Below are 144,179 nucleotides of genomic sequence, written 5' to 3' on the forward strand. Positions count from 1 at the left end.
TAAAACCACAATTGCCAACACATCGGCGATGAACTGAACACATCTTAAAAACAGAAACGAAACCACACATAAAACCCAAATGCAAGAACAATCAACAAAAATCTAAAATAAAAGCTAAACCAATCTGAGAGAACATAAGTCTGTGATCATGCCCCTGCATTTCACAAAAGCAACAAAAGATGCCACACTACAATAAATTTGTATCCTTAGCTTACCTTTTCTTCTTAGGCATAAATGAAGGAGCCTGGAGGCTTCATTCAGTGCTCTCTACAAACCTATAAGGACTCAATCACTGACAAAATATTCATACCTTTTCAGTGTTATTCTCACTGTACCTGCTTTTTGAGCAACCCCATGCATGGCATACAACGTACAATAAAAATGGTATGACAGGAGCTCCAGAAACACACAGCCAGTGCTTACTGCATAGCTAATAACACTGTCCCAGCTGATTAATTTGTGCCCTTTGATGTGACCTTTCTTCAGCCAAGTTAATATGCGAGGTTAACTTTGCAGAGGAAATCAATCAAATTCTGCTTACAATTCCAACAGTGTAAATCTGAAGCAAGCTCATTGTTCTATTCCCAATGTTACAGAAACACAAAGACAGTATTTTAGACCAACAGCGCCATGAAATGTGAGGCATATATAAAATCAGACACTAGTAATGCAGAAAGATTACATTTTAGATTAGCAGCAATGTCCCAACATCACACAAGGAAAACAAATGCAAGGTAGCTTCAGGAGGAATAATTTGAACATCCTGTAAACACCGCTAAATTCTAAAGTAATCCCAACAAGAAAGCTTGCTGCCATTGGTGAAAGCACCAGTCAGCAGCTATCAAGAAATAAGTAAAAGTTTAAGAAGTACAGAGGAACAGATTTTTTAAAAAATATATCACAGATACAAAGCTGTGTTAAACTTGATGCTCTCACCTGGAATACTCTATTCAGTTCATACTGTCATGCAAGGTGTATAAGAACCAAGCAGCGCTGAAAGTGCATTATAAGAGTGATTTAGAGACATTTTTCTGTATAACAAGAAATTGTTAAGATTGGGATTGGACACAGAGGACAGAGAACTGTAGGACAAAGCTCTGTTGAAACTCTACTCTGCCTGATTAGACTCAGCAGGGTCCAAAGGCAGGAGAACCTTAATTCCAACATCTTCTGATCTTTAATCAGAAAGAATCCTGAATAGTTATGAACAAACCATGTAAGCCAAGAAACTAGAAGACATGCTGCAAGAATATCAAATGGTGAGACAGAACTTTCCCAAAAAGATTACTAGTAAACTGCCAAAACAATCATCTGCCCCACAATGCTGGCATACACACCACACTATGACACTCCTTCCTTACACATTGGAAGAAAGTTAAATTTCAACAAATGCGGGCTGGGAGGGATGGGCTCTCTCCCATCTAAAAACCTGTCACAGTTTTTGCTTACTTTGTTTTGCAATTGTTTTACAATTATGCTGTGGATTAGGGATAGGAATATTTTAGAACAAATACAAAAATGGGACAGAGAAATTTTGTGGTATCATTTCCCCCCCCGCCTTTTTTTGCTCTACAGGAACAGCCAGGACCAATGCAGTAGGTGCTTGATTTGGCAGTTAATGACCAAGGCAAAAGGTCATGTACAAAAACTTAGCTTTCAAGAAACACTCAGTGTAGCAGTTATCACTAATTGACACTGAGGAAAGATCAGACTCCAAGCACTCAGACACTCCATTTCTCCTTCTTATCTGTCAGTGAGTTAACTGCTGCTTCTTTCTCCACCTCAAGAGAGGCACCGGCCACTGATGAAACCAGAGTGCACAGTTTTTGAAAGAGTCACATGCATTGACCCAGACTTTTCCAAGCGACCTTTCAAAGGCCATCCTGTGGTGCTTCTCACTAAACACATCAGAATTCTGATCTTTCTTTGCTGTCCCTAATTGTAAGGCTAATCCAATTCTCACTAAATACAACAACAGTTTTAATATTGACTTCAGCAGGAGTGGAACAATGGAGTTATATTTGGCATCCAAAGATGATGAACTGTTCACAAGGTCAACTGTTCAGTCTGGCATAGAGAAGAAGCTGTAACCTCTTCAAGTTACTCTCATGCTCTAGGGTTTATTGGAAAGAAGCTTGTGTTGTTTTTTAAAGAGCTTCTTAGTGGATATATTTAACCAGATCCTTGGGAAAATCCTTCTGGTGCTAAAATTAGGATTCGATGACCCTAGAAGACAAAAGTTTCGGTAACACTAGGCAAAAGTATAATCTGCGAGGCTGGTTTTTGGACTAGTTCAGCAGACTTCTCGCCTTTATCCAACAATACACTGCCATCGTGTGGTTCTGGATATGGACGACAATATTTACTAAGACACACCGACGCAGTAGTCCTAGGATATTTTCACAGATCTTTCATAGCTTTAATTTCTGTTATGCTAATAATGTACAAACTTTATGCTTTCAAGCTATTTATTGAAAGTTTAAAAAAAAAAGGAAACAAATAATGTGATTCCCCCTTCAAATTAGGAATTATTCAAAATGAACTGCATTTTGATCGCTTTACTTTAATAGTGGACTGTTTCTAATGCAGACCACTGCCACCCTTCCATTTTCTTTAATTAATCCAAAGGAGTGAGTTCTTGAAATAACTATATGTATGTGTGTGTTTATGCAGATAACTTTATTGAGCTCATGTTCAGTTGCTTCTTTGACTTGAGAAAGAGCAAATGGCTTCCTAGTTGTTCCCTCAATCCTTTACCTTCTAACAATACCTTGTTGTCTTAACCCAAAGTATTCAGCTGTGGATCCCAATGGGCCAACCCACTGAAAGCCTCCGATGAACTTCTGCTGCTTTGCTCAGAGCTCTGGTCTTAGACAGACCTGCACTAGAAAAGGTAAGCTCTTCAGAATCTTAAATTTAGGGGAAAGGAGTGCAAAGCAAACACTTCTTGGTGCATCTATTGATTGATCTTTCAACATACAGAACACTGAGACCATGCCTCATCTTCTCTACTCCACTACAGAAAAAAAGCATTATGACTACCATGAACATAACATTCACAGGGGGCCAGTCATTTCCTCTCTTTGAAACACTCATGCAAGGTCCTGGCTAATCCAATGATAAGCAGTCAGCAAAAGTCACTCTGCATTTCTTTTTCTTCCCTGGAATCTTGTTTTTAATAGCTAATCCTGCTTTTAAGAAATCCATCTGGCATCTTAGTGCTAGGAAGTCAATGCTGGCCAGGAAAGTCAAGAGTTGTAGGTAGCACTTTATCTAGAGTGGTAATTTTCAAGAACTTTAGTCTGACACAGTAGGCTGTCACAGGTACAGACTCATAGCTGTGAATAAGCACAGTGAACAATCAACAGCTTGCTTTAAAAGGCTGTCTTTATTTTTATTCACAAGGATTGCAGCAGGATCCCAAAGGGATCCTCAGTTGTTACTTTCAAATAAGCAACTCGCTTGGAGAAGAGAGCATTCAAAGGTATAAAATACCATACCAGGTATTTGCTGTTGCATGTCCATGGAAAAAGATCTTCCTGACCCAATCATTAATGCAGTTACACTATGTCCTGGGATGTAGTAATAAATATTTTTCTGATCTAATCTCAGTCAAAAATCAAATCTGCTTTCCTTCTGGCACATATATATAAACCTGTAAAACTTATTTATATACATAAATTTATGTATATATACACAAACATATAAATTTATATGACCTTTATGTATCCAGTTTCCTTTTTTTTATAATGTAGTCCTTAGCTGTCATATTCAGAGAATAGATACACTGGAATATCCCACAGGTTGTTCAATATGTTACGCCATATACAGTATTACATCACTTTCTTTTATTGTCCATAAAACACAATCATAAAGAAGTCTTTCAAAGACCCTCATCCTTCCCATCTCCCTTATTTTGATGTTTCTGTATCAGTTAGTACGAAGTACTTGCAGCTGGACACAGCAATCCAGAGGAGGGCGTCCTGTTGCTTTGTATGATGACCTGGTACCTCGGCGCCGAGTCCAGTTCTCTGCGGGGAGGGGATGGCAAAGCACCAGGGCACTGTCAACAGCGTCAAATCAGCAGTGCGCGTACCACATACACGTAACAGGAGACAGGTGAGTAAACTAAGCTCAGACGCTCTGCATCCACCTCCTGGGTAAATCTGGGTGCTCACTATACTCTTTTTAACTCTGGGAGACGGCTGCCCGCCTGGGCCCCTGGGCTCCCTGGAATCTGGGTGCTCTCTGGCCCTGCCTGCAGCCTGCTCCTAAGCCCTCCAGCACACCGCAGCCCGCTCCTATGCCCTGTCTCCCAGATACTACAGACTGCACTCAGCAGCCGTTCACCCTCTCTTCCCCTGACTTCTTCAAGAAAATCATCCCACGGCTCTCCTAACATTTCAGGAGTGTTTTGCAGCATGAAAGGTCTGGAGTGAAAGGTGAAGATTTTGGCCCTAGTCGATTGTCTGAGCTGCTAAACACCAACTGCTGCTGAGAATTTTAGGCCGAACTTGCTGCAAACCCATATTTGATATTGAAGCTGAGCCAGTTCCTACCAGACAAGAGCTCTCATACCCCTTATGAAAAATTGTTCAAAATTGGACACCCAGCAGGTCATGCCATCGTTAAAAATAGCTCTTTTGTAAACAGATACCAAAATGAGCAAGAAGAGGCATCCTAAAATATTATGACACATTTGGGACAGCAACCAACGTAAAAAGCTTATCAGAGAATTAGGAACTCTGAATTCCAAAGGAAACGCCTGCAAACTCTGCCCCTTCTCAACAATTCATGAGACTTACTTTACCAATCCTGTGCCTGGGGAAACCCGTAATAAATCATGAATGAACGAAATCCTGTCTCTGAATAAAAGTTCTATTTTAAACAGTACCTTTATAACAAGAAATTGTTCTATTAAGTTTAATATCTTTCCTACAGTCAAATAACATTTTTAAAGGGGAAAAGCTAACCATGAAAAAAAATGTTTCACTAACTGCTGGGAGGAGCATGTTTACTTAAAATGGTGCAAAAATACTTCAAATCACTCAGTGATGAAAATAAAAAAATACTATAGGAATAGTATATTTAAAGAAAATTATAATGTATATGAATGTCACAACATTTTAAGTATAAACTATTTATAATGTTATAACTGCCATATAACAATATTACACAGAAATAACTATTAGAGGTATTTTTAACATTTAAACTCTATTACGTTTCGATGACTTCATTTGGTAAGGATATTTATTGAGTGAAAGCTGGGACAGCTTTCATGTCTTCTACTGCACTCCGCTGCTGTATTACTGAAGTCAATGGGAGGTTTTCATTGACTTGAGTAAGAACTGAATTTTACAGCTCTAGTCAAAGGGAGGGGTCTTAGATCATCTTAATGAAAGGTAGGCATATTGAATTGCTGAATACAGGTTTTGACAACTTCTGTTCAAACGAATATCTCAAGGCAGTTATCAAGAGTAGACAATATCATACTCTGCTGCCCTAAAAATATACACTTCTACATTTTTAAGGTTTTCTAAACCTGAATTTCCTGTCTTAATCTGTGAGCTGTTACTATGCACTGTTAAACAGTTATGATGTTTCATTCCTGTGACTTTTCATTCCAGAAGACCTGCATTTCAACAGCAGAGATGCCGGTGCTGTATCTGCTACATAGCTTGCAAAGTGCTTTGAGTTCCTTTCAAATGAAATATAGCATAGATTTAAGATGATCAAGTTGACCAATGTAACACATGATAGAGCTGGCATAGTCAGTTATATTTGAGCAATGAAAAATCCTCATTCTTTCCACAATATTCAGCAGGTTCTGCAATTTTTCTCTCAATGGGAGACAAAATGTTAGGTTACAGAACCCTTAAAATTCCCTGCTGGATCTCACAGAATCTGCAAGTCCCACCCCGCAGGGAATGCCACTTTCCGGCAGTCTCTACACATTCCCTGAAAGAGTTCAAATTCTTTACACCAATTGAACGCATTTCTCGTCTCATTTGAATGGCAGACTGAATGCAGACACTTGAGAGTTCTTGGTCGCAGACATTCTAATTGATCTCTTGGCTGCAGTATACTGTAATTTGTATGGAAATATGCATTTCTCTGTGTAGGCTGTCCTGCAGTGGACTAAGCGTAGTCATGTCACCTAACAAGAGCACTTTATGAACCATAATTTTCTCTGTTCAAATTATATCTCTCAACTTAGGAGGTACATGAAGAACCTTTCCATATACACACACACAGGAGAGAACCTGTCAAAACATGTAGCTTTGATAACATTGACTCAAGACCTGAACGCTTAACAAGAGCTCTCTATGAAATAAATGGGGAAGAGGCTAAAAATCATATTTTCTGAGGCTAAAGTGCTTTCCACACTATCTGTAAGACAAATTTAGCTGTGGCGTTTGCAGTGCGAATCTCATTAGATAGGCTGGTAAGTTATGCACACAGAAACAGACTTCTAAGGATGGTTCTGCAAAGAGGGGGAATTGGCAGCACACAGAGCACTTCCCTTCCCACTCCCTGTGCTGTGGGACCTGGTGAATCCCCAGCTGTGCTAGAAAGCAGACCTGTCAGGTCTCACGCACTGACTCGTTCTTTTGTAACACACTCTGTCACTGCCGGCACTGCACATTTTTATATGGCAGTACCATGGCCTCTCTCCCCCTTTTGGATCCCACACGTCAGATGCAGGTGGTCAGTCTGCTCTGTGATTATCTGACCAGCTGCATCTGATGTGTGGGTCAAGGAGCAAAAGAAAGGTCATGGTACTGGCATTGCAGCTGGGGAATGTGCTGCTTGGCATGACCCAGTGCTGACAGGAGCCCTGCTGGAAGGTATGCTCCCTTCTTAAGGCTATGTGCTGCAGGATTCAGCTTTTTAATGACTGGCCATATGCTTATCACCTAACCTTGCACAGAAACATGTGTCCCAGCACATGGAATCTCACATGTCTGAAGACCAGAGACTTGAGAGGTCTGTATTTATAGGCTTAGCTTTCTCATGAAATTTCTGCAAGAGGATACAATGAGAACTCAGATCTGGCTGATATTTCCTCAAGAAACCTTTTGTTGACCCTACCTTTTCCCTTATGCTATTATTGGTCAGCTCTTGAAGACACAGAAACAACCACATGAATTCTGATCTTTTTTTTTCTCTCCTTGATTTACAGAATATAAAGGCAATAAGGAAATACGTATTGTGAAGGTAACACTTGTGAACTGATTTATGCCTACTTATGAGTCTCTCTTTGTGGCACTCAAAAATTACATATCATAAATATATGTTCATATGCAGTAACTTTAAATGAAAAAGGCGAGTATTTCACTGCTGAGGTTTTAAATGTCATCCACCCAAAAAAAGCACTGTGAACATTTTAGCCACTTTCAGTAGATATGGCAGTGACTGACATATTAAAAGCCTCAAGGCTGCTGTTATTTACAAACTCTGATTTTCAAGATTCCTCCACATGTTTAATTCCCTTCCTCATCATCAACCTTCCCACTGCATTTCATTGACAGGCATGTTAACAACAATTTTGGTTCATCACCTTTAGAACTATGCCAAGGAAGACCAAGAACTGAGAAATACCTCTATGCAGGGAGCTTCCATATGGTCCTGTGTACCTTTTATTCCACACTAACAGACGCAGCAGGCTTCCACCGATGCACATGATCCTCTGTAGGATTCCCATAAAACACACAATAGCACTGCATAAACAGAGGCATAATGAACTAGCACATTTTGACAATTTTCCTCAAAAAATATAGCCAAAAAAATCCAGTAAAAAAGGCTGAGGAAAAAATTAGATAGGCTTTGCCTTTACAATAATTAGAATCTTATGGTTTATTTGACAGAAGAACTCCCTTTGGCAGAATCTCCATTGACAACCAAAATTTGTTTAGAGTATCATATTTGGTGGAGCACAGACAGCTGTTCTTTAAGGCATTAAATCTTTCACTACGCATGAAAACCACAGTCCTTACATGTAAGGAGGACTTGTGGTCTTAAAGATCGGTCATTCCTATTACATTGCTTGGCTCTCTGTTAGTAATGTGCAATTGCATTTATTCTTTATGTACTGAACCCTAAACATCTGCTAGGCTGGAAAATCTACTTTGTGATTTTTTTTTATTTCATTACATCTAGAGGTGCAAACACAAGAAGCATAAGAAACAATATACAGTCCAGCCTACTCCAAGTAATCAAATACAATTAAAATAATAACGTTATTTTGTATGTGACAGTGTATAAATCCCAAGCAGACATTCTGTTTAAAACCTAAAGTACTAATTCATGCTAAAACCTTTTAAATGAAATGTGTAAGTTTTGCTATCCATCACATAAGCTAGTAAGCAGTGGCAATGTGTCACAGAAAAGATATGAAAATGAAAAGAGCCAAATACTTCAAGAATTCAAAGTATGTTTCAAAGACAGGTAGGTGTATCAATAACCACCACCCCCAGTGTGTGATAAAACTGAATGAGTAATCAGAGAAGTCATGAATTAACCCCATGCTTAACCTTCTAGAGCGGTCTATCAGCAATACCGTTCTGCAGAATATAACATGTATCTGCTTTCTCTAATTATTTTCCTCTCTAGTTACAGCATTTTCAGCTACTGTTGTTGACTGCTATTTCTGATCAAAGTGAAATAAAAATTATCCCCTGCAGATATTGTTCATCCTTTCTTCTATCCTATGGTCAAATGAACCCAGGCATTCATGAGTAACAACAGCTGTCAAAATCCACACGAGGTCTGAATCCCTAGTTATCAGTTTCCATCCGAGAACTTGAGTTTTCCAGTTCCCATAACTCCTTGATTTTGTTTGCCACATTTCACTCATAATATTCCACTCACTGCCTTTGGAACAATGCAAATACTTTCCCATGTGCTACCACCAGCTACAAGCGGCTTTTGCTACAGTTATTTCACTAACCCTAAAGCAACTAAACTTGGTCTTCAAAGCGATTGTACTAGTGGAGCCTTAGGCTGTACCTACCTCCCACAAAACAAAACAGGTGGGAACTAGCTTGGTATTTTGGCTGTACGTAAAGTTTTACCCTGCATGCAAGAAGGGCTTAGGAAACCTTAATGAGTTATCCAGAACAAAACTCCCCTTCTAAAAACATTCCCACCAGTTCACTTCTCCTTTCTTACATTTTGCTCACAGCTCTACCAATAGTTGATCTTACACGTCTACTTTAACATCAGTAGAAGAAGGAATGGGATCTACATTTCCAGTCCACCTTTGAGCAATGCATCCACATGCTTCCACTTAGAAGAAAGTGTTATCGGAAATGTTTGGCAGATAAGCCATCTTGTGCAAAAATCAATGGTTTTTATCAGGTTGCCTTTGTGTCCCCTGCTCTGCACACATTGGAACTAAAGCAAAGGAACAGACTCACTTCCCAGCCCTCAACAATATTTTCTCCTCTTCCTCGCCTCTCGCCTCAGTACTTCTAGTAGGTTAAGCAGTTCTTCCACACCAGCACAGAGGGCAGCCGTAAGAAAATCTCATTATTACACTGGGCAGTACATTACAATGGTGATAAAAGGGGTAACTCTATTTAGCCTTACCTGGCTTCTAGATTTTCAGTCAAAAAACACCTTAATTTTAAGGATCAGATTATGATTCTTATTACCTTCCCATCATAACAAAGGATTCAGATACTACATTTCTGTCTTTATTAACTGATAATTTATGTTATTTTGTATGTCCACTACTTTATTTACTTACTTTTTCCAAGACAGAATGAAAAAATTCATTCTTGAAAGCTTTCTGATGTTTTCCCTCCCCAAAATTTACTTGTTTTCATTCTGCTATTGAATGTAAAACAGCTGGACAAGAGAAAAAAAATAGAGAAAGGGTGCTCTAATGGCCAGGATTAATTAATCAAAGAAAGAGGATATCCATGCCTCCTACTGACAGGGTTGCAGCTATGTATTTTGCTTCAGTGGATCCTTAGCAAAATCTAGAAGTAGACACAGGACAGGGAAATAAAAAACAAGAATACGGAGGCTGCTCTTTGGGTTTGATTCTAGCTTCCTCCTATTCTTTTCCACCACTCTTTCAAAATAAAGAAAGAAAAGATAAAACACCACATGACCCAAATTTATATTTATTTCCATTTTCAAAGAAGATTCACTCCTTTTTTTTTTAATACTGTAAAGGCTGAACACTCAGCTAACCCACTGTGTTCAGGTTTCCCTGAGTGCTTCACAGAGATTTGTTAAAGATATAAAATAGCATACCAAACAATGAAAGAGCTTGTTTCCCTAACCATTTTTGTTAAAAGCTACTTTGTATATGTTCCTATGCAACAAAAATTAAGTTTATGTGTAGGTGTTCCATGTTTTTACAAACTCTACACTCCTTAGTTGTTATAAGATTAAAACAATTTTCTCCCTCAGTAAATGCTTCCCTTGAAAACCGCTGGAAGCACATAATTCATCTGTCCATTTATAGCTTCTATTTTCTTCTAGGCACTGAGAAACTGCTGATTGTGATTGTTGTTTTCCCTTTTAAGAAGCCCATGTTGAACAAGTGACAGATAAGACAATTTAATGTTTCAGTGACCATACAGATCAATTTTTCATTTATTCTGAAGTTTAAAAGAAAAAAAAAAGATAGGCAACCAAGGTACCATTGCAGGGATTTTGTTTAGCAAATTACTCTTCTATACCCAGAAAATTTAACAGGCACTCTCATTAAACCTGCAGGGAGTTTTAAGGTAGCTTTAGTCCTAATATTTTTCAAAAAATGCATTCAAAGATTTTTCCCCTGAATCATTTTCTTCTCTATGGAATCTATCAAAAAGGTTTGGAGATACAGTACAAGTCTTTAACTGTGAATAATAGAAAAAGAAGAAAGAAAAGAAATGTATTACCACAAGCTGCAGAAGATCTCAGTAAAAAGATAAGTGAAAACAGAACATTGTGCAGTTTCTGTTTTGGACAGAGAAATAGAAAAACCACACATATTTGGGGAAGTGTTTGTATGGAAAAGGTACAGGATTGGTATCACCTATTAGCACTTACCCATTCCATACAAGCCACTGTAGGGTGACGGACACCTGATTTGCTCTTTCCACCCTCTTCATTTCTTCCTGGTTTTTCTCCCTGTAGACCCTCTGCCTTCTGTCCCTGCAGGACCCAAGTGTGCCATCTGATGTGCAACCCTATTATGCAAGCTAGCATTAGAGCATCATATGTGGGCTGGCAAAGTGTGTGTACTCAGCCCACTCATGATTGGGTTCTAGCAACATGATGGCTGCACAGTTCATACACGTTCAAATGTGAAGACACTGAACACTGGTGCAATCTGTTGTTCTACATGCAAGCGACCCTTCTGTAGAGAGGAGGGGGCCTTAGGTATCTAACCTGGGTGTCCTCAGGAAGATTAAGGATGAAGCACACCTAAAGTGGCTAAAATGTTCACACCTTAGTGAGAATCTCCCTCTTTCCATTTATTCATAAAGGATGCTAGGACTGTTTACCTGTACCCAACACTGCTGTCAAGTAAGATGGCACTTGCAGGAAGTTTTGCAGTCTTCATGCTATCATTCCACAAAAATAAAACTGAAACATGGCTAATCAACAGTGAACAGTCAACAGTGACATCTAAATTGCTATCAATCATCAGCAATAATCAGTGTTTTCAGCTTACTGAATGCATGCCAGAAATTTAAACCTTATGTCAAGGATTTGACAGTGATATCCCAACCAATCTTACAAAAGTCCTGGAGATACTATGTTGGTTTATATTCACAAGTGTTATCACGTTTGCAACTTTAAACATCAGGGTGTCACTAAAAAAACCCAGAAGTTTAGATTCAGAAATGTAAGAAGCAATCCTAGAGATAAGCCTGTTCACTTTATTATTATTATTATTTATATATATAACATGAAAGCTACTAAAAACAGCAGAAAATTCCCATCTTTGCTCCTTATGGGGCAAAAGTTTTTTCTGCCTTTGGGCTAAGTCCTGGTCATTTTACTGATGGGAAGTAGAACTTTAAATCCCAGGGACGGATACCTGTGAGAGTAATTTAGACCATGGGTCTATAGATAGTGATTTTGCCCAAGTATTCAATACAAGATTTTTCCATAGGCATAACTGTTATTCTCATGTTTAAAAACATTACAAATCTTAAATTGTATTAATGGACACATCTCTATGCAAGTTTTGCAGTATAATGGAATTACATCACTATTAGTACCCTATAAATAACCTTTGGCTCTGTTAAATGCTAGAAGCAGACTTTATTGCCTCATATACTACTCTTGACCACTTAATTAACTACCACAAAAGCTAATTAATTAGACATCACAGTCTCTAATCATTCTGGAATTTGCTCTATTATGTTCAGCTGGAATATCCTCTTTCCTCAACAGACCCCCTAAAGTTTAGATGAAGACAATAAAGCACTCTGCGTTTTTCATTCTCATCTTTCCAGATACCCAAGATCAGGGTGGGAATATTTAGACTGATTTTGTTACAGATTTGCCCTATTTAACTCTGTCTTTATTACAATGGACATTTTTGTGAGCTTGGAAGGCTTCAGCCTGTTTCAGTGTTAGTGTTCTAACATTTTAACATAACGTTGCCAAAAAATCATTCTTAAGAAGTCAAGAAGAATTCCAGAAGCTTAACTCAATGACTGCCTACTGCTGATATATCACAACATGCATGTCACATCCATAGGTATTTTAAGAAGCAACTTATCAATTCAACTCAAAAGCTGTACCTCCAAAATTTTAAACTGTTCCGTCAACAAGATGCAGCCAGTCTGTAACGGCAGCCTGTGTATCATGGTGGAATGAAAGTACCAATGAGAAACAAGATGATTAATTGGTTTGACTAATGATTAAAACCCATCTAGTATAATCGTTTTAGCTGATCTCGTTTAAGTCATTCCGTGAAGCTGCCAAGAGAGTTCAGGGACAGGTCGATCTTCTATTCGCATCATGCAAGGATCAGGCAGATAAAATCCGATCAGTTACCTGAGCATTCTTGCATCTATATGTAATTATTCCCTGTTGTTTTAAAGCTTCCATCTGGAGGAAAGAAGTCTGTTCTGCTCCTGACCTTTTCAGACCTCATGTCACCGTATTTAGCTTTAACAGATGGATTCCACTGATCTGATATGATGATAAAAATAAAAGATTGAAAACATGAAAAGAGTGGAAAAATATAGAATCATTAAAGCCTTGAATCATTGCTAACTGCAGGTCAGTGGGTGAATCTTCACTGGATTCATGGGTCATTGATCAGGCCTCATAGTTTGTTCCTGCCCTAAACTGCAAAAGAATTAAAAAGACTCTATTAAGAAGGTGATGGGCACTACCTTCCTCTAATGCACAAGTCAGTGAGAGCAGGAAGGACTGCTAACACACACTGTATCTCCAAGGTCAGGACTACTCCTAACAGACAGCTATAGTCTAAAATAAGTACCAGTTCTGAGCAACACTCAGATCTACCTTGTGGAGGCAAGAGCAATTGCTCTGAGCAGTGCAGATTTCTGCAAAGAGCAGAATTCTTCTTATCTGTGTACGTCTTTTCCTCCTGTTGTTGGTCAGACTGAGTAAATCAACTATAACTTTCTTGCAGATTCGTATACAAAGCATTTCAATAACGGGGTTTATTCTTCCTCCATGAAAAAAAAAACCTGGAAAAATTGCAACAATTAATACAAAATAATGAAAGAACTTGTCAGAGCAATACACACATGAACTAGCTAGCCACAAAGAAAGGAAGCAACTAAATTTTTGCAACATGAATATTCAGCTTGGGCATGCATTGTATGCTCAAGGAGTAAACTGGTGAAGAAACATTTCTGAATCTTATAAATGGAGAGGAAAATCAGAGCAAAACCTGATTCTCTGTCCTTGGTTCAATTCACTTTGTCTACTTTATAAAGACAAACTGCAAGGCAGGATGCGTGGATTGATGTATGCTGCAGGTTAATATAACCCTAGATAGTTTGGAGTAAGCTACAGCAGCATGAGTTTCTGGGCATATTCCCAGAACAGTACAGAGCAGAGGAAATGTGCTTGTAGAGCAGTCTTGTCCTCCCCACATACCCATCTTAAGATTCATGAAGTATACATTTTAAGCTATTTGATGTGCTGCAATATGTGGATATAATAAAATAGGGAGACAAAGACAGATTTCAGTAACTGTCTTTAAAAAAACCAGTGTTGCCTTCACAGTGTTCTGCATTGTATAACTGTTCTCATCATTTGAATAACTTCTCATTGCAGCTTCACCTTTCCAGGAGCTGCATTTTAAGATGTTAAAAATGTATGTTTGATGTGTACATTTTTTCAATAACTGATTTGTGTGTTACAACATGAACAGCAAATAAAATTTTTCAGTGTGCAACTGAAACCAATTACCTACTCTTTCAGACATACATGCATTTGTGAAACCTGCTGAGGATCTGCATATTTTATGACACTAGACACCAAGTCAAACTACACATGAAGACAGAGGACAGAATGTAGAAAATTGTGATTTGGTATTATCAAATTGGTAATTGGTATTTTTGGTGTTGCCAGTGCACACTTGCATAATCAGAACGCTCCATTGGAACTATCTGGCAAAAAGTCTGTGTACTGTCATTGTCACCAGCTTTCCAAAAACAGCCAACATTATTAAAAGAAGGCTAAAATTCTTTTAGACTGCAGGAAATTAGTAATACAGAAACAGCAAGCATTCTGCTTCATGCTCTTTGACTCCAAGTATCAACGAAATAGCTCTGCATTCATAATACAAGGAAAACTACTTATTCAAAAAAATCATATCAAAAGAAAAAAAACATCCCCTCTGGAAATTACGCCGTGGGCTTGCCACCTAGCCAGCAACTGTCCTGCATGCCAAGTTCTTTTTATGGCAATGTAATGAAAATCGAATGTACACTGCAGAGCCAGAAAGTAGATCAGGCAACTTATTGACTAAAGTGATTCATTATATTTTCTAGTTAAATTTTCTCCTGAAAGAAACGCGTGTCCCGCCATTACCTTCCTATTTCAATATTAATCTCTTCTGAAAGACAGGAATATTGTCTTAATAAACTATGTAACACAACTTTTAGCTCTCCCTATTTGGAATGTCTTGCTGCTGTAATAGTTGTCCTCACTGAAAATTAATTTTTATGAAAATATTGGAATTGAATTACACTTTATTTGTTCTTGCTCTCATAAAGTATAACTGCTTCTCAGCTGTCAGTTCCAATTTTCTGCTGTTTCATAGCTGCAATTTTGCTGAATACAACAGAAGAGATTTGTTTTCTCCAGAGCTGAATTTCTTTTGAGTTGTCTTTTGGATCAGAGATAAGGGAAAAAAAAAAAAAAAAAAGAAGTGTTTAACATCACTAATAAGAAAGGATGCAACTGTTTCCTATTATAGTCTTCCTGTTTAAAAAAAAAAAAACACACACCCTATCATTACATTATGACTACAGCTATCAAGTGATACAATTTCCTTTATTATTTCCTGTCCTTAATATTATTGAGCATTATTAACCAGTTGTCTGTTATTATCCAACTGCTACCTTTTACTTCAGCAGTGGTTTCGTTCCATAGAGGCCAAAGCAATTCCTGCACATAGTGACTTTTACATAAACAGGAAACAGTTAAATTCATCATCTTAAACTGAAAAGTCTGAAATCTAGTTGTAAGATCTGAAAACCAGAACATCTTCTGAAAATCAGATTCATCTTTGATTAAAGAAATCTAGTAAATTATTTCAACTTTGATCAGTCTAGTGCTTTGTGCCATTTCTTGGTAAAGCATTTTGAAATCCTGAGTTATTTATACAATGGTCAGCAATATGTTTATGTTTTAAGGGCTATTTTTTCAGTTAACATAAACTAGCATAACTCAGCTGAAGTCAAAGTGCTATTGATTAACCAAGTGAAGATATCTATCTAAAAATGCCAATTCCCCAATACGTTGATGATCTGATTTCACAGTCGTCAGCTGTCAAGACACCTAAAACTGGTGAACTATTAAAAGCATGTGGCCACATATGAATATGGTCAGTGTGCTACTAAGAAACAGGTGAGGTCAATGGAGAACTTTATTTATTCTATTTTTCTTGTTGTTTTTAAGAAAATACTTTTACTACAGTAGTGATGAAATAAAATTTTAAACATATTCTAGGCTTTTTTTTTTGTGATTTTGGATGCATTTTATGTTTTTGAGGGTTAATCAGAGTGGTTTGATGGAGATATTTAATATACATTAATAATAAGGAACAGGCTTGCAACAGAGAAGTAGAAAAGATTTTATTTGTGCAAGGGTCTGCATTTATTCCTTCTCTTTTCGTATCTGGACTGTCCTGTGCCTGGTTTCTGGAACCAGTGCTGTTTCTGCACCAGTGCCTAAGGTTTATTTGGGGAGGGGAGGGAGAAAGACTGCTAATGATCTCCCAGAGATAAATGAAATTGCTGATTTAGTCAAGCTCATTCTTGACCTTGACACAAGACGGGACAGGCAAAGGGAAGAGCTCAAAATAGAGCAAGTGAAAGAAAGGAAGATCAAACGAATGCTCAGGTCTGGCCAAGACCCCCCCTACATTCAGCTAACACCTGGCTGAGTTAGAAAACATGACCAGCCCAACCTTCCTGTTGGAGCCGATTGAAGCTGTCAGCTCCCGGCTTGTCACCCACTGCATCAGGAGGCCCCTGGGCTGCCACAAGAGCCCTAATTAGGCAGAAACGGCACTTCGGCAACTGACCCGCCAGGACCTTTGGCAAAGCATTTAACATCATTAGTTAACATTTTTATTAAAAAAAGTGTGAATGTAAATGAACAGCCAATGCATTTCAATAGGGTTTGTCGGTGGCATTGCACGCCCCCCACTCTCCCAACCACACACACACTTTTTTGCATGAATAGTTCACTTGTTTTCTCTAAAGGGGGATGGGGATGTAGAGAATGTTTTTCCAAGGGAACTAGACATGTTCAAAGCAGAAGTAAGGTCTTAAACAATCAGACACAAACTCTTGCCTTTTGGGGAGTGTGTTGGTGAGTGAACAAACAACTAAATGCAATCTTACCTGCAACACGCCTAAGGGGACATCTGAAAGGGAAAGTATGCATAACCTGCACTGGAACAGAGAGATACACAATCACATATTCATCTGATTGTTCTAAGTGTATTCATTGTGTTTTGTTCTTTTCTGTTACATCCAAGAATAGGTACCTAATCCAGTAAGCCTGCAACCCTTTGCCGGAGCTATCAAATGCTACAGCAATGTAAAGGGATGAACATCTAAGAATATACTGCCCTCCTCTTTCCTTGTAATTCCTTTAATTGTTGCACATTATCAAAAAATACCACTCAGGCATATTAACAACCTACCTTGATTAAGTCTCCACTGGCAGCAATTTATGTGTGAAAAGTTATTTATTCATACAGAAGAGTACGCAGCCTTGAGATAGTTTATTAGTACTGAATTTTTTCTGTAAGTTCTTTAACTGACCAGTTTCCATAATATATCAATACTTGACCAAAATCCTGACACAGTCTTTTGGAGATAAGAGATAACAAGAAAATGAAATAATTACAAACACACTTTTTAATGAAGAACTGGACAGGACTTGGAAGGGTGTCCAGTCCTCAGATACTTTATGTCTACTTCCCACGAACATGCCCCAGTCCGCACTCCTTTTATTTCCTTTGAACCCATTAGCTCCTTCTTTCTCCAATGGAAGCAACGTAATATAGCACTGGGGCTGTTTCCTTAGGCCAGATAAAGACTATATTACATTAGCTTTTGGAATATCCCTCAATATGTAACAGCCATATGTTCATAGAATCATAGAATAGAATCATAGAATGGTTTGAGTTGGAAGGGACCTTTAGAGGCCATCTAGTCCAACTCCCCTGCAGTGAGCAGGGACATCTTCAACTAGATCAGGTTGCTCAGAGCCCCCATCCAACCTGATCTTGAATGTTTCCATGGATGGGGCATATACCACCTCTCTGGGCAACCTGTTCCAGTGTTTCAGCACCCTCATTGTAAAAAATGTCTTCCTTGTATCTAGTCTGAATCTACCCTCTTTTAGTTTAAAACCATCACCCCTTGTTCTATTGCAACAGGCCCTGCTAAAAATCTGTCCCTGCCTTTCTTCTGAGAGGGGATCTTATCAACACTTACAAATACCTTAAGGGTGGGTGTCAAGAGGAGGGGGCCAGACTCTTCTCAGTGGTGCCCAGTGACAGGACAAGGGGCAATGGGCACAAGCTCAAACATGGGAAGTTCCATCTGAATATGAGGAGGAACTTCTTTACTTTGAGGGTGACAGAGCACTGGAACAGGCTGCCCAGGGAGGTTGTGGAGTCTCCTTCTCTGGAGATATTCAAAACCCGCCTGGACGCGACCCTGTGCAACATGCTCTAGGTGAACCTGCTTTGGCAGGGAGTTGGATTAGGTGATCTCCAGAGGTCCCTTCCAACCCTTAACCATTCTGTGATTCTGTGATTCTTATAAGCCCCCTTTAAGTACTGAAAGGCTGCACTAAGGTCTCCCTGGCGCCTTCTCTTCTCCAGGCTGAACAACCCCAACTCTCTCAGCCTTTCCTCATAAGAGAGGTGTTCCATCTCCCTGACCATTTTTCTGGTCTCCTCTGGGCCCGCTCCAACGGATCCATGTCTTTCCTATGCTGAGGACTCCAGAGCTGGATGCAGTACTGCAGGTGGGGTCTCACCAGAGCGGAGCACAGGGGCAGAATCACCTCCCTCAAGCTGCTGGCCACATGTTACCACCACCATCTATGTTCCACCACAGAGAAGATTTTTTCATTTGTTAGGAAATAATTCCATTACAGTGTAGCTGCATGGACTATCACTTATGCCTTCTAAAATAAAGTATGGAAGTAATAAGAGATTAAAATAGAACTTCCACATAAGGTGCTTGGGATGAAGATGCTGAAGATGTCGGTTCAAATCCCAACTTATCAGACTTGCTCTGCAGCCAATAGAAGGTTATCCTCTTTCTCAGATCCACGTACTAGAAACTGAAATAACAGTTTTGTCATCTTCTCACACATTGGCATACTCAGGGGTTCTGGTCCCTGTTTCCAAGCCACTTAAATGCCATTATTGGGGAAAAAAAAAGACTTCGCTATGCACCTTATCTGTTTGTTCAGTTTGTTAAATGAGCCAACCTTCCCCCTCAACACTGACCTGAGTACAAAGGGAGAAGCACTACACTTCTGGATATCACCTGACAGGGAAAACCAGGAGACCATGCCTTCAGACTACATCAGATGCCCCACAAATCTCCCATTCTGTGACTGAGGCACAGCAAGGTTTGTATCCAAAAAGCCAGAATAAGGGTACACAGGACATGTTTCTACTCCACAGTGCAGATGTAACCATTGTTAACCTGTTTAGCTTCTTTTCAGGAAATTTCTATCTTGTGTTTGTCCTATGCCTAGTATAAAAAGGTCTGATTGGGACTCCGGGCCCTCTGCACTAATAATAATACGCATACACAGCAACAACATTTGTACATGCAGAGAAAAATAAAAGAATGTTACACACGCACATGGTACACATGAATATGCTCACACACACCAGGACTGTCTGTTCACACGATGGGTAAAACCCTCTCCTTTGTAAATGCTTTGGGATCTATAGATTATGTCAGGTAAGTTCTTACTCAGGGAGGGGGGTGGGTGGGCTGTACATAAACAAGAGTTTTCATTCCCTTTTTAAACAAGCATGTGTAGCCTTCAAGGACACAACACAGACTTTTAAATAAAGATTTTTAAAGCACAATACCAAGTCTAGAAATCCATGTAGGAAGCCTGGCTTGATCTTTTGACTTACCTGTGAGAGCAAGTGAGTGACTAATTTTGGCAGTATTCAAATCATTGTTTACCAGTGAATTAACAAAAACAAAATCCGTATCTCTCTTTCTAGAGCAGAAATAGGAAGAGATAAATACTAAAAAAATGTACTTGCTGACAACAATCATACGGTGACTTGCCTATGCCAATGGTGCAGTTTTTAGAGGTCATTAGCTTAAAAAAAAAAAAAAAGCAGTATTAGCAAAAAGAATAAATGCTCTTTAGGAACTGCCCAAAAAGCATACAAGGCTCAGAAAGTTGGTAACGGTAAGGTGTCTATATCTGACCCCTTTTCCCATCACGTGACTATTTTCCAGTTTACTTCTTCAGTATGTCTTCTCCTCTCCCACTGGGAACTAGAGGCGTGGGTGAAGGGAGAGAGAGGTGACAGCTTACTGAAAAGCTCCTGCTCCCTGCATAGTTTTGGCACGTTTTCTGCAGGTGCCTCGCACTATAGCCACAATAGGCTCTGGAAGAGAGGATTCAGACCTGTCAACAGCTACAGGAGGCAACTCCACAGCTTTGTCTTACAGGCTAACTTCATTGTCTGCTGTTCTGAACCCTGCAGCACAGGCACCCGTTAATGACATGAGCCCCTTTTTCCTCTATTTGTTCCTCCCTCTGTTTCTCTTGCCTTTCTGTAATGATTTAGCTTGATCGTATTGGTTCCTTTCTAGTGGGGATTGCTCCAACGATCAGATAAGATAATTGCCTGTAGAATACTGCTCAGCAACAACTATTACTTCCTTGGCTGAAAATGTCAGAGCAATTGAAAGCTCTTAGTGAAGTTCAAGAACAAGGAGGCAAAAAAGCAGCAGCTCCTATATATGGATGTATCTGTGTATATAGCAAGTTTGCAGTGGCCAGCTCTCCTGGATGATCTCGCTTTATAAGCACTATTTTCAGCATATTTTGTATTTTCATGACTTTTTTAAAGAAGCTAAAAAACATAAACACACCAATTCACATAAGGAAGGTATTTCTCTCATTTACTTTGGATTTGTATGTCATTTACTTCAGCTTTGGAAGACAATCTTATACAATCGCCTCTTTTGCATTTTCCCCACATCCTATTCCATTTCTTAGAAACCAAAGTAATGCAATTTCTTTTTAATCTGAAAATATTGCCTATGTATAGAAGATGCTGAGGGAAAGCCTCGAAGGGCTTGAAGATGTGGGTGGAGTTATTGAACAGTGCTGTGAGTTTAATGCCCTTCTGATTTAGTCACTTGCTAGCAACAGTGACTTGCCAAATATTCAAACAAGACCATGTTTTCTGTAGCTCTGCTCTGTAGCTTTATGAAGTGATAGCTGATAGAACAACGCTATACCACGAAAAGGTCATGTAAATATCACATTCTGAATCTAAGTACAACTAAAATAATAGAAATCTCAGGCCAGTATTTAATTAATTTCTTCATCTGAAACATACGCTGTCACTTCTAGCAAACACGTGATGTTATGCACTGATGAACAATTCAAGAGTGCACTCAAAGACATCATGCTTTTTATCACTGAAGTATGTAGGCTCTAGAGATTTTCCATGAAATCAAGTTCTCCATTTATGTAAACTGTAACTGACAGTACAAATAAGCAAGAAAAAGTCCACACTTGCAAAAATTTACTCAGAGCAAAATCAGAAAAACTGCACAAAACCTCATCCTTTATCATTTTCCAAATCACATTTTTTTCTATACTACATATGCACTGTCACTAATAATACACCATCACAAAGTCATAACCATCAAATCTTTTTACTATTAATTCCATAAAGAATAAATAGCTTTTGGAAGCTTCTTAGAGCTTTGTGAAAAGGATGGAGAGCTGGATCACTATAGCCTAGTCGTATGCTGAGGTACTGAGGAACCACCATAGGGAAATTCCTTATTCTTTGGTAAGGAACTCCGACATAGGCAACTACATGATGGCTGTTTTATGTAGTATCACAAGATTATAAGCACCCAAATCAGTGTGACTGATACCTGGAGAGATCCAGGCTCCATTCCTGCAATATAACTGAAACAGACTTACACTAGTTTAACTCTATGAAGCAGAGAATCAGATGCACAACTTGTTTATACACTGAATATTTCAGAAACTGAACTACTATTTTAGAACTAATTTCATGGTTATCTTTTGTTATGTAGAGCTACATGTAGTAGGGCCTGCTCCCTGAAAAGCTGAGTGAATTACAGTATAGGTATCCAGTTAATATCAGTGAGTAGTGATTTCTAAAGTCCATTATATAACTTATTCAGAATTACTTCAAAGCTTTTGCTGGATGATATAATGTTTTACAGCAGTGAAGTAAAAGGATTCAGCAGACCTGTGAAATACCATTTCCTCTTTTCACAAGTATCTTTTGAAAACTCAATAATTGCAATAGGCTCAATTTTTTCAAATAGACAGTCTCACAATTTGTTTGTCAAAAATAGAGTGGAAATTCTATTTAAAACTTCAACATCAAGAACTGTGACACAGGAAACTGAGAATAACTGATCTCTCTTTGTGTCTGAAGCTTAGGCTAGTAGTCTAACTCTGGAGCCCTTGACAAAAACTCACACTTCTAGAGAAAAGCTGGAAGTGGTAATTGCTACTGATGCTTGTCCTGAAACAACATGGCCTTTGAATGAACTCCCATTACAGGGCAGACTAGTGCAGTAGCTTCACAAACACTTCATGGCAGTCCTGAAAAAATGACATTTATAAGTAGGGAACACAAAAGAAAAGCTCTACTATCTTCTGACAAGTAGCCAGAGAATTTAAGATGTTCCTGTGCTCTTTTTCTTGCTTGTTATAGTCAATGGTCAGAGAATGTGTGTAGAATTAAAAAACAATATTGCTAATTAAGAGCTATTCTGTTTATTAAGATATTTTGCTGCAAGCAGGCAGCAATTCAACTCAAATTAAAAGCCTAAAAACCTTTCAACTTGTAGATCATATGCAAAAAACAATGCAGTGCTTGGTATACACAGGAGGTCAAGAGCAGATGATCTGATAGTCCTTTGTGGATTTAAGCTTGTAATTGCTAGGATACCATTTAACTTTAAAATAGAGCAATAGTAAGCACTTCTCAAAATAATTTCATTGTGTTATTTACTTATACACAGCTTGCACTGCCAGAATGTTCTAGGTTGTGTGTGATGGACTACATCCCTCCCCGTGAATGGAGCCAGTAACTGAGAATTAATAAACTGGCAGTGTCAATAAACGTAAAGGTTTTACACTGACAGATGCAGTTGTGTACATTTGGTACTACTCTTGGCTTGATCACTAGGCATCAGCAGTTGACAATAAAAATATCCTCTTTCTTTGCTGAGGAAAGTGGTGATCTTTATGATGGATGTTCAGAAATATTAGGTGTACTGATTGCCTTCCGGTTGAAGCCTGATGAGTTTTACATACTGTCCTTCTATTGCTTTAGGTACATTTCACAAAACGTACGATTGCAGATGCACGATCTTCCTCCAGTTCTAGACGGTTTTCTGTCAAAAAATTCTATCAGTTGCTCGCCTCATGTTGCTTTCAGTAGCTATTTGTAAGAAATGGAGACCAGAAAGCAGAAGTCCTGTATCACAGTTAAAGGTACATTCCTATCAGTGCAATATATAGCGAGCAGGCAGTATTTTCAGTGGATACATGCATGTTTTTTAATAAATACAGAAATCCTGACAGAAATTTAGAGTCTGACACCGAATTCTGTTCTTAAGCGCAATTCCAGTTATGCTCCATCAAACCATAATCTTTCTTACACTAATATAATCTAATACACCGTGTCAATGCACCATAACCAAACATGGTTATGCAATTTCCATCAGTGCAATTAATGCAAGAACGATACGGACTTACTGGAGTGAGTCCTGCACAAGGCACAAAGATGATTAAGGGTTTGGACTGTCTTTCATAATAGGAGAAGCTGAGACTGCTGGAACTCTTCAGCCAGGAGAAGGCTCAGGGGGCTCTCATCAATGTGTATAAATACCTGATGGGAGTGAATGAAGATGAGGAAGCCAGACTCGTCTCAGTAGTGCCCACTGGCAAAACAAGAGGCAATGGGCATACATCAAAAAACAGCACATTCAATGCAAGGCAAGAATATGCTTTGCTGTGAATGTGGTCCTGGGCAACCTGCTCGAGCTGACCCTGCTTGAGCAGGGGAGATGGAGTAGATGATCTCAGTAGGTCCCTTCCAACCTAAATGATTGTGATTCTGTTTCTCTGACAGTCACATCTTTTCCAAAACACTGCAAACCCACCAGACTGACCTCATGTTCCTAGGTCTCTTTAATTTTAAGCCATTCTGTAAGAAATGCTATGGATTTACAAGTCTCATCAACCTTCAGTGGAAGTCAAAGGTGTTCAAGCTCACTCAGAATCGGGTGCTTTGAGACAAGACACACAACTAGCTTTTAATAAAATTCAATCAGTACACAGAATTTGTATAAGAACAGTATGTTGTGGATGAATTCACCCCCAAGCAGTAATGTCAGTCAGTAGATTTTTTTTCCTTCAACATAAGACATATTTCATCGCATCAGCTGGATGTTATTCAAACGCATGGCTGAATATCTTATATGGAACTGTGAATATTATGTATTCTTCAGAAGTCATACTCTGCAAAGCTTTTAGTTTCCAATCACATCTAGCTTCAAAAATGTGCATATTTTTTAAGAATATGCAGGAGCAATATTTCACAGAATCACAGAATCACAGAATCACAGAATGTTAGGGATTGGAAGGGACCTCGAAAGATCATCTAGTCCAATCCCCCTGCCCTTTTCCTTTTTTTTTAACTAAATGCGTCTTGAACTGAATAAAACTATTAAAGATAAGAATGGAAACAGGGAAATAGACAATTTTATCTCCACAATTCACGCAGCATTTCCCTAGCCTCAGGGGAACTATTTAAATCTTGTTTATATCAAAAAGTAGGATCAAAATGGTTATAAATGTAATACAACTTTCATACAAGATCTGAAAATTTTGGGAGGTTGTGCAAAAAATACTGGCAATAGGAGGCAAGTTTTTGGAAAAAATAACATATTTTTGAATTAAAGAAACCTAAATCAGTGCAATGGAAAAAATGAAGTCAGTTATAAATTCATATGATCTTATGGGCTTATCCCGAAATGATAGTCAAGCTTTTGCTCCAGATGGTGCAATAGTGTTTGTGACATCCACTTTGAACTGCAATCTAGTTATGTGTCAAGCAGGAGAGTCCATTATTCACAGCATCAGTGCTGGGGAAAGAAGGTTAAAAGTTCACGACATGCCCCAAGTGATTAAGGTTGTAAAAATCAGGAGATATATCATGGGGGAAAAAAAATGCCATTCTTCCTTTTCTTCCATACTCCGTTTGTCCCAAAAAATGTGTTTAAGCAAAAAAAAATCACAGGATGCAGGAAAGCCCCAATTCTCAATAGTAGTGCAAAAATTACCTTTTTATTTGAACTCCTTAAACCCCTCTGCTACCAGCTTCACTTTTCCTGGAAAGAAACAGAAAGGCTTCTCTCAAAAACTGTCAGCAAGTTACAGGACTTAAGAACTCAGTTAACACTATTTCTCACTCGTAATATTCACATCAACTGTTACATATTTGTAAGTAACTCTGATTTCAAACTTTATTTTTCATGTATCCCACAGATCACCATTTCATCTGCAATAGTAAGTAGGGTTTCACTTCTCAGTCATGAAAGCCTTTCATCTGCTAACCAGTAACAGATAACCTACAGATTGCTTCCAACCACCCCAAAAGTTTCTGTATTTGGAACTGCAAGTACTGCTTCTCAAATAGTTAAGCAAATTTAGGGGATTTCTAATCCAATATAAAAGGAAAGAGGAAGACACAAAGCTAGAAGGATGAAGCTAAAAAAATTTAGATAAAAAAAAAATCTGCAAAATTCTTTACAGTGAGAGTAATTAATGTAAAAATTTACAAAAACAATGTGCTTTAGTGGTCAGAACTTTGAAAAAGATAATCACATCATACTTTTAAGAAAGGTATCTCATTTCAGCAAACAGGTCAGAAAAGTAGAAAAGCGTAATTCCCTTCTAACTAATACATTACTTTTTCTGTCTGCTGTTATACTGCAGGTTCAAGCTAGAAGATCAAGAAAACCATTCTGACCATAAAACCCCAGATGATGAACAAGAATAAATTGCGCTGATTTATGTAAAAGTAAGTTTGTCTTTAGCAGTAATTACTCAGCCTCAGAACTAGAAAACTTGAGTACATGGTCCCACTTTTCTAACTCTCTGTTCATCTCTGAGTTTGATTGCTGGGTTGCATAAATCGCAAATGTATTCTGGCCACGTTGCCACATCATCTTTGAAATTATACCAATACCTCATATGCAGTAACTGATGTGTGAGCACACATTTTTACTTTCACATCATAGAAACTATTTAATATGAATTTCACAAAGCCTGAAAACATGCCAACTCTCTTTATATTTGTAAGTGTACATTTCAGAGTATGATATTGACAATATACTGACAAAAATCCCTATAATCCATCACGTCAGGATCCCTGAAGTAGGTAGGTTTCAATAATGCCTTAAAGCTCATAACTTACTTCAAAATGCACGCACAAAGAAATCATTTAGTCAACTCCTGATATCAGAGACTAAATCTAGCATTCATGAATAACCTGTGCATCGCATTAAAAAAAAAATCTACACACTACAAAACCCAGTTTTATCCCAGAAATCAGAGGGCAACCTCCTGTAAGCTCAAAAATTAGCTCAAAAACTTGTCTTTAAGTACTGTGTGTTCCAAAACACCTTTAGAGTTCGAATGATAAATCAAAGCCTATCAGCTCTCCCATTTAGTTCAGCAGGCTCCTTTGGAGAAGGCTAGGCTCACCCTCGCACAGCAGGAGCTGAACGGACCCACAGGAAGAATCCTCAAACTTTAGAAAGAAATTAGTACTAAAACCCACTCAACTTGAAGTAACCATTGGAGCGGAGAATGATTACTCAAGGCAAATGAACTCTTATATGAGTACTCTGGAAATTAAAATAATAATGCTAGAGGCGGGGGGGGAAATACCTAAATCATTATTAGCAATTTCCAAATATCCAGTGAATATCTATATTATGCAAGTTCTTGGAAGTTTTTTATCTAGACTCAAAGCCCAATCTAAATGTTACGTTTGGCCGCATCCTGGACCAAAGCTTTTGTTTACTCTTGTACATAAAGTTATATTTAGCTTTTTACTGAAGTTTATCCTTTACAGAATACAGAATATTAGAATTAAAAGAAAACTACAGAAGCATTTTAGGTGTAAAATGAAAAACATTTTAAAAGCCTTTTTTATTTAACAAATTAAAATGCCTCAAAAACAGTCATGTACTTGTACAAGCGTATTTGTATCGCCAAGCTGAAAAGGCGATCCTGATTTTATTGGAATCGTCATGCAGTTTTTATGTACTCAGACCTGACTTCAAAGAAGACCCGGTCACTGGAATGAGCACACATTACTCTTCTGTGAAATCCTTCAAGAACACAGATGGCAGTGAGACCATGATCTTAATTGATTTAAGGGGCAAGTTTATATCTTTAAAGCAACATTTTAGAATGGCAAAAGGCAAATCCTTTATGCAACACTTAAGCATGCTGTATTATACTTGGGTTTAGAGTGCCCCAGATTAGCACCCCATATAAATACTCAAGTGAGATATAAAGCATCTTGCAAAAAAAAGAGGAATGCACACAATACAATGTCATAAATGAGGAATAGCTAATCATAATTTATTTCCTGGCACAAGAGCTATAGTAAAGGCAAGAGGTGATAAAAAATTATGTACAGCTGCTCTCGAAAGAAACACAAGACTCATTTCTCTATCCACCCAAAACACTATACAATCTGAAAGATTCTGGGAGAAAATCTGTTGAGAAGACATCAAAATATGGTGTACTGGACACCCCTAGGAAAATGATGATTGCAAGCTTATACAGCTGGTTTTGTACATTTTAAATGTACATGTTGATATAGATGAAACATCTTCACTGTTCAAAACCAGAACTACTATAGGGTATCATTTGTATCTGGTCATTTCTCAAAGGCCAGAGTCACACCAATCACAAGCTCTTCCTCACTGGGTTTGTGTCTTAGGGCTTGCTACATATACTTTGATTGGAGAATTTTTAATTACACGGTAGCCTGTTAGCACCATGGGGCAAATAAAACTAAGAGAAATAGAACTAAATTCTTTTCATTCAACACAACTGTTAACTAAACACCAATTAATTACACCCACACAAGCCTAATGAAGATAATGGGGTTGCAGAGAGTTCACCAATGGTATGAAGTAGCTTGCAGTATCCTAACCTTAATCAGTTAACTACTTCATAATAGGTAGGATCATAGGATAAGCCATCCTCTTCCTACACGCTTACAATTGCTATTACTGTTAATGAAAATTACATGGCCGTACAGATAATTCATCTAACATTCACTTGATCATGAACCAAAAATGACAAATACTTGAGGGGAATCCTTACTAGTTTTTCAAATGGTTTATTAAAAAGAGAGTGCAAGGCTATTAAATAAACTGAGTATCAATCTGCTTCAGCTCATTGCTTTCCTAAAGGCAAATTTGACAAGTTTCTTTTCCCAGACGGTTTGATCAATACCCACAGAGCAATAAGTGAAGCTGTTTCTCCACAGTGCATTTTATTTAGAGGTCTTTAAAAGGCAGAAGGTGGGAAACTGATCTAGAGGAAATTGAAATGTATCAGAAGGTACGGCTTTCGCATCGGGTTGTCTCATCAAGCATATGATGATGCTCTCAGAGCACCACACCAGCACCGTTACCTCCAGAAGTCTGTTCTTCCAGGAATATTTAATTAAACTGGAGCTTTCTGGGCCAAGCACGTGCACGTGACACAGATCTGGGACTACTACACTAGTGCCACCTGGCCCACCGACCGCGCAAGCCCCTCCTGAGCAGTAACGTACCCAAAGGAGCAGCGCCCACCGCACTAACCTGTTCTGAATGAGGAAAACCTAACGAGGGACTCGCTGCCCGCTCTCCTCAGGGAATGGCTAGTGTCAGTTTAGAAACTTCTTCTGAGGAAATGGCCTAAAAAAAGAGGGTTTAACTCTCTGGAGAGGTACCATACTATTTCTGAAGGATGTGAAAGGAAAAGAAAATGATTCAGTAGGGATTTTTCTTCATTATCACCCAACCTACAGAAGTGAACGCACAATGAGCGAAGGTCTACACATATTGATTTTAGAGCTGAGGAAGTGTGCAGCTAACAGCTTTTTAACTATCTCCATTTTCAGTTACTTCAACAAAATTACCAATGAACAGTGTAACAAAGTGAAAGTTTGTGTCGGGAATTGCAGACCAAAAATGATCATTTAGGTTGTGAAACGTTTCTTTTCATTGAAAGTAAAGGGCTTTTAAACACAGCAGCAGTGTTACTGGGGTATTTTGCAGCGTTATCCTCACTACGCCTTTCACAAACCATAATCTGTCTCTCTTTCAGAACGATAATGTTACACAATTTTGTTGTTCGGAGACTTTTAAAACTAAAGAGTACCTGCTCGAGGCATTCTGACTTGGAAGACCATAACCAGCTTCCGAGGGAAGAGCCAACACCACACGGCATTAAGAAAACCAAACCAGCCCCCCCCGGGGTCTCCAACCGAGCCCGGCCCAGCAACGCAGCGAGGGCAGGGCGCTCATTAGCGGCTCCGTGGTGGCAAAGCGCCGTTTACCGAGGGGCCCACGGGCCGGGGCGGCGGCGCCCTGAGGGGGCGGCTTTCCCGCCCAGGGGTACCGGCGGGCGGGGGAGAGGGGGCGCGCGACTCTCGCGAGAGCGCGGGCGGCCGCCGTCGCCTAGCAGCCGGCGCGGCCTGCAGCCTCCACAGCCCCGCCATGGAGCCCGGCGGGAGGCGGCGGCAGCAGAAGCAGCGGAGGCTCCAGGAGCCGCGGCAGGAGGCGGCGGAGTACTACCGAGGCCATGGAGTGCCGCAGCGGATGGAGGAAGCGCTCAACGCCCTCTTCCCGCTGCGCCCCGCGGATCTCTACGGGGAGCTGGTAGAGCGGGGAGGGGAAGCAGCGCGCAGGCGCCCGCCTCGGCTCCTCCTGAGGAGGATCGCGCAGTGCCGGCCCGGCCGGGCTGGGGGGCCGCCGCCCGTAGGCGGGGCGAGCGGGGCCGGAGGGGGCTTTCCTGGGCGATCAGGGGCTATTCTTTGCCCGGCGAGGAGGGGGAGGCGGCCATGTGGCGCTCCCCCAGGCACCCGTGGGTGTCCGCCGTACACGGCCTTCCCATAGCCCCCTCCCAGCTACCCGGCGTGGGCGCCGGGCTCGGTGCTTGCCCTCAGGCGAGGGGAGGTGCTGCCTGCCCGCCCCAAGGGTTTGATAAACCAACAGGTTGATGAGAGGAGTTCGACGTCTCCGTGATTACAATTAAGCTTAAGTAATTTCCCGCTGACTCAGGCAAGGTCTGCGGCGGTTTTGTGTTTGTGACCGGTGGCGCTTTGACACTGGGCCAAATACATTTCTGCAGCAGCGGGGCTTTTTTTGTGCTGTGCTGGTTGCTCGTTTGTACACAAAAACAAAGTGTGTTGCCTTGGGAGGGCACAGATGGATGTCCCTAATAAAACTGCTGCTAAGCACGGTGGTGTCTCAGGCCAGTGGCAACAAGAGTCTGGGTGCTATTCACACTGCAGCTGATCCCGAAGACCAAATGGGCCTCAGTGTAAGAGTCAAGAATCAGACCAATTTTATCTGTTCCCAGTTGGTAAAATACTGTAGACAGTAGTCCTAATGAAACCTCTGTTTCTATACTGGAATTGTGAGCAACTCTTGAAAAAAGTAATTTCCAGTGTGTTCTTTCATGTGAAAGTGGCTGTGGAAATGAAACATTTCATTACATCTTATGTTGTTTCCCATCGTCTAGTGTTTTGCCATCACCAGTGGAAGGGACTAGAACTGGTAACACCTGTTCTTGCTTTGCTTGGTGTTTTGTGTGTTCCTCTTCTATGTAGCTATAAGTGTTTCCTAGTTTTCCCATTTGGGAAGTCATGTTTTGTGACCATCTCCGATACCAGACTAAAGAATGAAACTAGTAAGGGAGTATGTAGTAAACTTCAGACAGCAATTTAATCCTTCTTTTTAAAGCAACATCAGTGTTTATTAAATACGGACAGACCCCTGAATATATTCTCGTAGTTGGATGATGACAATTCAACAGGCCCATTAAAGACCATGTTGGAAGAAGTAAGAGAACTCTGCCTGCCAGAAGTCTAGGTTTTCACCTTTCTCAAATCTTGCTAACCTAAAATCCCAGATCTCCCATGGAGTAGTGGCCCCTAGTACATCAGTTGTCTTGTGTCCTCTTACTACATGTGGCATACCTGCAACTCTTTAATTGTGCCAGCCTTGTTTGCTCCGTTCTGTCCAAACCCACTTCTAATTAGGAGATTTTGGTCATTGTGTTAAATAACCTTATACCAAGTATGTTCTGTAAGAGAGGAGTCTACAAAAGGAGCAGTTATCATTGTTATTGAGGAGCTTGCTGACAAGCTTCTCTTCCCTCCAGATTAAATCTTCCACTGTGAAGATCTTTAATATTGTGTCAGTTGAGTGTTGAGACAAGTGAGCCACTGTACATATGTCTTTGATGGAGCAACCTTGAAACATTATTAGGTATCTGGGACATTAAGGACTTTCTGTAAGCAAGAAGTATATTCTGAAAATACCTCTTGTTTTTCCCTGTTTGCAGCACGTACAAAATTTCATGTATAGCATTTCACCTGAGAACTTTTTCTGAGCAGGAGGGTTTTGGTTAAAGATTGTTTCTAGGGGAAAAAAATACAATATTTTTTCAAAGCTTAATAACTACTTGTTAATAGATAAATAAATGAAAGCATGCTACAGGAATTTTAATATAACATTAGGATCTAGTAGAGTTCTGTATGGATTTCTAAGAGTTTTTCTTGTCCAGGATCATGGATCTGTCCTTATGAGAGAGAAGAGACATGTATTTTTTCAAGATCTTATCCACAGACAAAATCATTATTTTAGAGCAGCTCACTGAACAGGGGAGGTGGCAGCTACATGAAATCTAACAAAAATTACTTTCATGAGTAACACGGTGACTATTTTTGTTATTCAGTGTAAAGCCAAGTAAGCTTTGGACAAATGCCTGTCTTCTAGGTGGGTTAAGGAGATTTTGATACTCGTCACTAACTACTTTGCCAAATAAAACACTTGTTCATCTAACCTGGATGTGGCTTTGGACTTCCATGCTTGGATATGTGTTGGATCTGTTCCCTGGAATCTCGTTCTTAAGACAACATAGAAGTAAATGTGCAGTGTAACACAAGTATTTTGAATACTGGAATGTATAAATGGATTTACTCGATGGTGGATTTGACTGAAATATGTTTAATGGAATAAAAACCTCTTTGCATAGAAAATGACTTTTAATGAAGTTCGTTCTCTTTCATTTAAGGCTAACTACTTCTCTGAATTTTCAAAAGCTCCGGTGATATGCAAATTAGTTGGAAGAAAAGTTCTTGATGGAGTTGGTCAGCCAACATTAGAAGTGGAAATATACTGTACAGTTAAAAACTATGAGAAGGTATGAGCTGCTTCTTCCTGGTTTATTTATTTTAATAAGACAATATCAGGGAGAGGTACTAGTCTACTCACATCCTAAGGAACATTTTACTTTCCATCTTTAATGAAAGGATATGAATTCCTGTGTGTCAACAGTTGAGTGTTGTAACTTAGAAAAAAAACTGTCATGAAAAGTTAGACAGTGGCAGCAACGATAAACACTTTTATTTTCCATGAATTAGACAATACTTTATTTTATGAGTGGGATGTGACAGTGCATCTCTCTATATAAATTTTTGTCTGTCTTAATGATCATGTAGCTTTTCTCTGCACCCCATATCTAGCCCTGTAAGTTCATTTTCCTTTTACATTTTTCTTTTTTTTTTCAGATCCTTATATTTCTATTTGTATGACAGTGTTTAATAAAATATAGTACAGGTGAAAAACACGATATAGGTGAAGGCACTTTTTTACACTGAGGTAATAGGCTGATGTGGGTGATTGACAGTGAAGTCAAACATATCCATCTAGCACCTGCAATGCAAAACTGATAGTGCGTTGCCATGTCTCCCCCAACCTGAAATATTCAAGATACTGTCTTTGCAACTCTAGCTATTGTGGAGTAATTATTTCTACTTTCCCTCAGTTAAACTATGGTTCACTTCATTCCTGAATTAAATATAATTCACAGTATGTAAAGTTAATACTATTAATGCAGGCAACTCTGTGATATTTGTGAATTATGTCTTCATTAAGTGAATTTTCTTAAGCAATTGTTTATCCTTCAGCAGTGCAGAAAGATAAGTTTAAATTACCTAAGTAAGACAAAATGTAACTGATCATGAGGGGTGGCATTAACCATGAATGCTGGTGAATCGTGGTACTACAGGCTACCAACAGCTACAATAAAAGATGTTCTAATGACTGTATGGTCTTCAAAATAACTCCAATCTATTCTGATAACAAAATATATGTGTAAAGCAGATCTATCAGGAGGTTTTTGCCTAAGTAGTTATAATTTAGGTCAAGAAACTTGAATAACATCTGTGATTACCAAAGTATAAGAGACTAGGAAGGAGGTGCTGGTTGAAAAAAGTTAAGTGGAGCAAACAGTAGATTTGGAGATAGGTGCTTGTAGAGCTGGTAAGGACATACACTTCTTAGTCTTTCAAAGGACATTTCCAAGGTAGAAATTAAATAGTGTTTTAAGCCTTTTTACATTTTTTTTTTCAGAGGATTTGTTCCAGTGTAATGTCTTCTCATTCTCAAATACCTGAAAATGCTTTACCTGAAACAACTGAAGCTGCTGAGAAAGAAAGAAATGACTCTGTTAACACTGCTGTGGAATGGGTGAATGAAACACTGAACACAATGTTAAGAGACTTGAAGCCTACTGACCAGTGTGAAGTTGATAAGATGCTTGGGTAGGTCTTGCATATTATGCAAATTATTGCATTTGAAATATAGACCGTTAATTTATATTGCAAATGAAAAACATGTAGAATATTCAATGTTTTCCGGTATTATTTTTTGTGTGTTTTTAGGATGTGATATCTATCTCAAATACATTGCACTATATTATTTCCTGCTTTTTTCATAATTATGATATGAAAATCATGCTGTTGATACCTGGGGAACAAAAATAAGGGTATTTAAGAAAAAGAAGGCCTGAACACGTTCATGAGTTGAAGGCTCTGTTTAAGAAACTCATTCAGTGCCAGTTTAATTTAGTGGGGATGTTTTCTCCACTTCTGTTCATTGCACTGCAGAACAAAAGTGGTATGAAAGGCCTGTATGTCTTCTGCATTGAGCTAATCCACAGAAAACATGTATATACATAAAGTTTTCAGGTTCTGGTGGAGTCTTCTTTCTGAGCAAGCTATTCCAAAAGGCTTCTTACTTGGGGCAATTAGTTTCTTCAGAAACATAGTTTCTTTAGTAAACTTCCATGTTTATTTTTTCATACCAGTATTTCTTCTTGGGAGCATCCCAAAGTAAAAAAGAATGGCCATATTTTTCCATTCAAAGAACTATGTCTGGTTTTATAAGAAGAAAAGGTGTAAGGAGAAAGTATCACAGATGTATCTGAATGTATTTTTACAGTAACATTAGAGGAGCTACCTGGCAACATCATGGCTTTCTTCACCCTGGAAGCAGTAATATGGCCTGTCATCCTCTTCTGTAGTTGGAAGTGTTTCTTTCAGCTACATCCCTGAGGGGAACAACAGTTTGCAGTAGGGGTGGTGGTTAAGCTGCCACACTTAGAGACTGTAGTAAACAGACCTATTTGCCTTTCATGTGGATTAGCTTTGGCAAAACTTGATGAAGGGAATACAGACCCAATTGGAAAGAAATTCTTCCAACTGAAGTGAGTCTAAATAAGATTTTAATGCATTGTTTACACTACTTTATATAGCTTACATACTCAGTTTGCCTGAATTGCGTGACTGTGACCCATGTATGCAGTTTCCACTTCATGCATTTAATTGAAATTCAGCCACTTCTGAGCTTGCAACCACTTAGATAACCAGTGTACAACTGACCCATTGGATTAACAGCCTAGGCCAAGCTGTTGTATGTCATGAAGTTATGACAGGATGCGTTACTACCCATGCAAAGCAAATACATCCTTCACGCTACAGTTGTCTGCACAGAGCTCACTTTCAAACCAGTGTGATTTGGGAAGCATGTGTTAAGGTTTATAATACTTGCTTGTGGTTCTTTTTGTTTAACCAACGCTGCAGATGACTACCAAAAAATAGTGTCATTTATTGACTTCTCCAGCTTCACACAATGAGTCTATGGCAGAAGCTCAAATAGATGCCCTTAATCCACCTCTTATCATGTTCTTTAGCCTGTATCCTGTGTCTGCTTGTCACATGTCTAGCAATATTTTGAGCCAGTAATCTTTATGCCTCTTCCCTCAGTGAATACTTTACAAAAAAGGCAGAAGAAAATAAAGAAATCCAAAAGCAAGAAGAAGAAGGAGCAGAAACCACTCTTGCACTTACTTCATCCACTCCATCGGCAACATCACTACCTGGGAAAAAAAAAAAAGCAGAAAAAACAGGTTTTAGTTTATTTGATTTTAATATTTTCTGCAATACAGGTATTGATAAAGGTGCTAGAGTACTTTCTGAAGTATTCTGTAGACACTGAATACTTCAGAACACATGACACAGTGTCTCATGTTCAAAGGGTTTGGTTACTCTCTCCTAAATCTTCCTTCTGATCTACAGCAGTTTCTACTGTAGAAATGAGAGAGGGGAAAATACAGAGTTTTCTCATCATTCACATGCATTGATTGAACAAGAGTTTCTGCCTTTGTTTTACGGTTGGCTTAGACAGGAGGTTATTACTCTTCAGACTGAGGAATAAGAATGGAGGAGGATGCAAATGAAGGATAAAAATGAAAATTATAAGGAAAGAAAACAGAACCACAGTACTGAACAGGAAAATGGAAATAGAATTAAGATAGAAGCTGAAAAGAATAGAAAGAGGGAGGAAAGAAAGTTTCTTGCTAACACTCAGAAAAGGAGGAAATAGGATGAAAAGCAAAAGAGAAAGGACAGGGATGAGATGGGAATGGTGGGCAGTACAGAGTGAAAAGAAGTAAGCAAACAATACTAGTAAAGGAAAAAATGGTGTGAGAGTAGAGAAACAGGGTAAGTATATACATGGCCAAAAAAAAAACCCCAAAGGAAAAAAGCACCATTTGTTACCTCCATATATGCGTTACCCTCAGGAAAAAAAAAAAAAGGTTTGTTATCATTTATTGGAAGGGCAGAAAATTTTGGCAAATTCTTATTTCTTATCAGTTTTCTTTCAACTGTCATATGCTATCAGCAAAACCTCCCAATTAATGTTAGATGTGTGCACAGTAAATTCACCTTTGACCTGAAATTTAACATTTGCTGTTGTCAGGTCCATCCATATATCATCATGTTGTATATTATACTTTTACTCAAGCTTCTGCTGGTACTTGTTTTCACTAATTGTGTTTTCTTTATATTTGATTGTGACATTGACTGTAATATTATTGTTAGAATCAATACCTGACTATTAGGAGCCAATGATTATGAAGCTACTTGTTGTTACAGGAGACCACTAACAGATGGTGACTTCCAGTAGCAGGTGCCTTCAGAGGTAGCATCTATGTTGTAACTTATGCAGGTTACAAAGTAGCGTAGTGGAAAGTATCTCTGCAAAACGCTGCAGTTTGTCAGAGTTGCTCAGTACTCGATTACTGGTGTGTAGCTCTTCATCCTCAATGTAAGAGGTATAGAATCAGTGGATAGTATGCAGATGATGTATAATCTAATCTGCATATCCAATTAAGGTCCTATTAAGAACATTTTATCATAAAGTATCAGTTGTATCCTGTAGTATTTATATTTTATTGAAATCAAAACTTGTACAGCACTCCTATTAGGAACCAAAGTAGTTGGTCAGATGATTGACAAAAAAGCTCCCAATGCATATGAGTCTTGAGAATCGGGCTGCTTATTTCGGTCTCACATAGGTGCTTACTGTACCTGTTCATGTAAGCACTGTAGGCAGTAAATACGATAGTGGGAACTGCTGGGTTTCAAGAATTTTGACCAAAGTTACTCTGCTGTATCTGAAAGAGAAATAAGTTCTTTTGAAAATTTAACAAGACTATGCATGTGGAATATTTAGAAGACCTGTTTTCTCATTGGCAAAACCAACTGTAATAGGCCTAAATTTTTTCACAGTCATTATTAGAAGTAATCAAATATGTGTACTCCCGATCAGGTTATAATGTAATCTTCCAAGCTGTTTATGCAAAAGCTGAGCATTTAAGGAGGATGATAAAGAATACTGACATCACGCTTATGAAAGGAACCTGAAAAATGATATAGCATTACTGGATATAAACATAGATAAAAAAAACCAGATTTCAGTGGCTGAAACATCTCCGAGAGAAATTTATTTGAAATACATGTGACACCAGAGTGAGGACAGATACTTTGCTTACTTGTAAGGTCATTTCATATTTTTAAAAAAAAAGATTCTTTTGTAATACATTGAGTACATGCTGAAATGACAACTCATAGAACTGTGATACATAAGCACATGTTTAAAACTAAGACAATATTTAGCTACTACTCTCTGTCTTGTAGGAAAGAAGGTGGCAGTTGCAACAAGAACAATCCCACCTGCAGAACCCGTTGAATCCGTGCTTTGTGGCAGCTTGGCCATTGGGGGAACATCACTTGCTATAGCTAAGGCTGGTGCCACCATTAGCTGTATCCCATTGTACTTACATATTGCACTGCTGAAACATAATCAGGTACATGTGACTTCTGTAATTTTGTTTATTTTATCCCAGTTATCACAATTATTCTAGAATTCTGAAGCCAGTAGTCCCTTGTGACAGTGGTATTAAATGTACCTCACAGAATACACCCTTAAGACCATTGCCTGTAGCAGTCTTTGAACCCTGTGCCATAATTAAAACATATAAGAAATTATTCTGATTTTTAACATTTTTATTTTTACATGGTACTCCCAATTACAGGGTTCACCTAAAGAAATTACTCTACCACTCCCAATGGTTACTCTGTTGAACTGTGAAAAAATTTCACCTGCAAAACTGAAATTAGTGAAAGAAGTTATGCTTGTACCACCAGTTCAGTTATCACTCAAACAGGTACTGTTTCATTTTTGTTTTTATAGATGTATTCTATAGACTTCATATAAACTATGTATGTACATAAGTATATAGATCTTTTCAATATAGTCCTTACAAACTGTATTTTTCATTTTTTGTTTGCTTGCAAGGCCAAAGTTTTAAGAAATGTTAGTGCAGAATTCTAACACAAGGAACATTAAAAGAAATAGTTAGAAATGTATGTGTTAGTACAGAGGAAAAAATCAGTGCATTGAAGAAGATGTAGGAGAATTGTGTTACACGACAGTAAGAGATTTTAATTTTATTTAGAATGTGATTTTACATTAGTAGATTATAAATAGTTGATTGATAGAGCATAGAAAACAACAGAACGCAGTAAATTCACAGGAAAGCATAAAATCTTTGGGAATAAATTGCTTTAAAAAATAAATTGATGATAGAGGGGAATACAAAGCAGAACAAAATCTATTCAGGGGGCAAGAAGGATGGATGAGACAGACTCGAACAACCCTCTCTTTTTGTTTAGCCATGTGTTGCATTAAAGAATGCATCTGCACAAGATGCCTATATTAGGGCTCTGATTTCTACTTTGTACGCTGGTGACCTGAACAAATAGCTGAGCTTGATTCACTTTCTTTTTCCTTTTCCTTTAACTTTTTAGAATTGTCACCAAGAGCTTTTAATACGGTTGCTAATTCCGTACCTTTCAAAGACATCATGCCTCCTAGTGCTCATGGGAGAGTAGCAAGCTGTTTGCTGCAGTGCTAAAAACATAGCAGCTGGTCCTGTGTTGATGTGTTGTCAGCTGCGACTGACTTCTGCCCCCTTCAGTATTCCTTTACTGGCACAGTTTAAGCAAATCTGAAATGTGATTTACAAAGTTAGCATTAAACTTTTACTAAGTCAGCTGAAAAGAGAGTCTTGCATTAAAAGCAATGGATTCATTTAACTGGAGTCTTCCTCCATTCCCCAATGTTTAAAATGAAGACAGTGATTTTTTCCCTGCTTCCTGGAAATGTTCTGAAGGTAAATACATTCAATTTTGTCAGTTTCCAGTTAGGATTCATAGACAGAGTCACAATTGTGAACAGTGATTATCATCTTCCCACTTGTCAGATGCTACGCAGACCCAGATATTACCTGCTTGTTAGATTTGGGAAGGGTTTCTTGTGGGGAAGAAGAGACCACTTTTCTTGCCATCCCATTCAGCAGTGTAATCAAATATTCCTGTTCATTCCACTGCTACTGACCCTTTACCATTGGGCACTTGACTGAATTTTTTCGGGTGGGGGGAGATTATGTTAAGGAAGTCTATAATAGTTTTTTTAAAAAAGACTTCATATAAAGATCTGCGTTTAGAAAAAGTGTTCTCTCTCGTCTGATTTAAGCTGCTAAAATGAAATAATTTCTCTTTCTTTTGAAAATTACTGTTGTTTAATTTCAGGGCATGGAAAGAGTTCTGGATATTCAGAAAGAAATGATGAAACTGCTGGAGCCTCCAGCCAAAGCGGTACAATAAAAACGTGATATAATAATAATGTGATGTACTTCATTTGGTCTTTCTACTACTATTGTATTTTAAGCTTAAACATGGAACATTTAGCCTGTTATTAGGCTTAGTCTTATGGCACAGAATAGGAGATGTAATTCTCTGACAGATTAATAAAACATTGGCTATTTGGTGATATTAAATTAACAAAGATAGATAGATAGAATAAAACATTCTTCTAAGCATAGTAAGACTTTCTGTTCACCTGGAGAAGTACACTGGGAGTATCACAGTGAATATACCATATATGGTTCTGATCTTGCTAAGTCTCACACATATGCAACATGTATTATTCAAGATACTATTACTGTAGTTGTATATCGGTCTCAGTATGTGCATGTGCTTTTTGCAAAGCGAGGTTGTTGGGTTTCTCCAAGTACAGAGTCTAGATTCTGAGATCCCCTGTATTTTTGATAGGCTAGGTGAGAATCTTTTGAAAAACAAATGATGGTTGGGGTGATGCTCCCAGAGAAATAAACATTTGAAATTAGTTACCACCACAACATAAAACCGGGTAGTTGCTGAAACAAAAGCTATTTCCTAACTTAAATATTTGCAATATCTCTTTAGAACAAAATTTAGTTAACTTTATTTTTTTTTATTCTGTCATTTTTTGACTTTTCCATGGAATTGATTTCTTTCTTCTTTGAGTCCCAACAGCCCAGTCCTCAACTAGAAGGCAGTAAGAAAGGCAAAGCACATAATAAAGGGAAGAAAGGTCCGGTAAGAAAACAGATTTTAATTTTAAGCCTTCAGCAAGGTATTAGCAACAGCAGGGAGCCAAAATGTTCTTAAGAAATGAAACATTAATCTACATTACCATTTTGGAAAGGTCAAGGCAAGACTTTTAAATGTTCCAAATGCTCATATTTTACGTAATATTTTGGATTCTTTTGACTATACCTTCCCTTCTGTGGAACAATAACAGAAAGGGGAAATTCTTCTGGAATTTGGTATTTTTTCTTATATAGAAATCCTGGTAAATTATCCAAATGAGCATTTTGCAGGCCTGTAGCACCAGCAGAGAACATTCCTTTTGATCATGTAGGCCATAAAACTATTACCGGTAAGACTTGCATATTGTGCTGTTCCTGGGGCAGACAGCTCCATGCAGCTGTGCTAGAGGTATTTCCCCTTTATGAAATTTGTTCCTTCTAGAAGTGTTGGAAGATTCTAGTGTTTCTTGAACAGTCCATAGAGGCAATATCAAAGCTGTAGTTGAGGATAAATGAGTAAAAGCTGTTTAAAAGTGCGGAATATGTTTTTGTGGCAAAGGGATGTTCTACAGCACTGGAAAGTTCTACATAGCATCCATGAAAACTCAGTGGTTGTTAAGAGTGCCTTTAAAATCTTTTTGTAAACCAGTACTGGCCATATAAGAGTGAGAGCTACATGACTAGATATATTTCCAAGGACTATTGGCTCTCAACTCATTAGCACCTGGTTACCCCTCATTCATACAGAATTGTCCTTAAAGTTGCTAATGCCATTTCTGAGAACAGATTTATATTTCGATGACTGAATGCAGACTAAAATGACAGTGAAAATACATATATAAAAGTGTTACATATATACATGTGTGCAAATAAAGTGATTGTTTTTGTTTTACTTTCAGGCACGAGCCTTAAAAAGAATATCACACTTAGGTTGCCTAATAACAGGGTGCGATCATCTAGAACAACCGCTACTCCTCATGCAAACAGCTTGCAACAATATAGGTCTGGAGCTAGGAACAGACATGTATTTAGCACTAAATTGTGCTGCTCATGAATTAATGGATTACGTAAGTTATTTTCAATATCTATTTTGTTGGTTCTTGAAAGGAATGTAGCTATTTGTTAACATTATTTATTGTTACATTGCAAACTCACCTAGAAGCTTCTAACTCCATTTATTAAGGTAGCAATCAAGCAAACAAGAAAAATTGTCTGTGCAGTTATAAATTATGGTTGAATCAGTCCTACAAGTGTAGCAGATATGTTATTGGATTGTGAGTGCAAGGGGACGAGACATACAGACATCCTTCTGGTAGCTTGATGCAGCGGGAGCAGTGAGAATGCATGTATTCCTCCGCCGCAGCTGTGCCAGCATACTGGTGCTGCACCTTGCGTGGAATAAGGCTCACTGGACCAAGGCAGACCCCCATTACAGCTTGTGTCCTGCCTACAGGAATCTCTGTTGCTTTCATGATTTAGCTTTAATCCTTCAAATGGTAGAACCCTGCCTGCATCAGCTAGGTTTATTCCTTTTCTCTATTTGTTTAATAACATTTTTCAGCATATTTTTTTAAATATAGCAAACTGTTTTAATGGGCAAACACCTACAACATGCTTTATTTAACAAACCAGCTTCATTTCACATTACATCTTGGACAATTTTGAATTAAAGTATTAAGTGGCAATTCTTGGGTTGTTTTTTTTTTTTCATTTCACCACAAGGTATAAATGAAATAATTATCTTCTGTCCATCTAGCTTTCAAGGATGAAGAAGTTATTTACCCAAGTATACTTCTGTAATTCCTTCACACCACTAGATGCTTCTTTCTCCATTTTATTACACTACATCTCTTGTTTTCTTCAAACTGTCTTGACCTTTCTGTGTATTTTGTGTATTTGGGTGTACTATGGTGACAAACCTTCCATTTATTGCCATCTTTTGTGAAAGCAATTGCCTTCCTGACCATTTGTGATATCTGTATTCTGTACCAGAATTAGCAAAATTTTAATCAATGAATTATCAGTAATTCTGTAACTTTCTGTTATTGAACTGTTAAAGTCACTAAAGCAGTGGGTATTCTGGCACACTTTGACACTGTGCCCTTAATAATCCTCGTACGCTGCAGTTTGTGCTTCCCATAATGATGAGACTACTTTTAAACTAGTTTTTTTTTTTTGAAAGGGGGAAGAGGCAAGGGAAGGCAGTATCTTGTTTTTGCGCACTGAGGGTGCACTCCTTTCCCATAGCAATATTTTCTTTATGAAAATTAGGAGAAAAAAATAACTTTTTTTGGAAGTGAAAAGTGAGATTTTTCATGCATAATTTAATAAAAATGTCAAATATTGCTAACTTTATAATAAAGTAGCGTAAAACTGACAGAGTTGCCTAGAAAATGCTGAAATAGATCTCCCTTGTTTGGGGAGTGGCATCTTTCAGAGACGTCGGGACGAGCCCACTGGAACCCCTGTTACTTTAGGCAGAGTTTTCTATAACAATGATGTGCTGACCACTTAGGCGTAGAGTAAAGGAGACAAGTGAATGTGTGCTTATCGAAGAACACACAATCCACTGCCTTCATAGAGATACTGCTGTCGCAAGAGCTGTGTGTTTACGTTAGTACTCTGTTTTTTAAAGTAATTACCTTCCTTATCTTTTATGCTTTTTACTTTATAGGTTAAAGCAAAATATGAAATACTCACTGGAACATTCAAAAGTCCTGAGGAAATGGTTGACATGTATGTGGAACTGATTAATAAATTTCCTTTTATTATTGCATTAATAGATCCCTTAAGAAAAGAGGTAAGATACCACAGTGCAGTCCTTGAAAAATTGATAATACTGTTAAGTGGCACATCACTGAACTTTTCACATTTTTAGAAAACATATAAAATAGAAAGCTTCTGTTTTAGAGTCTTTAAGCACAAAAATACCACTATAAAAATGTATTTAACAGTTCATTCGCATATCTGTAATTGACGGTAACTCTAGATTTTTCTATACTTGGGACATAATTCCTAAGAGAAAATAATCCTGGCATGAACAGAATATGGTCAGTACAAATATTTTAAAGAATTACAAGGAAATGCTTTTTTTTCTGATTCTACCTGCTAAACCACTGTCATTTTTATTACATTTTCCTTATGTAAACAAATAATTCAAATTATATAATCAAATTATAAAATTCAAGTGATGTATAACTGATATTATATGGGAGAAGCTAAAAATTTGGACAGAGTTGTATATTCCTTAAATACTCAAAAAAAAATGTTGCTGCTATTCTTTATGCTTGAGATTTATATCCAAAGCCAGAACAAACCTGTCACTGCCAGCATTGCTCGGCAGAATTTTTAAAGTAGTAGTAAGATACCATGTATTTACCACAGTGATCAAAGTTAGAGGCATTGATTTAGGGTGGCAAATAGATTGCCAACAGATCACAACAATAAAGTAGGATCCCATTAAGCTATGTTATCAAGTTATAGATAAAGAACCAGATTGCATAACCTTAAATATTAGCATTTATATATAAGATTAAGTTTCCATGTATTACAAAAAAGAGAAAAACTTAATTGTAGCAGAACCTACAATTGTAGACCTAGATTCTGCAGTTGCACCACTTACTTAATAAAAATTTGCTCTTGCTGTCAAATTGCACACTTTATTTTCTTTAAAATAAATATATGGGGTTTGTTTTCATGAACAAAACATGAAGACCATGATTGAAGGGGGAAGCAAAGTGATGTTGTCTTTGTGAATCTGCCCAGTGCCTAAATCAATAATTCTAAAACAGTAACTGCAAAATACATCTGATTTTGTTCTGTTCTGGAACTTTAAAAGTTCATTTTTCGAATATCTGTGCTTACTGTGACCTCACTCTAGTTAGCCTTGCCTCCCTGCACTGCTTCAATCCAACTCTCTGAATTACTTGTGTTCCAAAACACCAGATTATTCCCCACTCCTGCCAGGGCTGCAGACTTCCTTGAGAATTCTTACAAAGAAACATATTTGCAACATGAAAATTTGCAGGAGAATTGCAACAGATAGTGAAATACAGTTTGAAATAGAATACTGTTAAGGGACATGCCTCTCTTCCTCCTCCCCCCTCGCAAATCTACAGAGTTTACCCATGCCACATCTTTGCCACAGATAATTAGGTCCTTGAGGATTAGCTCTGGTACCAATTCAACAATTCATTGCCAGACAGCAGACCACTTTAGCGCTTCAGTTTAAAACATTTGTTCAGGTGTCAAAAACTTCATTGAAACATTTTCATTTACATGTGGGCTTGAAATCCTCGTAGGAATGAATCCTTATACAGATTGCAACTGTAGAGGTACAAAAGTCGGTCTGATCTGCAGACCAAGAATTATTACTGGCAGAATCATTAACTAGAAAAGTAATGTTTTTAATGTGAGAAGTTTGCATTCTGTGGAACAAAGAAAGCAAATTGAGTTGTAAATTTCTTCTTTCAAATTATTTACATATCCTTGTCCTTTATTTATCCTTAAATCTCAGTACCATGTGGACAATGCATTAAAATCAAGAAACAAAGACCCTAAGAAAATGGAGCTTTGCTGGAAGGAGGACGTTGTATTCTGCTCTTCCCTATGTGTCAGTCTTGCAGCTCTGATCCTCCTGTCTTGATACGTGTCATTAAGTCCATGACTGCCTCCTGTTTCATTATTTTATATTTAAACAAATATTATGACACTTAAGATATTAACATAAGAATGAGTCCTCTGAATAAAACAATAGAAAATTATTTTATATGGCATTAAAATTAAATTAATTTCAGGAAGGAAATCAAAATAGCAAACTCCTACAGTTAATTTAATTTGAAATATTTTAAACAATACTTGCATGCCACTATCTTTGATTAATTCCATAGAATTTCTGTTTTCTAGCAAAATCTTAAAATCCAAGCAAAATTCCAGTGGTATGTTTTTCTTAGGTAGACAAATTTAAAATACAGTATAAAACATAATATGTTTGTATGAAGGGTATCTTTAGGATTAAATCCAATTTTTTTTTTTTTTATTTTTATATCCTGAATTAGGGTTTTCATTCAGTTTAGTTTTTTTAAATCCAGTTATTTACTTGATTGTTTATGCAGGACCGACAACAATGGAACAACATATGTTATGCTCTTGGTTCCAAATGTTACTTGATTGCTGAAGATGCTGCCACATATATTTCCAAACTTAAAATTGACCAAAACATAAACATACCAACCTGCAGCGGTGTTGTCCTAAAATATATTAACCAAACCAAGGTATCAGACCTCATAGAACTTACTGGACTTCTAGATGGTGAGTAGAGGGGAAAAAAGACTGACATTCACACCCTACATGTCAGTAAATAGTGTTGCTACACTTGTAAATACTGTATCTTTTTACTTAATTACTGCCACTTCTAATTTAGAAAGCGCTTGTCAGAAGAAACTAAAAATTCATGTTTTGATTCACAAATCTCTGTTCAGGAGCTTAAAACAGCATTCAAGGCTTCAACTATAGTAAATTAATACACTGTGGATACGTAGAATATGGGTGCCCTTTGACACTGTAGCTCCATGTCATACAGTTAGATATCAGAATTAAACAACATTTAAAAAGATGTAGTTGAATAATCTGAATTTTGAATAATACTAGTATTAATAATTAAGAAATCCAAACAAGTCCAAAATGTTTAAAATTGCAGTTTACATAGATTATTGACTATATATTACTGAGCCGTCGTGGTAACAGTACTAAGAACTTGGGCAGCTTCATACATAAGATTTCTCTTTGTATCAATTTTTCTTTATTCATTTTTATACCCAAGGAATAGATGGACAAATTTAATATATCTGAGTTCCTTATTCCTTCACAAAGCCCAGAATCACTATATCAAAGTGAGTAAATAGAAACTTAAGATTTCATTCAGTCATGATGGTAAACTCTTTTTTATAGTGCAGAAAAATCATTACTATAGTAAGGAGCACATTTAAAATAAATAGAACGGCCTCCTCGCCTGTAGAATACATTACCAGACAGATCAGCTGGAGACAGAAATTAGGGTAGGGCGTTAGATATTCCCTTGTCCATGCTGAAAATAAAACATAATGTTAATGCAGCAAACTAATATAGTTTATGTCTTTATGAGATGGGTTTCATTGGTTTTACTTCTGTTTGTATTTAAGCTTAGATAGCCCAAAGGTAAAAAAGAATGAAAAGTCCAGACAATTTCTGTGTCGAATAATAACAAAATATACACTAATGAAGGTTTTACACTCTCGTTATATATAGGTCAAAGATGTATTACCATATTAGGAAGTCCAGATGGAGAATCTTCTGATGATAGCCTTGTGGATCTGGTAAGTATTGAAAGCTGTTCAATTGCAGAACTGCCAAAACACTGCTTTTAACATGAGCTGGTTTTTAAGGAGAAAGCCTGTTTCTTCTTGAGAAAGAAACGTTTTACAAAATGGGCTTTTTCTAGAGAGTTGCTTTTTTTTCCCCCACAGAGAGTTAAGCTTTGAGTTTAAAGAGAACACACAGGAAATTTGCCAAAGCAGGGAGTATATTCAAAAGTGTCTATGATCTATTTGGTTGCATTAGTTTATAAAAAAATGTGTTACATAAAACATTTCTCAGTAGTAATAATATTTTAGGCAAAAATTCTTAACACTAATATATTTAGTCTTTTTGTGTTAAAGCTACATTTGCAAATAAAATTTCGTTTCATGCACCAGTGAAAATTATTGTTTGCATCCGACAAATCTTTCATTAGCAGATTTTATTTCTATTTAAAGGAGGCTTTTTATCTGTAGAAAGAGTGTTAAATTAGAAGTAGGATACCATGTTTAATAATGAAGAATGACTTCACTTCCCAAACCATGTAGTTTTAAAATGCGCACTTTCTCGTTTAAGGCTGTTGGACTGGGTGCCAGGTTTATCAAGTTGGGAGGTCTTTCCCGCGGAGAAAGGGTGACCAAATACAACCGCCTTCTTGCTATAGAGGAAGAACTGGCCAAGAATAGAACGCTACGTATGAGCTTCTTTCTTACTTTGTTTTCAGCTTGCAATGAATACGAGAACAAAGATTGGAGGGAGAATGATTGAAACTGCACCGCAGGAGGGAAGTGAAATCAAAAGACTATAAATAAGCGCTGACAAAAAAAACCTAGGATAGCACTTGCCACAATGTATATTGTTGTCCTAATGGATTATCTGTTTACTGAATGTTAAAATAGACCCCTTCTTGAGGAGTAGCCTACATTAAGCTTTTTTCCAGAATTAATTGGTTGGAGTCTTGACGCCCACAGTGCAAAAGGAACAAAACAAAACCCATGCATATAACACGCCGAAAAGCTGCCAAAATGGAATTTTAGGCCAAATACCCCACCTCCCTCGAGCCCCTAAACATACATTGCTAACAAAACTTCATTTCACAACCCTCTTTTTTGTGTTACATTTCCAGCAAAATGCATTTGGAAAGCTACAATTGCATGGGTAAGCATGAAATAAAACCCAAGAAAAACCGAAGTAGATGATGCACATTCAGCCTTAGCCACTTGTATGCATCTGCCTGCGTTTTGGGATCCGCATCTTCTTTTTACACTATCCGCTTCACTGTTAAATGCTTAACAGTTCATTAGAGCCACTTCTCACTTGCTCAGGTATCAATCAAGACAGAATAAAGGCATACAGTCTGAAGGGGAGGCAGAGAGACAAGGAGAGGAAGAAAGGAAGGAAAGGGTTTGCAAGAATTTGTTATGCCTAAGAAAAAGAAACGTGAAGGGGAATTAAGTCATTTTATGCTCTTGTTTCTAATCATTTTCAATGTCCTATACATAGGATAGCAGCACTTGACATGCACTCTATGGAACTGAGTTTTTATTTTAAAACATTTTTATTGAAAATATTCTGAGTTTTCTAAATCTCCCCCTTGTTTGTATATCATCATTGCAAATAATAAAACACAGACAGAAATTCTTTTTTGCTAAGACAGTAGTGTCACAGAACGCACTTTCCAAAAACAAGACATAAAGAGCTGTGAACTTTAACTGCCTCAGCAGTATTAATAGATTCCCTATTCAAACGGTATCATCATTAAAATCCAATAACTAAATCAACAGCGGGGAAATACTGAGCCAGCATGTCTGAGCTGCATACCAAACTCTTCATTTGGCCGGGCTGCGAGCTCTGGAATACACCGGAGAGCTGAGCAGTGGAGGGTCCGTGAGTGGCTCATCGACGGGAGGTGACACTGACCCATCCCGGGTCCCCCCAGGAGCGAGTGAGCGGGGCACGCAGCTGGGCCCAGGCGCACCGTGACAACCGGCGCCTTCAGCTCTCCTCCTGCCTTGTCCCCTCTCCCTGCGAGCAATTCGGGTTGCGCAGAAGGCTCGGCCCACACACAGCCCCAGTGCTGATGCTGGGTTTCAGCCACTGGATTCACCTGGCAGGCACGTGTAAACCGCTTGCAAGCCGAGTCACAGACTAGGCGCCCCTTTGCTAAAAAGTCACATATATGGGTGAGCCGCATTCAGTGATGGGGTGGGTGTTGTGTGTGTGTCAGAACAGGGAGCTAGGTGGGGAGGTTAGGGAGGAAGGAGTGTCACAGAATTGGGAAAAACAGCAGTGAGAGGAGAGGTGACGTGTTAGTTACAGGAGCAACACCTGAACACGGGCTTCCGTAAAGTTGTTAAAGGCTGGGGAAGAGAAGAGGCACCATCAGCTGGTGGGACTTTTGCAGGAGCACCAGTGCAGCCAAGATGGGTGTTCAAAAAAAGGACAGCGGGGTGAGACCATTAGTGAAGAAGGGAATGCAATAAATGTCCCAGCTCAGGCTGCTGTGCAGTGCCCTAATTCTGCAAAGTGCAGGGCTGTTGCTCTTTGTGTCCAAGGACCAGACCTTTAAAGGTGTTTGGAGGCTCTTGGAAGCATCGTGTGGCATTTTAAAAAATCTGAGTGCGCCAGAGAACACTGCAAGAAACGGGATTACAGTTTCTCTTTTCTATTTCAGGTGAAGCAAATCTTGAATTTATTGCTTTTGCTGAAGAATCACAACCAGAAAAACACCCTTCTGATGTACTGCCTCCCCCAAAGCAGGATTTGATGTCCCCCCAGCTCTCGCAGCCAGCCTTGCAGGTTCCCAGCCTGCCTGCTCAGCTACCAGAGACCAGCACACTGACCTAGGTTGTCAACAGTAACTTTTGGATACGTTTTAAAAAATAAAACATTCTAGTAAGAAAGTCATATATTTGCTATTCCTTAATCCATTTATTTTCAAGCATTTCAGCTAAACGTTTTTATAAGCATTCAGATACTGGCTTCTCTTTTCCCAGGAGACCATTGCTTTCAGCTGAAACCAAGCTAACTGAGCAGCAGCTATAGTTTGAAAATACCACAAAATTCTGTGCTGTATTTACAAATTGACAAAACAAATCCCTCTGTGTTAAGTCCCAAACTAAATGTTTGTTTTGGGAAAGTTGAAGTCTCTCTCCATACAAAGAGCAAGCTATTGACAAACAGCTGAAAAAAAAAAAAAAATTTTACAAAAAACAAAGGCCTTGACTGTTATGCTGCTCCATCCCCCCACAGCCCCTCAATGCTGCCCTTAGATCCAGCCTACCAGGGAAATTTTGCTCCGGTTCTAGCTCGCAGTGCAAACCTCAGCGCAAACCCCAAATGTAGGGCACAAAGCTGTAATTGGCATCACGGCAGCTCGCTCCAGTCGGAGGCAGGGAATAACAAGTCAACTTCACAAGGTCTGGGAAACTTGTCAGGAGTCTTTTTAATAAGCAAACAGTGAAGAGAGAAATAAATAATTGACATCCTAAGTAACAAACAGTTTAAGTAAAAGAAATACTTCTTAAAAAACTTATGGGTTTTGTGTCATTTGAAAATTTGAACATATAATACAGCAGCAATAATTTGAGGAAAAATACATATATAAAATGTTGAATTTTAAATTCAGTGTAACAGATACTTAAGGGAAAAATTAATCAACCACCTCCCAGAAATAAAGATCTCAATGAGAGACAAATTTCCCCAGGTTTGGGAATTATATGTAGTTCAGTAATTAGATCAAGTCCAATATTTTCTTACCAAACATGCAAAAAGCACCAAAAAAGATGTGAAGCTACCACACTCATTGCTATCGTTTTATTTTTTAGGAAGAGCACCAGACAGTTGCATGCAGAGCCAAACCAACAAACTCAGAACATTCATCCTTCAATACCATCACTGTTTCAAATCATTAAATAAAAAATAATCCAAAAGCATTCAAGTACTTGACAAGCCAGTTTCAGTTACACCAATCTTTAGGTAAATCCCTGATTACATTTGTTCGTTCATTATAAAAGAATGAGATACTGTGTTGAATTTAAAGAGAGACTACAGTGGAATGTGAATTCGCAGTGGAGCAAATCAATTCTGTACCTATCTCACTGAGGGCAACTGGGATTTGTGTCATCAAATACAGACATCGAAAGTGTTACCTAATAAAGAAATTAATGCCACCAGTGTGTAGCAGGTTCAAAGCAAAGGCTTATTTGTTAGTGCTGCGAGGTTTCAGCTGGGAGTTCTCAAAATGTTGATTCCAAATAACTTGCAATCCTGGAATGACTGAATCCCAAACGTAGTCCACACTCGTGGGAGCCTAGGATAAGTTTTTTTTTTTCAGCAGTAAATGCAGACTCCAGTTGCAGCACTTACAAACTTTGCTGTGTAACACTGAAATTAAAACCAGGAGGTAAGTCCTCCTTTGAAAAGCTGTTCATCCGAATGAGAGCACCAATCTCAACCCACCAGCTTCTGACTTTGGCTATTGTTACCAGAAGTCTTGGTACCAAAATGACATGCTGCACTGCCTCTGCTTTTCAGCCTGTGGGCGAGCTGTCCACTGGGGAATCTGAAAGAGAAGTGTGCTTGTGCTTTTCATTTCCTCAAAAGACTGTGTGGAGACAGCAGCAAGGAGACCTACAAGATCTTGGTTTAAGTAGATATCAAAATATGTTTAAAGCAATGTGTCTAAAACCTGATTTTTTAATTATTAGTAATAACCTCCCCCTTACTAAAGCTGATGCGTGTGTAATCCCCTTCATAGGGTCTAACCCGTCCAATTCAAGAGGGATGGAGGGGGCTTCTGGCAAGCTTTAGAATGGACCTTTAACTAGGTATCTTCTCAACAAGAGAGTAATTAAAAAAGCCTTTTCAAATACAGTTTTAAAGAAAAGGTAACTGACAATATCTAAGAAAATATTAACCATACCTGCGAAATGAAAATGGGAAAGGTATTCTGAGTGATACGTAGCTATGTAACACTTTAATGCATGTAACAAAACTGCATACAAAAGACCATTTCAATCTATATTATTGAGAACAGTTTGGAGTACAGACCATAGCCCCTAGGAACACACCAAAGCAATTTATATGTCCAGATAACGACTCCCAAAAGTTACAGCCTTTCAGAATAACAACTAACAGTTAGAACTGTCTGTTTCTTTTATTTTCTCAGCATTAGTTTCTGTATGCAGAGGCTCGCTTTCTTCTTCTTTCATTTTGTTCTGATCCAGCATGTTTGCAGACATCTGATCCCTGCTGGTGGAAACAGGATCTAAAACTACAACGGATTCTGTCTCTTTTTCACTGCTAGAAGCTTTTCTTGTAAATTCTGTATGACTAGTTGATCTAAAGGAAAAAGAATAAATATATGAATACAGGTAACAGTTCACGTATTTAGGAGAAAGAATATAAATATACAGAATAGTATTTCTATTATTAGTAGCATGTGTGACCAGGACAGGTCTACTAAGCGAGTACATAGATTTCTAGATGTACAGCTGTTACATACAGATAGTAGTGCACAAAATGCAACAGTCACATGACCCCTCCTGCATCATTTGTTAAGCTAGCCAGGGAAGACACCTAACAGGAAAAACAAACTTATAAAGCACTGCAAAAATCCTTAAGACTATGAAAGAATCAGTCTATAAAGTCTTAAGAATTTATTTTCTCTCCACTCATCTCGAAGACGGATTTAGGTTCCCCCATGTCCAACAGAGCAGTTGCACACAGAGAAAATGCTACCAGTTCCTGCAGCCTGAACGGAGAACATGGCTTCTCCTCCACACCTGCGTCCCCGAGCAGCTGGCGCAGGGTGTTCATTGTACTACACTCTACTGTACCACGGCGAGGTAGAGGCAGCACGATCAGATCTTCTGCCGTGGCTCAGCACCAATGTGCTGCTTGTGGTCTCACCAGGAGCAAGCGCAAATGATTTCTGAAAATTCACCTGCTGGGTTTGCTGAAATGCAGTGGGCGTTAGACCTACAGCCTGCACTGCAGAACTGGGGTTACCTCTTGATTGCTGGCAGCGCGGGGATTCTTCCAGCTAAAAAGCCCTCGAAGCGGGGAGAGAGGAAGGAAAGGTCAGAGACCCCAGGGTTATTTGTCGACACTGGCATCATGCTACAGACACTAAAAGCACTTGTCTATATTCAAAAGCTTTATCCAAGTGTTGAAGACTGCAGGCAAATCCTTAGATTAGCTAGAATGCACCAGCACGAGGCAAAACGCTGGGAAAGCCCGACCGGAACAAGTCGCAGACAGGGGTATTCCCTGTGCCACTGTAACGCGGCTGTACGGGCAGGCTGGCAGGCTTACACCACCTGCAAGCACAGGCTTACACCTCCTTCACCGGGCTTAGCGGAGCCTGTTGGACCCGCATGCCTGAGGGGTGTCACCATCACGCTTGGAGAGGGCAGTCACACGCGCGTACTCAGCCCATCTTTAGGCAGGGCCTCACCCAATGGTATGAACACCCTAGAGCTGCCCACACCCACACAGCTACAGCCACCAAACCGAACAGCAGCAGAACACCTCTGCACAGGAAGGTCCCACGTGCGGCAGTGGGGGAAGCCTAACTGTAGAGCTGCTGAATGCAACTGCACTGGCTAGTCCACAGCCCTTTTTCTTTTCTTTTTTTTCTTTAATTTTTTTATGCTTACTCATAAGGAATGGCCTTCCATACCGCTAAGATAACACCCTTGAAAGGAAAAAGTAGAATCAACTGGAGGCCAGAGAAAGAAATTCAGCTACTGGATCCATCTGCTATGAACTGCCCTTTCTCTGACAGTCTTTGTCCTAGAGAAAATGACAAAGAAAAAAGAGGTCACCCCACTCAACGATTAGAGCCCAGGGCGGAGAATGTACTGGCTCCCACCTGACGGGGAGAGAGTAAATGCACAGGTTAAAAACAAATACATAATCACAGAAACAACAGTTGCTGCGCTTTCTGTTTCAGAAAGAATTTACTCAGCTTGCTACTGAAGCACTGGATATGCTCAAGCTTTAATTACAAGAATTGTCTCTAACATTAGAACTTTGGTATAAGTTAATTAATGCAGAAATTGCTGCTAATAGATACAGTTTCAGACTCATTTGATTATCATCAGAAGCTAGTGATTTCATAAGGAAACTAATGCTTATTTTATGCAGAAGTTGCCAATCATTCCAGAAAATACAAGGTGCGGTATTTTGAACATGACAGCAAATTAAACTTTTTAAAGCAGTGTAACCAGAAGAGGGTTATTTTAAAAAGTGCTACCTCTGAAAAGCTGATTGCCCAACACTATAAAAATGGTCAAAGCCATAAATGCCAAGTTCTTTTTTATTTCACTTTGGAGGTAACTATCTTTCAAATCCCAACAGCTGGACTATTTAATACAATCTGGTGAATCAAAGTATAATTCTTCACTGGGCTCACAGCGGGGAGTCTGCATTAGTGTATGGCAGCATTCCAAGCACTGATGCACAGCCAACGCTCTGAAGTCTGTTTCATTTATAACAAAAATGGATAAAACGGCAATCATATTTACAACCTTCACAGGACAGAAAAATGAAAGATGTCGATATAGAGTAGTTTAATGGAGAAAACCAGTGATTAAATCAGTGTTTCAAGCATAAAAATAAGAATTACTATTCAGACTCGGTTGTACCAGCATTCCCTTCTTCAAATCCTTTACACTGTTGCAGCACCAGCCCGACGGTGCTGCTGTTACAGCTGAGGTATTGTTAAAAATTATTAACCCTATTTATCAGGTATTCACAGCTCATTTTCAATAGTTTGTCAAGAGCAGAATGCAGGCAAAATAAAGTTGCAGTGCAAGAATGAACGTAATTTTGGTGCTCCCTTTCAAAAAACAGGTTTTCCTGCTACAAATAAAGCTGAGAAAAGCAATTAGTACAGATACAGTTAGCCCCAGGTTTGAACAACTACACATTTGTCCAACCAAGGTATTTGCATTTAGCTCTATGCAAAGCTCTTCCTTCATTAAGATTGTTAATGTTGTTATCAGTATTCTTGTTATTTGTCCAACTATATATTTAAGCCAGAAATTGAGAATCTAGTTCTATTGTACTCATTCGTAAGTCTGCATATATATTTCTATGACTAAACACATAAAATCTGTACTGTGAAGTCCAGATTTAGGTGATAAATGCATTTTAGATGAATTGTATGGGATATGCAAAGTCCCGTGCAGTACTGAGAAGGACTGCTGGTGATACAAGAGTATGAAAAGCAATATATTCCACTTATATAGACACAGAAGCTACAGCAGCTGTAAAAATAAAGGGTTACGCCTGACGGGCTGTCTGTGAACTAGTGCTGCTGTGCCCGTTGTAAATAATTTACAGTGGGAGTTTGAAAGGACAAACTAAGGATCGGATTGTCAGCTGAGACTTGGATTTTCTTTGTTTCCTCTGGTGAATATTATAACCTCGGGATTATTTAACCTTGCTTGGTGCTCTATTCATGAAATCACTGTACCATGTTTCCATTAGAAATCAGAATTTTATGTAAATATCATGGAAAATTTTACTGGATGAAGTCCCATTCAATTTCCTAACACCATGTAAAAGCAGAAGGCTAAAGGAAACCATTCAAGGAAAACACTGTAGGAAAATCCATGGCTTTTACAGCATATTTAGAAAATATTGGCAAAAATCTATTCCAGCAAAGACTGGTTTTGCAAGTACATCACATAAGCATGGGAGACCTCATGTAGATACTCCGCCTGGCATCTGAGCTGGTAGGAGTGAAGTCATTTCTGCTACAAAAGCCTACACTAACATGGCATCAAATTAGTATACTTTGTCTTTCAACGAGCTCCCTAATCTAGGACGCTGAAACAGCTGTCATCTCTTGAAAGCAAAACTGCTTTCAAAACCAAAACAAAACTCCACCGGTGCTATTCCTTACTCCCCAAAAGATGAGATTTGCAGCATTAAGCTAATTTGCCAGTTGTTCACCACCAGTTGCTTCTTTATAACGCTTAAAAACCCCGCCTGCGTGTCAATTATCACTTGTTATCGCTGCTTTGCTATTTGACTACCGCCCACCCTGACACCAGCATTCCCATTTTCTACAAGATCCCCATAACTGAGGACAAACATCACTCACGCAGTACAGCTCATACTCCAATCACTCTGTCTCTTCCAAACTACCACACCAGGAGGGTTTGCCAAATAACAGCAGCCCAGCTGTCCTGCCTCTCACCCAGACTAACCAGCCCCTGGTGTCAGCCCGTACAGGAGCGGGGGTCTCAGCTCGGCAGAGTGCCACCATGGTCTGTTGCATGCCAGACCACAAGAGATGAGCCTTTACCTTCAGTCAAAAACTTTAAATAAGAATAAAAGCCACAGATGTGTTTATTAAATATTTCAGTATTTTTAACAAGGCAGGGGAACACAACAGACGGGACCAAAGGCTAATACTGAAAAACAGTAAAAAATACACCAATTCCAAGTCTTGAAAGTCTTCAATGGACAAAAAATTCCATCACACTGTAGTAGTTGTCACTGTTTGTATTCCTTGTAATTTCATTTTGAAACTAATGAATTAGCCTGTTCGTTCCCTCCCCTGATAGTACCAGTACTATCTGTAACACCAGGCATCTGTGAAGAAAGTGCAAGAAACCACCTCCGTTTCAGGAATGCCTCTGCTAAATCGAGCTGAGCAGAAAGGTGGTCAACATCGCAGCGAGCAGAACGGAACTGCAGACAATCTTAAGTATGGAAATTGTTCCCATTTTTAGGTGCTTTTTTGAAAATGCTCAAAAAGATTGGCAAATTCATTTAAATGAAGAAATCTTGGAGAGTTTCTACCCACACTGAGAGAGTGCACAAAAAGTATAGTCTAAGAAAAATGTGTGACGGTAGCTTTTGAAACAGCTAAAATTGAGGAGACCTCAAACTTGCAGACCATCCCATTGTTTTCTTCATTTGTTGTTCAAACTAAATTGCCCACGTTCAAACTGCACTGGAAAACCTTTGCAGTTCTGCCTAGCTGAGGCTGAGCTGCTTCCCGCAGAGCTGGTAGATGATTCAGGGGTACTAAGATTACAGCCAGAAGAAGGAGGACAAATCCTTTAATTGTATAAAATCATCAGATTAAGACTAACCCTCTCTGTGGTTCACTCTGTTAGTGGAGGACTCTGCTGCCCAGAAACAAAATGTTTACAAAGTGCTGGGAAAAAAAAAATCCCCCCAAACGCAGGGGCAGAGCCAGACACACCTTTCCCTTCTGTGTCTGCACACCGCAGGGAGTCACGGAGCTCTCTTTGCTCCCAAGGGAACTAAATTGTCACCTATTCTCTTCTAAGCAATTGTCACAGAATTACACTCACGCTGGGTTAAACATTTGGGAAGAGATTTGCAGAGGAAGTTACCTGAATACTGAGGTAAGGCCTCAATTTCTCTACAGGACACACATTATTGATGTCTTCCCCCTCAGCACCGCCTCAGCGCAACTTCACACATTCCAAATCATCTGCTTAATGGCTTCAGACCCTTCTTCTAACAATCTCCTGCACCAAAATTTTTCTTCTCAATTAATTCTCTGAGCTATCATTACCTAGTTTGATTAGAGGGAAATATCAGAATCAACCTGTATTTGTTGAAATTACAGCCCTTTTCCACAACCCCTCCTTCGGCACCTCACACGAGTGGCCCAGCGGATTGAGCTGGAGGCTGGTGCTTCGGTACCACTTAACCACAGCAGTAACCGTATTGTGAGTCCTGCTTCAACCAAACACTGCCATTCCTTACCCCAGTAGTATTTAGGTTACATTGTCACTGACTTTGGGGCGGGGACGATCCAGGATTTTACTCAATGAGCTGACTTCTATCTACAGACTGTTCACAGGTACATTTTTAAGACTGGGTCTTTGTCAAAGGCGTGACAACTTTTAACCAACTTGATAGCCTTTTATGAGGATGTTACCCGGTGGATAGATGATGGTAAAGCTGTGGATGTGGTCTATCTCGATTTCAGTAAAGCGTTTGACACGGTCTCCCACAGCATCCTCGCAGCTAAACTGGGGAAGTGTGGTCTGGATGATCGGGTAGTGAGGTGGATTGTGAACTGGCTGAAGGAAAGAAGCCAGAGAGTAGTGGTCAGTGGGACAGAGTCCAGTTGGAGGTCTGTGTCTAGCGGAGTTCCGCAAGGATCGGTTCTGGGACCAGTTCTAGTCAATATATTCATTAATGACTTGGATGAGGGATTAGAGTGCGCTGTCAGCAAGTTCGCTGATGACACAAAACTGGGAGGAGTGGCTGAGATGCCGGAAGGCTGCGCAGCCATTCAGAGAGACCTGGACAGGCTGGAGAGTTGGGCGGGGAGAAATTTAATGAAATATAACAAGGGCAAGTGTAGAGTCCTGCATCTGGGCAAGAACAACCCCATGTACCAGTACAAGTTGGGGGCAGACCTGTTGGAGACCAGCGTAGGGGAAAGGGACCTGGGGGTCCTAGTGGACAACAGGATGACCATGAGCCAGCAGTGTGCCCTTGTGGCCAAGAAGGCCAATGGCATCCTGGGGTGTATTAGAAGGGGTGTGGTCAGCAGGTCGAGAGAGGTTCTCCTCCCCCTCTACTCTGCCCTGGTGAGGCCGCATCTGGAGTATTGTGTCCAGTTCTGGGCCCCTCAGTTCAAGAAGGACAGGGAACTGCTAGAGAGAGTCCAGCGCAGAGCCACGAAGATGATTAAGGGAGTGGAACATCTCCCTTATGAGGAGAGGCTGAGGGAGCTGGGTCTCTTTAGCTTGGAGAAGAGGAGACTGAGGGGTGACCTCATTAATGTTTATAAATATGTAAAGGGCAAGTGTCAAGAGGATGGAGCCAGGCTCTTCTCAGTGACATCCCTTGACAGGACAAGGGGCAATGGATGCAAGCTGGAACACAGGAGGTTCCGCTTAAATTTGAGGAAAAACTTCTTTACGGTGAGGGTGACTGAACACTGGAACAGGCTGCCCAGAGAGCTTGTGGAGTCTCCTTCTCTGGAGACATTCAAAACCCGCCTGGACGCGTTCCTGTGTGATATGGTCTAGGCAATCCTGCCCCGGCAGGGGGATTGGACTAGATGATCTTTCGAGGTCCCTTCCAATCCCTAACATTCTGTGATTCTGTGACCTTCTTTCTCCATGAGAATGGGCGTGCTCAACTGTTACTCAATGTGAATAAAGAATGAGGAACAGGGCTGTTCGTATTTAAATGTCTGTAAGCATTACCTCCTCCTTCAGATTACAAGCCTTAGTAAATGGATGGTGCAAAGGGAAATATCTCATGCACAACTACCCCTAAGGTGTTCTGCAGGAAGCTGTACATTAAAATCTAGGTGAAGAATAAAGAATAAACACTGCACGGCAAGAGACACCTAGTAATTATGAGACATGCAATCCTCTGCTGTGCTATAAAAGGTTTGCTTGGCTGCTGCAAACAGTCGAAGCAGGTCACACCGTTGTCAGATTTCAAGGAATTGCAAATGATGAGACAGCGGCATCCTTTTACCTCAGGTACGAATAAGGAGAAGGAGAGACACAAGCAATCTTCTGTGTGCCTTTGTCATTTAGGGTATCTGGTCAAAGCAGCATACCATTTGTTTAGTTAACACCAGCTACTTTAGGAAATAGTGTGGTGCAACAGGAGCAGAGGTGCAGAGAGAACAGCCTGTGCTTCAGACCAATGTCCCCATAAGATACGTTTCAGGGAAGGCATTATTCACTGAACTAGCTCTCATGTGGGCCCTGGGCCAGGCATTAAAGACTGGATCACATCTTCTGGTTTAGTTTCACCCATCCAATGAATCCAGGGATCCAGTTTATGCACTAAGACCACTCCAGGACACAAATCAAAGCATAGCAAATGGGGACAATAGGGAGATTTGCTTCAGGGGTGTTCTTCTGATCCAAACTAAACTGCTGGTATAGAGGCACGCAGGGAAGCCCAGAAAAACAGACGATTATAGAGCCAAGTTGCAGACATGTTAGACAAATGAACTTCCTTCTGATGCCTGCTTCAAATGAGCCCCGTTTCAAAACGGCGCTTACACACCTTGGAGTCCGAGGGCTGCTACCACTAACCTTTGCTGCAGAAAGTACCCAGGAGAAAAAGAAAAGTAATTGCACTTCAACATGGTATGAAGCATCCAGGTTATTTGTGCTCCTCCCTGCCAGCCCAGCGGCAGAAGAGTACAAGAGCCCCAGCACCTTCTCTGGCGCTGGAAAACCATCCTCAACGATGAGCCTTTCCAATTAAGCAGGTTTACACCAGTGGCTCGGTGCAAAGAAGCCCTGCAGCACTGAGGAATCTGGCCCACCACATTTGTTTTAATACTTTAAACAGATAAATTCAAGTGAAATGTGTCTTTTAGGATGTCACTGAATAGGCAAGCTGAGAAATAAATTGAGCTTTACATATGCTTTTATAACACATAACAACTATGACTGTCAACACAAGATCCTTTTCACTGTCAATTCACCACGCATTCTGCGAGACCTTGGGGCCTGCAATTATTTCATTTCCTTTCTTATAAATGCAATTTCCACTTGGTTTGGTGGAATAAAAAGTAGACAAAAGGTGGTAAGAGTTGCTGTATTTTCTGATTAAGGTTATCTGTTCATAATTGTAGAAATCTACAAACAGTATTTTCAGGAACAACCTCACCTTTCTGTCAGGGTAGCAGTTCAAGAAAATGCAATGGCATTATTCATGTCAAATTAACTGTTGAACAAATCTTCATCTTTCTGATTAAATTAAAATGAAGATCACCTTTCTTCTAAGGATACTTAAATGAAATAAAAGGGAAAAATACATATGATTGGAAAAGGCATTCTGCTTTCAAAACTCAGTGCAAATTAAATAAAACTGTAGGGCACAAAAGGAAATTGTGCTCTTTATCCATTCAAAAATAAATTATAAAAGTACCTGCAGGAGAGTGAAGTAAATATCCGTTCATAAAAATAGACGCGAACTGAATTTCCAGCTCATTTGTCATGACTTACTCCTTTGAACTTAGCAATGGAGACTGCTAGAATTGGTACTGATGGTATTTTTTAACCGACAGAACAGGAAATCAGAGGTTTAATTAGCCGTGATTACAATATTCTGCCAATCTGATTTGTCTCATCTATTTTCTTTTCTTAAAGTGACAAACTGACAAACAATCTGGCAAGGGAACTGAAGCAAGTGCACAGCCTCATTTTAAAAGGAGCTTGGTATTGTTGTTAAATAAACAACATGGGATCTGTCTGAAATACATCATTCTGAAGCAAGTTTAACTCTTTGATGCTGAACTGGCACCTTGGCTCTTCAGTCTGTTGAGATGAAAGATTCCTCTGCCCATCTGTGCAAATGCAGCACTAACTAGGGTTTGGAGGTGGTTTGTTTGTTGTTTTTTTTTTTTAAGAATCTTGAGATTTCAAGGTAATTCAGAGTTTTTGTGAACATTTAAGAGTAACAGCACCCATTTCAGTCCAACAGAAGCTGCCCTGCACTCCTGCATACATATTAACATGACTTACATGATTCTATTTAAAAAAAAAAAAAAAAATTGCTAGAACTACCTTTTTTAAAAATAAAGAGTTGAGTATATAAATATCTTCCCTCTTCAGATACTGAAGAAACTCATCCTTGTTCCTCCTTGAAAACTCTTTGCATTCTTTTTTTTTTTTTGGCAAAGAAGATGAACATTTTTTTCAAGAATGCTCAGAGATTCTACAGGAAAAGAGCTTTATTACAGAGAATTCAATTTCTACCTCCACGTGAGACCGCAAATTTTTTGAGGAGTCAGCGGTAAACAGCTGCAGACTGTACATTTATCCTGTTAACCCAAACTGATGTTAAATCACTTTCAAAATGCACCAGCTAAACAGATCTGGTACTAAAATGTATCTAGAAATCCATATTCTACTTACTGTAATGTAAGCTTGGAGCCTGTGACACCCTTAAGCTGGTTAGAAACAGGACCTGAGTCAGGTACTTTGGAACTGAATTCTGCCTCCAGGTCTTTCTTGTTCAACGCTGTTTGTGCGGCACTGGATCCCGAACCTAGCACAGGCAGAGATTTTGATTCTGATGTGGCCAAGATTCCAGTGGGACCTAAAACCCAAAGAAAGTTTAATGCTTCCGTTATCCAGATTGACTGGGCTAGAAACAACGCATAAGCACAGCAGAATTCAAGCTAACTGAAGAAATCAAAACGGGATTTTTTTAAAGAACAGCTTCCAGTGCACGGAGAGTATTTGCAGCTTCTGCTCTCCCTGCCAAGATTAACCCTTTCTCATGCAGTGAGCAGGGCTTGCTATATTGACACAGTCATGCATTCAATCCCCTTGCCTTCTGGGTTGGTAAGTCCTGCTGCCCACACAGCAGCACCAGCTCACAACTTGCCAGTGCTCTCCCAGTCTGAAGCTCAGCTGGAGTGAGAGCCAGACGAACAACAGCAAAGCCTGCTCTCACTATATGAGTAGTCAGTGAACTGTCTATCTACAAAGTCCAAGCTGAAACCATACAGTGACATTAAAACCAGCCACATCTGCACAGACTCTGGCACGGACTTACACTTGCACAGACTGTTTCTAACCAGACAGAACATCAACAGTTTCTTACAGATGATGATAGTAAAGCATAGCTTAAAAACTGCAGACCCTTGCTCTGCAGAAGAGGTTAGTTCAAAACATTAGTCCTAAACCCTCATTTCTCTGGGTACCATTACTTTCAAACTCTTTTCACAGTACGCTCAGACTGTTAACCCCAGGGACAACGTCTGAGCTCCAGGCAGGACAGAAGAAGCTGTATATATATGGCTGCGTGTGCAGAAAATCCTGACAGAGGCATATCTTGGAGAAAATGGGGATGAAAAGCAATGGTCTGGAAGAGAAAGTAAAGCTTCAAGAGTCACTTAATGCAGGGAGAGGAAGAGGACTACGAAGGAGCCCAGCCACTTACTGCCACTGTCCTGGTCAGTGGTCACTTTCCGCCGCCGCAGAACTCGTTCCAGCTCTGTTTCACTGCTCTCTGTTTCAAGGGACTTCAAGCTTCGGGAGCTAGTGGATTTGTTCAATGTTTCCTACAGCAAGAAAGAGGCATGAAAAGCTCTCCGAGGACATCTTATGCCTTGCCAAACATCCCATATTCACAACGTGAGAGCCTTTCAACTGCAGAAAAGCAACTGCAGTTCTAGACCAGTGAGTGAAGCTCTCCCTTTAGTACAACGGAGCATATGGGGCTTGGCTCACCATTCCTCCCTTTACTTGGTTTGTCCAATGTAGGGATTAACTATATTCACCTACACATTAGAGGGTTGATATCAGGCTTAAGAAAGATGCTCTGGATCACTAATGAACAAACTCTGATGTTTGCAGGGAACTGCCAGATTCCTCCATCTTAACATTTAAAGGATCTTAAAAAATTGCTACAGCGATATCATGCCTGTAATAAACCTCTGTTAGCAAAATGCTAAAGATCCATATTTATATATAAAACTGCTCCAGCATGTTTTATATTTCAGCATGACCCTGTGTTGCTGCATCCTGGTGTGAACACGTATCTGCAGAAGTCAGTATGTACTAGCTGCAACCGTAGCATGTTATTATATCCTATAATCTAGCTGAATTGCCATAAACCTGACCCGATGTTCACATACTTCACGGTTTCTCTAACACACAGAATTAGATCTCAAGTTGAAAAAGTTTTTTATACATACAAAATAGAAGTGTATGCTACTACTGCCTTATGCCAGGGTTAGTATTTTGTATTAGCGAAGCTGCAAGTCCAGCAGTACTTTTCTTATGGGGAAAAAAAAAAGGCTTTAATCAAAGCCTGAAACCTCCCGAAGTTTCCCACAGGAATTCTAACATGCACATAGTGCATACTGCATGCATTTCCCCACTGACAAGAGTCAGTTACTGGATCAGCACCCACCTGACTGTAGAATTTCCCCAAAATGTTTATAATGCAACTGAAAATTTGGGACCCATGTGCTATTTCATTCTCCAAGTCTTGCCATCTTTACGAATCCCCAGTAATCCTCTTTATTCAGCCTTCCAAAACATGTCAGACTCATATAGCATTTTTCCAGAGCATAAATAACATACCCTTAACATCTTTCGTTGACAAGCACATAATTACATAATTTCTGATCAGAAATAGCAAATGATAAAAGGAAATGGCATCACAAGTTGTAAAAGCTGTGCTACTTTCAGGATCCCAGCAAAGTAACTCTAATTCTTCATTCTCCACCCAAAAGTTAAAATATTTTATTTAGCAGCTACTTGAAATTTAACTGAGCAGGTACATTATTAATGAGTAGTATGCTCCAGATCTGTACAAACATACACGCACAAAAGCAACTTGAGCAACAGAGTCACTCAAACTCTGCAATTTACAAAACAGAAATGTGTTTTGTTTGTAACAATTATATGGAGGTCTACATGAAATGCCTAATTAGCATAGTAACAACAAATGTTTACTCCACCACATCCCACCCCCATGTTTGTTGTCTGACTGTGCATAATCATTGGTCTCAAGAATAGACTGGAATTGGATTTTATGCAGTTTGTCTTATACTACAAATATCCTGAAGGGCTCAAAAGCAACAAGCTAGATACAGAAGTACAGTGCCTGCAGGTTTCCTTCTGCTCCCTCTGAAGTGCATAATGAAGTCTCCCCTGATGTCAGTAATACAGTGTCAAAGAAATAAACAGCTATTACAAAACGAAAGGACCTTCAGCAGGATCGTTATGTCCAACCCTCACTGGTCCAAACAACACACCGTATCAAACTGTTCATACACTTAGGGAGTTCCATTCAAAACATAATCTCTGTGTTGCATTTCATTCCTTTTCTATTTACCTCCACATTTAATTACGTGTCCCTCTAATTAGAGCTCAGCATTAAGGTCTGAGGGCTCTCTAGATCACTTCTTCCCATGTTCCCTTGCTTTCATGTGACTGGAGAACAGTAAGTTTAACATGTCATTGGTGCCACACTCGTGATTTTAAACCACAGCACACTCTTAGCTGTACTGTCTGCATCACCCAACACAATACTGAAGTTATTTTTATAAGGGCTGTTTAGGTGCTACCACGGATGATTAGAATGATTAGCCTTACCTTCTGTGTAGTAGATGTGAAGCATTTTGGTTTGATATGGGCAGAATTGCACAGTTTTTCACCTTACAAAGGCAAAATTTCACCTGATGTGCTAAAGTTACACTTCAACTTTAAAAGCTTTCAGGGTCACAGAAGTCATGGAGCAAGAACTACAGCTCCTTCTGACTGTTTGATACAATTTTAGCACTTGTGCAAAAGAAACAACCTGCTAAATAAGCAACACAATGTACGAGTAAATGACAGACCAGCAGCAAAGAGCACATTGCTCTGTACAGGACCAAATGCAAGCCTAATGTTTTTATTTAGTGATAAATGGGTATGGGGACAGCTATTCAGAATCAATTTTTCTACATATAAATGTAGACAGACTAGAGACCCCTTGCTCTGTTTAGGCTTTGCCTACGCTAACTAGAAATTTGGTGCCTCAGGAGAGAGCAGGAGTTCAGAGCAGTTGATGATGAGAACCCTACATCTACTACATAGGTAGTTCAGGGGCTTTACTTTGGATTAGATCTATTCAGCTGCCTCTCCCTCCCTGAGCATCCCCACTGTGAGTACTGGGAAAGTTTCCAAAGGATCCAGGGCAGGTGCAGACCATGACATCCCCTCTAGTGGCAGGAACATACAAATCCAGAGCAGAGCTAACAGGCTAGTTTTCTCCAAAATAAATTCTGTTAGCAAGACCAAAACCAATCGTTCAGTTGAACCGAAGTTAAAAGTGGAATCAGGGGATTCACTCCAAAACTGCTCCACAGCTTCAAACCAAAACACTAATGCAGAACTCTCAAATACTCGGCTATTTTGCACAGAAGGCCCTGTCAGCTCAATGAGAAGAAAAAACCTGAAATATAAACTACAAGTTTTCTTACCAGAATCCCTTTTAATTCTTTCATTGCACTTTCAGAGGGCTTTGGTGTTTCTGGCTGTAAACAAACACAACACATGCATGGTAAAAAACATGTGAAACGGACCATGACAGACTTTGTACTTGAAGACAAGCATTGCACGAGGGTCTAGTGCACAGGCGTGCAGTTGTATGATGTTCCTCTGCTCTCTCCTCTCATGGGCACATGGCTAACATTCAATCTGTTTTCTTATACAGATGAAGGGAAGAGTCACAGAATCACAGAATGTTAGGGATTGGAAGGGACCTCGAAAGATCATCTAGTCCAATCCCCCTGCCAGAGCAGGATTGCCTAGATCACATCACACAGGAACGCGTCCAGGCGGGTTTTGAATGTCTCCAGAGAAGGAGACTCCACAAGCTCTCTGGGCAGCCTGTTCCAGTGTTCTTAACACTGACTCACAGCCTATACATAAAGAAAGATTATGCTTTTGTGAAGATGGTAAGCAATATTTTATAGTAGCCACATTCAGGTATTAGTGCAAAGCGTTGCATAAAAGGAAGAAATACTGCTAAATACAGTCTACTTCTTGATCACCCCCTCTACTCAATTCAGTTATTCTCCCTGTGCTTTTTGTTTCTCAGTAGCTGTTTGTTTACAAGATGTTTGCTTTCAGTTCCTCTCTGTGTCAAAGAAACTGGGCTTCTATTTACTTACTGTTGGCTTCACTTCTTTTTCTGTTCTTCAGATATATGCTGCTCTCATTCATTTTATTCAAAATCAAGCAAAGCAAATGAGGTGAGGCAAATGTGCTCCTTTCAAATGTTTTACAGAAAGCCTGATTTATTTTCAGTGTAAATTACTGTACTTAGCTAATATTCTTGCTCTGCTATTTATTCCAAACCTTTGTTTTAGGCCTGCTTGACTGATTGACTGGTCTCAGATGAACTCCCTTTTTAATTCTGTCCATCATTTCTTCAACAGCTTGTCTCTTCAGATCCGTAACTTCTTCACCTGTTCCAAAAATCAAAGAGCATATCACATTCCAGATATGAACTACAGAGAAATAGTACAAAGAAAAAAACGTGTTAAAACAGATGGCCTCCTAAACAGCTCGCTTGCCATATACAGCCAGTTACCATAATGATAAATGAGTTTTAATGATGAAACAGCATTTACATATACAATGTACCTTGTTATACTCCCTGCAGTAGGTCTTCCTGCCTGTATGTGTGCTGCATATTGCTTATGTACTATTCAAATCCATGCTTTTTCTCAGTTTTATTAAAAATGTAAATCATAAGCATAAATATATAGGCTTGTTTTTCTGCCCATAAGGGGGCTGGCTGTTCATAGGGCCTTTCTTACAGGACCACTATCTTACTCTTAATTTTCCCCACCACAAAGAGGCACTTTATCTTACACTGCATACATCTATACGGTAGCAGAAACCAGCAACCTCATCTCTAGTTATCAGGAATTCTAGTTTCTGGATACAGCGCTATTAGCGACCTTTGCTACCAGTGAAACTGTCACAAGCTCTTCAAGGATAAAATGCCAAACTACACACATTGAGGAGCCGGCCATGGACTTTGCAAACGCCAGGCCAATGCCTGCAGAAGTCTGGACAGAAGCAGGGCCCAGATCCTCAAAAATGCAAAGCTCCTGTGACTGTTTGGGAATTGCAAAAGCTCAGTGCTATAGGCTAAAGCACCAAGGACTGAAGAATATGACCCCACTTCCACTCTGTCTCTTCACTGTGGCTCAGCAGAAATTTCCACAGCTTCGCTGACACAGGACAAGTTGATAATACCCCATGGCAAGACCTATATGCAGCCCGCCACAAGACTATCAAATGTGTCTCATATTTCACATGGGTTTAAGAACCGTGCTGGAACGATACACCAACATCTCAGACTGAGCTAAAACCACACATTTGAAGAACTCTGCATTGAGTTACAGGGCAAAACTTAAAACACCACAAAAGGAAATGTTTGCTTTTTCAAGAGATTCAGTATCAGGACTGCTAAATATTCAGATGAAACAGGAAGCTGTGTGATGAACCTAAACTACACCTGTCAGCTTATCAGTGTTCTGGATAATGTAACAAAAGACACTTAACGTGCCATACCAAAAAGGGAAAAAAAAAAAAAAAAAAAAAGAGTACTTAAAGCACATACACGGCACTGTTCAAAGCTGCAACTTGTACCTTATATAACAGGAATTTTAAATAGACTTTCGCTCGCTCACTTGTCAGGGTACTATTGATGATTCATAGAAATGCACTTTCTGTATTGTAAGCCGATTTAATGTCAGGCTTTAATTTAACAAACAGGCTGTTTCAAATATAAAAGCTTAATTGGTGGTATGGGATAGAAACCACTCATTCTAAGTCCTTAACAAGGGTCAAAACAAGCCTCAAGTTGGATATAATAACTGGATCAAGAAAGAACTTTCTCCCTTTTTTATTTTTATTTTAAGAACAGCTCAACTATTAACAGAAGCAGCAGTTTATATGTGATTGAAGAAAGGTCAGAACTGTTAAAGTTTGCTAATAAGTAATGAAAGAATGGGGTCTAGAGAACTTACAGTGAATTTCATAGTATTTCCTGCAATCACTGTTTGTAACAGTCTCAACAAAAAGGTGTAATCAAAACACCTAGGACACTTCAATGTAAGGAAGCTTGATAAATGAAGACAACTTAATTGAACTTTTACTGAAAGATAACATTGACTCTTCATCAGAGATCTTGGTACAAGGACACTTCTCTAATTATTTCACCCAGACCAACAACCTGATTTCTCTCAGACTGGTAACTGGTTCCCAGAGATTCCTCCAGGGACCTGCCCAAGTCACCCCATTCCTCAGTTCCTCACCTGAAAAACAGGAAGGGTAATACTGCCTTTCCCCCACTTTCTGCCTGTTGGTCCCATCCAACAATCCATCCATGCTTACATACCATTACAGTCTGCTAACAGCGATTTTTTCTTTTAACAGTTATATCCTATACCTATAATTTCAACCAGGTTCCCTTCTGCAGTCCCCTTCTTTGTTTAAGTGGCAGCAAATGAGTTAAGCAATTCACTACAAACAAACTCCTGCTGTTTCAGAAGGAAGAGAGAAACAGCAAGAAAAACCTTGGTTATTTAACTGGCAATGCTTGTCTAACTAGCTCTGGCTCTTCAGGCACTCACAATCATTTGTAAATCTGTACTTAACTCCTGTTCTCAAACTACTAAGTTTTCAGCTTCCATTAACAACAATAAAATGTAATTTCAGCTGTTTCTTTGCACGCAGAGCCACCTTAGTGCAAGATTCTGTTTTGTTTTAGGTTTTCAGTATTATTAAAGGATTAGCATTACAGTCAACTCTAAGTGGTAATTTCGTAAGATATGAATTGAGGGATGAAAACAAGCATTTAACGAACCAGCTCTGCGGAGAGGCTCTGGACAGAAGAAATCACAAACAAGAGGCCATTCGGAAGTTGGAAACTTCCCTGTCTATCCTGTGTATAACCTGCGCTCTGCTTAACGCTTGTTGGGTTTGTTCTTCTGCCTCTTCCAGATAACCTGTGGAAGCACAAAGCCCTGGACATACTGCAGCTGCAGCTACATGCTGTAGTGTCTCCAAGGTAGAGGCTATAGGTTGAGCCTCTCAGTGCTGCTATAGTGCAACTACCACAGGCAGTACCAAACTGCCAGGGTGCAACTCAACAAGCTGCATGGAGTCATTGTAACAGCACGGGGCCTAACTGAACCATCCTGTTGTCCCCATCGCACCCAGCACATCACCATAGCCAGCTAAGTGCTTATCCTGTCAGGTCCTTCTGTGAGCCTGTAATAAACGTGACCACCCTCTCCCCAAGGGGCAAGAAAAGAAAGATATTTTTTTCTGCCACATCAGTGAATGAAATCAGCTCAGTGACATATCTGATAAGCATGAGAGCCAGAAGTGGGAAAAGAACCTTTTTTCAGTTACAGCAAGTGCTAGGTCTTCCCTTAAGGTTTTTGATCTGCAGCCTCAAAGATTGTTCATACTAAAATCCATTTGGAAAAAATAAATTGGATGCTGATCACCAGCTTAGTTAGGGGGGCATAGATGGCTACGAGGGCTACATCAATTTGCTTGGTATGTCAAGAAAGCTGCTTTGCAGTACCAAAGCTACAATGCCAAAGATACCACTTCCTACCTCAGCGCACATATGAGTGGGCTGCAATCACATTTCTGGACTGCAAGGTAGATGAATATGCTGGGACATGGATAGCAGTTGTTAATGTTGACAATTATAAGCATTTGCATCACTATTTGTACCCACAGTTCATTTTCACTAGCTTTATATCTGCAGTACCTAGTGAATAATCCACGTGACTTGAGAAAGGATGAGCCATACCTGACTCCTGCTGAGGAGGTTTCTCCTTCTTGCTCACGTTGGTGTTGGAGTGAGATCTCTTGCGAATCATTGACATGAGAGACCTTTGACGAAAATGAAACTGCAGATTGTCATTCTGTCCTGTATTACACACTGTTAGAATGAACTTGAACATGACACACAAACAGCTTGCTTATACCTGATTATACAGCTGCTTACAAAAGGCTCATTTAACAGTTCTTGAATGCAGATGTATGTACTGAATTACCCCCCACAATGCCTCCCATCAAAATGCACCAGAGAAATTTATTTCTTTTTAACAGACATTAGGCACAAATCAAAACACTCCAAGATTTGAATATTAAAAGACAGTGTCTCATTGTGACACATGACAAATTGAAGCTGCTCCAGCAAAATAAAAGGAATGAAGAGCTGTAGATATTGAAGTGAAGTATTATTCTCCAGAGGACACTTAAATACAGTGATCAGTATCTTCTCACCAACTCCAAGTTTGTAATCTTTTTACAGCATCAAATAGTTATCCCTTCTCTATAGTCAAAATGTAAAAGCCCAGGCAAGGAAATGATTCATCTTAAAGCCCGAGTACAAGCTCCCATGTGCATCTGATGTGTCAGTAGGGCCTATCACTCCCTGCTAAACATTGCTCCTTAAGGAGCGGAGTGACCTCCCTGACATAAAGGGTCAAAACTCTGCCCCAGAAAAAAGCAGCAGCCAGTGCCTAGGTTCTGAAGCCACCTCTACGCACAGAAACTTCACAGTGCCTGAAGGAAATACTCCGATTTAGCTACCACAGGGCTTAAAATGAACAGTGTTATCTAGTCCAAATAATAAAGGGCACAAACCTAAACAAAACAATAAAAAAACACACCACCCACACGCAGTTAATTCATGCCATGCATTATGAGAAAGACTCAAGCAAGCCAAATGAGTTAACAGAAGGACAAGGAGCAAAAGACCAAACACAATTGTTCAGAAAATGTTTAGTTTGGACTTCTAAAAACAAAGCAAGATGCACAAAGGGATGAATTCTCCCTAGTAATCATTTCTATTCATATATTTTACACAGTAGTTAACAAGATTCCTGTGTGTAATTTCTATTACAGAATGTTAGAAAGTGTCATTGAAGTCCATTTATTTTTAAAACCAAGCAACCAATATGAAGATTGGATTCTAAAATTACCTAAACACATTTTAGGGCTTAGTTAATTAATTTGGGTCTAATGCCTAATACATCATATATTGGTCAGCCTCTGTTATGGTCCTTTGCAATCAGGCTTAATTTTGATAATTTTGCCCCAAACTGCTTGATAATGGGGTGGTGATTTTCTGCGGGTTTTTTTTCTTTTTAACTTATGAAAGCAATTGTGAGAACTCAATGGAGTCTGCATTTTCATCACCAGTATCCGACAGGAAGGGACACAGTAATCCAACACATCCTTTGGTTCAAAGGGGTTTTCTTAGCAGTAGATTCAAACAAGCACTTCAGAAGTCTGTAATTACAGCTATCAGGTGAATAGAAAAAAATAATCTCCTAAATTTAGAGAAGACAGGTATCTCTCCTCCTCCAAAGTGACAGTCTAGACAATTCGTTAGGCTTGGCAAGGCAGACACTGTTCAAAATTGGTCAGGGTGTTAGTCTGTTGGCAGGTGGGGCAGAGAGCGTGTCCTGCTGGTAAAGAGCCCAAGACAGATGGAGAAAGCCTTTTTTCTTTAAAGACACTTTTCCTGCTTGGATGCAAGCTCATGTATTCTGCTTCAGCAAAGCGTTAATGCTGTGACCCTTGATTTAAGCACTTACCGTATGGGGTTAGGAGGAGGGGGAGGAGGAAGAGGAGGAGGGGGTGGTGGTGGAGGAGGTGGTGCAGGATTTTCAGACTGCTGTATTCGTTTTTGAAGTTCATCAACTGTGCAAGAGCAATAAAGCAAACTAGAGTGAGTTCTTGGTTTCTCACATCTGCTCTAAAAAGCAACTCTGATGGTCTAAGAAAAAAAAAGCTACTAATTAACTAAAAAACAAACAACAAGACTAAACCATGCAATTGCTGCAAAGTCCTATTTTTGGCAACATTTTCTACCAAGAACTATGTCCTAGATGCACAGGATTCTCATTCAACCAGTTACCTCCAACCTTAATTACTTTTGAAATTAAAATGACACTCTCCCTCATACAGGATTCTTCATATAAAATGACAGAGCATGGAAAAGTTTATCACATTCCTGCTATGGTGTATTTGAGGTTGTATTTGAGAACGAACTAACAAGAGATGAGAGAAGTGAACAACTGCAGCTTCCAATCTTATCACTGTGTCTTGCTGATGCACTTTGGTGTGGTTTTTCCCCACAAAAATAGCCAAAACTGGGTGGTGGGCAGAATGCATTCTTTCTCTCCTGTTTTTGTGTCAGATCTAAAATGTGGAAATTACTTTTCTGCACTTGAAATGTTGTCAAATGCAATTAACTGGGGAAGGGCAGAGACAGAGGGAAAAAAAAGCCTTCAATTTCTTTTAGTTACAAAAATTCTTAGCAATTGCTTCTGAATACAGTAGGAATTATGGCAGAAGTACAGAATATGATTTCCAAAGTAGATATGGTCCTTTGTTCTCATAACGATGGATTCAAATTAAAATTACAATCTTTAACATTTACTTTTAAATTTTAAAAGGGAAAAAAAAAAATCAACTGAGTAACTTTAAACTCCAGGTACAATCTTTATGCTGATAAATTTCTTCTGAAGGACAAACAAGCCTGGAAGGAAGGAGTCTGCTGGGGAGGTTAGATCTTTTCCAAGGCAGCTGAGAAGAACTCATATGCCTTCCTAGGCATATTTTTAAGGCTGGGTAATGTAAAACTAACACAAAGCAGTTCTTCCGAGCAAGACAGCTAACAAGAATAAAGATAATCTTTCTCCTAAGGTTATGTTTCAGAAAAGCACAGCTATATGTGGAGTCTTGACTAAGGATAGGGACTTTGGCCTCCTCTGACACAAGCTCAAATGCTTTCCCGACCAGGTATTACACTTAAAACTAGCACCTGCTTAGGCCTTGAGCTGAACAAGGACTGAAAGCAAAGGCACATGAAAATACTTAACCAGCCATAGTCCCATATTCCCTATAGCGAGGCCACACACACCAAAGGCCTTTTTTAAAAGCAATTTTAAATAAAGAGCATTAAGTCAGAAATTTCCTCATTCAGTAGATAGGATGCTGCAGACAAGCCCTGCACCGCCCTGATAGCAATAACTGTACGAACATCTGCATTGCAACAGTTGCTCCATCCTAAGTATTCTGTCAGTCTTTCCTGTCTGTATTCTTCAGGCATTAGTTTAAATCTTAAGAGAAAGACAGACACAGTAGCTAGCAAGACTGTTTCCTTCCTTTCAGTCACTTGACGTGAAACAAAGTATTTGACTACAAGTACAATTTAGATTTAGGTGCATAATTCTCATGGATATTCTCATAATTCTCAGGTCTTAAAAGCCCACTGTATTTCTTTGGCTAACTCCTTTTGTAGGGCTCTGAAGGCAGTACTTACCTTTGTAATATCTGTTGGTTTTGTTTATTTTTTAAAAAGAAGAATAAAAAAAAAAACAACCAACAATCCCCCAGACCGTCTCACATCAGCAGAAATTGTTTTCTCATATGTCAATATGAAAGGCTAAATCATGTCTTTATTTTCACTGGTATCTTCTATTGCACGACTATTAAATGGTTGTGTAGCTTGACAATTAAGGGATGTTATTGTACAATTCATACAATGCAAGCTCTACAGTCTGATAATCACTGTGCATCTTTGCAAAAAAAAATGAGCAGAGTTATCCTATTTTATTTATTTTTAAAACTAGGTATGAGGATACATTTTAACTCAATAAGAAGGATTATGTCTTTCACATAGAAACCCATTCAGATGTATATATTCAGCTGGAAAACTCAGGGCACTCTAAAGACACCATTTTTATACCCTACAGAAGTTTTACAAGGTTATTCTTTCACACACATTCTGGACATGACTGTTCTGTGGTTGAAGGCAGTTGCTGAACTTTGTCATGTGAAGCACAGGTCTGGATCTCAGCTACACAAAAGCTGTTGCTTCTTGGATCTCCAACACAACATGTATAATTCTATTCAACATGCATCACTCACACACCCCCAATTGTATCTCTCAAATTAAAGTTATTACATGATTTTACCTGAATGCTTTAGGTCTCTAGCTCTTTCTTCTGAGTTCTGAAACTTAAGCTCTAGCTCCTTTTTATCTTCTTCCAAAAGTTCTAGTTGCTGTTTAAGACGACTAATCTCCTTATGCATTGCTTGGTTCTCTAGCTGCTCTTCCAATTCTTTGATCTGCAGTTGGCAAGCAATAGCATTCATTACAATAAAAGGTATTTTCTGTCCTTCTTTTTGACAAATAAACCATTAGGCACAGTTATTCCTGAAAACATGATGTTACAGTACAGGAGTGAACTACAACTCCCAGAAAGAGGACAATTTTTGAATGGGAGCTGGACAGATTTTCCTGAGAGATGTCAGAATTTTCTATTCTGATCCTAACTCATTTTATCTCTCTATTTTAGAATACGTCTTTAGCTCCAAAGTACTTAAGCTATAAGATGTTCCCTTTTTCTTTTTATACAGTTTTTATCACATAATTAGAATTTAATTTTGAACGTTTCTTCATTTGAAGCATGAGAACATTGACATTTTTGTTCTCTTACTGACTGCTTCCACTGACAGATTGGTTACTTAAACTCCCTTGTCTCAACTCATGCAGATGCCAGTGGGTGAATTATGGAACAACAGGTTTAGAGGCAGCATTCGGGTGCAGAGTGACAATCACCTCCCAACTCCCTAAATATATACATTTTGCTCTAGACTTCAAGGAGACAAAGATGCAGAGGTTTTCTATGAATTGGCAGTTATTCTTCCAACATTCATCATTCAGAAGCATGTGAGATTACGTATCGTCTTAGTATTGCTGCACTGATGAAAGCACAGGAACTGTGTACCTCTTCCTAGCATTACTCCATTACGAGAGTTTTAAGAACAGGCCTCACAACTCAGGGAAAACTCATTTTCAGGCTTTCAAGTGAAGCAATCGTGATTTCTCCCAGTTAGAGATTCATCTAGTCCAGTTTCAAAGAATATATTTGTTTGGACCCTAGCACTTTATATCCTATCACACCACTTCGCAGCATTCGCCTAACACTTCCCTGCTCCAGTACATCTGTGTCTTCCCCATGTGTTTCTTTAGCAAAAGACCAGACTACTAATATGAAGTGCCTATCTCACCTCCTGGTCTTCTTAGCTTATCCCCCCAAAACACCCTTTATATTACTCAAATATATTCTTCTGTTACCTTTTCTTCACTTAATGCTTGTAATTAAGCCTGCACTTTACTGGCATCCAGAATAAAATACTTAATTAAATCAGAGCCTTCAGGCTGAAAAAATGTTCAGGTTTTGTACTCATGTCTTACAGTGAACCAGAAGAAAGGAATCACAATCTTCTCTGAAATTTAGTTTTTAGACTGTAAACTCTTCTGAGGGACAAGATCGCAAATAGTTCTGAGCATAAAAAAATACATGACACTCCTTAAATTCAGGAGGCTTTCAAAGACATCTGCATGAGATGAAAAGTAATCCCGTTTTACCTTTTGTTGGTGTTGAAGTCTCTCTTCTTCTAATATATGGGTTAGTTTAGCATTGTCATCCAAAGCCTTCAAAAGCTGTTGATCAGGAGCAGAATTTTGCAGAAGCAACTGACTTTGCCTTTTCATCTTGTTTTGTTCAATAAACATCTGCCAAAACAAAACCCACCCCCAACAAAAACAACAGTTAAGTGCAGTCTAATGCTATCCTGGGAAATATGGCAATTGGAAAGAAAATGAAAAAAATAACATTGTGTTAATATGGTAGACACAGAGGGGAAGAAGTTGAGAAGGATGCAGAAAGGAAGTCTGAGAGCAAAATTTGCAAGAGCTAAGGTCACACTGAAAGGAACCAGGTGTTTGCTGAGAGAACCACTCACGGCTACACCTCAGTGACCCACACGTCGGCAGCATTCAGAGTTTAAATGTGTCTCTGAATTTTGTTTCCTGGAAATAGGAACAATCTGATCCCTATCCTCGCAGCTCTGGAGAGATAAAAAGATCTCCGGGTGGAGGAAAAAATGTCTATGAATTCACAAGCTATCTCCTCAAACACATCTGCAAGCCTTTGCATAAAGCCCGCTTACTTGAGGGCTACCTGGATATGTGAATGATGAAGTGTCTTTGGAAAACAAATTCAGTCCATGTTTGTGTAATCAGTGCATGCACTTCCCCCAGGAAAAGCCATTTCAGGGCAGTTTCAGCCTTTTACTTCTGATTCTTGCTTTTTTTCCTCTTCTCCAGTTATATTTTTGATGTGGGGAATGGATACAGTGGGGAGGGAAATAATCAAATGGTCTAGAGACATGACATTGATAAAAATATCACACATGTCTCTAGGCTTCACCTAAGAGGTGAAGAGGCTGTCACCACATGCAGCTTCCATGACAGAGATCTGCTCCTTCCAGACTGTTTAGGAACTCAGGGAAAAAAAAGATTGCTTCCTGCCAAAAAAAATTCCTAGTGAATTTATTGTGCATCTTGACATCTCTTTCAGATAGAGGGTTGCCCCTCAGGCAACAAGGGTTTCCACTCTTCCAGCTGACAAACTCAGCTGTGCCTCTTCCTACAGCAGAAATAGGGATTGGGTCACACTGAGGTTTCAGGTGAGCGTGCACAGGTCAGCAAAGCGTGCCACTTATGGCAGGAGAACAGAGAACAGCCCGAGAATGCAGACGCTCCCTCAGACTGTGAAAAACACCGTTGCACAGCACAGCAAAAGCAAGAAGATATTCTAAGAACAAAATATTAGAAATACAAACGTTCCATGAGATCTTTTCAGGTTCCCATACTATTTATTCACAAACCAAAATTACAGATATGCTTTCTTCCCATCCAGTGCTACTGCAATGCTATATGATTTATTTTTCTTTTTAATATAATTGAATTTTAAAGAAACAGCAGTAGACGTAGATTTGTGGCAAGCATTCCACTCCGTGCTTTGTATGGACGCTTCAACTGAGTCTTCTTAGCAAGCAAATCTTTCTCTAGCTGTGCATACAGACCGAGAAGCCTGCTGACCATGCTGAACTTTTAACTCACAACGCAGCCTGCTTGACCCTGCGTGCCAAGAAGAGTCAATGGATGCAGCCTTAATACTAATAAAATCTACAATGAACACTTCATTGGGCAAAGCTGTGCCATGGGGGTAGGCAATAAAGGACTGGAAGTATTCAATGAATAGGAAACAATGAATACAAGCTCTAGTACTATGTTATAAAAGAAACAAAAACAAATTTATGACAACACACAGGCCACTGTGGCATGGTGCAACTGTGCACTGGACGTCAGCTCCCTGTCCCAAAATTCTTCCAGTCAAACCAATTACGTTTGCATTACCTTACACTAGTAGGGCTGTGGCAAAAACAATTCAAAGACAAGAGAAGTTCAGAATCGAAGCTACCCACCCAAACCCATAAACGTTTGCCTTTGTATCACAACTCATCTATTTGATTAACATTTTGTCTTCTTAAAGAAACAGCATCTTTGAAACATCATACTTTAGAAAGGCCACTAAATCACTGCTAAAGAACTCAATACTGTCTCAAAGCCACCTGCTTTCCTGTTAAGTCAGTCAAAAGTTGTTTAACCCTGACATAAACACCACCTCTCTAGAAGCCACCTTTAGCAAGCATTGCAGTTTACCTACTGTGAACATTCAAAGCAAAGTGAAAACTTGGGTTTAATTTTTTTTTAATCTGAAAAATAGTTTGAGGTGATAATTCGAGATTTTTGTTCCCCAAGTTTCTGCCACTAAAACCAACGAAACAGAGTTGTTCCAGCCTGAGGGAGCAGAAAGCTGCCAAAATAAGAAGAAATCAAGTAAAGCAACTTGATTTCTTCAACTTGAGCAGATACTTCACCAAATGTAGAAAATTCATATTCACTTTGTTTCATGCTCCACTGCAATAAAATGAAAAAAATAATCTTGAATAACTGGGTGAAAACCTTTTTATTTGGAAGTTTTCACATTAAGTCCTGCATTTTCAATTAGCTTTATAAATTGCTTTCATGACACTGCAAATACCTTCCTGCTTACAATATAAGTGAAGTGTCTTCTCCACCACAAAAACCTTTGTTGCTTATAACTTAATGCTGCAATCAGATACATGGGAATCAATTTCTCATGGAGAGTCCCATCCATTTCAGAAGTTACTTACACACATGTCCTTGAAGTACCAGCATATTCCAAATGGAAGAGACAAAACTAGACAAGATGGTCATGGCAGGTAAAGCAGAGAAAGAGCTGGTGATGAACTGATTGTAAGTTTTGGAGAGGTTGCTCTGGATGTTTGACATGGGACAAAAAAGAACCTTAGAAATTAATTCTAATTTAAAATTAAAACAATCGCTCACTGCGTCAGCAGGGCAGAAACCTGACTGCCTGCACAACCCTGAATATTAATTAAAGTGACTGCTGAAAGGACAAAACAGGTACTAACAGGATTATTTGGACTAGGTGGAATTTAACCAATTGATGGATTAATTCCGACTTTGCCACCTGCTAGACAATTATCTGCAGAGTATCCCAATCAATGCTAGAAACCTAAGTCGATGCTGGAGGAATCTACTGAAACCACCACTGCAACTAAAAGCAGATCACAGGGGACAATGGTTTGCTTACATCTGTCATTTTCATTTACAAAATCTCCAAGTGTTGTGCAAACCAGTTACCTGTATTTCCTTCAGGAGTTTACAAACAGAAGCTCCGAAGTGCAGGAAATTGGGTACTTGGCCACTTTCCATCAGCAGAGTTTGCACAAGAATTGGGGAGGGGGAAAGAGAACAGGGTGAAATCCTGAAAATAACTGAAGTTTTTCCCTTGACCTTAATGAGGCTACACCTCATTCTCAGACCCCTGCTCTAACCATTACCCTACAGAGCGTTCGCTGCAGCTGTTTTTTGTTTACACCAGAGCTGAAAAAGGAATTCTTCCTCATTAAAAACGTTAGAAAGCAACTCTGTTAGTGTCAAGTCCCTGGGAACTTCGATCCTCGTTCAAGTAGTGTTCAGGGTATAACTGGATGCTTTCCAAATAACTGCTCTCCCAGGAGCAAAATGAGGCCAAAGGAAATGCTTTAATATCCATATGTTGCTACATTTCCATCTATACATCATATGGGTACTCACTATGTGGAATAACTTCTTTGTCTTAGCTACAGTTTGAAGGGAGAAGAGTGTCTCAATACAGCTGCACTGTTATAATAAGGTAATCATTGGTTGCATAAAGTAAAATAAAAATCAGTGGCAAACGCTACCTACTATGAATAGAATAATGAAAGGTACATAGCAAGGTAAAGTCAAACTTTGGAAGTCTCAAACAGAAGAGAGAACATCAGTCAACTGAGCAGCTGGCCCTGAGTTCAATCCTTGGCAGCACTGCTCCATCCCCTCCAGTGAGAAATGGGTAAGTCATCCTTATGGAGTGGTAACCCACTCATTTACATTTGTCATAGTTACAGAAGCTGGTGTCTTTTGCATTATGTGTACCCTCAAGCCCTATAGTCTTGTGCTCAGACCTGAAATAAGTCCCAACAGAGGTAGGGTCAAGGTACTTGTATCTCCTCAAAAGAACAGGCTGTTTGAAGGATTTTATGTGATGGGGGGGACAGAGTGATCTTGTCTGATTATGGCTTGACAGGGCACTAAGTAGCTCTAAATGCAGGAGGTACTCAGTTTAAAATATAAATCCAGGTGTGGATTTTAGTTCAATGGCTAATCAGGAAAAAAATAAAAATATATACTCTTTGTAACTGCTTAACTGTACTGTGTTATCAAGGACATGGGCTTGTGAGCTTCACTGCATATAAATATTACAGCAGGAAACTGGCTAGTGGGTTTTTTTGACAGAAGAGTTAAGGAACAGATGTATCTTATAAAAACACATTAAGAAACACACCCGTAGTCTGGACACTGACCTAGAAATGCTCTTTCTACACTCAGGCTCAATGCTGTGCATCAAGCGATGATATCAGCCTCGTATGAGTTACAAATCTCATGCGGTATAGTGGGTTCCTAGGTGTCTGAAGTGCTACTCAGGAAAAAAGCTAAAAAAAATAAATGGGTTCTGCAGTTAGGACACAATCCAGAAAACTTACTTCAGCACACACTTAATTTTAAGTGCATGTGACATTACTCTGATCTGAAAATTTTGTATCAATATCAAGGGCATGGCAGGCACAAGATAAGACTCTCTTTAACAAAAAAAAAATACCCAATGTGAAGTATGGAAAACGAGAGCAAAGCATTTCTGGCAATGTGCTGTGACCTTCATTGACCTCCTCCTTCAGAGGAGCCAAAGACTAACCCTGGTTGGATTTTCAAACTGCCACAGAAAACTGAGCAACATGATCATGAAAAAGGACATATGCCTAGTAATGAGCAGCCAACAGTCACTCCTCTCTCCCTAGATGATTCATAATGTCGTTTTTGTTAAGACCTGCATCAATTTTAGACTAATAAAGATACAATGGAGTTGCCTTAGTTATTTGGCTAATTGCCAGACAACTTCTGAAGAGGCTATTTCTGAAGAGCTACAAGATGTAGCATTAGCAAGTTTTGTGGCTCAAAACAAGAGGTCTAATTTACTCAGAATGGGGAAATTGGAGTAGATGAGTTAACTCTATTTCTTGTCCATCATTTGCTTCTCACCACAGACGTGCTTGGAGCATGTATTTTGAGTGTGAGAAAACTGAACCCCCATCAGCATTGTGACTTCCTTAAAAACACAGTATTATTTATTTTACCAGCCTGTTCTATACAAAAGGGTTTGTCAAACTACAGCAGTCATTCTTCACTTATGAGGCATAACTGCCCAAGGCCCAAAATAAAGGGAAAAAAATAATCTCCATTGTTATTTATTTATTTCCTGCAGTTAATGGTTTTCTTTTCGCCATGGTAGAAGTATAATGATACATTCTGTAACGCTCAGAGTCTTACCGCATTTAGACACCATCTAATATATTCAGAAATAGATCATATACCACATGAAAAAGGAGGAAACCTCGTCACTTTTTTTCCCAATAGATTAATTGCCTGAACAAAAACAGAGAAGGGGAGGTGAGGAAGAGAGAGACCAAACAGAGCGTTTCCTAAAGCATACATCTGTTACCATTTCACAAGCCTGTTCTTGGGAAAAAGCTTGATGAAATGTATAAGTGTTACATCATGCTTCAAAAGTGGTAACATTCAAGCTCAGGAGAATTCAAGTACTAACCACTTATTATGTCTCTTTAATTATTATTTCCAGTTCAGTCAGCTGGACTGCAAATTAATTATCTTCAGATACCAGTTGCTGTTGAACTATCCTTGGTAATGCACAGAGCGTGGTACTTGTAAGCACTGACTTGCTCCACAAGTGCTGGTTTTGCAGTATCCACTCACAGATGTAGCACGCTAATGCAAGAGTCCTCACAAATTAACCCAAAAGGTCACAAATGCATCTGAGGAAGAGTTCTTTGGGAGCTCATGTCATCAAGATAACCAAATCCATTGCACGCAACCTCATGAGTAGTGCAGACATCTTAAAAATGACAGTAATTTTTCCTAAGTCTTATAAAACGACAGCCACCTTTTAGCTTTCAATAAGGGAATCTTCAGTCCCAGGTCAAGTAACGTCAGCTGTGCACTGGCCCAGGTAAGGCATGCACACATTTTAAGGTAAACAACTTAAATGCAAACATGTTGTTGTGTAATAGTTACTTAGAAACAAACATAGGTATAGTACGCTGTGTTAATGCATCTGTTAAGTACTGAGAATTGGAGGGAAAGTCAAGGAAAAGATGAACGATGCACGTTACAGATTCACTTTATTTTTTTAACCCATCCAGATCACAGTTCCTTTGAACGCAGCCTTTCAACCTCTCAAACTGCAAACTATTTAACAGGTAACCATAAACACTTGGGAAACCCTTCATTTTTTCCCAATTGTGTCTTTTGAGAAAAAGCCTACATTAGCCTCAAAAGTGAGAGGAACCCCAACAAACCTGCTCGGCAGTTTGACACTTCACTTCTGTTTCTCCAAGATACAGAGGACAGAAAACAACAGCTCGATGCTAACTTTGAGAGCACACTGCCTCTTCTCCAAGAGGTTTCCAGAGTAACTTTAGGTGCAGGGGTTGTCTCTATGCCAGCACACACGACAGTAATAAACAGTTCACTTTACAAAATATTGTTGCAAGGCAGGATGTATACTTAATAAACCATTTATGCCAGATTATTTTGTTAAACTCTGGGGATTTTTACATTGCTAAGGCTTTCAATTTACTTCTCTCACTGTGTTCCTCCCCTTTTGGCTTGCTTTGGCTGTTATGTATTGTAGTCTGCTCATCTTTGTGGAAGAGTGCTTTTCAGGGCTAGCCTCTATATTATTGCAATGGCCTTCAAGATACTCTGTTTCCTTTGTTTTCTTATAAACTGCTCCACAGAGAGCTGAGAGATCTTAAAGTGTCTCTTAAAACATGACACTAGAATTCTGGTTAAGCTTGCCAAGATTCCTGTGTTAACAACCCTATTTTATTCAGGTAGGTACAGATTTTTCCATGCCCCCGCCCCCTTACACACTCTATTTATTTAGTTCTTTTATGCAGATTCCTGCACCTTTCACAATGGATTGTGACTCACTTCAAACCCTCTTTCTTTTTCCTTCCCCTTCTCCACACCATGGCTGACAATATTTACTCAGTTTCTTTAAAACCTCTAAAGAGCATGAATTCTAATGTTTGAAGTTGGATCATTTTTGATTAATTAAATATATATTATAGTGGTGCCAGCAGCATGACTATAATTAAAGCTGTATTGGATTTTTTTTTTAATCAAAAGCTCTGATTTTCAAGTGTTCGCTCACTCCTATATGTGCTTGCTTGCTCCCTCCCTCTCTCTCTCCTTGTCTTTCCTCTCCCTCCCATCTGCGTTCGCTTCTGCACACACACTCACCCACCCATTATCTCTCACACCTGCACTCCCAATTGCTCACGCTCTGGGGCACATCCTCCTCGCTTGTCAGAAGGGCAGGACGCAAAGGGTACCACTTCGAAAAGCCGCCTGCGCCAGCCGCTCATCTGATCTCCTCCCATCACAGCCACAATCCAACCCCGGGAGGGCAAAGCTAAAAGATGAAGCCATGCTATGGAGAAAGGGTTCATCTGAATACATGGGCCAACTCCTCCCCATCAAGGCAAGCTTCAGATACCTCAACCCCTTAGAAAGACAATGTGCCCACCACCAAACAAGCCCCTCCACAGGCACTAAGCCCATATTTCAGTGAGCTAAAAGACATGTCTAGGCTGTTTGAGATGTCACGAACAGTTACATGAAACATGAAAATGTGCTGTTCTGAAGTCTATGCCGTGGTGCTGTGGTGAAGCCTGGGTTACGCGGAGCCTATTGCCTCTCTCAAAGTGCTCCAGACAAGTTCAGCACAAAGCACTGAATGTGCAATGTTACCTTTACTCAAAGCTATTCCTTCTCTCAACACTGCACAGCTCATCACAACCAACCACAGTGACTTCTGCAAAACTCAAGCAAAAATCCAGCAAGATTTTTTGTTTTTTTTCAGGAAACATTACATAGGGACAGAGAAAACATGTGGCTGAGGAAAGAAAGCAGAAAATTCCTGCACATCTTTAGCGTAATCCAAACAGCTCCCGTGAGCACATCCTAGAAACCTCAGCTCTCAAAACACAGCTGCGACCTTGCGGCATGATCCATGCGAGAGGATGCTCATACAACCTCACCTGAGCATAAAGCTTTGCTGTTGTGGATGCAGTTTTGGGCCAGAGCCTGTCTCTCTAATGCCCCACGTCACTGAAGGGACACCATCAGTGTGAAACCAGGCCGATGATAACAGAATTTTAAAGTAATTTGAAATGCTACTAGTTCCCCAAACACAACTGAGCAATGCCTTTGTTGTCACATGCTCCTGTATTTTAAAAAAATTCCCCAAAATCTTTCTGAATAGCATGATACAAAAAGGAAGACTACTGCAGGCCTGAAGCTCACTGTTGTCATGACTCCATTTTGGACTGAAGAACTTAATGGAATGAAAAGCCTTGACTGAAGAGCTAATGATGTCAATCTGCAACAAGAGGGGCCCATGTTTTTGGAAGATACAACAACCAAATAACAACAAAAACCAAGAAGTACTTGTTTGCAAATAATCAGCATTTCTTTGGCATTATACTTAACAGCTTGCCTGTCAGTTTGTTATTCAAATACAAAAAGTACTTTAAATATCATCTTTCAAAATGTATAGGTGTCTGAATATTACAATTATGAGCCTAAACAGAAGCAACATTCTGGGCCCACAGTATCATATTATACTCTTTTATGATCTGAAAATCAGCTTAACTACACATTTATAAATTACTCATTTCTGAGAGATGTAAGACCTTTACGTACAATCTTCTGTTGTCAGTTAATGAATAGAAGCACATAATTGTTCTGTACTTCAGAAGATAAAGCAAAGCAACAGTAGGAGATGCAAGACAGATACCATAACAACGCATGCTAAATGAATATGCTTAACATTCTTAGAAACTTGTCTTCTGAAAGTAACAGTTCTGCAGATATTATAGTCAACAAATACCACTAATAAAACAATAATGCCTGCACAATCTCAGAAGGTTTTAAAAAAATTGTGTTATAAAAATATTTTTCATAAAAGCATAGGTAATGAACAATTCCAGGTTCCCTAAAATTTAAGAATAGTTGCAAGAAGATAATATTTTATAACACAGACTAGTAACAGTACTGAAAAAAATCCAAATGAATATTTAATAAATATAGGCCATATTTTGTTTAACAACTTTTGGTCACTAATAAATGCCTCTATCTTTAATAAATTTGAAAGGAATTTGCAGCTCTCATTTTTATTTCTGAAAAACCATAGTGAACCTTTGATCAAAACGTAAACGGCGCAATGGCACTGAAGCCACGGCAAAGGGAGGTGTCCAGGTCTGCTCAGCAGAGGAATCTGGGCTCCATCCCACAAAGCTCTGTAAAAGTGGGGTTTGGAGGAGGCTGCATGTACAGTCTCTTTGATTTCAGAAATCAGTCCTCTTGAGTGATTTCTCTCCCACATTTCTTGACTCTAGCAGCATCCTGAAAAGTCCATCTCTATACTTAAAATTTGGGAGGTAACAGGACATTTTAATGATTAGTAAATAATTTTAATTTCTATCATTTCTTATTCCCTTGGGGGGAAAATGTGTCAGTTGCTTTATGTAGCTCTGCCTGACGTACAGCTACATTTTCAACACATAGGCAGGAGACTGACAACAATAGGCAGGAGACCGCAGGTATGTGTATATATACAGGTTACATAAATTTAAATTTACTGCAATTACAAGTTGACTCATTGAATGATTGAAGCTTCAGCAGTGGAACTGATAAGCACTAGTTTAACTAAAGCTAGGTTATACCGTATACCTGTATGAATGAAAGAGAATCTGCCAAAGCTTAATACACTTGAATTTGCAAATACCTTTCTCTGTCAGGGTGAGCACTCAACCCTGCTACCCAAATGCAAATTCTCCTATTAACAGAAAGATAAATTGATCTGTTCCTAGAAGTTATTAGGTTTCTGTCAAGTTAGCTCCCTCAGTGGGTTTCTCAAAAGGTCAACGGGGTGACCTTGCAAAGGAAAGAACAGGAAAGAGCGGCAAAAGGTAGAACAAGGAGAGAGACAACCCTTGTACCCTTGGCCCAGGCGCCCTGAAGCTCTCCAACCTTTGTACACAGCACAGAGAGAGCTCTGAGGCTCAAGAGAGCGAGTGCAAGCAACATCGGGGTCAACTTCCTCACCCCTAGGTTCCAGATTTGCAAATTTCTTTACAGTTAGCTCAAACCCCTCAAAATTCATTTCATTTAAAATGTTTCTATATGATTCTGTTCATATCCAAAACACTCAAATACCCAGCAAAAAAAACACAAGCTTAACAGAACACAGTAAGACTACTCACTGTTTTCTATACAGGTTCAAAATGCATATATGCCCTTGCTCACAATCACTGACTGAATGCAGTTAGAGGTACAGGAGTTATCAAATATATTTTTTAATTTTTCTTTGAGAGAGAAACAGCAGCAGCAAAGACAAAAAGCAGAAGAGCTCTTTACTCAGACGAAGCTGACTTCCTGAAGGCTAAATACCTGCTTGATGGCAGTCATGGTTTCAAAATGTAAAATCCACTTCGTATCAGATGTCAGATGTTTCCCTTATTTACAACATGTCAGTACTGATGACTCCTGTAATTTTGATACAGAATGGCTTTCTTTAAATCTGAGCTCCCTGACAAATGATTACTTAGGAAGACCAACTTTTATTAAAGAAAATATTGATGCATGGCATGGGATAGAAAAGCTTAAAAATATAACCCAAGTGCAGAGCTCTCAAAATCCAGACTGCAAACAGAAAAAGCACATGAGCAAAAAGACCAAAACAAAACCAAACTCATGATTTCATAGGGCTTCAGTCTATCAGCAGAATGATAGAGTTTGTCAGCATTTTCTAAGGCAAACATTGCCAGTCACAAGCCATCGGAGCAATCACCACCCATTCCATAATGCTACCCAGTAACTCATATTCCTCTTTGGGAGTTTACACCTTTTCTAGAACATGGAAACAATTTTTTCAGCTCGAATGCTCCCTGCACTAGGTTATTCAAAAGGCATATGTTAAATAACAGCCAAACTCGCACAAAACTCAACTAATACTGTATTTTGCAACACTTTTTTTTGTGAGTTCACATATTTTTCAGGAAAAATAGAGTGCTTCAAATTATATCACTAGAAAGGCAGCTAATCCTTCCCAGACCCAACCACTACATATATCACATTGAAATGTTGTGGCTGACTAAGCCCATTACAAATTTAAAGCCTCGCTTTAAAAAGGGAAAGAGGTAAGACTCCATGGATAATTCTGAAATGCTTTATAAATGCTGTTGAAATAGTAAACCCATTTTCCGGATGAAGTACAGATTTTAGCTAAGTATGTGGACATTCAAAGACAACTTTTGTACGAGAGTTGGGAATTGAAATCAAGTCATCTAGGCTGATTTTCCAGTTGCAATGCCTTCATTTTACAAAATCCCTTTTTCTTGACTACTCACCTCTTGTGCAAATGACTCTGCTTTCTTCCGCAGGTTCTTTTCCAATTCAAAGTTTACATGAAGCTCTTCATACTCCTCTACTGCCAGCACAGACACTGTTTATAAGAATAAAACAAGATCAGAAGTAAAAGTGGAATGGATCAAAATGAGATGAAAATATTGCTTCAGAGTGTGGGATACACATCCCAGACCACCTGACTCTCAAAATTATGTTAACAACAATAAAACCCCAAACAACCCACACACTTAGAAAGATTCAAGATAAATTCACCGACTCTGACTGAAATGTATTGATTACCCAGCTCCAAGACAGCGCCACACAGACACAGAATGCAGTAGGTATTGAATAGATACTTTGGTAGTTCAGTTCAAGCATACAAAAAAATCTTGCTTTATGTTGCCTGTGTACTACGACCTAACCTGGTATAACTCCTCCTTCCTGGAAAACAGGCAAACATGAAACAAGAAGTTGTTCTTTTTTTTGATTGTGCTTAGAAAAAAGAAAACATTTCAGAAACATTTGATCTGCCACACTACCCCATCAAAAGCTTCTTCAAGCTGGTCTGCCTAATCAACCTATCCAAAGTTTGGAATTTTAAGAGTCTTCAAATACTATCATAGACTCAAACAATGCAGACACATGAAAGAGGGAAGAGATGAACACTTGGTGGAAGCTTACAGAATATACCCTACTATGCAAACCTCCTCTCCCTACGCTGAGAGACTGCTGCAGCATTCATAGAAGATAAGACACTGTCCCACTGGACAGAAAAGGAAAAAGAGAGAAAATAATTTCCCACTAGAAGTTCATACATTTCTCTGCAATTCAAAACTCAGCTGTTTCCTTGAAAACATGGACTGCGCTGATTTTGTATACTTTTTCCAAAGAGAAAGAGAATATTATGGGCAGAAGGCCACAGCATGATCGGAGTCTTCACTACTCCAAAGACTGCACTTTTCTTCTGTATCTTCACTATTTAGCTGTGGCTATTTCCACAGGTCCTTCCGTGTGAAAGCGGCAGCCCTGGTCGTTCTCTCCACTGCTTGACAAACTTTGAACAATTCCTGGGAGATGTCTTAAGAGCTTTTTATTTTTCCTCCCTATGTAAGCAAGTAAAACAAAACTGCAGAGGAACAACTTTAAGATAAATAAGAGTAACTGTGAATGCAGCTGAACACCTCTAGGATGTATTTTCAAGGTGCTGTTGAACAAATAACTTAGTGCTTTTGGAAGGTAGAACAAGTAATGCATCAATACAGGCAGGCATTAGAGGCCGTACCCGTTGTTTTCCACTTCAGGAAAATGTGAAACAGCCAAGGAGACTTTTAACCAAACAATTTTTAATTTTACAAGGCTAAACTAGCAACAAGAGAAAAGGGCACAGTAATCCAAGGCACTAAAAACTTTACCCTCCCCTCTGAACTACTTTTGGGTCAGCTATTTCTCACGTGGAAGCACTTACCTTCATTAAGCAAAAGTTTTCTTTTTCTGAGCCCTATCTCTTTTTTTGACTCTCCCTGCCCTAGTTTTACCTCTCATCTCTTTCCAGGGAAGGGAAGTCCCTGCTTTCCTTCCATAACTTGGAAATCCTATTTATCTCATTCTCAGCACTCTTGCCTTTTTCTCATCATCCTCTGAACATAAAAGTTGCTCCCAAGTCTTTAGATATTCAAAATTATTAGCTATGTTCCAACTAAAAGGAAGGCAATGTAATGATTTAGGAAAACAGAAGATTAAGGTTCAAACTCCCTCTCTGTGAAGGACTGCCTTTCTGTCCTAGCTTGCCACTTATGCCACAGAGCAAAAAGTTTTCCTATTCTCACATTCAACCTGCTATTTACAGTCACATTTCCCTGGAATACAGACAGTCTAGAATAGTCCATGTGTTTATGCAGTGCCTGCAGCAATAAGGCTGAGTGTCAGGTCTGGACCACAGTCACTGTTCTGTATCCTACTCTGTACTACAACATAAAAGCTTTGAAGCTTCTGCAAAGGATGTAGCAAACTGTTAGAGAACCTGCTGAGACCACGTACCTCTGTTACATTTCTCCAACAGTTTTTGCTGCTTATTAACTTCTGTTGTCAAAACAGCCTTTTCTTCTTTCACTTTATTCACCTAGAAAAGTGTAAAGATCAAAAATAAGACTATTTTAGTGGCATAAGGCATATAGCAAGACATAATGCAAGCAATATTTTGCTTTCAGTAATTCTGTTCCTTAGGTTTGGCCTGATCTTAAGGTCTCCAATGAGATGGAAAGCATTTTTACCCCAACTTACAGACCCCATAACAGATGGCATTAAAGGGTTATGAATTAATCCTTCACATAGGGCTCCCATGGCCCATTTTCTCATGGCACGTACCATTCACAGCTGCAAATATAACATCTTTGGAACTTTTCAGGATGAGGCACCATAGCACCTGGTTGAAAAGTTACTAGCTTGCCCTTAACTGTTTGTGTTTTAATATAGTCAGGCTGCTGTTCTGCTTTTTTTCCTGGGCTCTGTTTATTGTCCAATAGCTGTCAGCTGTGTCTTTCTGAATGCAAGTGTTGCACAGACAGGAAGAGCCACTAAGTCCTGATTTGCATCAGTACATGGCTTATCCAGTTTTCAAGCAGGAATGAAACTCCGCTGGCTCAAAAAGCCAATTTGCTGGTCTAATGACCACAACAGGGCACTGCCAATGGCTAAACTCAAGGATATGCTCAATGAAGTAGCACCAGTGATTAAACTGGACATTCTCCAGAAGTATTTCTTGCATATCCACAGGTTAAAGGAAATCCAAAAAAACCCCTGCAGGCTGTGATGGGTGAGGGGCTGTCAGGAAGTGGAGATGAGAGTTACAATATGGGCATTAGAACAGATCATGAAAAGTCACGTGTCGGCAACAGCAGCAGATTGGACTCTGACATAGAAGGCCCCTTCTAGGTGTATGCCCTAAGTGGTCCATCATACGGGTAAGCTGGCAGGACTTGCGATTAGATAGTATTCAATTAACTTCACAACTGAGCGTTTTTAGCAAAATTAGATACAAAAAGTACTGACTACACGCTAACGTGGTCTCGCCTTCCATGGTACAATACATACTTCTTCAATTACTTCTACAAGTTTGCACCTCAGGTTTTCCAGTTCAATGGCTAAGGTCTTCTTTTCCTCATGAACAGATATGATTTGATCTCGCAGCTCTACAGTTTGAGGAAGGAAAGGAAAAATATATTTTATTCTTGGAAGAAAACAACAAAGGAAATGTGATAGCAATGCAAGTACAATCAAGTATGAAACACCTTAGCTGTATACAAAGCATCAGCTGTATTCAAGGCACATCCTCAATAATTTAGGAACTTCGCATAAGTGTCAAGTAACAGATCTATAACTGGGCCACAGTTTCAGATTTACCCTATTGAGGTAAGCTGCCTTGTTCAGTACTGCCGTCTTTATTTGCATTCCGAGTAATTAATTTCCTGCTACAACGGGGCCAATCCTGCCACCACAAAGTATCCTCAGTCCTACTCAGGAGACTGTCACATCACAGAGACTCTGGTACAGAAGTAGCAGAAAGCAATTTTTAATAGGCGTCCTTTAAAACAAATTAATGCACTTCAATTCTTTTTGGATCATGAGTTCTTGTCACAAGGGAAATAAACAAAACAACAGGCAGTTAATACTTGGGAGGTTTTCACTGAAGAAATTGTCCTGAACAGCTGCCAATTTGTAGTCTTTGTAACATTATGTGAACAGAGTCAGAATATAACCTTTACTGATGGAAGAGCTAATGCTTATAATTTTCCCCTCAGAATTTTTGTTCCTTAATTATCAAAATATGAAATAAATTAAATTCACAATGGAATAAAACATTTGATTATAATCACTTCTTAACAGGAGATCAGTTTGCATACATAATATAGCAAGGTTTAGGTTAACATAAAAACACCACAAAAATATAAATGTATTGATATATATTAGCTTTCAGTAAGTGCTCTCATTCTCCACCTGCTTCCAGTATTTCATAGCACTGCTGTTCATTAAACACAAGCCATGAGTTGAGAAAATTGTTGCTAAACAATTGCAGATGATGATGACATGCTGGATGTCATTCTGTTTGGTCTCACATTTTGAAAATGTTGATTCTACCCCAGCTCCCTCCCCCCAATTCAGGAGCCTCAAAATTATTTTTCTCCAAATTAAAGGCACACACATTCTAAAGTAAATAAAAAGACTTGTTTTCCCAGAAGATTTTTGAACCAAATCGTCTGTTTTATGGATTTGTGCTTTCCAGTGAAATTAATGGGAAAAAAAAGGTCTCATTGAAATTTATGGTAACTGGATTAAGTCAGGTCTTACAATACATGCATCAGCCTCATACAGAGAAGAAAACATATCCATATAACTAAACCTTTATAAACGTGTACAAGAAATGTTTCTTTTCAGATACAGGGTATGCACTAAACTGCTTGACCAAAACAGTTGAGTTTGCAGTTCTGGTTATATCCGAAAGGTCAGCTAAAAAGAAAAGAAAACCCAAAACCTATAAATGAATTTCAGGTACTGCTCTGAGACCGCTCTAAACTTCCATTAGGAACTACAGCTTTACTATCACCTTTCCCTAATGTATGAGATAGCAAAAATAAAGGAAAGTATCTGAGTAACAAAATTTTACCCCTTTAATAAATGAGAGGGTTTTAATCAAAGAGCGTCAGACTGTATTACCTTATTTGTATATCCTTACAGAAAAGTGGTGGGAGGGAAGGAATCATTCCAAGAAACATCCAATATTGTGTTGAATGGCGAGAAGGCTAAAAGACTTCCAAGGTTCCCAACACAACACAAAACTGCTTGGAATCATAAAAATGCACAGAAGAGCAGATTTCACCTTGGACAACACCACAAAGCATTAAGGGGAGTTTTGAAAATACACCTTTCATATGGTCTTGCACTTAGCAGGTAATCCAAGATGTAACTTCAGATTTTTTCCTGACGATAAACACTGTGCAGCTTGGCTGAGGCTAGGGACACAGCCCTAACACTACCTTTTGGTACATGGCGTCAGATCACTCTGCTACCATACACTCACAAGCTTCTCTCCAGGCACAGGGATGGAGTATCTTCTCCTATAGTAAATGGGATGCCAATGCTTTTAAAAATACTCAGTACTTGTAAAAGTAATGTCATTAACCTTTAATAATAAGGGCAGAGAAAGGAGCAGAAACCAGGAGTTCTAAATCCTTTACAACATGCCACATTTCATTCTTTAATTAATTCTTCCTCAAGACAGAAAGCATATACATCAGTTCTCTTGAAATATTTCTCTCATTTGACCCTGCTACCCTCCTAACCACATTCTCTGATCTGCAGCCAGAGTCTTTGCTCTCTTTAAATGTATCATAGAATCATAGAATGGTTTCAGTTGGAAGGGACCTTAAAGATCATCTAGTTCCAACCCCCCTGCCATGGGCAGGGACACCTTCCACTAGGCCAGCTTGCTCAAAGCCCCATCCAGCCTGGCCTTGAACACTGCCAGGGAGGGGGCAGCCACAGCTTCTCTGGGCAACCTGGGCCAGTGTCTCACCACCCTCACAGGAAAGAATTTCTTCCTAAGATCTAATCTAGATCTCCCCTCTTTCAGTTTAAAACCTTTCCCCCTCGTCCTATCACTCCATACCCTTGTAAAAAGTCCCTCTCCTGCTTTCCTGTAGCCCCTTCAGGTTCTGGAAGGCTGCTATAAGGTCTCGCTGGAGCCTTCTCTTCTCCAGGCTGAACAACCCCCAACTCTCTCAGCCTGTCTCCATAGGAGAGGTGCTCCAGCCCTCCGATCATCTTCGTGGCCCTCCTCTGGACTCGCTCCAACAGGTCTGTGACCTTCTTACATTGGGGGCCCCAGAGCTGAACGCATCCTTGGTATCTTTCTCCAATAAAAGACAGGAGGAACTAGAGAGTCTTATTTCTGATTCAGATGGGTTGCATGGAGTGGATCACACTATTCTCTGCCTCTTTTCCTACATCTATAGGATGGAAAACTGCTTATTATACAAGGGTACTATGGCATCTTATTTCTTGAGTGAGATATTTTTTAAAGCATTTTTACAACACATTTTTTTTTCTCAGTGATACTTTGTACCACTTCATTGAGGCTGCTGCATTCAAACAGAAAACAATTAATAAGGTCAGGCTGAAAGTTCAGGAAAGCTCTACTTAGACATCATTTGCTATTGTAACTTACTATCAGAAAAAAGTGAAAGCTTTTTGTTAAAAAGGTGAGCCACTTAATCTCTCTCTGTCACCAAATGCAGAATGTGGGCATTCCCCTTTTTTGGATACTATGATATAACAACATACAGAACCATGATGACTCCATCACAGAGTTAGATGAGAAAGGAAGGCAGATTTTGGATTACAAAAATACAAATTGCCTTTCAAAAAAGAACCAGAAATTTCTTAATAAATCACAGATTTCTCTTATCAGTGTATTTCTGTGTTCCCAAGCTTTGCCCCACACTCCCTTTTTAAGTTGCTTGTTCGGTAATAGCTCTGGAATATGAATGAAGTTTGTGCATACAAAAGTACATAATGGAAACAGAAATGGAGAGTCCTGTCTTACAAGCTTTGAAATAGTGACATTGCAGTTGAAGCAATACCAAGGTGACCTTGTCCTCCTGCTTAACTTTTACTTCGTTAAGGATCTGAGGAAATATTTCTTTTACCAACTCAGTAACACTGAATTGTTTTAGCTGTGCAGATCTCATTTTCCTATTGCATTGTAACTTACTTTGCAGGCCGTATATCCACCAAATACATTACACTGTATCACTACAAGCCTACCATGTTCCTACAGTCTTTCCTGGAAATCCTTTGGTGACCACTCTCAGAAGCACGACTCTGAGCCCGACAGATCTCTGGTCCAAACCAATACTGCCATTCTTTAGACAACTTTTGCCTTGTGTGGTGGTGTAGGCTCAGCAACAACGCTTACCTTTTATTTGCTGCTGACAATGCACAGAATTGCATGATCCAGAGTTAGCTTCTGTATCTGTGGATGAATCGTCCTCATCAATGTTAATCTCTTCAGTGATAATTTCAGGGCCCAGTTTTGCCATATAAAGCATACTAATTCTTTTCAAGGTCTTATTTTCTTTGTTCAGCTGAAAGTTGAGAAGCACAAATAGTAAGAAGCTAGTCAGTCTGTCTTTAAGCTGCTGTGCAAGAAAAAAAGTCAACTATTTTTTTCTCCCTTGTCATTAAAAGATCTAGCAAACAAAGACGACAAAGTATAACATTAGATTAAATGCTCCATTCAACATTAAAATGATCTTAAGATGGGAAGCTTGTCCTCTTTCTCCTCTGAGGAGGCTTGAATTCAACATGATGCTTCATCCATGCCCTTCTTTCCTCTCTGGTACTTCTGACTAATAAATACCCTGTGTAGGTTCAAATCAAATCAAATCAACTATCAAGCTTACTCAATGCTACTCATTCTTTGTGATAGCTGCTTCAGCTCCTTACCCTTAAGCAGGTACCAGCATGAACAGGAGCCCTAACTGAATGATCTGAAGAAGGGCTTGTGCTCCTGAAAGCTCGTCTGGTTTTGCCAGCTATATCAATTGGTCAAATAAAAACTCTTACCTCCTCCTATGTCCTTATTTTGCTTATAAACTACAAATACCACAACTACTATACTCCCAGTTGCGGCAGAATTACCTCAAAATTATTTTGAATTATTTTCAATTCTCAGCAATTACTGTACAGTCAATATACGTAAGATGAAAGCCGCATCATAAACCAATTCTTTATGGGTCAAACTACAAGGCAGAAACCACTCTGGGCTGGATGCTTAAACGCGTGCCTGGTTGGTGGATGATACAGAAGAGGTTCTGGAAGGCACCTCCATCTTGACCAAGGTGCCAGGAAAAAGTGAACAACAGAGATTGCTGCAAATGTTTCACTCTCATCATTTCTTCCACTGTTCTGCATCTAGACACCTCATGCCAGCAGCCCTCAGAAAGCTCAGCAGAGTCTCAGGGGTGTTCAGGCATATGCTGGGGTGACTGCCCACCCACCAGCCAAGCATTCCCTGCAGGAATGAGGCTCAGTTTTCTGCTAATGATGTACAACATGTTCAAGTCAACATGCACTTCAGAAGTCAAATATTTACCTCGATCAAAAATGTACACTGAACAGGTTAGGCTGACCCTGAAGTTCTACCTAAGCAATCATCTTTGATCCCCCCTTTCCTCTGCTCCCTGACTACAGGAGATTTACTCAAGAACTTCTTCATCTCATTCCCAAAGAATGAAACTGAGCAAGTAGGAAGGGTGGTGTAAGGAAGCTTATTTAGTGAGCTCACAGCAACAAATAAATCAGCTTTGTCAAAGCAGCCCCATGGGGTAAAGCTAGTCTTTGAACTGCCCCTGTACATGCATTACAGGAAAAGGTCAGAGAAGAAGAAAAGTTGCGTAAATACATTCATTTTCTTACTTATATGCTGATTGTCTATCTTATGAATTCTAATATAGTGTCATTATGCAAACAATTAAGTAAATACCTCCAGAAAGTACATTGCTAATGCATCTAAATTAAAGTGATTTCTTGCTGGTGTGATTTTTTACCATATCTAAGGACGTACTTTGGGCAGGGGATGGAGAGTGGAAAAAAAAAAAAAAAAAGAAAAAAAAAGGCAGTCAGCATTGCTAATGAAATTTGGTTCAAAATTGCTGTAATCCATTTTCTGATGAAGTGGCTCAGACGCATTTTACACAACCAAAAATATATAACAGAGAGATAAAAACATTCTTTAATAATAATGCACTTCTGATGAGATGGAATATAGAAAATTACACACTTGCTAAATTCATCAGACTAGATGCAATCAACAGAGCAGTGGAGGTCACCTTTCCCCTGCCCTCGCTTTGCTTTCATAAACAATCACCTGAAATGTAATGCAGTGGTTGACTTTTTCCATTTGATTTAGACACTGAAATGCTCATTATTGTTTTATATCTCACACAGGACAGTCCTAAAACTTGTTTTCCATTTAACCTAAGTGCATATAAAAAGTAGATATCAAGATGCTGGTCCATGACTTACTGTTCCAAAATAGAAACAGGTATTTTTTTCTTTAAAGGAAGGAATTGTATTTTGCATCTTGCATATGGGTTATAGTTTTTTGCCACTTCAAAACAATTTCACAGATCTGCAAGATTATATAAAAACATACATGGGACATGTATACAATCTCAAGTTAAACAAATAAAAATAAAAAAAAGAAATCAGATGAAACAGAATCACCGTAGTTCTTCTCACCTTAGAAGCTAAAGCCTCAGCACTTTCACGGCACGTCTTCTCAATTTCAAGATGGTTCTGAATACAGCTTACTTCCTCAATAACCATGTGAGAAACTAGGGGAAGAGTTTAAAAATTAGTCAGTATTTTCCTGCATTTGACACACACATTTGACACATGCATCCCATGATCAGAAATATTACATATTTTTCTGTTAACTTTCTATGCAAGCATTTCAAATGCAGGGAAGTACGTACTTAGATTATCTCCATAGACAGGAACTGTTTTGAACATTGAATATCTGGTTCATTGCTTTAAGCAACTCTCTCAAGCCATGACTGAAGCATTAGAGGGGGAACTGGAGAACTGAGCACAAACTTGTGGAAGCAGAAGGCCAGAAGGAGCCTCCCTGACCATCGTCATTCATCATTTTTATTTCATTAACACTTGAGGAATCAGAGTCAGTCTGTTAGGATCGTCCCTTCAGATTGCCATCATAATCCTCTTGAACATTTGGTACAGACACCGTTTTCAGAAGATTGGAACCTCGATACCTTTAAACAGCAACTTAGGTGTCTTACAAAGATTATTTTTACCTTCCAGTCTTCAGGTTTATATGGTATTTTAAGTATCATCACACTTGCTAAACGCACTGTACAAGAAGAGCTGCAGGATGGACATATAGCACAGGCCTGGGACAAGTTTACTAGGAAATGGAGAAAGAAGTCAGTGGCCGAAGCCTCCATATTTGTAGGGCCTCCTACAGCACATACTCCACTGAAGTCAAATCATCAGCACAGCACAGTTCCTTCTTCTGGTTCTACCCCATCAGCTTCGTCGCCAGCTGCAACAGCTGGGATACACCCTGATGGATGCAGTCCTGATGGAAACTCAGCACTGCTTGCACTGCCTGATTTTTGACAACCTCAGATGAACAACCCAAGTTCTGTATTACCATATGGCTGTAACGTCCGAATTGTTTCTTATTTGAAGTCTCTCTGTGCTTGCACATGCCCCAAAATAAGCACTGTGGTCTCACACCCTGCCTTCACAGTCCTACACGGAGTCTGACACCAGCACGCACACATGGACACACACAGTCTTCCATGAGACCAGGGCCGAGGGTGAGGTGCCTGACTGCATCTGAAATACATCACTACTGTTTTTGATGTCACAGCCAGAAGAGCAAGAGACACATCTGTCCTTTGCACTTACAGGATCCCTATTACCGCAGTGGGTACCCATCACTATATCGAAGATACACAATATTCCTAGAGTGACCAAAAAGTTACGCAGCAAATCTTATTTTGTAACATAAGATACCAATGTGAGTTAGAGGACATTTAAAAGCACAGATGCGTTTTCGCTTGCAATTCCTCTCAACTTCCAGCTGTACACAGGTACTTAACTAGTGTTGAAAGTCATCTTCTAAATGACAAGCTTCAAGTCACATAGGGGATCTGGAGCAAAGCAGGAAACCCAACAATAGTTTCCCGTTTCTCAGGCTAGCACCTTGCTCATTGACTGAACTCCTCCTTGGCTCCTGGCACCCTTATTCACCCTAAGCAGCAGCCTGGATCCTAATTCTGCAAGTCATTTCACAGCACAGATTCCTTTTCAGCCCAGTGTCAGGACTCAATGTGCAGAAAGGACTATTTGCAGCAGAACAACACTTTGGAGCAGGAACAAGGCTGGAAGAATACAGTGTAAATATGGAGGACTTTTTCTAGTATCTCCTTTTATTTTCATGAAGATAAGCTTTAAAAACTAGTGATTTCATACCACTGGGCAGGAAGTCCCAGTTGCCCTCTTCCAAGACTTTTGCCTAAATACTGAAGAGAGATACTTAACTCCTCTTTGATATCCACAGGTCATCTTAATGACTACAAAACAGGATTTTAGGACAGAAAAAAGCAGGCCTTTAACAAGTGTTATTTATGCAGCTTTTCTGATAGCTAGTCAATATTAACTAATGTTTTTGTTAATAACAGAGGAAACCAGCAATACATTGGAGTTTGCTGTCAAATCAGTAGCTGCATGCAAGAAACAAGTTCTACAAAATATGAGCAGCCAAAAAAAAGAGTAGGGCAGAGTATTGGGAAATCTTGGTCCAAAAACTATATTCACATGAAGTCTTTTAAGAGAAGAGCAACCACACCTCTTTCTTTAGTTGTCTTTTTATTTCCATTTTTTTCTGACTTTGGAGAACTTATCTGCTCCAAGCATGCTATACCAGCTGCTATATTTAATTTGAGAGAGGAAAAGTTTCAGGTAGTACATGTCCCTATTTCTTCTGTTTTGATTCTACCTAGCTCTGGGAATTTGGAGTAATGAAATGCTTTGGGCAGGATGAGGAGGCAGTGGAGGTACAGAGCTGCTCCCATTTTACAGACAGGAATCTAATGGCCTCAAGCAAAGCTAAAGTTAGGAAACAAGGATTGGGCTCACATGGCAGAACTAGGGATTACTCTTGGTTCATTTAAACTTAATTAACCTGCAATTATGATTAACTCAGGGGAAAAAAATCTTTCCAAATTAAATACAAAAATATATTATTTCCTAAGTCCATCCAAAGTTCTTATTATGTCAATATTAAAATTCATAAAGCAACACTAAGTGGCCTGAAACATCTCTAACCTTGACAGTTTTTTTCAGGGGTAATAATAATCCACAGCAAATGCAGGCCAACCAAAAACCACTTAACTAATTAGTAGTTGCAGTCACCGAGAAAACATGAATCAACACTGTTATTACAAGTGGCACATTTGAGTGGCATCTAATTATGACTTGATGAGCACGATACTTGCATTATCAACATTACTACTGCATCCCATCAGGGACTAAAAGCCGCTGATGGCATTGACTGCGAGAAACTCCCACTCAATGGTACTGCAGCACCCAACAATCTCCTTGGCAGGGGCACCCTCACTAAATGACATGTTAAGCGTAATTACTGGTAGACATTGTAAATAAACAGGATTGGAAGTGAAAATTGTACCAAGTGCATAAGACACAATCTGACACATTGGAAGTGGCAGGCTTAATTGAGAGTTTCTTTGACTGCTCAAGATCATTTCAACTGCATTTCTCGGAGGACAGTGATTATAACTGTGGAGACAGACGGCATAATGGTATCAGCACTGCTGACAGAGCAGTGAATTAAATTGTATCTGCTGTTGTGTGAAAGCCTTGATGAGAGGTACAGATCCTTAGTGGTCTTATCATTATAACACAATGGTCATGTTGTCATCAACCTTGCTGGCTCCAATTGAAAAGAAATGATTGTGTGTTGAAGCTTTCCCCCCCACCACCACCTTCTATCTCTTGTGCTCAATAGAACCAATTTTCAGAGAGCTATGAAATCACGCAATAGGGCCTAAAATGCAGCTGCTTGGCATACAAACGGGGCCCCATTAAACTGGAATCACACACAATATGTGTTTATGCCAGGAGAACAAATAGAAGCTGAGTACAGGCCAAGTTTATTCACAGACACAAAGCCGATGTAGCTCTTCATCAATATAATTGCCTTTTATATTGTCGTTTAAATAATGGGCTCTATTATTGCCTTAAAATCCTAATATTCCTGGCATTTTATCACTATGTTTACAAGGTATGTCCTTTAAAACTGTGAAAGGAAGATTAAAGAAACCTATAAAATTTTACAACATCAAATATTACTTCAAATTTTAAGTCTTAACTACTTGACATTTTCTGCCACACTCTGGTATTCCTTGTATCGTAACAAAAACAAAACAGGCTGCGATTTTTTTCCAGAGGAATTAGACTTCTTGGAGAACATTCTTGCCTCATAGAACAGTTATCTAAGATCATTTAAGGCAGTAGATGATTCCTGTTGATTTCAGATTATTTTCCATAATTGTATCATATGAACAATCATAAAATAGAAGTGAGCAAATTCCTCTATTAACACAGTCACACAAAAGTACAGACCATGTGATTTCCTTCTCCTGCATTAACTTCATCCACTTTTCTGATGCTTCACCGTGCAGTTCACCACACTGGCACAAACCAGACACAACAGACCACAATCCTATTGTAATTGTCTCTTCTAAGGAGCTATTCCACTAGGATACTTCCACTCCCATTAGATGTGCTTTGTTGCTTCCAGACACCATACAGTTTCAATAGAACCATTACCATAAAAGTGTAAAACTGAATATTGACATTCTCACAGCCCAGACAAGACAGAACTTGCTCTAAAAATTACCACCAGACAGCAGTTCATCCTAAAAAACTTTACTGGTGTGTCTATGCTTAAAGTAATTTTACTCCTTCATCATGAAAAAATTACAATCATCATTATTATTATTATGAATCTCAGCAATAGGGTCAAATCCCACTCAGTCCAAGCATGTATCATTCTAAAAGTCACTTGCAGAATCCAGGTGAGAGAGAGCCGCATTTGTACCACTGTATTTTCACCACTTTACACCTTAAGAATGGCTACCTGTGTCAGTGCGTATAAATGCTGTGACGGCAGTTAGTCTGACAATGGTCAAAGTCTCACTGGATTAAGTCCTTAAAACAAGGCTTTGAAGGAGAAACAGCAAGTGGACCTGAATCTCAGCATTCTTAACACTGCTGCAGAGTATGCAGAGTGATGTTCATAACTATACCAAAATTTCCCACTAACATCATCAACTTACTTTTCTGGAACTCCTCCAGTTTTTTGACAGCCTCATCTCGTTCTTGCTTGATTTTGTCACACTGTAGAAGAAGAGAAAATTGAAATGAAACACTGATCCCAGTTATTTAATTAGCAGCCAGTTACAACATGCAAAATCGACAAAGATCAATTGCCAGCACAATAACATACAGAAGCCTATCAAAGCATCATTTCTTTTTGCTCTCAGTCATGTAAGATTGATGGAAACTATGCATAAAAAAAAAATCATTATCCAGAGTATTTCCTAACCAAACTGGCAAGTTGGACTTGATTTTCGGTTCCACTTCAGAGCTACTCTGAAAATATTTTAGAAGAGTCACATTATCCAAGACTGATATAAACAGGCATCCATGTTCCACACAACAGTAAAAGCAATACTTTGCATGTCAAGAATATGCTTGAAGTCTAGTTTCTTAACACAAATGGACTTGGAAGAGAGGCCTACATTTCTATACCTACCATGTGCAAGGAAAACCTCAAAGCCAATAAACAGAGACATGCTGTTCAGGTTCGTAACATCATGAGCAAAGCTTCAGCCTTGAAGAGGGGAAGACACTAATTTTCATACTTCGAAGATTGCCCATCACCCCAGTTTTATTAATTTTGTGGTTAATGCTAATACTACAGAGGGCCGCAATCACTGAGCTTATGATGGAAAGGTTTCTTCAAAGAGAAAGAATAAAACAGACGTTAAATAGACCACTCTAAGAAAATCCCTTCTATAAGCAAATGAAAGAACTCAAAGAAATGAGTAAACTTCACAAGAGACACAGTCAGTGATTAACCACACTGTGAAAAACACATGACCCAGGGGGAAGTATGACTGGCACAAAACGTGTCTTACACACACAGCATACCAGACATCCTTCCTCACATGCGGCTGTGTACGTTCACAGTAATAAATCAACGTAAAACCATGAGTTAACTTCTGGAACAGATCTGTGTGACTGAGTTCCTCACAGTGGAACAGCAGTTACAAGGATACTGAGAAAAAAACTTGAAATGATTTTGCTCGATTTTCAGTTGTTCCACATGAGGACACACTTTGAGTTAGCTGGGAAAGGAGCCTGCTGTTAAGTAACAGGAAGGGGGAGAGCCCAATTCAAAGGCAGCCAAATTCAAGAGAGCCCTTCTATCAGCTCCAGAGGACCTTGGATGAAGCCCAAAGAAGGATCTGCTCTTGGGCAAGGAGAAGATGCCATTGGCGTTGCCTCAGGGGCAGCTGTGTGATGGCTACCTGTGCGGGCAAAAGGAGCTGCACTCAACAAGCAATCTCTCTTCTCGTGGCACTATGGAGATGAGGCAAGGGACAGCATCTGAGTAGGGGGGACAGGTCAGTCACCAGCTGCTGTAAAGGTCTGTGAAACAAGGAAGAGCTGCAGAAAGAGCAAGATGTGCTAAGCAAGAGGCACCGAACGAGGACTCACCGTTTTATCTGGCCCTGTTAACAAAGAAGCTGTTCAGAGAATCTCGCACAGGAGAGGTGAGGAAGGGAAATCTCTGCATGAATCTTGCTGCTTGCTGCCCTCCTCAGTTTCCTCAGCAAAAATTTGTCTTACCTTACTGGCAGAAGTGCAGTCTAAGAACAGAAGGTAGTAAAAGACTCAGAAAGAAAGTATTTCTGATTGTTCCAGCAGAGCACAGCTGCACTGCAAAAGGGGGATCAGTGTGAGCTGCTGCCTCTTCGTATTTTACAAGAAAGGCACTAACCACACTGGCATACTTCACCCACGGATTTTTCTGCACACTGCAAGCTTTCAGCCCACTCCACGTTAAGTGAGCAAGCGCTTTTAAGGTTCAGTTTAAAATCCAGGAAGATTAGCGTTTTAAGGATCTGATCTGTTGCCTGTGGAAGTCGACAAGACACTTTCCTACTGATGGAAACCCTGATGTAGAAGATGCAGTATACTCCCTATCCCAATGATAGGAAAAACTCCTTTCAAAATCCTCCAGCAACCTGCTGTACAGCGCTAACAGCTTTCCCTGTGCAGCGAAAGGGGAAGTTAAACGACCTATTCCACCTCACCTTGAGTGCTATTTGCAGAGAGTGCTCCATTTGGACCACGGCAAGCTGACTATTCTCCTGATAGCTATGCAGGTTTCTCTGCACAATCAGGGTCTGTAGGTTTGGATCTCTGCAGAGCAATTCCTGCTCCCAGTTGCAGCTTTCTGAATATTTTCCTTTTGCTTCTACTGTGCTTCAGAATGAAAGAGCAGGAAGAAAAGGAGAGCAGAAGATTGTTGCCCTTGCTGAAATGATCAATGGAAAGCACTTTGCCTTTTGTCTTGCAATCAGTCCTGTGCAAGCAGAGCTGTTACAAGTCCTACCAAAAAAACCCTAGTTTATCTCCAGTTTAGGTAAGAATTAGAAGAAGATGAGATTGTCTTTAACTACTTGTACTGTTTTAAACTGGAGAGTTACGCAAACAAAACATTCATATAAAGTAATTAAGTTTCATAATAAAAAACATTGTTGCCCCGTAAAATAAATTGACCTTACCTTTAAAACAGAAAAGTTTAAAAATATAAAAATTTAGAAGTGTTAGCCGCTCTCAAAAAAGCTGTACAGAAGCCCTCAAAATTCACAATCACTTCACTTATCAAAAAAGCAATTTGATTCATATACAGTAGAAGTGTTAATTGACAAGAATATCAATAATGCTAAATGTTAAAAGGCAAATAACATAACATTACTATAAAATCTATTGTTCACTTTTCCCATTCAAGTGCATGCAACTGTTGAGGAGAAACAGCTTTCAAGTATTTACTAAGTTTCCCCTTGTCAGTATTAACAAATAGCTCCACATTGAAGAGTACCCTCAAATGAAAAAGTAAAAGTTGATAACTCCTGGATTGTCAGTCAATTTTCTGTTTTTAACTTTATTTTGTTAAGAGTTCCAGCTTCTCTGCAGAGGAAAAGAAACATTTATACCATTTTATTTACTATATTTTTAATCTAATATTTATAGCACCATTATCCCAATAAAAAAATCAAAGGTAATAGACAATATCCCCATTCCAGTCCTGAACTAGCTATAGGAGTTAACGATAACTTCTTGGTAATAAAAAGACATTGCATCTGTATTTTTAGAAACAAATTAACAGTTCAGTTTCCAAAAGTCATTTTGTGAATAACTCCTTACAATTCTTCATCTTTGCAGGAGCAAGTTCAGGAGCTTTGCCAATCCCACTCAATTTCAGATTTTTCCCTTCTAAGTACACAAGGTAGGAGACAACACTTTCATTTCTACCACAGAGAACTGATATGCTGACTACTTTCAAATAAATCACATACACGTCAAAGATCAGTGTTCAAACCAAATACCACATACATAGCGAGTATGTGTATTGGAGCTAGCACAATACCATGCCATCACGGGAACCTGACGCTACAACATGATGTTGAGAAGTCGATGTACACAACCTTCTGGAAGCCTGTGGACACCCAGGTCTCTGCACACCCGCTCCCACCAGCCTAATAACTCTTCGCCACTAATTCCAGGGAGGCTTGGGTTTCTTGTCTATTCTCTTCTAACAGTCTTGGTTTCTGCCAACTATTTTGCACATAAGCTCCTACTGACTTCAGTAAAGGGCCTTCAAAGGGCAAAAACAAGGAGGAGATTGTTCAGGCCAGATGTTAAGATGCAAGAAGTTCACGTAGTAGCCATACAGTCAATTAAGCCATTGCTAAGCAACACAAGATGTATTCTTTCCCATTTACACAGATTGTGAAATTTATGCAGTTTTAATGCTTGTTCTAAAATTATGAGTTTGGTACAGTGCTCAAAAGTATCCTGTGACATTTGCTATACTCTGCTTATAGAGAGAGAATGAGCATGTCATCAAGGCAGAATCCCTTCTCCATTCCCATTTGGTGACAAAACATATAATCCACTCTATACATGTGCTTTAACAGAGCAAACACCGTGAATGCTGTATCAGAGATAGTATTACACCTACTGTTTTGGAAAGCTGTCTTGCTTTTTTTTTTTTACCCCTACTGGCAGCATGACAAAACACTGTCAAAACCAGTGTTCAGAGTCATTTCTGTCTGATTAGCAAGCAGTCAAATATTTATTCATGATCTGACTCGGAATACGTCAGAACTGCATATTAAGTTATCTACATTTGTGTGCAACTGAACGTTAGTTATCTATTTTTTGGGAACTGGCATGCATGTTTAGTCAGCTACCTCAATTAAAAGGATGACCTAAGAGAAGTAATCTGACAATGTAATTTTTGCTCCAGTTTTTGCAGGTATTTAAAAATACTAATTAAAAATATGCCTGCACCAATTTTGTCAGAGACCCCACCAGAGGTCTCCAAATTGGGAGTTCAGCAAGGCAATGAGGAAGAGACACTGCGGATCAAAGATCTTACACTTTGCTCCTGAGTTTTCATGGTTATCAGCATCTTTTTAAGCAGCAGTGCTTTGAACAAAGTAACCTACGTGAAAGTCAATTTACTTTCTGATCCTAAGAAAAAAATACGGAGCAAGGAGCATAAACTTTCAAAAATTAAAATTACATCTTATTTTAAGTTAGCTGCCTGTTCTGCATCAAGTTCCGTGTTTCTAATATAAACTAGGACCACTTCCCCATGACACAGCTCGTCTTTCAGAGCCATACAAGTGTACTGGCGACTTAGAAAAAAATTACACTGAGCACGTCAAAAGCACATACATATAGACTGCTATATAACTCCTGGGTGGTACTTTCCACAAATAATCTGCAAATCTTTTTCTAAAAAAATTAATTCTCTCGTCCCTTCCTCCTATCGATGCAATTATATGACCACAGCTGATACAGAGGAAGTCATTTGCTTACACTCACACTGACAGACAGTGGCAGAAACTGGAAGTCACCCACAACTTCCCAGACCCACAGGCAGAGATAGCCCGTGCTACACTTCCTCCAATATCAGGTTTGATGCTGCAAAGCATAAACTAAGATACAAAGCTAGAGAGATGCTAACAAGCTTTCAGGATTACCCAGCCCTGCAATAACAGAAGGAATAGTTTCTTCCAGTATTGGCACTGTAAGCAAACATAACCATGAACTCTGTATCAGTAGATTCTTTTTTTTGTAGAATAAATGCACTTAGGGCCTCACACTTAACCACTTGAGTCCAAGCACTTAAACAATTAAGCAGGACTGCTTACACAAGCACAGCGATTTGCAGGATGGAGGTTCTTGGATAGAGAATACTTGCATAACAACTGAAAATCCTCCAACCCTGAGCACGTGCTTAACTAATTTGCCCGACTGGGGATGTAATCCCCACGTGCTCAGGGTTGGAGGATTTTCAGTTGTTATGCAAGTATTCTGAAAAACATCATACCAACCTTCAGAAGAAACACACAGGAGTGGCTAGAGATATGCAATTATAGGAAAGAAGTCTTGTGAGAGAGAGGAGCAAGGAAGAAAAAAGAACAGAATGCAAGAAACCACCTCAGAACATCTCATTTCATCTCAGTTTTGGTGACAAAATTTTTCATTGGAATTGCCTTTGAAGAAAAAAAATTCTAAATAAAAATGCGGCTCAAGAAAAGCTTCCTCATTCCCCTCTTCCCCCAACCTAAACCAAGCTTTGTTGAAGAAACACCAAAGCTAGCAGGACTTGGGTTCAGGGCAAAGATGAGGGAGCCCATTTTTCATGCAGTGGACAGTCCTGGTGTGGAACTCCTCACACATGATGGAAGCCAACAATCATCACGGGCTTGGGGGGGGGATGGGACAAATTCAAGGAAGAGAGCTGTGGAAGGTAGAACACACTGAAACCACATGTAGCTGAGGAAGTCACAGAATCACAGAAGTCCCCAGGCTGCAAGTGGTTTGGAGACTAGAAGAGTACTCTGTGGAGGTGTTCTACATGCTTTTACACTCCTCCCTCTCTGTTGCTGTCAGAGACAGGATACTGGGCTAACTGGACTCTCGGTCTTACTCAGTTTCATTCTCCTTTTCTTCAGAGCACTAGGAGATGAAATGCCACAGTCTTCCAAAAACAGAGGACAGATTTCCTGGGATATCTGAGGCTCTGGTGTAGGAGAGCAGAACAGGAATGCAGCAACAAGCATAGTAAAAAAGACAAGAAGGTCAGTGGGTAGAAGGAGTGAAGCACAATATGCTGAGCTCAGTGGAAATACACATAATTGCTGAAATGTAATGTGAAGATAAGCTTCAAGTTTTCTTTAATAATGAGAAAGTAGTTAAGAACAAAGTCTTCCCCATATAGCCTTCAATTGCAACACCTATAACAACTGGACTAAACATGACACTTCAGAAATGACTTCAGAAAAAGCTAAATTAAACCTTGGCAGCTAGCAGGGATTTGAAAACAAACATGTTTCTTGCATCTTCAGCTCACTAATACTGGAGAAAGGAGAATTTTCTGTTTACAACAGAGCGTAGCACTGACTCCTCTGCCTTCCTCACTATCTAGAACTGATAAGAGGCTTTTACTGGCCACAGTTTCTTTTGGCCAGATATCTGCTAAAAACCTTTTGCACATTGACATGGATTTATGCAACACAACACTGCCATCAAATCTTCAAGAGTTCTCTGTTCCTGTTGGCTTCCTCACAGAAAGCAGGTGTGTTGAATGAACAAGAGTCCTAGGTGGGAAGAGCTACCTTACCGAATGTGCTTAATTCTACTATTAGGAAGACAGTGTATCATAATTACAATGAACAATCTAGAAAGTGGCCATTGTTTCTTACTCTAGTATCTCTGAACATTAAAAAATGAAGCCTGCAGTAACGTATGAAGTTCAGCTTGTACATTCAAAGCCTCTTTTCAAGTTGGACAGGCACACAGATTTCACAGAAGGATACACAATACGCTGCAAATCTCTTCTATGCTGCAGTACCATTCTGCAAGTTGAGATAAGACATCTTGCTCTCCTATTAAAAGTTGGGCATTTTTTTGGTGGGTGAGGCAGGGAGAAAGTCTTCAAATACCTTCAGAAATCATATTCCTACATTCTGAATTTTCAGAAGGGCTGGGTGAGGGGAGGAGTTGTTCTATTTTCTTTTCAGTAAGTTCCACTGTGCAAATCAAGTTGTAATAAAACGAGGTTTAAATCCAAAAGAAACAAGTTTTCCTAAGAATATCTAAACACTTGAGTTGGTCTATGCTCACATCATAACCATATGCAAACTGGCTATAGCAGCAATCGTTTAAAAATATATATATATTTATAGCAACTTTTCTGGAGTGGGACAGCTAGAATAGTTGCTGGGAGTTGCATTCATTGCTCTTTAATACATATAGGTATACAAGTAGTACTTACGAGTGACAATTGTAAGTAATCAGCTGAGCTCACAAAGGCAGACAAGAGCCTCCCATAGTCAATAAGGTTTCTGATATTCAGCATTTTAGTATTAAAGAAATAATCAATAGATACAAACCTCCTCTTTCGTTTTCTTATTTTCTGCTCTAAGCTCTTCATATTCACCAATAGCTATACAAGAAAAAAAAAAAAAAAGTTAATATTGCAGCACCTCCTTTACCCAAATTAGCTCTCCATTCATTCATTTTAAAGCTCTTCTGGCTATCCACACAGACTTCTTAAATAACATGGGTCATAAACTTCATTAATAGCCTATGGATGAACTGGATATCCTTTTAGAATTGAAGTAATTGGAAAGTGTCTGAAAAAGATGGTGGCTCCCAAAACAATCAATTTTTGATCAATGAAGAGTTGAACAACCTTATTGATTGAGTTCAAAAATTACAAGGTGAATGTACTGGCTTGCAGTCACCATTTTAAACCCACACTGGCTCAGGTTACAGATCAACGCTAGAAAGCATGGTTAATGCAATACTGTTACACATACGTACCTCCAGAGTAGTTGAGCACCTTTATTTATGTATTTATTAACATTTTCTTCCAACAAGAGTTCCATGAGAGATTTTTTCTTTAAACTCCACAGTGATGACATGAAAAGATTGTATGATTTACCCAAGATCACATGAACTCAGCTGCAGGGATCAGCAGGGAAGGGATCAACCTCCAGGATGCTCCACTGTTTCAGACCAGTAAATAATATGCAGAAACAATCGATCAGCTACCAATTAAGCTTCCAGCTTACTGTGTATTTTTCTGTGCCCTTAAACTTTTTATTTTACTACCTTAGGGATGTGACGTCATTGCCCCAACTTCCCAATTCTATTGTTCTTTCAGTCTGTCCCACATGGGCTGTTTGGCCTTTGAGACCATAGAAATTTTATTGTCACTAGAAAGCAGCTGAATACACCTCCAAACCTTAGAGAAACAAACCTTGCTGGAAAGGAACATTTTTCAGTCTTTAAGATGCATACCGCAAGAATACAATGAGAGGGCTGTTGACATTACATCTTATTCCAGCCCCTCAGTATCTCCTCAAATTTTTCTTATGCCTAACAGAAGCTACACTAGCATACAGGTGTTATTTCAAGCCAACTTAATTAAAACTGGAAAAAGGGTATGAATATATAGTTTTCAGCTGATGACAGCAGAGATGTTGGAGTTTCATCTTAAACTTAATGTGTCTCACCTTACATCTGAAGACTGGAACATGTAGAGTCTGGTAGATTAGCCACCTGAAAACCTACTAGCCCTTTCTAGCTTCAGATAAACTTTTTCAAACAAGAAGCTCTTACAAATGAAGATAACACTTTGCACTGTTGTGACATCCCTCTTCTCCCTCCTCCCCAGCACTTCAAAATCTGTTGAAATAAAACTAATTCAACTGACTCCTGAAAGCTAGGTCCACGGTATCACTGTTCTGTTTGCCTTCAGCATGCCTGTTACTCTCAGCAGAAGCACAGAAGTACCTCAGAAGTAGAAAACTCTAATTATCCTAATTTCTCTCTTCTCCAAGATCACTTCATTTTAGAGATGCAGGACTGAGGTACGTTAAGTCTGGGATACAGACAGCAGTATTAGCTCCTGGGCTACTAACCCAAAACACAGGACTCTGCTCCTCATGTCCCCCAACCAGCAATGGGGAAATGACAAACCCTGCAGACCATATTAACTAGAAAGGGACACTGAGGAACAGTAGAAATCTCTTAGCCAGAATCTTAGCTCTGCTGCTTCCAGGAAGTGTTGAAAAAAATTCCAGGGCTCTCAAAGAAAAAAAGTTAAATAAAACCACTGAAAACAGAGTCACAGGCCACATGCAAACTCACAGGAAATATAACAGATGAGAAAAAATCCTCACTGCCACTCATCCAAGTAAAAAGGTATATCTAAACAGTGGAACGAACAAAACCAGGTTTCTTAAAAATGTGCCCTGCATCCCTGCGCCAGTAAAACCAAGGTCTCTCACCCATCCCTTTACTTTGTCCCCAATTCTCCTTCCCTACCCCTGAGACCCCTACCCACCTCCCATACTCAAGAAACAGAAAAAAAACAACAGGTAGATGAACGGGGATGAAACCACGCTGATGAAGTTGCTCTAAGAAAGGGCACCTAAAGTGAAACAACATATTTCCTACACAGCAACGTAAAAGCTATGCCTCTTGATCACAGTTCCACTTCTAAGACATTTTCCTATTCCCTTTAGGAAAACAAGGGAAAACATTTCTAGCATCCAGATGCAAGAAAAGGAACGTCAATTGTATCAACAGATACAAGTCAAGCTTCTTCACACTTGAAAACAGCTAGTGTTTGCTGACCTTTAAGGCAAACTCATACTTGCTATTCAATACTTTATAAATGACTGAAAAATGTAAACACAGATTTGGCCTACCCTTGACAGCTCTCCTAACATGCTCCGTGAACCAAGAACTCTGAATCATCAGGCCTTAAGGCACAGATAGAAGAACAAGTTACCGAAAACCAGAGATAAGTTAGCAGCAGACAGCAACAGTAAGTTTATCCTTAACAGAATTATTGCTGATATACAGCAGTATGATATAAACAATTTATCAGGATACAATTCAATTTCTTTGCTTCAGGATATCTTCATGCAGTCTGCAAGCAACACTACAACTTCACTTCAAGACTAAGGAAAGAAAAAAACTGGAAAAAAAAGGAGAAAAGAACAGAATATTTTGGGCTATAGCTCTCAACCCACCCAGCATATATTCCCAGCCAACCCTGCTCTTACTGTAAAACAGTCAAACCACAAAATAGCCAACATGAGTGAACACAGCATATTCCATCGTAACACAACCATGCTCATTCACCAACTACTCAGTCTGCAGCTCAGCTGGCCAGAAGAGACTGTCCTGTCAACATGTACCAATGCACGTTATCTGTATTAAACTAAGCAGGTAACTTTGTATACAGAAGCTCCTTTAATTACATCTTAGTCTTTTGATTTTCAGTTGAGAACTTGTGTCTCCTGAACCTGGATTTGTTAACAGAAGATAGGTATTATCTAAATTAGATGTTTTATCTATTAGATACTTATTATGGCTAAAAAGCACTTATTAGTAAAACAAGGTCGCAAGGGTAAAAGTATGTAATGACTATAATTCATCATGAACAACAGAAAAGACAACTTCTTTTACACAGAGTGAGGTGTTGAGACTCTTCCTACTCTTTGTTTAAAAATTCATCAACCCCTTTTTTAAAGCTGAATATTAAAAAATACAAATTAAAAACCAACCTTAAAAATGCTACATGCTTATACTTTAGTATTTATATTGTAAACCAGGGTGGCCTTTAAGAAGATTGAAAGCCCTTCCATGCCAAGTCAACAAGTAACACCACTTCAGCATTTCAAACGTACTTATTTAATCAAAAAGTACGTAGAGCTGTCAAAGAAAGCGTCATTCCGCAATTTACTCTTCGAGGCTATGGACAAGGCATGTCATTGCTGGTACAGGCAAGAGAGATGGCTTACCATGCAAGAAGTCATTCGCTCCAGATCACACAAACTTAACACCTGGCTTTTTGCAGGTTAGGATATCTCGTTAGAGAGAGAATTACCCCTGACAGCAACACTGCACCAGAAACTTTAATGGGACTGCTGCCACCACCCTCCTCATCCCAGCATACCTGGAATAGGAAGAGTCAGCCCAAATCTGTTGTACAAACCGTCTCTCAAATAGCAATGGTCTCCCTACAAGCAAAACATGCGCAAGACCCGTGAATTCAGAAAGGGTTATTAGACATTGGAATGGGTTGCCCAGGGAGGTGGTGGAGTCACCATCTCTGGATGTGTTTAAGAAAAGACTGGACATGGCACTTAGTGCCATGGTCTAGTTGACAGGGTGGTGTAAGGGCAACGGTTGGACTCGATGATCCCTGAGGTCTCTTCCAACCTGATTGATTCTGTGATTCTGTGTGATTCTGTGAATTGCTGCCAAGAGTATAAACAAAAGTCAAAAGGGCTCAGTTTTTCTCTTGTTCCCCGTTTCAGGCTCAAAGATCCCTTCCGCTAAACCCAGGCGATCTCTACTTCAACAGGACGCGGTGTGGCATTGGCAGCACCAGCCATGTGCAAACTACTTCAAACTGATGCCTGGGTGGCATTTTTAACATCTTCTGGGCCTCCACAAAAGAGAGATGGAGCTGAGGAACAAGTGCTTATGGGCTCACGTAAAGGTGAATGTATGTGATGGCATTATACCTGTTATTTTACACAATGGCTCCAAATCTTGAATCAGTCAGAATATACACACCTATTATGAGGCCTAAAGCTTACATGGCCAAACAAAGTTTTTGGTCATGCATCAGTTGCTCTAGCTAATACCGACAAGATTCAACTACCAAACAATTCTTTAAAAAAATAAGCACATTAAAATCATGTGAGTAAATATATAAAGGTAAGCGTTAAGTATAAATACTGTAAGTCAGATCCTGCATCTGTGTTCCCACATGCTTTGATTTTACTCAAATCTGTAAAAGTGCGTACAAAGAACTTTTTTGACGAGACCCAAATTTGCATGCTGCAGTCTTACAGCTTCCTGGAAACCGGACAGGGAAATTAAACACACCACAGCCTGATAAAGCCTAACGATTACGCTCACACCAAAAGATTTGCCTGCACAAGCTTCTGAAAACCAGATATATGGTTCAATACAAGAAACTGAAGTGGGAAACACATTTAAACTCTAATAAATGAAGAAAGCACTCAATCAGGATGGATTCTGATGAGGAATGATGACTGCTGTGTATGAACACCCACATGTACAGGTACAAGGTGGGGAAAAAAATAATCTATAGAGCAGACAACTACAGAGGGGAATGCAGCAGCCAACAAGATATCGTACCCTATTCCTCCGGCCATAAAAATTACCCCTCTGCCACAAAGAATAATAAATTTTTCAAATCACATTAAGAGCTTGTCAATAGCATATACTTAAAAAGTACTACTCGGAGATATTTATGCCAGTTGGCAGTTTGTTTTTTAGAAGATATACAGTATTCTCTTATTCAAAGTTCCTGGCACTTTTTTTTTTTTTTTAAAGAGATCAAATTGATCTTTTGGAAAAAAAAAAAAATCACACAGAGCCACAGTGCTTGGGACTAGAGACTGGAAATCATCACACCTCATCAAATCCAGCCAACAAACACAGAGCTAGATAAGACCTTTAAAACTGGTGAAGAAAATCCAGGCAATATAAACATGTTTAGTACACATGTAGTTAACAGTAGTTGTTAACCACTGTAATTTAGCAAAGTGACCAGAAAAGCAACTGTGACAGGGGCAGCTGAAGTGTAATTTTACCTAGTTTGTAACTCCAGGTGTTTTGGTTTGGTTGCTGACTCCTGTTTTCAACTGAACAAAGAAGTGACCACAGCAGAAGATGACTTTACCTTTAAGGGCAAAGAACCAGCAGTGCCAATAAAACCAAAGACAAACACAGCAATCTTCCAGGCAAGTAACCAACCGCTGTTATGACACAGCTGTTAGTCAGGTTTGCTACAGCTCCTCAGGTTCTACAATCAGCCATTAATAGCACAATGGTTTTGCCCACTTGATTTTGTTTTATTTCAATTTTAAGTCTTATCCATTGGAATGATAAGGGTCAGCTGAAGAGAAATGTGCACTGCTGGAAATAGCACTTAGAGTACAGCTAGGTAATGCTAATATTTATAGCAGAACTGCTTTATCTAACCAAGCCATCTCAGAAAGCTATTCACAGGATTAAAACTCAAACAATACTTTTAAGTCCTAAATATCATCAATACAGAGATCGTGTTTCTTCATGACGCTCACCTTAAACTTGGTAATGGAGCGAGCTGAAGAAAGATCAGTATCAGGTATCTGAGGCTAACACACAGGACTTGGAAAATTCAGCATGGGTGAAAGATAAGCATATCTTGCACGCAGACAGCTTCAGCATCCTTGTCACCATTCAGAGCTCTGCCAAACAGCCAAGTGAATTTGCCCAGACCCAGTCAGCATCACAGCTGCCACTGAGAATCGAGGGGGCAGCTATGAAACACCTGCCTCAGGTTCAATCTACTGACCTCGTTTAGGGAAAGCATAAGCAGCCGGTGAAACGTGACAGCAATCAGCCACATACACTGCTGTGTGCCTTCACCTCTACCTTTCGCATCACTTCTCAGCCAGTTTAGTTACCTGGTGTCAGGCATGTTTCTCAAGACTAGAAAAACACATGCTGAAAGAGAAACCAAATGAGGGCTACTGAACCAATGTTCTCTGAAACCCCTGCAAATCAATGGGTGTTTTTCAGAAATCTGACTGCAGACCATAACATTACAATGATCTGCAGTCATATGCCACTTCGAATGCAATAAAGATAGGACTCCTGAAAAGTATGTACACTCATCACCCCAACTATTCAGAGACAGCAGATCCTTCCACCAACTGCATTTACTTCCAAAGCAATACTGTTTATCTACACCTGGAAGCAGTAAAGCGGAAAAATAAGAGAATTTTTTTTCTCCTCTTGTCATTCTGCCTCTGCTTAACAGAGCATCCTAAAATCACTTGAGGAAAGTTGTTAGTATCTCAGATAGTCTTGTTTTGTTGTCAATAAGAATGGAGGGCAAACTATACATTCAAACATACAGTACATAAAGAGGAAGCAAATTTACTTACCTACAGTAACAGTATTTAGGTCATTACTGTTAGGATAATTTTATGCATCTCATTACCTTTTAATCACTTCGACTCCTTACTTTGTCTTGTCAGTTAACATAATTTAACTACGGTGTGCTACCATAATTTTGCATTGTTTTAGATGCAAAACAGGATATAGAAGAGTACTTTCAAAAGTTTGCCATTGAGTAACTTTTCACCCATAAAAAACAACTTTCTTGCCAGCCATACAAAAACATTTGTTAGCCTCACAATAACATCCTAACCTCCAACATTTGGGGCCAAACATCCACCAAGAACAGTGCCTGACAGGACAGACTTTACCAAGTACAGTTTCTATTTCAACAAGCTTAAGTGGATCTGGGACAGCCAGTCCTCAAATTACAGTATCTTTCCCTTGAACTAACTCCTGCAGTCCCATAAACTTTCCTTAGACATTAAAGGATACTCAGCCTACTGGAGCAGAAGACTTTCAGACATTGGAACTGAAGCCCCAATCTAACCAATTTCAAGAGGCTAGGATTTCTCTAAAGAATGACCCAAACTTGCCTTTTTTGCAACGGATTATTGTCATTTTAGCAACTGTCCTTTTGGCACAGACAACTCCTCTGGAGCCAACAGTACTGGAGGGAAGCAGTCAGTCAGCCAAAAACAGCTTTTTAGCCTTATTTTTTGTTCCCGTATTATCAAAACGCACAGCTGTAAGATTATAATGAATTTTACACTCATTGAAATCCTAGTAAGTCAGAATCTACCCAGTCCAGCCGGTAATCGTGAATTTACAATGCTGAGCGTAGAGGAACAACCAAAAAAGAAGTGCCAAAGCAGGTCATAAATAGTTCATAAATATCCAGCTGAAAATTGGTTAAGAAGAACTTCTGCTATACAGCAAAGGTGACCAAGCGCATTTATGGTAAGAATGAAGAACAGAAAAAGGGGCACTGATCACTACCGTGTAATTTCACTCTTTTATGCAACTTTGTCCAACAGGTCCTTCCCAAACAGCTCCTCCCAGGCTCCTGGGAGACCAGGGGAACGCAGCTGTGGGAATTAAAAGCTGCGAATTACAGCGTTGGTACTCTGCACCTACTGCACATGAAGCTGCGAGACAGGAGGAACGTCAATCACTTGATACATGCTCACAAGCAGATGTTCACAATTCAAATGGCTGAATGCTGGTTCTTCAGATGCTGCCTACCTGCTTAACCAAGGTAGAAACTTTGCCAGACCAACCTGATTCAGGGATAGACTGACCAGGGAAGTTAAAAAATGGGCTGCCTTTTGAGCATCCAAGCTCTTTTCCATGCCCCTTCTTACAGGGGATAAAACATTACAGTGTTTCAGTTTCTGAGCCAAACTACACGCTCATGAAGCTTAATATCTACAAAGCTGAAGCGCTGGACTTTTTCCAAAAGCACTGAGAGTGAGTCACACAGGGAACCAAACCAGCCCAGGACCAAGTGCTTCCTTTCATTTACACTGGAACTACAAAGGCTCTACAGAAACTTACGGCATATCAGGGCAAGACCCAAGTTATCAGTGGGAAGTTTGCACACTGACAGAGAGTGTTTGGTGTGTTGAGTTGGTATCAGATTCTGCAACGAAGAGCGGGATACGGGACCTGATACCAGGTTAGGCGCAGCCAGGCACTCCATATGAAGCAAAGCTCTGCAGTGAGAGCACGAGGCAGCTGGACTTTCACCTCCCAGAACCGGCCAGCCATGCCCCAAAGAAGCACCTCACAGGGTGGACAGACACCCCAGCTCACCAATACCACTGACCACGGTGCCAGCCATTAGCCGTGCCCCCGTTACCAGCACACAGGCTGGACTGAACGCGGGGCAGGAGGGTCCGGGCTGACAGCAGCGACAGCCCACACGCTGCGGTGCCTCAGCCTCCGGCCCTCGCCCCCACCCGCCATCGGCCGCTGCGACGCCCGCGCTCACCCAGCTCCAGCCGAGGGCACCTGTGGGGCGGCGAGGCAGCCGGGACGGGCACCGACAAGGGCAACGCCCAAAACGCTTCACTCCCCCGATTTATGTTGTCAAGGCTTTTTTCTTCTCTACGTGGACAGAGAAAGGGGCCTGGGAACGAGAGGGGACCGGGCCGGGGGACGCCCAGGCCGCAGCCGCCCGACCCCCCCCAGCGCAGGCCGTGCCCGCCCTGACGCGCCCCGTCCTCCCGCGCCGCCGAGCCCTCGCCCCGCGCCGCCTCACACCGCCCCGCGGCGGCCGCGCTCTCGCCGGCCGAGCCCCGGCCCGCGGCGGAGGTGGGTGAGGGGGAACCGCTCCCTTCGGCGACGGCGCCTCCCGCCCCTACCTTGGTCCTTCAGGCTGGCGAGGAGCTCCAGCTGCTTCTCCTCGTCGGAGCTGTTCATCCTGCCCCGCCGCCGGCCAGCGGCTGCCCCGCTCCGCCCCACCTAGCGCGGCTTCACCTGGCAGCGGGCGGGCGGCGGCGGCCGGAGCCCCAGGGCGCGGCGGGAGCGGCGAGCGGCCCGGCCCGCTCTGCACATGCCCAGACTCCCGCGGCGCCCCAGTGAGCATGTGCGGGGGTGCGGGCACGGCGGCACCTCAGCCCGCGGGCGGGCAGCGGCTGGCGGGCCCGGGCACAGCTCGGGCACCCGCGGGCTCGGGGCTCCTGTGCCCCCCGCCCGCTCCCCAGGCCGGGCAGGGCCTCGGAGGGCTTCTCTGAATGTTAGCGAGGGGGTAAAGGGAACAAACCCACCAAGAGGCCACCGGTCCGAGGAGACACACGTCCCCCCGTTGGCATGGTCAGGGCAGCAGCCGCCCGAGCGCAGGCACGGAGAGCACCCTTCCCTCCGGGCCCCGGGCAGGGGTCTCCCACGGGGTCCCACCTGATCCAGGGAGGAAGCCGTCCCGCACCGCTCCCCGCACTGCTGCGGGTGCGTGCGTGCGTGCGTTTTTAATAAACTCTTTTACACAGTTTGTATAGGGCAGCTTTCCACTGAGGAGCCGTGCACTGCCCAGAGGAGCGGTGGGAGGACATAAAACTGCTATGGGAGTACAGTGGTGTGAAGCAAGCTAAAAGGTTTTTTAAAAAAGGAATTGGAGGCTTGCGTTACTGTTTGTGAGGATGCAAGGGAAGCAACTAGCTCCGGTATCCAGCACTTAACCACAACCTTGGAACAACACTAGGGCGGAGGGCTTTGACAGGGACCCCACTGAGTTCATCTCAGAACACAGTTATTCTTCTCTGCTGCTCTCTGATGATCCCTGTGTGAAAAAGGAGGGGATCCAGTGACGATCTCTGTATTAAAATGGTTACCCTACCCGGCTTATCCCAAGGCTGACACTGGGTGCACTGCAGAAGTTGTTGCTGCCTCTGTGTTTTGCTGAGCTTCAGTAGCAGTCAGCTGAGTGGCGACTATCTTCAGTTTTGCATGGGCAAAGGTACAATTCATACACCTCCCTCCTTCTTTGGCAAACACACTTTGTTCACTGTGGCAGACGGGTCAGAAAACACAGCATTGCCACAGACATGGCAACATTAGTTAGAAATATCTGGAAAGGAAAAGGAAAAACACCTCACTACAAAGAATTGCTCAGTCCTCCTGCTGCCTTCCTCCCAGACTGCATCCTCTAGTTGTCTTGACTTGACCTAGTAAACCTTTAAAACGTGAAAAGACTCCATATTGATGCTTTACAGCATTATCTGTCCTAAATGTAGTTAATAAAACATGTAGCATCCCAGAAAGAAGCCAGGAGACCCATGTGGGCTCTACTGGTGTCTCATAAGCGTGGTGTGCTCATGTAAGGCAAAGGAGGCCAGGCAGGGAGGTTCATAAGCTACTCAGCTTATTTTGAACTCGTCAGCGCAAAATGCATTTAACTGTACCAAATGCAAAGTTATAAATTCATGCTCGTAGAGGTGGAGTCATATGCAAAGAATGGGAAATTATCTTGGAAAACGAAGGCTCCGTAGAGAAAGTGGGAGGCAAAGCGTACAACTAATTACATACGTGCTGCCAGTAAGGTACTGCAGCAAAAGAATAGGATGAACACTGACAGCGAGGGAAAAATTTCTTCCATGACATTGACAAGACCAAAATAAAGTTACTGTATCCAGTTCTTCAAAAGATGGTACAGAGACGTTTACAGAGAAAGCACAAGACAAAAAAAATTGCCTAAGCTTTGAGAGTGCTTTGCAATGAGAGACCTCAAACCCTTGATCTTTTTAACTAAGCAAAAAGGAAACAAATTATTTGATTATGATAATGTCACAGGAGAAAATCCTCAATACTTGAGGGCTTTTCAGCCTGGTGGAAAAGAGTCAACCAGAATCTGTGCCTGTAACCAGAAGCTGAATGTAAAAACTACAAATAAAGTCACACATCAATAAATGCCTCCATTTGAAGGAACACAGAGGTCCTATTTAGGTCCTTGGAGTTCTGGGCTGACCTCAATTTCAAATAGCCTCCACTTTAAGTGAGTGCGGTTTTGCCAGTGTTTTACTTTTTAGTATCTTTTCTTGGGCTGCCCGCTGGCTTCCCTTCAGCCACAGGTCTCATTCCCAGCCCTCCTTCCCACTGCTGATATCACCCCCCTCTGTTTCCAAACCGATTTCTTTCATGTAGCATAGTGGCAGGATTTGCAAAAGAGTCATTGTAGGGTTGCTTATCCCTGCACCGTGCCAAGACACCGGACATCTTCGTCTTGCAACAATGTTCTGTCTGTTGTATGCAGCTAGAACAGGGCATAAAATCTCTTTGATATCCGCAGAGACAGTAAACCAATTCTTCCATTATTTTATTTATTTATTCAAATTAAAGTATTATGGCTCTGTCGAAAGAATTCCCTTCTGTAATTTCTATATTGCAGCGTCATCATTGTTCTTTTCGTTATTATTCACTTAGATCTGCATCAAGTTACAATACCTTGAAAAGTGAGCATTTAAAACAAGGATATCCTTGTTGCAGACCCTTTTAGTTGCAATAGCAGGATGGGTGCCACTGGAACATTGTTCCTCAAAGGTATTAATCAACTGTTAATCGAGTGTTGTTTTTCTAAGTTAACAGACAACAGAAAAATTAACTCCATTACTAAATTTGCTGATGGGTCCCACTATGCTCTAAGGGTTCAACATCCCCAGAAATGTATCCCTGGATCATGAATTCAGTTCATTGTTTCAGGGTTTTTTAAAATAAGAGTTTGTCCATAATGCCTATTTCTAAGTAATATAATACTAACATGTAATATTTCTATGTAATATAATGTCTACATTGTGATTTGATAACAGATGCCGTAAACCATTAAGATCACAAAAGGCCTGAGCAGGCAATACAAGCATCCAACATGGGATTTCACAATGTTTAAACAGGGACTGCGTAGCAATTGCTTCCTCTATCAAAGAAAAGCAATATTGTACTTTGAACATATATAACCAGTTTCTAATGATAGCATTTCAAGAATACTGTTTCTTCTTTGTTAAATGGGAAAGCTAAGACTAAAGGTGTCTGAGAACTTGTTCAGTACATGGTCAGTACCAGTGTTGGGAAAAAAAATCAAGGACTGAGTCACTTTCTACTGGACATGGCATGTCATAGACAATCCCTCTCCTTTTGGAGATGAAAATTCAGATGGATTCACCATATCTTTAGGTTCCACCCATCTGTGCCTGTTCTTCCAAGACCTGGTATAGCTTTGTCACAGACTGTGCAAAGTTTTGAGAATCACAAATGATACTTGGTAGGAAAATTGAAGACAGACACGATGGGGAAGGCTAGAAGTGCTGTAGAAAGTTGGATTGAAACTCAGTTCTTGCCCAAGTGGAGCAGTGATTTCAGCTGGGTATCGTTCTACGCAATGCTCTGTTATGCTACATAGAAACAGTGATAATTAAACACATCAGTAAAATAAGTGCATCATTTCTGGAAGTGTGAGTAAATGAAGATAATACGTGGCTGTGAAAAAAGACAAAATCTGGAATATAAATAAGTATGTAAGACACACTGTGGTTTCTTCTTGCTGTGCTTGGCTCTGGTGAGACATCAGGCAGAATAGCATGCCAGCTCCTGCTACCATGCGTCGAACAGAAACACAGACCAGTCAGGGAGAGTCTGCAGAGAGCCTGCGATGAGAGCGATCAGTTCTAAACATAACCTGGGCCTGCGAGAAGGAAAAAGGGTGTGTTTGGGAGGGTTGTTTCCTGTACAGAAAACCCAGGGAAAGAATAATGAAGGTCTTGATATCGGTTAAAGACTATCATGAAGTTGTTGATAAGCTGTCCTCAGTAACCATTGGGTTGGAGAATTAGTGCAGGGTTTAAACTGTAAGAGGGGAGAGAGGTTAGGTATTTAAAAAGTTTTTATTAGTGGGAGCATTGGAATAGGCTACAAAGAAGAGGGAGGGTGAAATCTTCACAAGTTTCTCACAGGTCTAGGTGACCTGTGAGGGTCTGCCCCTCTGATAATCTGTGTATGTGACAGGATTGAGAGCAAATGTACCACTCCCACTCCTCTCTGCCTCCAGTTGCCATCATCCACACCAAGACTAACTTCACAAGCGGCCTCCCCTGCAACCTTTCCAACTCTTCACGGGCAATTTTATGTCTTCAGGCAGGTCCACATATACCCAGGAGCTGGTAATGGACTCTGACTAAGCTCTAAGAAGGGTGGGAGAGAAAACTAGAGCTGAACGACAATACTTCTTCCCCACTGAATCTCTCAACATAGTAATGCAAACCAGATATTTGGAAGAACCCTGCATTTTGGGGGATGATTCAATCTTCCCATATCTCTGCTCCCACCCCCTGTTGTTCACAGATGATTGTGTTTATAAGCTTTATTGGAAATAACATTCTGGCACATTTGTTCAAACCCCTTTGTTGTTGTTATTCTCCTTGCAGCAGGACAGATTTATTCTTTGCATCTGCTACTCCCTGAGCCGTAGGCAGGCCTGTGTAGACTCACCCGTGGAAATGGGGTATGGCCAAGGCTCTGCAACTCCTGGAGTGAATGGAGAGAGGCACCGACAAACGAAGGGTCACAACCTAGGCGCATCACCCAGGGCAGCATCCCTGAGCAATAGTAGTGCAGAGCAGCAGCTCCAGGTGTTATCTTCAAAACAAGACGTGGCTGCTGCCCTTCCATTCGCCTGCCTGGCTCTGTTCACTGCCTCTCACCTGCTGGCAGCTGGTCGTTTCTTCTGTAGGATTTCCAGAAGGAGGGTTAGTGCCAATATGCAAGTGAAAGAGCAGGTGATAAGCAAGATAGCCTCAAATGGCTGCAAACAGACTAGTCACAAGCCTGTTCCCAAGCCTGCTGATTTAAGAACAGAGCAGGTCTTATGTTTGTACCCAGACAGAATAGGAGGGGCAGTGCCAAAGAGCTAGGTGCTTTTGAAATGATGATGCCATTCCTGGAGGGGCAATTTCTTTTCTCTCCTAATCACAAGACAGTTTGGGACCTTCATTGCTCATCATTTCTTCCTGCTATTAGCAGTTTTTGATAATATTTCAGGAGGCATTTCCTCACCACCTTTGGGAATCTTTCCAAATTTTCATTTTGCCAACTTCAGCTTTTTACTGACTTGTTCCTACTCATGACGTATTTAATAGATATACATGTATGTCTTTTCACCAGGGCTTGCCCCCCTCTGTTTAAGGTGTGTGCAGACAAACAATACAAATATTTGTTTACTTGTTAAAACTTATATTGCTTGTTAAAACTTATATAGCATTCCTGCACTTTTTATGACCAGAGGTTTCCAGTATCCTCACAAACAAACGTAATAAAGATGAACAAAAGCTAAAGGGGAAAAAAAAGCACATAAAGCATTCAGAATTTGCCTAAGATATTGATCTTCAGTATTGGAGTGGCTTCAGTCTTATATGAGATCTTTATACAAATCACAGCCATCTGCCTCAAAACATATCTGCAGTCAAATAACCAGTGCACAGGGTGGAATAAGAATAATGGTCATAGTTTTAAGGAACTACTAAAGAGCCAAAAATTAAAAGAATCACTGTTTTCATTGTATCCTTTGCTCTGGAGACATTGGTTTGTAATACATACAGGAACAGGTGCTGAGGTGTATAAGAAAAGGTATTTATAGCAGACAGCATGAAGGGAACCATGCAGTTGGGGCCATATCAAAAGGTAAGAGAAAAACAAGTAACAAAGAACTTGGAGATGCAATGGGTGAGAATCTGGCTGATATTCTCAATTTCACAGTAGCCAACAACTGTATAAAATAAGATAATTATATAGAAAATGGAAGATAAAGAAAAATGCTGAGGTTTAACTTTCTTTGTCTTCCCTCGGGATAGATCTTAGTGAGATGTTGGACACATCCTGTTATTTTCATTAATGCTTGAAGCTGATGAAAAGGACCAGTTTTCTACACATATGTGTAACTCAGACTGCTGTACCTGTGCAGAATCTTGCTAATAATTAGCTTGCATATGATTTTTGTAATTTTTTTTTCATGGTTAAGAACATGCTTTATGCTTGTTCTCCTGTTGGATGGGACTTTGATGAGTATTCATACAGATGGACTCTGCGAGTTGAAAGTATCACAGAATGACAAAGTGAAGCAAATGCTACTGATTTTATTCGCATAACTTCTAAATTTATAGAATTTAGAGTGAAGAGCTAGGAATTGGAAACAATTATCTTGTGAAAGAGTGATTTTGGCCTGGAATCACCTAGAGAACCTTATCTAGTCATCCTTGGAGAATATATTTTTTTTTCTCATAAATTAGCTATTTTACAGAACACCACACATAATTGTACATGCAGAAGTGAAGAATGTGGTACCTTATCAAATAGATACTATAAACAGAAACTTGATGTAGTTGTCATCCATGCTAGAATGTGCATATTCCTGTTCCTCATTTGGGCTAAAAGTTACTCAGACCTTTTAATGGACACAAAGACAATCTTACCTCTCATATGTAAATAAAACCTCAATATCTCCAACAACAAATGGCAAAGAAGGCAGCAGTGGACGTCCTCTGGCTGGGACAGAAGGGCATTATCTTCTGAAGCAGTGACATCCATCAGTCCCTGCAAAGCCTGAATTAACTCTTGAGAATTTCTCATCCTCCTGTTGAGGAGAGTTACCTTGTGGAAACACCTGTGACTACAGGCTGAAGTTACCTTCAGGGCATGACTACAGCCAGAGGTTTACCACTTTCAGAGCAGAAATATTTTGAGGTGGGTGGAAAGGGGAAGACAAAGAAGAATAAACTACATAATCACTGCACAGAGAAACAACTGTTAATAAATTCCATAAAAAATGAAATGGCAGTAGCTATTTGAGGATATAATTAACACGATGAATAAGATTAAGGAGCTTATCTGCTGAGGCAATGTATATTTTTCCATCAAACCAATCAGTGCTGAATAATGACTAGCATAATATATCTGGGTAAATATAAGCACTTCTTGTTTCCCTAAGATGACAACTAACTAATCAACACACATTCAAACTGGAGTATAAGTATGATTAAAAATAAAAAACTCAGATAATATGGATTAATTTGAAAAACTTAACCATTTGATTAGAAACACTGGCATGATCTTTGCTAGTTATCCCCATCTAGGATGGCAGACATGTCTATCTGCACAAAAAAAAAGGCACAAACTGATTGGAGGATAAATCAGAAGAAGATTAAGTATTTAGCATGGAATTTTAAAATGCTCTAATTATACTGTAATTAACAACCCTGCATATTAAATTTGCAACTATAAAATATAACTAGGCAAATTATATCTACCCGCCCTTCATAGAAGTACATCATACTTTATTGATGCTCACCTCATATAATTTGGTTGAAATAGGTGCTTCGTCTGTCTGCAAGCACACACAGGTGCTGACTTTCACCCACTGAGATGTGAACACCTGCCAACATGTGCAAGGACACATATTTAGAGATAACAAATAGCTCAGGAGTGACTCGTTATCTTCCTACCAGCAAAATATGAGGTCTCCTTTGCTTCCAGCCTGGCAGGAACAAATATCACGCTCTAGGAAAGCTAGAAACTGAGTTGCTCTCCAGACCTCTTTCCTGAGGTGGGGGACCCTGTTTCACCAGTATCACACTGGGGAGGCTGTGCTTCACCAGTTGTTGCAGCAGCTTTTATCGGAAAACATCAGGAAACACTTTTTCGCTGTGAGGGTGACCAAGTAGTGGCACAAGTTGCCTAGAGAAGCTGTGAAGTCTCCATCATTGGCGATACTCAAAAGCCATCTGGACGTGGTCGTGGGCAACTGGCTCTAGGTGGCCCTGCTTGAGCAGAGGGATTGGACAAGATGACCCCCAGATGTTCCTTCCAACCTCAACCAGTCTGTGAAAGACACTCTCCCTCCACTGATAGCTCTGGTCAGATGCTCTCTCTTCTATGGTATTCTGCAAAGAGGAGAGATGAGCTGGTAAGACTGCATGTGAACGTATCTGCTTGAAAGAGAATCTGATGTTCCCCACTACAAAAGAAGTTACTCCACACAGTCTTGTCAGCACTCTGCAAATTTCATAAATTGTCTGTTGCAGGTATCTGGCCTGTGTATTGCTCATCTGCAAATACTTTAACAGCATTTAGTCCCAGTAGTCCCCACTCTGATATCTTTAAAAAATTACGATGCGTTACATGATAATAAATAACAATAGCAAAGAAGTTTTTTTTTTTGCCCTTAGGAAGAAGGGATGATCTATCAGATTGGGTGAGAAAAATAAATCTTAGCCATGTAGGATCAAGTATCTCTGTGCTCATAATTTCATTATGAAACACAGACATAATCAGATTTTGGTGCGGACAGATGTTCATCATGGGAGAAATCTTAGGGAAATGACACACAGAAAACTAATGAAGTGTCACCGAATACAATAAGTTATTCCTTGTTAAGTTATTCCTGGAGCTTGCAGTGCTATTTTAGACCTTGTTCTTTGATAAACAACTAACGTCATGTCAAACCTAATAATAAAATCAGTTAGAAACTTGAGTACATTACTATACAACAGTCAAGGTCTCTTGGTACTGATCATGAGCGTGTTAATAGACCATTCATTATGCATAACTTTAGAATTCAATGCCACTGTTATTTTGCCTACATCTTTATTACGCTGCTCTGTAAAGTTGCCTTCATAATTAATTTCTACAGGAGGTGCAATTCATTTCACTTATATTAAGCAATTTTGCAGGTTATGAGAAATAACCCATTGCCCTGCTTCCTCAACACACTTTCCATCAAGTATTTATATGCAACTGGAGCCACTTCATCTCTCTCTCTCTCTCTCTCTCTCTCTCTCTCTCTCAGTTGAACTTTGCAGACAGCTTGACAGCAGTTGATGCTTTTGTTCCTGTTGCAGACTTGTCCATTTTCTTGTGCTTGCACTACCTCCATTTTCACTACACAATTAGGGTCAGATGCTAGTTCCTTGAATTAAAGGGCATTTGGGCTCTCCTTCCAACAAGCCTGTCTGCTCCCTTCTTGCAAAACAAAGCTGTCACATGCCTTCTTTAGATGGTCTTGGATTACGTTACACCACTTGACTACACTTGCTACACTAAGAAAATTATGCCAGGTATTTTGCTGATAAAAATCGCCATGGTGTTATTGCATGCTGTGGAGCTCTTATCAGTTCACACCAGTAGAAAACAGGGCTCTTTGTAAGAATTTAGGGACAGAGACAAAGCTCAAAGTTGCAATAAGTATTCTCACCAGGTTAACCAGCATTTCTGGAAGTCCTTCAACAAGGCAGAAGTAAAGGGTCTAAGGAGTAAGCAAATTTACTTCCGTAAAAATATCAGACAAACTTTCTCCCACTTACCCAACTGTTCATCATCAGGTACCAAAGAAATACATCCTTTGCAATACTCTTCAGTTTGCTGATCTGCTGTACCATAGGGCAGCTCCTACAGCTCACTAAAGACCTGTTACTGGCAATACTATAAACAGAGATGAAGAAATTGTGTAATGAACCTTACACTAGAAATTCCAAGAAGTTCATAAAGGGCTGTTCAGGAGAGAGAAAAAACAGTTCACGGTGGAATTTTACTGGGACTGAATTTGGCCCAAAGTGTTTGTTAATATTTAAGAGGACTCCCTGCTCTTGGAGCCTACACAGAGCAACTCATTCCTGTGTGCCCTCGGCCACCCCAATGAGCTCGCTGCACGGGTCAGCTGGAGCCAGGGTTTGCCCTGTAGCTTCTCAGTGTTACATGGCCTTTTAAAAATGTACAGCAAGGGGTGGTTGCGAGTTCCCACAGGAGTCTGAAACAGAATCCCAGACAGTGAAAACGGAGAAGGACCTCGCAGGGCAGCGCACCCACCAGCGATAACCCAGCCGGGCCCCTGAGGAGTGTTTCAGCCAACAGACCACTCCACTGATTCTTCCCTAACGGAACAGGCCATACAAGAACTTCTTAGACTGAACATTGGGGCTAAAAATCCTGCTTGCCCCACTAAAATCAGTTTTCAGTAACCACCTTGACTTTAAAATAATTCTTGAGTCACCCCATTTTAACAAAGTGAAGTTTGGTCTGTTCCTTGGATGAGAATATACACTATTTCTATTGCCAGAAGTAGTATATATCATATTCTTACGCTGTCAGTGCTTTTTCTTTGTATACTGATTCTACGTTAAAGCTTGTTAGTTAAAGTAGATGGCAAATCATGCATTAATCACATCTCTGGGTCTGATCAGAAGGTCATTTGGGGGATTAATTGCATTCTTTTTAACTCTCTTCCTTCACGTTCCAAATATCCAGCATATGTTTACTCATCTATAATAAAATACCATAAAACTATGTGAAAATACTGCTTTAATGGAAAAAAAAATGGAAGTCTTAGAGAAAAAAACTATTCACTACATTGTACAAAACTAGTGCAATGCAACCATCTAATAAATCAGAGTGTTCTCACAAAGTGGGTTGTTTTGTCGGTTGAGTGCTTGAAATGTTATCTAATGTCTCTGTGGAAATGGCTGAAAGAAACAACAGATGTCTCAGATTTTTGCCTTTCATGTCTTATTAAAATCAAGAGAAGATAGAAAGTCAAACAAGGGGTTAATCGTCATTTTTCTCTCCCTGGAAGAAGTTCCTATGAACACCGCCTACAAGAAGAGGCAGTGATAACTGAAAGACAAAAGCGATTTAGATAACGATGAGCATTAATAAACTAAAAGGTTCATTATTCCCAAGGATAAAAGGTAGAAAGGAGGTGAGAAATTCTGCAAACCACTCATCTGAATAACATAGCAGTGGCACTGCAGCCTTCATCATAGCCATCTTGTATTATTCCCCACCAAATGCATTCAGCTGAGAAATTCCGAATGAGATGCTTGTGATCTGATTTGTGCTGGATACTTTTGACTTTACTGTCTCATTCAGACTTGTCGCTGTGGCCTCTGAGCCATATGCCTGCTCTGCAGGGACTGAAAAGCTGTTACCTAAGTAAGGCTCAAGCTACTTCGAGCGTCTAGCTTGATGTTTACAGCAGAGCTTTCCACTGCCATCATCTAAGATGTCTCCATCTCCAATTTCCATCAGCTCCCCACGCTGCCTTGTATGTGAAACAGCAACATTCGCCATTGTTGATTATCTGCTAAACAACAGGAAATATTAAAATCTGCTTCACATCGCTATGGTAGCCACTTACACTCTGCACCAGAAGCCAAAGCAAACAACCAATCCCTTATTCTATTATTTTCTCCTGTTCCTGGAGGAAGATGGATGTGTAATTTACATTGGCTACACAAAGCAGCTCTTGATAAGACGAAAACACTCAGAGAAAATGCATATACAAAGTGTGACCCAAGCAGTATTTCTGAGCCCATATTTCAGCTCTGGGAAGAGCGAGTGAGCACGCTCTGGGGATCAGATGTTCAACCAACCCTCCTTGTGTGTGTCACCGTGCATTTGGTGTCACACAGCCCACCGGCACGGCTGGCAGCGATGCTGCCTGCACTGCCCAATGCACCACTCACACCATGGCTCGTCGGGGCTGCCTTTGCCACCGCTCCTGCACCTCCGTAGGCGAGGGGCCAAGTAATAAACTCTGAATCATCCCCGGCTGTGTTCAGCAGCGCTTGACAAAACATTAGGGAGAAGGTGCCAGTGCGGGAGATCAGACTGTTCTGCAGTATAAGTCACTTAAAGATGTGCGGAAATCCAGCTGATACACTTAAAAAAATAAAATAACCAGGCTTTTGCATTCCTGAGCTGAAATACTGTAGAGGAGTTCACACAGAATAGGTTAGCTTTGGTCTTAAAAACATTACGCTTCAAATAAAGAAACTAGAGAGACAAAGTTTCTTTCCTTGCTTGTTTTCATTTAAAGCTTCAGTCCCAAGGTGTTCACTCCAGTGGGCTGTGCTGATGCTGAGTGCCACAGAAAATTGTCAAAAACCAGTGTTTAAACCATTCAGTGAATCATCTTATGCATAATGCCAAAGGCTACAGACACTGAAAAAGGTTTGGTTGGTGGGTGGTATATGAACGTGTCTTTAAAGAAGGCTGTCCTCAGGGACTGTCAATTAAAGGGCCATAGAATAATTAAAAAAACCCTACAGTTGACTGATTTTCTGATACTCCCGACAAAGATACAGCACTGTTTATTTATATACAAACGAATGGTAATCAAAACACCTCTGTACCTACTGTAAAAGGTTTCAGGCTAACTGTAAACCAGGTCTAGTGCCAGGTAGATGTCATTACAAGAGTAGTTGTGTCTGTGAATTAAAAACAAGACCTTTGAGTAAATCAGGTGTTACAGTTATTCACACATGTTTCAAAACGAGAAATCACAGCTAGAATAAGAGAGCACTATTCCTCACTGCTTACAGAAAACCTGCCCTGCTTCCTAACACAATAAGAAATACCAGAAGGGAGCTCATTTCTACAAGAGCTGCTTGAGCCTGAGCATGGCAGTACGATGCCCTGATGTGAAAGAGTTTTTGAGCACTGAAATCACAGCATCAGCTGAGGAGGTGACTCCCCCAGGGTACGGTAGGAAATGGTCCCACTTTCTTCTGCTGGCTGCCCTGCAAGAGTACTCTCTAGAAGAGTGCTCCGTACTCTTCTGTGCATCTTGATCCAATGCTTCAGAACATTTTCGTTCTCCATTTAGGTTTTCCAATACTTACAAGAGGTACTCTCAAACTTAATTGTCAGGTAAATTGTCTTCCCAAAGCCTTTGACTCTGAACCATAGAGGGATGGTAGCCAGAGTGGTGCAATGGTCATGTTCCCTCTTATTTTTGAAGTAACTCGCATCTGGACCAGAACATTTACAAAGTTGCCACTGCAGAAAAAGCAATCCCTGCTGTGAGGAGTTTGCACAGATCAGTAGGACTGGTGAAACTGCTCTGATGTCTGCTGGGAAGAAAACACCACAGCTCCTGTGTGACTTGTCTTCCTGGGGCTTTCATTTCTGGAGCATCCAGTTAGAGCAAACCTTAAAGACCGTGATTTTGAGAAAAAGCTGAGCGTTTATCAACCCAAAGTCAGCTAAGCCCTCTAGGTGGTATTATAAAACAAACACAAAATAACTCCCCTTTTGGGGATGGTAAGTTAGGCGCTCAACTTTGCAAAGAAAAGGTTTGGGCCTGAGTGCTCTAAACAAAGGCTCTAATATGGACAATTCTTCAGTGGAGCAGGAATTTACAGTGGCAGGTGCAGGAGGAAGGAAGGGAAAAGGGAACACCACGAAGGGGGCATTGACCTCGCTATTAGCCCAGGCTGCTGTAACACGCATTCCTGTCTCACGGCAGGATTACAGCTACAAGTCTGAGCAGCTCCAACCCCTCCAGAGAGGGGAACATACGGAGCCACTTTGTTCTCTGCTGACACTGAAATCAGGCCGTCCATGCCTATGGCACTGCTCCTGTGAGACTACTGAGGCAGGAGAGCCATCCCGACGGTTTGTGCAACACCACCAGCTCCAAGATATTTACAGACTAGCTGTTGAAATAGATATAGCATGATTTTGTAGTAAAAACGTCACACCAACACTTTCACCCCGGCTCTGGGCCCCCGCACCGAAAGAACTGACCTCTGGGCACACCAGCTTTTGCAGAAGCTGCTCTCCCCTCCACCAAACACATGCACACACCTCTGAGCTGGTCTGGAGGCAGCAGAAGAGCCAAGAACAGGCAGTCTTTATTGAACAGCAGATTTCTTTGGAACAAATGCTTGGCGAAAAAATACTTTTACATTTTTACTTCCTGCAGTGCCTCAAGAATTGTGCCTGTTTAACTAGCATGTGCTTATTAAACTGGTAAAGACGGCTTTCTGGTGTGGTTAGTAAAAAACACAGGCAATTGTGTATTGCATGGGACACGGTCCAGCTTGTCTGAACAGCCTGTTCTGACCTGTCATGAATGACATTTGACTTTTGTAAAGGAACCAGCTATGTTTTCTGGAAGTAAGGGCAGATCCTCCAACCAAATCCATTGGCAGGAAGAATGTGGCAATGAAGGCGGCTTGCGAAGGTGGGAATCACTGCCTGTCTGTGGAGAGCTGGCACTGCAGGTCTGTGAGATCTCCTCCAGTTCTGGTTGTGGCCTAAGCATCAGAGTTAGTTAGTAATGAGCCTCAAGCCCACCCGGATCTGATAAAGTCCTTGGCATGCACCAATGGTGATTTAGTCTCTATTCTTACACTTTCTGCTGAAGAACAACACACCACAGTCAAAAACTACTCTGAATTGTTCCACCCACAACTCATTTATACAATTCACCAGTGCTGACAGATGCTAATACCTTTCTGTCTCTTTCTAGAAGATATTTACATCAGCAGATAAATCTTGACCCAGCCTGAGCTGGCAACCTAAAGATGAACGGTTTGAATTTCAATCTCCTCTCTTATGCTGTCTCACCAGAACACATTCCTGCACATCCTGAGCTGCTAAAAGCCAGCCACACTTTCAGTAAATACAAATTTTCTTCTAACGCTCTGTTGTCTTTGTCTCTGGTCTGGACAGTTAGAACTCAGTAATGCTGTTGAAACATGTCTTAGCCTTGAGTTCCAGGTTGAGAACCAACTGGCTTTTGTCAAACATCAGAAAATCATCCTCCCCATCAAGAACACAGAAGGAAAATATCTTCAAAATACTTGGTACGTTCCAGTTCTCTGATGTCTAGGGCAAAGTCACCTGCCTCAGTGGGACTACATCAAGTTCAAGGTGCCTACAAATGGTCAAATAGTAGAAGTTGGACAGAAGTGTATGAAGAAGTGCTGGGGTGGGGAGGGAAATATCAAACAATCAAGAGACCAGATCAGATGACAGTGGGAACGAGCATTCAACTAGCAGCCTTCTGGTGTGTACTTTGTCTCCCCCTGCCTTTCTGCCCTCTTCATTTCTTCCACATGCTCAGCAGATTGAAAACATGGCACTGGTCAGGTGTTTTCCAAGTCCCTTCAGGTTCCAGGTTGACTCTGCTCATGATGCCCACCACCTACCCTTCGGAGCTGGGACAGGGATTCCCCACCTGGAATTGCTCAGGGTTGTATTCAGTTTGTTTGCATTGCAATGACACGTAACCAGCTCCAGCTGAACCCTATGCTCATCATCTTAGCTGCCATAAAAACTCCTGGAGACAGTATACCAGTCAGATCTCTCCACCCCCATCCCCGTCCAAAAAAATAATCAGCTTCAATAGATAATACAAACAGAAACTGGTAGAAAGGAAGTGCTGCCAGTGCTGTCATTAGACAGCCCCTGTTGCTGTTTTTCCGTCTCCTTTTGCCTATCAGCAGCCCTTGGGCTCAAGGCTCTGGGCCTTTTGTCCTTGCTTTGGCACATTCAACGTGTGGGATTCATCACCTTCATAAGGGTAGCATCTGCTTTTAACTATGCAGGGATTCTATAAAGCATTGTTATCATTGCTCCAAGAGAGGAGAGCTATCAGCACAAATCACACAGATGAACTGAAAGAAGATTTTCAGGATTAATAGGTCTGAAATGTTTCTGACAGATCAGTTAAGAGATGCATTACGGCAGAGTATAACGCTCATCAAGCCCATGAATTGCTTTTCTTTCCTTGACTTCTACCCATTGGAGCAAATCCTGAGCCACTAAGTCAGCTTGTTGACATACTAGGGCAAAACAAGTGAAAAACACGAGTAAAAATACATCACAAAAGCTCTGTAATAACACTCTATCTTAACATTACTGATATTTACAGCAGTCATCCATTACTTCACAGGGTTGCTCAGTGTTCTGGGCAGCCAGGAACCACATTCATTTTAGATTATTCTTACTTAAGGTAGAAGTACATCTCTATTGACATCAACTTGGAGAACTATATCCAGAGAACAAAAGTCAGCTCTACCTTCCATTAATTTAAGTCAAGAAAGATGACTGCAACAGAGGATTGTGACAGAGAGCCTGCTGTTGAAATACTAGTGTTATAACCAGAACGATTGCCTTCCCATTTTGTTTTGATATAGATCAGGAGAGAATCTAACGCTGTATTTTCAAGTGAAGAGAGGGGTGGTGGTGCCTTGGAGGAGCCACCAAGAAGTCATCAAATATTTCCTTGCCAAGTCACCAGCAGAGGTGGAGGTGGTGTTCCCACCTCCTGGCTGTTGTGTGGATCAGGGAGGCTTGGGCTCTCAGGTCCCATCCCATGAGATGCAGGGTTGCCTAAAGAGGCTGGGGCAAAGCAGCCCCAGGAAAGTCTTTTGGGCTGGTGGAGTCTTACTGGACTGGAGTCAGGCCTATGGGCCAATTCGTTAAATAAAGGGTGGTTTCTGTACTAAGGCCTCCAGACTAGCAGGGAGGTCTGAGTGTGAGACCTTCCCACCTGGGGACATGGAGTGAACCGAAACTGCCTTAACTAAGACAGCTGTGTGCCTCTCCAGCCATCAGCAGCTGCTCCAAACAGGAGCCACCTCTTAGCAGGTGTCTGTACATGGGCAGGGACGCTGCAGCACTTCATCCTCCCTTCCCTCATAGACAGCCGACACAGTCGTGCTTGAGATGGTCAAGCTGTCAATACTTCATCTCCCCTAAATAACACCACTTATCCTATGCAGCTGAGTTTACTTTTATGGCATTATGGAATCCCTGGACACTTACAAATATAAAGACTGCATTGACTAATGTTTCAAACAGTATTAATGTATATAGTTCAAAGTTAACTGCATGACTGATTTGTGCTGAAGGAGGACGGCCTATTATCCATCCTGGGAATAAATGTAGGTGCTGCATAAACGCACTTAGCTGCCAAATACAAACTGGATTATGGCTTTATTCTTATATAAATAAAACACCAACTCTCTCCCATAATGGTAAACAGGAACAAAGTACATGATGAGCAGTCTCAACCATTTTACAAAAGCAAATGTAATAATAGAAGAAGAGAGGGGTCTTATAAAAATATTATAATGAAAATGGCATTCAGAAATCCATTAGCAAGTGACTGTGCTTCATCACAGCACTGGGAAAGTATTTTAAATGTAAGCAAAGATCTTTGCTTTTAAAATCCTTAATGAAGATGTAAGGTACTAAAAGCCACTGGGAAGTCTTAAAAAATGAAAACAAGACCATGCAACAAAGCTAACACCTTGGTTCATAATGGACTACAAGTCGATACTGTTGTTCTTGTCTGCATTACTGCAGACTACCATTATCTAAGTGAATAATACTACAAAACTCACCTACATTTTTTTCCTTGGCCTCCTTATTTCTAGTATGATTTACTTCATTTATTGATCTCCCTGATGGGTACCGTAGCAATGGATGAAACAGGACCATTTATTTAAACTGCCTTTTATAAAGATAAACAAAATGCATTCTGGTGAAAACTCAGAACACTAAGAAAAGGTAAAATAGGCACTGAAAAAAAGGTGAGGAGAGTACTTGCAGAGGATTGGCTTTTGAAATGTAGATTAAAGTCTGTATTTTTGGCAGGAAATGCAATGTAATCTGTACAGGCAAAACTCCCAACTGTTTTTAAGGAGAAAGTTAGGATTTACTAGGCGCAGAAGCTCCTAGTTGGGCAAAGGGATCCTGTATCCTGCAGCAGCATTGGGAGTTCAGAGCCTCCCAATGCAGATGGTGAAGACACTGCTGCTCAAAGACTTCTTCAAAATGTCTAGCACCAAAAGGGAGCTTTTTCCCCAGAGATGTATGCTTCAGAAAAAACGTGTGATGTTTTTATATGACCACATTTTTTTTTGACAAGCACCTTCTGTCATTTTGTTGTCAGGTATGGCTATGACAGGGTGTGTTGTGCAACCACTGAATGTCCTTGAGGAGTGTAAGGGCAATTTGTAAGCACAGAACTTCAGAGAACTCATTCAGTAGCACATTGCTTACTCTACCATGTCAAGGAAGAGAAAATGCCCTGGAAGTTGCAAAGCCCTGTAGTTTACCCTTTGCCAAGAAATGAAGTGAGGAAAACCAAATTGATGATAACTCATATTTGTTAATGCAAACCACAATTGAAGGAATAATGGCTTCTGAGAGAGGTGGTATCTGAGAAAAGGATATTTTTAATTCTGCATCCTTTGCTTTCATATGTGGAGTGTCTTCTGCAGCAAGAACAACTGTAGTGCCTGGGCTAGTAGTGCTGCACAGCTCTCCTCAGTGAGCCGTCTCCCCACTGCTGTGCTTGAACCAGTGCATTTGTGCTGCAGGTCCTGCTTAATCCACATTTCATATGCAGGGAGGTGTGCTGACAAGCACCAGGGAGGACTGAGATGTCCCACGGCCTGACAGAAAGGCACGTCCCTCCACATGGGCAAGTATTTCTGGCATATGCAAGTTCCAGCTCTCATTGCTGGCCTGTACAAGAAACTGAGTTATTTAGTGGGAGTCTTGTATCATCATTTACTTACTGATATCTCAGCTCCTCTGGATATTGTATCTTTGTTTGCAGGCATGCTCAGCCTGCAGTACGTTACACTGTTGGATGTGCTGAGAAAAGCAGTCATACAACCTATAACTGAAAATTAACTGCTTGGCTAGGACTAAACCCCAGCACTTATAATGGGAAATAAAATCCCTTAAAGTAATCAGTTGTAAAATAGCGCCCAATGTCTCACCTTTGGCCATCATTCCATAAGAATTCTGACATACCCCTGGACTCCTGGGTCACTTTCTGCTACACAGAGTATCTGCTTCTGTTTTGCACTTCCCAAGTAGGTATGCGAGTAGCACAGCCTCCTTGCAACTGCTTTGCAGTGCAGAAAATGTTAATGTTCAACCTTCGATTGAAGCAACCTGGCTTTAAGCCCTCAATTATCTTAGATACAACCAAGTACACTTTTCTGAGGTGAGAGAAGCTGATGTAAGAGCACACAGCTGCATAAGGGGTGAGTGATTCACTTCCTTACACCTGATGGAAAAGAAAAGTCAATGTCTTAAGTGTAACAAAGTTGATGAATTATGGGATTAAAGAGGTGGATCTTGCATTTGAATAAAAAAGAATGCAGCAGGCTTTCAGGGTTGTAAAACTACTCTTTATGCACTCCACAGCTTAATGAATAGCATAACAACATATACACACTGATTCTGTAAGTTAACAGAATGATTTCATACACTATTATAAAGCACTGTATTGTTTGTTTTTTCTGTCAATGCCCAGAAGTAATGGTTATTTGCTGTCTCCCCGTGCAAGAGGAGAGCTGGCAGGAGTCTTACCTTGAAGTCAGTCATAAGACTCATTTTTAAATGGTTGGTAAGAGACCCTCAAATGTGCTACTTTACTTAAGCCTTGTGAATGTCAGTATGCATTTCTTCAGAGATCTGAAGTAGTCCAGTTAGTTTTTATCGCCCCGAGTCTCAGTGTACCTTTACAATCCAGATTCTGAAGTCAGGATGGGAAGAAGACTCCTTTTTCCTCACACACCAAAGCTCTTTGTACACAGCCACCTGTGGCATGATCTTTTGCTGCTCGGAGAACTCGAGCCAACAGAGACCATCCAGGACGTGCTATTCAGCCCCATGCATCATTTCACACAATACCTCTCAGACACTTGCCAAGCTCCCTTTTAGGACTTCTTAGACACTACTCACACTTACTCTGATTGCAAGGCTACTCAGGTGCTAAACTAGAGGTTAGACAATATCTAACTACCTATTCATAGCATCAACCTTACCTTATAACTTTTCTCCTTCAGGGTTCTTATACCTACATACTTGTAAAGAGTAATAATTTCCCCTTTCATGCCCATTTTGATTGGATGAGCGAGCAAAGCACTGTTAGTCTCTCTGAATCAAAGGCTCTCCATTCCCCAAACTTGTAGCCCTTTGCTCACTTGCCCCACTCACCTCCTCCTTCACACTACACAATTAGTTGCTTTCTTAGCAGTCAAACATAACTCAAGTACAGCTTGTTCCATTAGCTCTACACAGGCATGGTGACTGCCATAGCCAGTCAGCACATAGATAGTAAGCATTGAGCAGGAGGTGCTCAAAGCTTGACTTAAATACTCAAGCTTAAACACCTGTGTTTTATTAGCATCACTGTGACATGAGGTACAGGCTCTATCTTTTGCCTTTATGCTTGGTTCCCTGAAAGGCACTGCCTGCTTAGGACCTCTGCTTAGCTGCATACCCCTACTGCTCTTCCTTTTTAATCAGGATTTTAGGAGACCTCTCCATGTAGGAAATTCCCACAACAAGCCATGTGATGGGGTAGGGTGAGATACCTTTGGCTATATAGAGAAGAAAGAATGCCCTGTTACCCCAACTGTCACCCAGCCCCGCTGCCTCTCTCCTACACTGAGATTTTAGGCACTCGGTGTCACTTTGCTGACCAACCATAGGTTTCTCAAGTGGCTGTGCCTGATGATTTGGGGCCAGGAGTGAGACAGAAAGAAGCATTGCCCTGCAAAGCCAAGAAGGGCACCAGGGAGATGAAGGGTTGGGAAAGGAAAGCAAACCTCACGCTGAACATGCAAGTCTGGACATGGGTGTTTTGAATCCTGGCTTTATGGGGACTTACCACATTGCCATGTGTTCAGGTCTAATGATATAGTTGATTATTTCTCATCTTAGGTCACACACACATCAGGCCCAATTCTTTCCTGAACTGGGTTATGTGAAGTCCCATTATTTGGTAGAAGTTGTGCATCTCTCTGAGAACAGTGGCTGTATGGTGGGACAAAGACTTGCCACCCCCTGAATGGGACAGAAATGTTATGAAAATAAACATTCAAAGCGTGAAGTGACTTGTGCAGACTAGTACAGTCCAGATGTATGCAGTGTGGGCATATGAACCACTTGGTTCTCTGTGCTGCATTTGATGGTTTAAGTTATACCTGCTAAACCCCAGGCCTGATCGTTCTTCCTTCTTTGAACAACGCACGTCCTTTTTCTTTTAATTTGCAATGACTCTGCTGCTCTTGGATGGTGGCAGAGAGGATTCATTGTTCCAAAACATCTTTATTTGTATGATTTGTATTTCCCATCAAGCTGCCTACTCTTGTGGGCACTGGTAGAATCAGAGCCGTGTCTGTTCTCCCTCTGTAGTACCAGGGAATTAGGATTTCTACATAAGATCTTGGGGCCAAAAGACTTTCAGCCTTGCTGGTATCAGTGGAGCTATTCTGGCTTGTAGCTGCTGAAGCTCTGGTCTGGTATTACTGGGTCAGCAAGGAGTTTGATGTTGCACCCTCAATGGACCCTTTTTATTCTTATTATTTTTTTTCTGCGAGAAAATAAAGCTTAGAAACTGCTCAAACATTGTCGGACTTGTCTTATCGTGTGTAATTTTGAAGCATTTGTTCCAGGCACACTACAATTTTTGCCATTTAGTGATTACCTTTAAATTCTGCAAAGCCTTTTCTCCTGTGCCCTTGTGCAGCGCTTTGGGAGATTGTCTGATGTGAATGGTACTATTACACATTGAACTGATTATTGTTGTTTGTTGCTGTTAACACAGACAAGAAACCCTCCTGGCAGGGAAACAACTTCTTTGCTAATAAGTATTCATAATTTGTATCTCAGCAAAAGATGTAAACATATATTATCATTAAATAGGCTGTAATTTTAATTGCCTATAAATGTTATTAATTCTGATTGTGATTATTCAATAGGTAATAAAGATAAAGGCTGTCAAAATTAATTAAGTACATATTCATTAAATTCAAGGTAGCTTCAGTTTCTTTATTGCACAAATACAATTAACACTTAATCTGAATCTCAGTAAGTTACATAATCATGTGACTCCAAATAAAGGGAGGATACAACCTTGGCCTTTTACTTTTTACATGGGAAAACATTAATGATGCTGACATTGGAGACAATTAGACAGTGTCGGCCGATTGTTTTTAGTCAGCTTTCTCTCACATCTGTGGTGTCTACAAGCAAGAAGGGCCATTGTTTCTGCAGGCCTCCGTCGCGCTTTGGCTCTTTGTGCGAACCGTCAATCTCTTGCTGAATATCAAAGCTGTGAGGAAATTAGAACAGACCAGCTCTACTGCACCACACTAAAGCTTAGCAGGGTGCATCCACTATGCTACTAATTAGGCAGTGGCCAACAAAATAACCTGTCAATGTGTGCTTGCCATTTCCCACACACCTGCATTTCATACACTAATAAGCGTACAGCCAGGGAGAGAAAGGGAAAACTGCTGAAGTGTGAAAAATGGACAAAATATAACAATGTTTCTCTCCCCACCTATACTACTGCCAATTACCATTTAACATTAGGTAGAATCAACATGTCGGAAGAAATACAATACAGTATCTGAAACTAAAGAGGTGGTAGGAAGGGGCAAAGCCACACATAGCGACTGTATTAATGTTTGCTGCAGAACGTCGCGCTAAGTGGAATCTCTCCTTATTTGTATAAACCAGGAGGTTGAAAATGATCATGATTAGGGTTTTTCTATTCACGTCAACCCAGAGAGAAACCCATATTTTAGTTGCTTACCAAAAATACATTAATAAACACCGTAGTGAATGACATCCAGTGCTCTTCTAGCAGACCACACCCTTCACGTGTACCGGTGCAGCTAAGCCAACACAGACTGACCAAACTTCTCATCTCCCTCTTATTTACTTTCAGTCAGTTGGTTGCAAGCCTCTCGGAAACTTTTATGCACCATCCTTCCACCTTATAATTCCTTGGTTTAAAATCGTATCAATCAGGATGTGAGTACCAGCTTGCCTGGTGGACTTATTATATTTGTGCTATTATTTCCTATCATGAATCTTTTCCCTACCAAATACATGGTTAGAAAACTTCCAGAAATGACTTTTCAGTCCGAGTGATAAAAATATACAAAACTGCCCTGTTATTACTATTATGAAAGGGGGAGGAGGAATGCTGATGCAGTGATTACAAATATTGTGTTTGAAAACGGCTCATCCTCAAAATACAGAAATCAGTTTCATTACCATCGTTATAACACAGCATCGCCGTGCATTCACACAACTCCCACTTACAAGCCTTTGTAAATTGCTAGGTTGCGTACGGTAGTAATTCGCACACCATATATTTCTTTCCCTTTCCCTTTGCTTTAATGCCTGATCAGATTGCAAGAGTGATGATTTAGAAGTGATATGCACTGAAAACAAAGCAGAGCAGAAGTAAAGATATTAAGTCAGGTGCAAAATACCCAGAGCCAAGCTGCTAAGGCCATTACCTCCACTGCGGATCTGTCTCAGCTGAATTCAACACTTCAGACTTGGAGCTCTTTATTTTTTTTCCCTCTTTGCACAAACCCAAGGAGTATAAATGCAAATTTACTCATATGAAACACAGTTAGTGCCTTGTAGGACTCCTTCCCCCTCTGTCATGATGCATATACTTAAATTCTATCTTTTTTTTTTCCGTAGGCTTGAGCATTGGTGGATCAGGTAGATGAGTGGCAGAATTCCCTTCAAAAAGAGATTTATGGACGCATATAACTCCTGAGCAGCCGTCCTACTGAGTGTCTTTAATGCATAGCTGAATTTAAAACAAGAACTGAAAACCAGAAGGGCCGATGCAATGTGTGGATGAAGCTGTTTTCCTCTACAAGAAAAATCACTTCATCTCAATATGTCGGAGAAATGACTATATTGTTATGCTATCCTTGATGGAAATCATACAATAAAGGCCAATATTCAAATGGTATTTGTTAGATACTTTTGAACACCACTCTGCCTTTCATTAGACTTTATCCAGGAGCAGCATTTTCAATTATAAATAAAAACTTTCTCCGCCTCTTCCCACTTGAGCTCAAGTACAGAAGGCCCCTATTTAAAATGCAGCTCCCGAGCAGGCCACCAGGCCGCCTGTTCAGCTGCCAGTGGCTTTTGTGTACAAAGATGTTAATTGGTCCTAATCCCCTCCTAGAAGCTGTTTTGGTAGCCTGACCTGGCACCCCAAAGGACACCTTGGTGTGAAAAACTAAAGGGCCCATTGAAAAGAGAGTGAAAAGCAGCACTGAGCATTCCAACACATTTTAATTTCAGGAATTAAAAAAAAAAAAAAAGAAGGGAGGGTGTAGCCAGAGGGGTTACGGCAGAGGGGGGGGCGGCACACATCATCTTGCTGATTCTGAATCGGTCATACAAAGCTTTAGTAACCATGAAGTAAGCTCTACAAATACCCTTTCCTCACACACACACACGCACAAAAAAGCAGAGGGCTGCTTATATTTCAGCTTCAGGTTTGGATTCCTCTTCCATTTTGTTATTGCTAACACACAAAATGGGTTTCGGAGGGCTGGAGGTTGTTGGAGGAGAAACCCAAATGAAACGCAAGGTCCAACATCCCTTCTCCTGTCCTTCTTGGGAGGAGTTGTGTAAGTCCAGGCCAAAGTCCCTTTCCCTGCGTATTCTGCTGTTCCTTTATGTGGCACAAATAAACATCCAGGATCTGAAGCAGAGAAGACATTTTTATTAGGCACTTCCAGAGCAGCTGGCGGAAAAAAAAAAAAAAGACAGAAAAAAGGCAGCTATTATGGCAAACTTATAATCAATTGTGCACAAGAAATGTTAGATATAAACACTACCCCTTAGGAAGTTGTAAAATGCTATCTGTTCAGCATGCCATTGTACAGAGTGTACATTTACAGCTTGGGTGGCAAATTATGCTAATAGAATGCACAAACCTCAGCCGTGAGGTTTTGAATTTTTTGACACAGTTCACAGATCAACTTCGTAGGTCAAAGGAGTTTGCCTCCCACAGCCTGATAAAGTAGAAAGATATAAAGTGTGTGTGTATTATTATAATCTTGCTGAATGCAAGTTTTTAGATAGAATACATTCGGTATATTTTCATCCCCACGTTCGCTCATAATGAATATTTTTCATTAGACACTGCTCTAGGCAAGGGCAAAACACTTAGGAGACTCTTTTCACAGACGTGTTTCAAGGTGTTGGATGTAAAATCCCAGTAATAAAAGCTTCCGTAGCACATCAACATACACAGAAAGGAAACTACAGTAGCAATTCTTTCACCAAAGAACAACTACTCAGATGTACTTTTTCATGAGCATTTGCAATACAAGAAAAAAGAATGGGGCATATAAAACGATAGATTCTTTAACCAGTAGAGACCTGCTGCTCAAAGAACAAGGGCTCATCGTTAGAGAGGGAAGGTAAGACAAAGACACAACGCTTGCACAATTACCATAAAACACACAAACCAACCCTCTGAATACAAAGTACGAAAGAAATGAGGATTATTAATTTGGAGAGAACAGCAAACGGTGGTATGTTCTCCTGTCGTTCTTCTAAAGCACTTTTGGTGATGAACGGGTTGCAAATGAGATTGTCAGCATCTTCCATACTCATATTTAAAAAAATGAATATTTTTTTTAATGTCAAATAAAGAAAGGATAGCTGCCAGAAGTTAATCTTGTTCAGTTATCTCAAGGTACATTTTCGATATGAATGACTGATTCACTGCTCTCGTCATGATAAAAGTAGCTCTTTCTCTGGCTTGGCACTTTCTAGGTCAGCTGCTTAAAAACGTTAAGGTAAGGTATATCTCAGAAACAAGGCAGGACCACAAAAGCACCTTAAGAGATGGATGGAAAAGCAGATGGCCAAGCTGGAAAAAAAATTCCCTCAGAAGGTGAAAAATTAAATGAATGGAAATGTCAAAATTTCAATGCATGGGTAAAAAGGCTGATAACATTCCTTTTCCCAAAATTTATTTGTCATTTTAAAGCATACAGAAGAATTTTAATGATTTTGGATGCTTTGCGGGTTTATTTGTGTTTCAATTTACTTCTTAGCAAAAAAAAGCAAAGGCAAGAAGAAGGAATTCAAAGTGACTCGGGGAGCCAGATTTTGGTAAGTGGCAGGGTGCTTCCACGTGCCCCCCTGTGATGTGCTGGAGGAGCTGCTCAGCAAAGGCAGAGCATCTGCCTGTGGAAAAAGTGGCATATCTGAGGAGGTTCAACTAAAAAAAAAAAAAGAATCGGTTCTGCAGGCCTAGACCTCAGTCTCTGCGTCATCTGCAGGTGAATCGTGCTCTGTCTCCTGAACTGAGCTATTTATTCACATGAGTAAGGTGAGCAGGGCTTGTCCCAGGGTCGTCCACGTACAGTGCTCATTGTAAAACAGGCCTGAAGTTGCACAAGGTAAGGCAGCAGAAGAGACTGAATGAACTAACCCAGGAAATCCTGCTGCAGATCCCCATGCATCTCCCTCAAACTCTGCAAGATTTTCTGGAGGTGCATAGGATCAGAGCAGAAGGCAAAGTTTGCCTCAAAGCAAGGGCTTTCCCTGAGAACCACAGCAGATCATTAGGAAAAGAAAAAACAGTCATTATTTTCAAGATGAGTTAAAGTAATCACTCCAGAGCACCAAATGGTTTGTGTTTTTCATGGGGCTGCTCAGAGAAAGAGCTTCCGGATGAAGCCATGCTTATGAACTGCTGCTGGTGTGTGTGAATCTGAGCTTTCCACTCAGTATTACTGCACTAAAAAAAAAAAATAACAAGGAGAGAAGTAGCCTCTGAAACCACTCCAGCCTCTTTGGGGAGG

General features: G+C 40.1%; 2 protein-coding genes across 2 annotated transcripts; one reads left to right on the forward strand and one right to left on the reverse strand.

Moving 5' to 3' along the window:
* Positions 1–29,383: 29,383 nt before the first annotated feature.
* On the forward strand, positions 29,384–49,560 carry ENO4 (enolase 4). Its single transcript, XM_068397458.1, is given in 15 exon segments — positions 29,384–29,740; positions 29,742–29,930; positions 32,353–32,481; positions 33,693–33,883; positions 35,387–35,529; positions 37,604–37,773; positions 38,002–38,133; positions 39,560–39,625; positions 40,325–40,387; positions 41,280–41,447; positions 43,055–43,180; positions 45,495–45,690; positions 46,666–46,733; positions 47,290–47,407; positions 49,388–49,560. Coding segments are annotated over 15 exon segments (2,289 nt in total).
* Positions 49,561–51,845: 2,285 nt separating this feature from the next.
* On the reverse strand, positions 51,846–117,625 carry SHTN1 (shootin 1). Its single transcript, XM_068399260.1, has 17 exons — positions 117,597–117,625; positions 108,678–108,730; positions 101,250–101,310; positions 96,601–96,695; positions 94,274–94,442; positions 90,394–90,491; positions 89,341–89,422; positions 87,306–87,400; positions 75,703–75,849; positions 74,243–74,396; positions 71,855–71,960; positions 70,057–70,139; positions 66,570–66,679; positions 65,690–65,743; positions 62,656–62,776; positions 61,623–61,806; positions 51,846–52,056 (listed from the first exon to the last, which is right to left on the reverse strand). Exons 4-17 carry the CDS (start codon positions 96,685–96,687, stop codon positions 51,846–51,848), a joined length of 1,701 nt encoding a protein of 566 aa, XP_068255361.1. The 5' UTR covers positions 96,688–96,695; positions 101,250–101,310; positions 108,678–108,730; positions 117,597–117,625.
* Positions 117,626–144,179: the final 26,554 nt, after the last annotated feature.

This window comes from Nyctibius grandis, chromosome 4 (genome assembly GCF_013368605.1).
Source record: "Nyctibius grandis isolate bNycGra1 chromosome 4, bNycGra1.pri, whole genome shotgun sequence".
In the NCBI taxonomy this organism is placed as follows: domain Eukaryota; kingdom Metazoa; phylum Chordata; class Aves; order Nyctibiiformes; family Nyctibiidae; genus Nyctibius; species Nyctibius grandis.

Excerpts from the sequence above, each read along its gene's own strand:
- SHTN1 (XM_068399260.1), bottom strand. The coding sequence starts at position 96,687 with ATGGTTATTGAGGAAGTAAGCTGTATTCAGAACCATCTTGAAATTGAG. Across the intron at positions 74,397-75,702 it reads GACTTCAACACCAACAAAAG|ATCAAAGAATTGGAAGAGCA; the intron begins GTAAAACGGGAT and ends TGCCAACTGCAG. Across the intron at positions 62,777-65,689 it reads AAGAATTAAAAGGGATTCTG|GAAACATTGAACAAATCCAC; the intron begins GTAAGAAAACTT and ends TTCTTGCTGTAG.